Raw genomic sequence first — 107,952 nt, forward strand, 5'->3', positions numbered from 1 at the left:
TAGGAGTGTCAGGCCCAGCCCAGAGATGAGACAAACCTGTATTTGCTTATACCTGATACCGGTAGATAGAATCTTCCCAAACTAAAACTATAACTTTCTAAGCTACTAACTATATTCTAACGAATTCTAGGGTGTGGTTTCCTTGATTCTCTTCCCCCTCCCTCGCCCATCCAGCACGGGAATGTGCAGCCTCTTGATCCGGATCTCTTTTCTTCCGGTAAAGCTTTGAGTTGGCAAGTTCCCCGCCCTCTGCTGCTGCAGGTGCACATTCCATCACATTGTGGCGTTACAGAGGCATGTGGCATTAGCCTGGAAGTCACTGTTGGCTGCCTTGCCAATTTCAGTTTTTACAACATATTCATCTCTGATTTTAACTGCTTCTGCCAAAACTGGACATTTCTGTTTTCCCCCCTCTCTTTTCTTCTTCCTTCTCCTGGTTCTGAGGAGCCTGAAGGCAAGTTCCTCTTCATTTCCATTTCTTTGTCAGGTAGAGTTGGCAGGTTCTCCCCCTCTGCTCCACCGCAGGAAGGAGGATGGATTTCCATCACTTCTTGATCTGAAGTTTGCAAGATCTCTGAAGTTTCAGATTCCCTTATTTCTCCTTTTGACCCTGTAGAGAGAGGGAGATCTTTCCCTCTCTTCTACATCTTGCGCACCAACGTGCCTACCATCCCTGTCCTATTGTTTCTTTTAACTTTCTTATATGTATCCATGTATTCATAACTATGTTTTTACTGATGCCTATTATCTTGAAAGCAATTGACAAACCAAATAAATAAATAAATAAATAAAAGATGTTTCCCCATCACCAAATTCTCCTTCTTATTTATTTTTTATTTATTTGATTTGATTTGTCAATCACTTACAAGATAATAGGTATAAGTATAAACATGAGTAAGAATGCAGGAAATAGGTTCGAATAAATGGGGACAATAGGAAAGGGACGGGAGGCACGATGGTGCACTTATGTACGCCCCTTACAGACCTCCTAGGAATGGGGTGAGGTCAATAGTGGATAGCTTGAGGTTAAAGAAGTGAGGGTTAGAGGATGTAACAAGAGAGTCAGGTAGTGTGTTCCAAGCATTTGACCACTCTGTTGCTGAAGTCATACTTTCTGCAAAGTATGACTTCAGCAGTTTGGAGCGGTTTACATTGAGTTTGTATCTGTTGTGTGCTCTTGTATTGTTGCAGTTGAACATGAAGCAGTCATTGAAGCAGGGCATTGTAGCAGAAAATTTTGTGTACTACACTTAAGTCCAACCGTAGGCGGCATAGTTCAAGGTTGTCCAAGCCCAAAATTTTAAGCCTGGTGATATAGGGTATTCTGTTGTGAGCAGAGGAGTGTAGTACTCTTCTCGTGAAGTACTTCTGGACTCGCTCAATTGTATTAATGTCTGATATACAGTGCAGATTCCAGACAGGCACATCAATGTTACCTGCCACCTCCCAAGAAAATGCAATGTTCGGGCATCCCTTCCAATAAATAAATATTCCAGACTGTTCCCCGACCTAAGAGTCTAAATTATGTTTCAGCTTCTTCCTCATTCTTTCTAAGTGAGATGTGGGAGTGATGAGACTAGACGTGCTCAAAGACGACCATTTCAGGAGACAATTGTAGAAAATTAGATGTATTTGCAGTGTGGCTAGGAGCTGCAGATAAAAGGCAACAAGATGACCTGTGCAATTACAGGGAAGATCCAATAAACTTGATCTCCAGCTTCTGAGTTTTGTGAAGAGGATGATGTCTGCATTTGCTGAGACTGGATTCAATCAGTTTAAGGAAAGACTTCTGACCCACAGGGTTTCACAGGACAGGGCATATGTCAAAATTTTTTGGATATAAAATAGAGATTGGAGAAAGACTTGGTTTATGTGATTATGCTCAAACCTGCTTGATCTTGGTATTAGGAATGCAAGAGATAACAAATATGAGAAAAACTGTTTCTTTTAAGTGGGATTCCAGTGCTAAAAATCCTTCTCTAACAGGCATTTATTTCAGCTCCTCTTCTGTCATCTAGATCCTTTTGCCCCATTGCATACAGATTTTATCATGAGAGCTGTGGTTTTACAATCTACTCCACAGCTTGAGGGAAGCCTCCTCTCCAGCTCTTTACTTTTCATGGAGCTCCTTTCACTTGCAAGAAATTGTGATGTTTGTAGCAAAATGCTCTTGGCCATCAAGAAAGTATTTCAGGTTTAGTAGAAACTTATTAAACATGTAGAATGCCCCACAAAGATATGAATTGACCATAAGCATTTGGAATACTTACATATGCATCGCAAGGTCCATGGTTTAAATTAAATTTTAATTCCATCTGTCTTAGTTAATGGACACTTGGTGTTTCACTTTGTGACTTTGGGCGGCTCAGATGTTTCTGGAATGGTGCTCTCTAGGTAAATTTTAGAATGTCCTCCAGATATTATTGCCTATAATCCTTAGCTAAAGATAAAATTATAACAAATTTGGAACATATCATTCAGCTATACCATCCTTCATGTTATAAGTATATAGTTTCTGTAATTTATGTTCCATATTATATTTATGTCTTTATGCTATCAGGAAATTAATTGCACTCATTAGTAAAATGAATTTAGTAAAAATATTATCCAGTTGTTACTATGGCAAGCAATATTTAATATTGACTTAAAAGCAGAAGATATGAAAAAAAATTGTGCCATACTTAAGTCACATTGATAGGACCATTAAAATGTTCACTAGAAATACTATTTGGCTCCACACTGGGGCCATGCTGAAAAATTACACTCACCTATATTTAACCAAACAGTGGCTCACTCAATTAATCCAATTTTCAGCTTTATGTAACATACTAGACTCTAAATTATGGTTAAGTTAAACTGTGAATGTTTGGTTAATATTAGGCCCAGAAGTAGAATATGAACATTGGGCAAACTCTGCATTATGCTTTATCATCTACCTTCAACACCTGGCATTTTCAGGGCCATTTGCAGCCCTGGACAGCTTGTAATATGATCCCACAAGATGACAAACTTTTAATATTATTATGTGATTTTCATATAGATTAATTACATTATATATTTTATATGTGGCCCAAGACAATTCCTCTTCACTCAATGCAGTCCTGGCAGGCCAAAGGTTGCACACCCCGTTCTACATTAAAAAACAAAGTTGGAAGGGACCTTGGAGATCTTCTAGTCCAACCCCTGCTCAAGCAGGAAAAACTCTATACCACTTCAGACAAATGGTTGTCCAATCTCCTCCTAAAAATTTCCAGTGATGGAACCACCCACAACTTCTGGAGGCAAGTTTTACCACTGATTGTCTTCACTGTCAGGAAATTTCTCCTTGGTTCTTGGTTGGTTCTCTCCTTGATTAGTCCCCATCAATTGCTTCTTGTTCTGCCTTCAGGTACTTGGAGACTAAGTTGACTCCTACTTTGTGAAAGCCCCTTAGATATTGGAAGACTGCTATTATGTCACTCCTAATACCTCTTTTCATTAAACCAGGCTACCCAATTCCTTCAACCGTTCTTCATGTTTTAGCCACCAATCTTTGTTGCCCTTCTTTGCACTCTTTCTAGAGTCTCAATATCTTTTTTATATTTATTTTATATATTGTGACCAAAACTGGATGCAATTTTCCAAATGTGGTCTTACTAAGGCATTATAAAGTGGTACTAACATTTTATCTGATCTTGATCCATTCCTCTGTGAATGCAGCCTAGGACTGTATTGGAGCTTTTTGGGGCAGCTTTTGCTTTCTTAATCTGATACCGTCAAGATGTGTTGGGACCACAGGTGGAGCATAGATTAGGCAAGACGCTAATGCAGGGCTGTCAAACTCATGGGCTGGATGCGTCACGCGCTGGCCCCACCCACACGAAGGGGGGAAAAGTTGTGACACGTCACAGGATGCTGCTGTGACAACATGAGTTTGACACCCCTGCGCTAATGTGTTCTAATATTATAAGGAGAATCTGTTACAATTTTTTTCCCCTGGCCTACTATATTAACCTCATATGGTTAACCAAATTAACAAAACATTTCCAACCAAAAAGGAAGTTTATGAAGAATATTGTTACTACATTAATTTTTTAACACACCCATTCTAAGACATTGTTTTTACAGAAATATAAATGGTCACTGCTCTCCTATCTTCTGTATGTCTTAGTGACATCAAAAACTTTCCAGTTGAAAGTCTAATGAAAGGAACTGCTTTGATGAAATAAACAAAAATATTGCAAACAGTGTTTTAGATCCAATCCACAAATTGTTTCTTTCCAAAGCTTTCTCATCAAAATAAGTGATTGTACCTCCAAGAGTGTTATAGATCAAAGTGCCAGTTTTATAGGCTGTATTTTGAAGTGCCCTTTGTAATCAACTGAACTAAAGGAAATGTTGGCAAGATGCAAGGCATTTGTCTGAGTCTTTAAAAAAAAAAAGAGGTTGTCTTCCTAACAACTAATGTAACAAATGGCTATTGATGGAAGCGTACAGAACTGTGTCAAAAAGAGAAATTATCTTCTACAACTGTGTATTTCTCTAAAAAAAACCATATATTAATTTATAAAAATCCATATATGTAAGGCAAGGAGCCTCTTGGGGTCAAAGGGGATAAAAGAAGCTAAGCTAAAAAGAACAATTTCTATTCTATTTAGAACTTCCCCTTGCACTTATCTTTAATTGCTTTTCTTCAGCTCTATGACAGCAAGAACAAAGTCCAATTATGATAAGAAGCACAAACCTATCGAGTAAAGCTTATTAGAATTACTAGAGTCTGATCACTAGAAATAATTACTAAACAACAAATACCCTTGTGGAATCAATGTGAATGCAAGCTTGCTTCAAGAGGTACCTCAAGGAGCATATATGGCATTTAAATCCAAACATGCATACTTATTTAGTACAAATCACTACTTACTTCTTAGCTCTTAGGTTCTGTTATTCTGATACAGTAAGGATCTGCAAATGTTGCATAAAATTGCTGAATTAGTATTTTGTGTTAAAATTATGCTTTATAATAATTTACTCCAAAGCAAGATCAATAGGAGCAGTTCTGTCTTCAAAACTAAAACTAAAAGGTCCCTCTTCTACTTTCCTGAAGCTACTGTATATTTATATCTATATATCTGTATATATCTCTCCCCGTGTGTTTCACACAATACTTTGGAATTATGCTATACTGCAATCATTATGATGAATTTTAAACCATGGCTTATAACTGGCCTAGCAGGGTTCATAGTGTGCCCCAACCCAAATCATTACATTGAGAGAGGAATTGCTCAAAACCTTACTACAGTGCTTTAAAATGCATTTATTGATGCTTGGAATTGAAATTCAGAATAACCATTGTAAGCATCTCTTACTTTAATGCAACCTATTTGGATGGTATCACTTCTGAATATTTATAAAAATTGTTTTCAAAATGATTAAATAGTGAATATTCACAATTCAAAGTTTATGCAAAAGGAAAACAAGGTACAAGTCACAATCTCTTAGCATTTTACTTTCGGGGTGGGGTGGGGGGGTGGGGTGGGGGGTGGGAGTACTTCAGTGGCTTAAGGCTTAAGGCTTTTGCATCCTTTGGCAGCAAAAGAATAGTTTGCCGCCAAATTTTTGCCACATAGACCAAGTGATCTAAAGACAATATAGGTCATGGATTGTGATTTACCTGTTCAGGTGCAAAAGCTAACCAAACCCATATGACCAACCTTGTACATTATCCTTCCTGTTTGCTAGATTTTAGAGGTGTGTTTTTTATTACCGTTTTTATGATAGCTATGGCTTTCACTGCAGTACCAAAATCCAGATTGTTCATAGGATGTTTAGGTCTTGAGCAAGCCATTATTAAAACATTGAAAAAAAAATGTGGCAGATCAAGTAGATCACATAAAAGATCACAATTGTTATCTTTGGTGTTCCTAAAAGGGCATTGCTCTTTAATATTTGCTTCATCCCAGATTTGCAAGATTTGATTCTGTTCAAAGAGCAGGTGTGTGTGTGTGTGTGTGTGAGAGAGAGAGAGAGAGAGAGAGATGTAGGAAAAGATACACTGGAAGAAATGGACTAAAGGTTGAGGCATCAACATTTTGCTTGCCTTCAAGATACCATTGTGGATTTTACAAGTAAGCAATCATCGGAGAAGCTCAGAGTCCACCTCCGAGACTGCGCGGAGAGCAGAAATCAAGTTGGACCTAACAATTTCCTCAACCCGAAGCCGGATCAAACTGACAGGCCACGGTCGGAGAGAGCCCGGTGGGACCTCCCAGGTAAACCCCTGGTGCGTGAAAGACGGGGAGCCGAGAGAGGACGAGAACCGAAGGGCGACGCTAAGGAAAGTGAAGAGGGGGACGGGCGGGGGGGACGGGGGCGAGAAACGAGGAAGAGCCTCGGTGCGGCTACCGGGCCACGGGAGGGCCTAAGACGGCCGCTTAGTTTTGGGTCGCTGGCTTTTAGCTTTTGCTTCCTTCCCTTCCCCTCTCCTCCTCCTCCAGCCCAGCTTGGGGGCTGGAAGGAGGAAAAGAGCACGAGGCCCCTCCGAGGCTTTTTGCGCTGAGCTTGGAGGAGGCAGGCAGGCGGGCGGGCGGGCGACTCTGGCTTCTCCGAGGAGGAGATTTCTCCCCATAACAGGGCCGGAGGGGGAAAAAAGGGAAGCCCGGTTCGGGACTTGGCATCGGGAGGAAGAGGAGGAGGAGGAGGAAGCGGCGGGTGCTGCAACCTGGCGACCAAACCGGTCGCGTGCCCGTCGGGAGGCGCTGCTGCCCTGCGGCGCAGAGGCGCAACTGGGGCAGGAGCGCGGACGCCCCGGGCTGAGCCGAGCTCGAGAGCGCCAGGCAATTGGCTCTTGCCACCGCCGGCGCCGCAGCTTAGTCCCTCCCGCGCCGGATTGCCTTGGAGTCCGGCTCGGCTTTTGGAAGCTCGTCGCCTGCGGCAAAGCGAAGCCCGCTTTCTCGACCGCTGGAGGTGGGTGTGCGGGAGACTCCGGCTGCCAGAGGAGGAAGAGGAGGAGGAGGAGGCCTTTCTCCGAGCTGCCCACGGAGCCCGAGCCTGGCCTGCTGGGGAGCTGCGTGGTGAGGAGAGGAGGAGTGGGGGGGTTGGGGACACGGGTTGGCGCCAAGGAGAAGAAGGGAGGCTTATTGGTGAAGGTGGAGGTTGCATGGCGAAGGGGAGACAAGGCTTCAGCCTCGGCGGTGGTCGGAAGGGTTCTTGCCCCCTTGGCCAGCTCCAGCCCTGGCTTTCCCGAACAGGTGGAGGGGAGGTTGTTGTCTTTCATCCACAGCCTTCGCCGAACGATACAACACCCCCCCCCCCCCAAAAAAAAACCACCTTCACGCAACTCCCGACCAAATGGAAATGGGGAAGGGGCGACGGTCGAGGTCCTTCCCGTTCAGCACCTCAGGGTGTGTGGGGCTGGTCGTCCTATCCCTCGCCGCGCTTTTCAAAGTGGCCAGTTGAGGGGACGGCCACGGCCGGTTGGGTTGCCGCCGGAGGTGGACAAGTCCCCGGCTCGGGGAAGTTGTTGCGATGGGTGATTTTATACACAAACAAACAAACGTAAAAAAAAGTCGAAGAAATGTTCTGGAACAGCCATGGCCCGGCTTATACCAACGCCACGATTTGTATAACAACACCCCTCTTCCCTTCCCCCCTTGCTGTCCCCCCCCTCCAAAAAAAAGAAGAAGCAGCAGCTCAGGAAAAAAAGTACTCGGTGCAGATTCTGCAGGTGTCCTTAAACTGGAGAAGGACACGAGCTGGGTTGGCTTCCTGAAAGAACCCGAGCGTTTAATGTCCTTTCCCACAACCCCTTCCAGGTTTGCCTTCTGGTAATTGAGCATCCTGTTATGGAGAAGAGCAACAGTTAGACTTCTGTTTGAGGCTAGGCCGGTGCCTGCTATGCATGGTGTTGGTTCTTTCTGGTTTCATCAAGCTTGTAAGAAGGTCAGGAATCTTTTCTAAAACTTGTAAAGGGATTAATTAACTCCCTGTGTTTGTGCTTTGTTCCAGTAGTAGAATGTGCTAACTTGGAAATCCCATTGAGTTTTAAGGACAGGATCAAGATCAGGACTTGGCTGTGAAATTTTGTTGACTGCGGGGAGCAGGGAGCAACTGCTTATAATTGAAAGGGCACCAGAATCTAAAGGGCATAAATATATTTACAAAATAACCGCTAGTCTTTTTGCTGGAATTCATAAGATATAAAAGATAATTGACTGTTATCTGAAATGGATGATTGGGAGGAGAATTAGAAATTATTCTACTGTGTAAACGAATTTAGGATTGAAACATTCAGGTGATTTTTCTGGTCTAAAGGAGGGATATCAGTTTCACAAGGTTAGGTTTATAAATGCCCTGAACTGATGAAAAACTAATATAAACATACTTTGATATTATGCAAATATTCTGTTCTTAAAGGAAGCTTTTTGCTCGATATATAAAGATTGTATTGCATTATCACAAGATTGTTTACCTAAAATAGCATTGCTTCCTGGAACCAATAGCTAGTGCTGAATTCTACCTATTGCAGGTGACTTTTTATTTCACTATATGCAAACACACCTTTGTGTATTTGCTCTGCATACCTTTGAGTAATAACATTTCTCCATTAAGCAGAAACTTAGGTGAAAAAGTGGGAACAAAGATGGATGCTATTAATTCTCCTTCCACTGCTCCAACTTTTCTGGATGTTGGGTTAGATACCTGCATTAACTGCCTAGCTATTTCATATTAAAATATAAAACATTCAGAGATGAAAGATTTAATTATTTTATCAAAGGTATAATATTAAGCCACAGGTTAGCCCATACAAATGCATTTAACCTTCCCAGGAGTCCGACAATTCATAACTATTAGTAATTCAGAGGTTTTTACTTCTTAGGTTCACTATGTTTTGGTCTTGGTATTGTTTCATGCCTCAACCTAGCTAAAATGTATTAATGTTAATAATATTAGTGAAATAAACAATATGGTATACAAATACTAATAGATAACATGTTAAGATATCGTTCATCTTCTAGACATTAAGAAGATCCATCATTACACAAAACAATTCATCTAGACTTGAAGCAAGGACTGGGAATGTTTGAACCTAGGAAGGGGCTAGATCTGTGATGGCGAACCTATGGCACGTGTGCTGGAAGTAGTAGGCAGAGCCATTTCTGCCGGCATGCGAATCGTCATCCAAAACCAATCTACTGCGCATGCGTGTGTGCCTCCCGCCAGTCAGCTGATTGTCGGGTATCTGCCAGGCAGGCGTGAGGGGCGGGATGCGTGCGGAAGATGTGTGTGCATGCACAGGAGGCAGGGCACATGCGGGGGGGTTATGCATACATGTACAGGGGGCAGGAGGGTATTGTGCTCATATTGCATTATGGGTGCAAGCAGGCACGCATGCGTGCGCTCACTTTTGGCATGCGACGATGAAAAGGTTAGCCATCACTGGGCTAAACTCACTCTCATAATATAAAATGGTACCTTAAAGTTATAGTAATTACTTAATAGGTATACAACGAGTTTTCTCTAATTTCTATTCAGGTTTTTTAATTTGTGAAAAACAAAAATCAAATACCAAAACAAAAACAATCCTTATGTTGAAGAACTATGCTGGAGGAGAAATTCTCTAGATATTTAGGACTTCAGTTCTCACTGTCCTAATCAGTTGCACTAGGTAGTGAAAATCTACTAGACATTTGATTCTTATATTAATTTGCAGTAAGGATCTTAGTATTTCTTAATGCTTGCAAGACTCGTTTACTAAATTGGAATGTAAGTTTTCTGAATGCATCATAAGTCTGAATCCTTGCAATCTGGTCCCCCTCACCCCCCCACATTAATGCTCAGTAGTGAGGTTTGAGTGACTTCCCTCTCTTTGCATTGCATAATTGGAAGAACTATGCCTGGTTTTCTTGGGGTAGTGACTTAACAAAAATATTAAAGGTCAATGCAGCTATCTTTTAATCTTTTTACAAATCAAAATGATAAATAGCTGTAATAAATTATTTGTACCCTGACTTCTAAGATGTGGGCAAAAAATAGCTTTTCCAATGGATTTGCTTTCATTTTTTAATTTCACCAATACTTGAGAATGCACTTATTTCTTTACCATTAACAGTTCATCCATGGATTTAGAAATTACTTTCATGCATTCCAGTATAATCCTTTACACGTTTACCCAGGAATAAGTTCCTTTAAGCGTGCTTAGGATTAGAGCTGACAATTATTTTCCTACAATCACTGAAGATGTTATGAAAATACAAGCATTGCCAAAAACAATTGGTACATTTCTTCTATTATACTCATTTTGTATCTGCTAAAAATGATTTGCATTATTTATTGTGTGATGCTGCATATGAATCTTCTGGATGGAAAATACTTATTTCAGTCAATAGCTGTGCAAAACAATTTACATCTTATAAAACAAAGTAGGGAAAGTATGCAGAGCATGAATTCTGAAATTCTTTCCTAACTCGCTTCCAAAGACCATACGAGGCACTGTATTTTATTCTGCATAATGAATAATGTGTTCAATTTTTCTGTATTTTGTTTTTCCTTTATGTTACGTCTCTGTGTGTATAGGTAAGCATAGAGTAGATTACTATACTGTAGTACAGTAATCCATTCTGGGTCACATGACCAGTAACGAGTACTTAGAATGAAGGAGTCATCAATGTTCTGATATGCTTTCCATCTGCCTCCCCTGTAGGGATGCGCTGTAGGAATTTTTCAGGATTTTTTTTCTCCATAGATTCCACCAAGATTTTGTTTATTTTGAAACCTACATTTTCTTTTGACAGTATCTCCCTCTGTACTGTACTGTACTGTATTATGTACTTTGTCCTACTCTATTCAGTTATAACACTGATAGGCAGAAAATGGGTAGATAAAGTCTTCTTATCTAACTTTCCCGTTTTGTTAACAGATTTGACAGATTAACAGAGTTGAAAGGGACCTTGTAGGTCTTCTAGTCCAAATCCCCGCCCAAGCAGGAGACCCTATACCATTTCTGACAAATGACAATCTAATATCTTCTTGAAAGCTTCCAGTGATGAAGTTCCCACAACTTCTGAAGGCAAGCTGTTCCATTGGTTGATTGTTCTGTCAGAAAATTTCTCCTTATTTCTAGGTTGAATCTCTCCTTGATCAGTTTCCATCCATTATTCCTTGTCTGGCCTTCGGGTGCTTTGGAAAATAGCTTGACCCCTTCTGTCTGTGGCAACTCCTCAAATACTGGAACACTACTATCAAGTCTCCCCTGGTCCTTCTCTTCACTAGACTAGCCATGCTAATAGGTACTTGCAACCGTTCATTGTATGTTTTAGTCTCCGGTCCCCTAATCATTTTAGTTGCTCTTCTCTGCACTTTAGTTAGTTTGCAAGTTGCTGTGAAGATAGTCCTTGATTTATAACAGTTCATTTAGTGACTGTTCAAAGTTACAACAACACTGAAAAAAGTGACTTTTTCATACTTATGACCATTACAGCATCTCATGATCATGTGATAAAAATTCAGATGCTGGGAACTGACTCATGTTTATGACAGATGCAGTGATCACCTTTTGCAACCTTTTGATAAACAAAGTAAATGGGAAAGCCAGATTCACTTAACAACCATCTTACTAATTTAAGAAGTGCCCTGATTAACAACTGTGGCAAGAAAGGTTGTAAAATGGGACAAAACTTACTTAACAAATGTTTCACTTAACAATAAATTTTGGGCTGGATTACGGTCATACTTTGAGGATTACCTGTATATCCTGCAAGTTTTTTCATCAATGGAGTTTGTCAGTTAAACTTTCATGGTAGGGTATATCCATAAAAAACATCTTCGGAAACAAAGGGCACCTTTTGAAGGGCAGTGTATTACTACTGTACAGTAGTACTGCTGTTCTACTATCATGTTGCTTGTCATAAAATAAATCAAAAGATTAAACATTTCTTTTATTTTAAAACTCTGGAAAGTGTTCAGAATTTGTAACCAAAAATGTTTTTTTCAAAAAACCTGAAAATGTGATATTTTAGTAACCTTTATTTTTTCTATGTTCTGTGACTTTTCTCTTTTTCTTCCTGGTGTTTCTGCTGAATCTGTTTTCATGTGGCTACCAATTGTGGCACTAGATACGCAGCATAGCACACAAACATCAACTCAATGATTATCTAACTTTGATGATGGACACAAAATCTATTTTTGCTTTCATCTGTTAAATTGCATAATTTTTGCTAGATGTAACCTTACATTTTGTATATTTTTTTCAGTTTTCTTCAATTTATGCTTTTATATTGTCCTGGCTAATAGTCAGATTAATGAAATAATGCTATTGACATTTTATCATCATGATTCCAAATAGGTATTTCTAGAGATTTTAAAGAAAAATATACACTGTTAACATTTTGTTTTATTTGCAAGCTCATTTTCCAATGTTCTTAATAAAACAATAGCAATTAGCAAGCCTAATTAACTGGCATTTTCAATAGGATCAAATTTGATCCACTGATTATGTGCCATTCGAGCAGATGTTGACTCTTAGCATATAAAATTTCTCCATGGCAATCTTTGATTCCTAACCTGGTTTTACTAGTCATCCTCTCCTTTTGCCATTTTCCCCTGGATTAGAGTGTTCTGTACTGAGCTAGCATTTTCAGTAATGTGTCCCAAGCAGTGGATCAAAATTAGAAAATCTAAAAAAACCAAGGTAATACCAAATATACTTATTCAGTAACTCACTTTTCTGGGACTTTTCTGAGACAGCTGCAGATTGATTATTTATATGCTGTGTGCTTGAATGAGTCTTTTCCCATGTCTTGAGAAGTAATTTTGAGTGAACACGTCATTCCAGTTGCAATTGTATGTAATTTTGAGTGAATACATACATACATGTCATTCCAGTTGCAATTGTATGTGTGCTTATTTGAGGATCACTGTCTTTATTTACATATACATTAGAAAAAAAGTTTTTATTGTTGAAGGTTGCTGTTGTGGGACATTTATTATTGAAGGTTTTTTTTTCCCTGCAAAGTTGCGATGGAAACTATTTCAGTATTCATCATAGCTAGATGAAAAGTTTGGCTTTTATTTTTATTGGAAGTCAGTTCTTTTCAGTGAATTGCACCTGCATTTTTTTAAAATAATGAAAGAAAGGCAAAGGATACAGAACTTTGTAAAATATAAATATTTAATACTTTGAAATGGCCATGAAAACTTTGTTCCGGCCTAATTTTGTGTAGTTTCAAGCACTGCTCTGTCTCTTTAAAAGTTGCATGTCCAGTCTTACCTTCTGAACAATTATTCTGAGAATCACATATTTTATCAGTTGTATGTGACAGAGATAGAGACAGGATGGGTGTCAGAGTATGTAATCCTGTATAGCCATCAGCTCTGATTCCACCAATTGTAGATAGTCCTCGGGTTATGTCCATTACAGCAGCGAAGAGTTGTTATTCTTGGTCCTCAAAGTTAACGGCTGTTGCAGTACCGTTGTGGTCATGTGATCACAATTCAGTGCTTGGCAACCTCCTGCACTTAAAACTACAGAAGCACTTTAGCTTCCCTCCCCCCCACCTCGCCTTGCCTATCTGCCCCCATCTCTGCCCTTTGGACGGCTTTGCATTCAATTGGCCTTCCATCCCTGCCTACTTTGCCGCTCCCCAGATGACCTTTGAAAGGCTTCTGAAGCTTCCAGAAATCTCACGAGAGCAGCACCTGCAATTCAGACAAGGCCATCGCACAGCCCGAGGAAGAAAGCCTGACACAACCAGCAGCTGCCTCTTGATATCCAGGCAGGATAGGCTTTTTCAGCAGTTGCAGGAAGAAGATGGTGACAGTCAGCTGGAGGCAGCAAGGACTGGAGACGTGGTGAGGCTGGCAGGGGCAATAGGGTCAGTGAGCACAGAGTGGCAAAGCCAGCAAGGCAGGCAGGGGCTACAGGCCAGGATGAGTGGAGGGTAGGGTGACAAGGTCAGAAGTGCAAGCCGGCCAAAAGAGCACAGATGTGGGGGTGCAGGTGGGGTCAGTTGTAGACAAGATACTCCCTTACCTTACCAATGCTTTGGGATGGGAGGGACCGAGCCCAGAGTGGCTTGGATCAAGGCAGGTCCTTTGCTAACAATCAGTCGGATATGGTGAACAACGCCAAACAGGACTTGCCGTTGTTAAGTCATATGATGTCACACTTTATATCTGCATCACTTAATGACAGAAATTCCAGTCCCAATTGCCAATGTAACTCAACCTGTGTGGTTGATAGTTACTAATTGGTCATTCTTTTGCATAAAAGAGTCACACTTCACAGGAATGTTTTTTCTCTACCTCTGTTCTAAGCTTTGCTTAATTTTGCTTACACATATGATAACGTTGTTTGCCAAGGTGTGGAACAATGATCTCAACATTAAATTTTGGGCTGTAAGTTTTCCATTGTAGCATTTGCTCTAGGTATATCTGATCAGCTTGAGTTATTTTCGGTATAAGACTTATAGTTTTATTTTTTTCAAGAGTAAGATAAATTCAAGTAGAATGGAGAGAATGTTGTCTCCTTAAGTCAGGGCTTTCCAAACCTGGATAAATTACTCAAAAATGGGTAAAAGTGGTTTTTCTTTAGTTAATAATAGACAACATCATTACTCAATCATAATGAGAATATTTAAATTGACTTGAGGTGTTTTACCTAGATTGGGTAAGAAGGACTTTCAGATAAGTTATTTGATAAGGAAAAGGTTTGGGAAGCTCTGCCTTAAGTAATATAGAAGTCTAGTCAAACTTAGGATTCTAAATTAACCATAATTGTAGAAGTAAAAATTTAAGAAGAAATTGAAAATGGTAACTTTCTGGTTAACTCTAACTTAGTTACCATATGAGGTATTTTTCTTTAATATATAAAGGACATGTTATCTGGCCAGCCTCCAGAAATAGAATTATGTTTTTCAAAAGAAGAGAGGTAATAGTAAGCTTGTTAGTGAGAAAGATATGAAAGTATACATGAACTGACGAGTTTAAGGAAATGATGTCTAATTTTGGCTTTAAAACCAGGATGAGCAACCTCTAGTCATGGGCCCTGAGTACTTGCAGTACGTACCAGGAACATTTAGAGCAAAAATGATAGAGCATGATTTTTCTCAGTGCCTTTTAAAATAAGGGACAAACATGTGCAGCAAGATTGAACACACTTGTTTTTCTAATGACTCCACATTCTCCACTAACCCTCCCCTCTCCTAAATTTCAACTTGTCCATGCTGTAACCTCATTTTTTCATTAGCTACGAGCCTTGCTACTCTGTGAGGCAGAAATATTTAAAAATGAAAGCTAAAAACTGGAAGCGTTAAAGTCTCCTTCATAAAGCAAAAGACCTAACTTCAAGTCTGTGTTAAGTCTCGGTTGTGAAATATCTAGTATATAATTAGCAGAAATGGAGGATTATTGAAAGGGAAATGACAGCTTTGAAAAAATGATCGGTTTTGTTTGCCGCCTAATTGGTAACCAAGATATTGTAATGAAAAAAACAATCAGCAATATTTGCATATCGCTGATCCAGAAGTGGCAATTTGACTGTAGGTTATTATTGCTGTTTATTAATCGCATTTCATTAAAAAAAAAGCCATGACAAATGATGGTCATATTTTAAAAATCATGAGGAAAATCAATAAACATACAAAAATGTAAATAAATCATAAATATGTCAATAAGACCTAACTTCCCATATTGGCTCACTTCCCATTTTGTATTAAAATATGGTCCCACATTGTGGCTTGTTTTATTTTGGCACTTGTACTCCAAACTAATTACAGCACCATGTTCCAAGTCCTTATCTAAACTTTGTTAATAATACTCAGGGGTGAGATTCTACCAGTTCACACCTATTCACTAGAACCGGTTGTTAACATTCTAAGCAGTTCGGAGAACCGGTTGTTAGAAGAAATTACTGGCTTAATCCTGTAAGGAAGGCAGGAAGGAAACATTCTGGTGTTGCTTACAGAAACTGCCTCTCCGTTAACCCTTATTACATTCTTGGCAGGACTAGACTTCCTGTCTCAGGAATGTCTCTGGAGTTCTTTCCCCCTCCTTTGCTGCTACTTTGCTTGTGTGGAGTGACCATTCAAAGTTACAATGGCACTGAAAAAAGTGAGTTATGACCATTTTTCACACTTACGACTGTTGCAGCATCCCCACAGTCACGAGAGGCAGGAGAGGAGATGCATGCCTCGATGTGAGTGATGTTGAGTTGGCCACACCTAGCCAGTCACATGACCACCAAGCTACACCCACCACCTAAGCCATGCCCACAGAACCGGTTGTTAAAAATTTTGAATCCTACCCCTGATAATACTTTTTCAATCTTTTCTATAGAAAGAGTCTATATATATATATATATATATATATATAGATAGATATAGATATAGATATATATATATATATATATATAGATAGATATAGATATAGATATATATATATCTTTGCACCATATTTCTATTGATTAGTTGTAGCAGAAGTCCATTCCAGTAAGGCACTGCTACTAGTTCTTGACAACCATTTCTTAACAACCAATTTCTTAACAACCAATTTCTTAACAACCATTTGAAATTAGGAAAATAATTTTCATAAAAATTATTCTGAAAATGGGACTTGCAACTTGGAATTGAAATTCTGATGTTCATACACACACACATCGCAATCACACGTTTTGGGTGCTTGGTAACTATTCCCATTTATGTTGTTTCCAGTGTCTCTTGGTCATGTAACCATGATTTATATTTTTGCTGGTTAGCATTTTCTGGCAAAACCCACCCCATAGTGAACACTTAATGACCACTGTATTCACTTAATGACCATTGCAAAAAGGTTGTAAAATTAGGCATAGTCATATGGCAACCCACTTTACAACTACTAATTGTAAATTGGTGGCTCAAGGACTGTCATAAGTCAAAGACTACCTATAGGTTCTTATTCTTGATATTTATTATTCTACCTGGAGAAAGTGACTTATGATCATTTTTCACACTTGCGACCATTGCAGCCTCCCCATGGTCACATGATCAAAATTCAGATGCTTGGCAGCTGGCTCACATTTATGATGGTTGCAATGTCTTGGGGTCATGAGATCTCCTTTTGACAGGCAAAATCAATGGGGAAGCCAGATTCACTTAACAACTATGTTGCTAACTTAAGAAATGATTCACTTAACAGCTGTGGAAAGAAAAGTCATAAAATGGGGCAAACTCATTTAACAGATGTTTCACTTAGCCACATACATTTTGGTTTCAATTGCAGTCATAACTCGAGGACTACGTATTCATCAATGTTTGAGGAATCTCAAACATACTTGAATCTGTTTTTTTTTTCTTAAGTAGTTTCCTGAATAGGAGCTACTGGAAAGTTAATATCTCATTAGTGTTAGTTTTCTCTCAAGATTGTAAGGAATGTTGTCTCAAACTGTCTACCTGAAATGGGTGCAGTTTGTCATTGTAAATTATAAATTTTCATTCATATCAGCTTCAGGTAGGCCTCTATTGCTGGATATATGGATATATTTATTTTAAGATTTTGAACTGAACTTAATAAAAGTTGTATTTGCTTTGGTAGCCTGTTGGGATTTTTGTTAATGTTTTCCCTAATGGTAGAGCCTTGCTATTGTTATGGATACTTAAAAGCTCTAAATGGTTTAATCTGTGTAATTTGGATTCGTAAATTCCTGGTTATTACTTTATTTTCATTTAGCTTCTGGCTATGAAATAGACCTTAAATGGAAATTTAAAGAAAACCTTATGTAACAATGGATTTATTTCATAATTTTACAAGATGATTTCTAATGCTATATGTGATTTCCTATTTATGAGGCATATGGCATATGAGTACATGAAAAATTCAGGTTATTTCAAAATAAAATTTCAGATTTTTAAATTATGTGTGAGATGGATGCATGCGGCTGTCCCTAAGAATAGTACTTGCTGTGCATGGTATTAACTCTATGAAATTGTCTATATTTTTAAACAAGTTATACCGCTATCAGTATCAATTTGTGTAATACCACCTCTATACTAGTCCAATTTCTTAAGAGAAATAGAAATCTTCCACCATCGTGTTTAACAAGTTTGAACTGAGACCTTTTTAAATTACAGTTTCCTCAAACACTGAATATATGTGGGAATGGAACAGTGTGTGCTTTCTGTGTTACTATTTTATAATTTGTTTCTGGCAAAGCTGTAACAAGCATTACTAGATCCTGTTGCAGATACCAGCACAGTGAAAAATGTAAATTTATTTGTTTTGTGATTTTATGAGATGCAATTGCAGCTCATAAATATGTAGTAATTACTTTTATTTTCTTTTATCTGCAACAACAGTTGAACTGTATTAACAATTTAATAGTAACAGCATAGAATTAATATGGCTTTATATTATCTGAAATTACTATTATTTTCCTCCCCAACATTTGAACGCTCAGAGTTTTCAAATACACAGTAAAAAGAGCAAGTGTGGTTTTGAAGTAAAAAATTGGCAACAATTTGGTTCGTTGGTGAGCAGATTATTACTGATATTAGTACAATACAAATATAGCTGTTCATAATTATTCCAAAGAGGGTTAACAAAAGATGTATCAGTAAAATCTTAAACGTGGGTATCCAAAGCAAAATGTTAGTATTCCTACCTTTTCTTGCTATTGAATTAACAAAGCCTGGTATAGTTGTTTAACCTTTTCAGATCTTAGTTTTTGGGGAGGAAAATAAGGGGGTGGGATTCTGCCTCTGCCTACCAGTATCCATCGGTATTCGTCTGGCTAGAGTCTTGTCAGTATGTGAGAGAGTTGAGGGCTGTTTGGAAAGTGAAACAGTATTTGCTGTGTGAGCAAGAAGGAAACAGCAAGGAGCCTGGGCATGGCTTAGCTCAACTGTTCTGTACTAAAACTGCTTGGTGCTGTGAAAGTAAAACTGAAACTGAAACTGAAACTCCTCTGCTTGTGTTTTGCATTTGGAACATATTTATTTTCAGGTGGGGATGGGGAGTAGAATTCCTTAGCATCAGAGCGTGTTAATAATAATATAGGAAATACTCTGATGGTCATTTCAAACAATTCTTTCTTAGTGACCACCTAGAAGCCAAGAGGAACATACGTGCCAAATTTTAAGTTTGTAGGCTTTACGGTTCCAGAGATTTTGTGATGATGCATGAGTGGTATTTCGCTTTTGTATATCTAGATTTTAACCGTAGATGTACCAATTATCTGCACAAGGTATTTCTCTAAGCCTACAAAAATGTAACTTTTTTGCTTATGATTTAATCTCTTACATGATCATAATCAATGTTGCCTAATGCGAAATGCACAATGTGTAGCAGTAGAGTTTAGCCTATCAAGTAAGGTTTAAAGGTCTGAAACCCCTCTGTCTCAGAAAGTCCTCTGGGTCTACACACCTTAATTCTACCTCCTGCCTTAGTAATTCCTGGTGCTTACAGAAAGCCTCTCATCACAACCCTGGCATGTGAGAGAACTTTCACTGTGCTGTCCAAACAGTTTAGAGTTAATGGGATTTGGGATAGTTAATTAGGAATTGAGAACTGTCCCCTTAAGGGAATGCATTATGGTAAATGTAGCTAAGGTATCCTAGGAAATGTAGTACATGTCATGTGGCCACGTCTGTAACCCTGATTGGTCACTGAATTGACCCTTGGTGGGTTGGGGGAGGTTTCTTCATCCTTGCCTGCTGAACACAGCCTCCTGGTAGCAGCTCTACCCCCTGCCTCTTCGATATGGGATGAAAGAGATAACCACCTTTCTACACCACAATTCAGATATGCGAAGGATTGGACATTAAGAGGAACTTCGTCATAAATGTGAGTTGATAGGATGCCTGATGAACCAATAAAAAAGACTTTGTATGGATGCTTTGTGGAGTTACTCTGTCTGTTTTATGCCATCCAGACATTAATAAGCAGAACAGTCACAACCTGTGTTGTTCTTGCAAATTAAAAGGAAAAAATAACTAAATTCCATAGCATCATCTTCTAGCCTTGTTTTTTTTTGAAATGTGGGGTTAGGAGAATCAACTCATTTTTTTCTTCCTTCCTTCCTTTGGAAGAGAGGCCCAATTTGTGTGAGAGATAAAATCAAACAATTTTTATAAAAATAAAAATCTCAATTTTAGCTTTCACCAGTCACATATAAAACATTCACTAGCAAAGGATATAAAAATAGGGAATTGCAACTTTAATAAATTCCCAAGTGTTCCATAGAAAAAATTTATATAAAGAAAAGGAAAATGTACGTCTCTGAATAGACATCTCAATATATTTGTTTCCTACAGATGTAGGACATTGCTGTAAAACGATGGTCAGTTACGTAAAACTCAGATGTAGAGTTTATACAGTGAACATAAATACTAGAGACAATAAAGCTTAAGTAGCAGTTTAAACAAAAATGTAAAAGTTAATATTGGCTGGTATAATTTACCTATTGCTCGGAGCAAATGAATTCCTAAAACAGGTCTTCTGGCTTCTCTGGAATTTTCCAGAGTCTTCTGGAATAATAGCCTTTAATCCAGAATTTAGAACAATGTTACTTTTGTCCTCTACTTAACCTCAGTAAAGTACTAGGTACTTTACCTAATGTTCAGTGTCTCTTATTTGATTCCAAAAAGGCAACATTTTTAAGACGAACACTTGGGGAGATTTGCCATTTATGTATGTCAGTGACAGTGTTTTTCTTTGGGAATGTGATAAACAGATTCTGATTGGCTATCTTTGAATATGAGGTGGGAACTTTGCAGCCATCAATAGAGTTGACAAATGATAAAATAAAACTAAAGTGCATGAGAAAATAATATTAAGTATATTTAGTTTTTAACCTAATATAATTAAACACATTTAAATAACGTTTTCTCCTAGCACGTCACCCAAAGACCAGTTGTGCTCCTTGGCCTGAAAATGTTTGCACTCCGCTGACAACACAATGTATGATATAAGCTCAACACTACATTATTTAGTTCACTTCTTTTTATTGTTTAATCTGTTTTGTGAATTCTCAAATATTTGAAATTATGGCAAAAAGGTTAATCTTAGGCAAAATGTTATTTCTAGGAGTATTTCAAATAGTTATGAAAATGATTGTGTCAAAGTAAATCTTTTATGAGCTCTATACTTGTTTGCATATTCGTATCCTTATTGAAAAATGGAAAGGATTAATTTATAATGGCTTTGTTTCTTATCTGTAGTTAATTCAATATATAACCCAGCTGTAAAACAGTATATCTTCTATGAAACAAACTTGCATTTTCTTATTGTAGTTTCTCTTGCGTGCAAAGAGATCATAATTGGAACACCTACTTCCTCTTTTGTCTAACTGAATCTGTTTACCTGTTATGAGGCAGGTCCAGGATAAAAGTCCCACCTTTTATCAAAGAGAAACTATATTATCCCTTGTGCATTGCCAGTCTATTATAATTAGCAGAACTAAGAAGGGAATCTTTTGAAAAGGTTTATTTTTTCTTTACAAATAGCTCAAATGATTATCTTGTTACTTATGAAAAATTCTTTAAAATTATGTTATTTAAAATATGTTCCCTGGGAAGTGCAATAGCAACATAAACATAGGTAATATAATAAAATACTGTAATACAGTGCTGAAAAAATTTGAAAAAAAGGAAAGTTTATTAAGTTCTTTGCATGACAGCTACTTGCAATTTATATCATGTAGGAAAAATAGCATTGTAATTCAGTGCCTGAATTACAATCACGTGATTGTGGAGACATTGCAATGGGGCTGTTATAACTTCGAATGGTTGTTGAACCAGTGAGTGTTAAACAAGGTCTACCAATATAAGAGATACTGTAAGTTATCAGTCCCAACTAATTGGGCACCAGGGATTGGTTCTGTGGAGAAAGCTTTTTCTGCGGACCAGTGGGGGCGTGGTTTCATGTGCTGCCTGCATGCTGGAGTTGGCACTTCGCTTGTTCATGTGATCTGGGTTCTGGCATGCCACACACTGCTGCTGGCCAAAAGACTGGGGGTTGGGGAATTCCTGCTGTAAGTATTAGCTAATATTAAAATGGTTTCAGAGAGCATCTGATGGATAAACCCTTGTAATGTTTATATTGGACATATATAGCTTTGTGTTTCTCTCTGTCAAGGAACCTACATTACATTTTTTTAAAATATCAGCTTGTGCCCAGAACAGAATGAATTCCTTATTCATGGAGTTTAGTTATTCAGATGTTTTAATTGCATGATTCCTGTTAGTTGCCTTTTTTTCCTTTTGTTCAATCGTGTTCAACTCTTGGATACTACAGTTTTCTTAGCAAGATTTTTCAGAAATGATTAGCCATTGCATCCTTCCTAGGAGTGAAATAAAGCCCAAGGTCACCCATCTGGCTTTGTGCCTAAGGTTTGACTAGAACACACAGTCTCCGATTTTGTAGCCTGATTCTTTAGCTACTACACTGAGAGCCATTCAGTTATGTTGTCCTGCCCTGATCGTATTGCATACAAGTTCTATTAACACAGACTAATATTTTGCTCCTGAGCCTTAGATTTATATTAGATTTCTTTGAAGCATAGGATCTGCTGAGATTGAAAGCAATCTGAGCACTTTTGATGTCCATAGGCTCTTTTAATTCTTACGTCAGTTTCTCTATCATGATGAAAAAGTACTATCTACATGCCCTGCTCAAAAGTGTTGAAAATTCTTTGAAACATTTGAGAAATCTGTAAAATCTTTTTGGTTGTAACAATAACATTACTAAAGATGGATGGCACAAGAAATCACAACTAAATTGAATTACTCTGGGGGAGAGAAAAATGAATTCAGTCTCAGAAACTTTTTCTTCCAATGTGTCTCTGTTTTCCTCAAAGTTAATTCTAAAATTAGGTGTTGGGGGAAGGGTAGAATGTGTGGAGTTTGGTGTAGGCCAATTAAGTAGAAGTAAGTTCAGATCCAACCCATTCCATTATGTCATCAGGAGTGTTTCCAAATAACAAATAGTGACAGCCTATATTTTTCCATTTAATATTTTTTCTAAATTCAAAATCATCTTTAGGTAGGAATAAAATGTGTGGTATAAACATGCAATATTTCAGCTAGTATGGACAGAGAAATCTGAATTTCTGGCATAGAAGGAAATATTGTTCTAAGAAAAAGAGGTGTGTACAACTTAATGTGCTGCAAAGTTAGTTCCTTTTCATATCCTGAATTTACAAAGCGGAAGATACTTTATAGAACCCAGCAGCATTTCCTTCTGAATCAAAATACAAAAGATCTGGTGCCAATCTTAAAATTCCCCGGTAAATTATAGGACAGAATTTTAATGAATTATGCCTTTTGCCAAACAGATTGTGACATTGATAAGAAAAATGAGAGATTATGAAATTTATTAGGAAAAAAACAGTGTCACAAGTGCTGGATGAGGTTTGGGGAAAATTCCATTGACTGCTAGATCAAATTATATCTAAAAGGCTTTCCGAATGGAAGATAGTCAATGGAAATTCCATTTGCAAAATTACGGGTAATGTTTGGAAATGCTTACTAGCCTTCCATCTGGAAGAACCAGCTCTTAAAAGATGCATGCAGATACATTATCTATTCTACCTATTTGGACTGTATATTTTGCCCTAAAGGCCTAAAAGCAGGACCTGTTCTTAGTAAATAACAGTTTTAATTCAGTCTGTGTTTCCTTGTTTATTTAGATTTATGGAAAACATATGAGTCATTCCTTAGCTCATGACTGTACCATTGTATATTTTGCTTGTTGAATTTCATGGTGTATAAAATACATACAACGAGGAAAGGATACTATCTGTATTCAGTGTTTAATATGTCTCATAGTCTTGCACAGCTTTATTCATAAAGACAGATTCAGCTTATAATATCTTCCCTTCCCCACACACTATTTTTTGTAAATATACTGGGAAAGTCAGTGTTCTTCTCAAAAGCTTCTGCATATATATATCTGAGTAAAATATATAAGATATACATATATACATATATACGGTATTCAGCTTTGTTCGGGTATTTTCCCATGTCATTATAGTTGTGCTTTTAAAGTTGTAGCAACGTTTCGGCAGAATCTCATCTGCCATCATCAGGCTTCTGTATTGTGTTTGTCTGTGAGTCAGACTTCTACAGTTGTTTCAGTTTTAAATTTGGGGCTAGCCTACTGCTGTGCCAGAATGGTTTTTTCTTCATCCTGATTGGTTGGAAGTCTTGGTCTGTGTTTATTGGTCTTGGAATTGGTGTGTTCTGCTTGATTGGTGTTTCTAATATCTTCTGTCTGTTTTGTGGCTTTTTTTGTCTTGGTTGGCTGGCAACATTGTGTTCCTGTATTGGAGGCTTTTAGTGCAGCTTGGCTCCGAGTAAATGGACGGCTATCATTTGTTAGGAAGCTAGGTTTCATCTGGGTGCCTGGTTGGGGTGTGTTTGAGCTGGAGGTATCAGGGGGGATCTGTTTGTGCCCAGGTGTTTGCCTGGCTTGTGGTGTGGAGATTTTTTTGTTTGTGAGTGCAGGCTTCCAAATAATTGACAGTCTGGTGGAATCATCTCTTCTATTCATGCTTTCAGGTCTTTTTTCAATCTCTATGGCTTCTCTGATAATTCTGTGGCTGGGGTTTTCTATAGTGGCTAGGGTTTTGGTGCCATTGAAGTTGATGCTATGACCTGTGGCTTTCATGTGTTGGACTAGTGAGGAAGTGTGTTCCAGCTTTTTACTGCATTTTTGTGTTCATCCAGGTGGGTACTAATTCTTCTATTGGTCTGTCCAATGTATGTGGCCGGGCATGATGCACAGGGGACTTCGTATATGCCTTGGTTTTCCAGGTTAATTTTATCTTTGGGGTTTCTAAGGATGGCTGCAATTTTTCTGTCTGTTTTGAAGGCAGTCTTGATGTGATGCCTGTGTAGTATCTTACTGATTTTGTCTGTAGTACCTCTTATGTAGGGCAGGACAGCTGTTCCATAGGTCTGTTCATCTTCTGGGTCTCCATTATGTCTCAGTGTGTTTTTGTGGATCAAGCCGGTGATTTTGCTTTTGTGGAAGCCGTTGGCTGTCAGTACTTTAGTCAGGGTGCATAGTTCAGTCTTTATGTGTGTCTTGTCTGCCAGGCATTTGGTTCTGGCGATTAGTGTTTTGGCCACGGAGTTTATCTGTGCTGGGTGGTGGTGGGATTGGGTGTTGAGGTAGCGGTTGGTGTGTGTTTTCTTCTGGTATCTGGTGTGTCCTAGTGTGCCATCTGTTTTTTTGTAGATTAGTACATCTAGGAATGGTAGTTGTTTGTTTGTTTCCGTTTCCATGGTGAACTTGATTTTGGGGTGTGTGCTGTTTAGGTGTGTTAGGAAATTGTTTAGGTTTTCTTTTTCATGGGGCCAAATCACAAATGTGTCATCGATGTATTTTAACCATAGTTTGGGTTTGTGGGTGGCATTAGCCAGGGCTCTGGATTCGAATTCTTCCATGAACAGGTTTGCAATGACGGGTGACAGTGGTGATCCCATAGGGGCTCCTTCAATTTGCTTGTATCTTTGTCCTTTGTATATGAAATATGTGTTGGTTAAGCAGTGTTCTGCTAGTTCCATGAGGTGTTTAGCTGGTTGGTATTTATTTTTGATGATTTCAAGAGTTTCTTTTATCGGGACTTGAGTGAATAGTGAAACCACGTCGAAACTTACAAGCAGATCTTGTTCCACGTGTAGATCTTTGATCATTTCCAAGAAGTGATATGAGTTTTGTACATGTGAAGCTGCTGTTTCAGCATGGGGCTGTAGCTGTTTTGCTAAGTGTTTAGCTAGGTTTTGTAGTGGTGCTCCTCTGGAGCTGACTATGGGTCTGAGAGGTATGCCTTCTTTGTGTATTTTTTGGGAGGCCGTATAGTTTGGGGCATCTGGAAGATTTTTCTCTTGGGATGATCGTCTGTTGGATCTCTTTGCTCATGTGGCTGGTTATAATTTTCTTCTTGGTTATTTTTTCCAGATATGTGGTTGGGTCCGTGTTTATGGGTTTGTATGTGGAGTCTTGGAGTAGGTCTGTCAATTTTGTTTCATAGTCTTTTCTATCCATTACTACTGTGGCATTCCCTTTGTCTGCTGGAAGTATGATTATGCTGCTATCCTTTTTTAGGGCTTGCAGGGCTTTTAGTTCTTCTTTGTGCAAGTTGCTTTTGGGTGGTTTGCTTGTGCATAGGATGTTAGTAACATGGTGTCTTATTCTAGAATCCATCATATGTGCAGTAGAATCCAACCTAACTTAATTAAATGCAGATGAAGCTTATAGAATAAGACACCAAGTTACTAACATCCTATGCACAAGCAAACCAGATGAGTATAACTCATATATTTTACTCAGAGATAAAATAATTTCATTTAACCAATAGAAATTAAGAATTGTCTCTGGGGAAATTAATTCCTTATGAATGTTTTGTGAAATTGTCAGGCCTCTGTTCAACACGACAGGTAAATTTTGCTTTTCCGAATTAAGGCTTCAAGGTTGAAATGGCTTTAATTGGGCTTTCTTTGAGTTAAAGCTGCAAGGCTGAGAAGGTTTTAAATTGGTTTAAAGGAAAAGAGGCATATTTCAAGGACTGTGTGGATTTTCATAAACAATATTTTCATTACAAAAAGGGCTGGGAGTATGGGAGTCTCCTCCAGTTTCTCTGTGAGCACAGATTTTTTTCCGATATTCTATTAAGGAGAAAGCTGTGGCCTATCATATACTTCTGTTATTAAGCCATCTTGATATTGAGGGATATTTCAGGAGGTGCAATAACCATGAAGATCTCTGGAAGGACCAGAAGCTGCTGGTAGTGACTAGTTAAGCAGAGAATAAATGACACATGATGGAAGTGAGAGTAGAAGGGGTTTTGCAACACGTGGGAAGAAATCTACCTAGAAACTCAAAAGTAGAAAAAAAAAACAGTGACAAACCAGTTCTGTATTGTTGCCAAGCAAATTACATGGAGAGGGCTAAAACATTCAGACCAGCTTGAATGTCAGTTAATGAGACTGCCTAAATCAAAAAGCACTTTACTGGTTGCAGGGGAGGAAAATTGAACATTTATGAATAAACCAGGAGCCAGGCAAAACTACAAAAAAGTCTGATATCATAAGTGACAATGTAGAAAAATGAGTTCTTCATTTTACAAAGAGAAATGCAATTGGACCTTGGAATATAAAAAATATACACCAAAGAAAACTTTAAATTCTCCTAGCAGAAATGAAGTGCACTAAATTGGATGCTAGCGGGTGTAGACAAATTGGAGTAGGTTCACCTAAGTACATAATAATATTCAGGATAAGAGATGGTGGCATAGTATATACCCATAGTTGGTATTCATGGTATGAGATTGTGCAAAACAGTGGAATGGAAAGAATATTTACAGAGGACATTGCTGACTACATGGTCAGTTCCAACCTAGGAAGCAAGAGAATCATATATACAGTATTAGATTTAATCAGAGGTTCTGACCAGTTCTGGAGAGCTGGTAGCAGAAATTTTGAGTAGATCGGAGAACTGGCAAATATCACCTCTGACTGGAGATTTTACAGTATCCTTCCCCTACCACGCCCACCAAGCCATGCCCACAGGACTGGTAGTAAAAAAAAATTGAATCCCACCACTAAATATCGGGTAATGATAGTAATTGGTTCTCCTTTGAATAGGCCATTGTTATTTAATATTTTCTCTCTATACATGGAAACTAAAATATCACTTTAATCATGTACTGTAACATTCCATGCTTATGATCATCAGGCATTTTCTCAACTTTGGGGAAGGAGAATTTCCTTAGTGACAGAGCACCTGTTTTCTGAATTCAGATTCAGTTTGAGTGCTTGAATCATTGAAGAATCATTGCCTTTTGGAGTAAGTCATTTGGTTTGAACTAACAATAAAGTAGCTTTGAATATTCATGTATGTTCTAGATTGGGTGAAAGCCAGCTGAAGGAGGTGTTAAATTCCTATCTCAAATCACAGAGCGTGTTTTTGTGTTTAATCATATCCTATCTTGTATTACTTAGTTTCAATTGGTAATGCTGAAGTTGAAGTTATAGCTTTTTATTTTTTTATCATTGTTTGTTTCCCTGTAGTCTTGGAGAAACACACGGGGTCAGTATAATAATAATAATAATAATAATAATAATAATAATAATAATAATAATAATAATAATAATACTTTATTTGTGCTCACAGACCAAAACACAAGTACAACAAAAGGAGAACATGGGAAAATTAGTCATGAACAATTGGTCACCAAAAACTTGACTGAAGGGAATTACAGCGTTCTCCTCTGATGGTTACAGCTCTTTAAAAAAATTTGGAAACCTGAGAAGTGATGTATGAGGAGCCATCCCCTAGACCAGGGGTTCCCAACCTGGGGTGCTCGCACCCCCTGGGGGTGCGAGACGATATTCCAGGGGGTGCAAGAAAAGTCCAGGTAAATAATAGGATATTGGCTATATGTTGGCATTTTTATTTATTATGCAATGGATTAACTTTGTTTTCATTTTAGAGTTAAGTATCGTTATTTAGTGGCCGTCACATAGCTGAAAAGATTCAATCCTACCATATATTTAACGCGTTCAGTAGTTCCTAAAGTCTAAATTTCAGGGGGTGCGAGGTTCGAGTGAAATTTCTTTAGGGGTGCGGGGCGAAAAAAAAGGTTGGGAACCACTGCCCTAGACAATATAAGAACAAATTACTAATGTTGGGTCTAGAAGGGTCTGTTTCAAGGAGAGACAGTAACTTAGATCTGCCTGCGTTATACATAGGGCAATATAAAAGGACATGCCCCACAGTTTCAGCCTCAGCTCTGTCACAGGGGCATAGCTGCTCGTTAATCGGGAGCCTCTTAAATCGCCCATCCAGTAGTGCCGAGGGCAAAACATTAAAGTGAGCTAGGGAGAAAGCTCTTCTATTCTTGGGAATGGTTAGAGTGTAAAAATAGGAAGCCATCCTCAGTCCGTAATTATTAAATTGGCTTAAGATCAGAGGGAAGCAAGTTTTGTTAGCTCTGGCTCATAGATATTGCAAATCAATGTCCACAAGCCGTTGGACTACCCTAAATTGGGTGTCCTTCAGGCCATAATCTCCCAGGGCATCCCCTGTAAAACGTAGCAGGTGTAATTTCTTCATCAGCTCCCTCTCCCAACGAGAAATATGAGAGTCAGCAAACACCAGGGAGAGGTAGCTACCAGGAACTGCCAGAAAGAGCACCCGAAAACACCATTTAATCCACACCATACATTCAACTGATCGAGTGCCCAGTTCCAGGTACATCAGAGCAAAACCAACACGAGGAAGACCCAGAAGTTTTCTAAGAAAGACAGCCTGGGTTCTTTCAATACAATCCTTGAAGCCCCGTATCCATATGGGAATGACGTAAAGAGTTTGAGCCAAAGTTTTGGCTTTGTAAATACGCAGAGCAGAAGGAATAAACTGGACTCCTTGGGTATAAAAAAATCTTAAAATCTGCTGGTGACTACAGGAGGACGAATTCAGCATCTGGGTTCAATGTCTAGTCCAAGCACCACTGTTCTGAAATTGAATACCTAAATACTTAAAATGGAAAACCTGCTTAACAGCATTACCATTGATAGCCCAGTTATACAATTTCTGGGCTCTATAGAGAACACCAATACTTTGGATTTGTCATAATTAATGGACAAGTGGTTCTCAGCACAGTAAGAGCCAAATGCAGAAAGTAATCTTTTCAGACCTGGCCTTGACAATGAAAGGAGGGCCGCATTGTCAGCATAAAGGAGAAGCGGGATCTTCGTAGTTGACAGCTTTGGGACTCAATACGTCCAATGTGAAAGGCCAAGTCAGATAAGAATAAATTAAACAAAAGAGGAGCCAGAACACAACCCTGCCTTATTCCGTTCTTAATCGGGATAGAATTTGAAAGTTCTCCCTGCAAACCACACCTGACCTGACTAGAGGTCTGGTTGTACAAGGATCTAATTAGGAACAGAAGACATCTATCGATAGAACTTTTGAGCAGTTTTGACCACAAAAGTCCCCTAGGGACTGAGTCAAACGCTGACTTTAGGTCGATAAAAGCAGTAAAAAGTTTGCCACCTGGTATGGTAGTATATTTATCGACCAGGTGCGCTTAGACAAAGCAATGGTCCAGTGTGGCACAGCCTGCTTTAAACCCAATCTGTTCAGCACCAATAATATTGGACTCCTCAACCCAAGTGAGGAGTCTATGTTGCAGATATTTAGCATACAGTTTTCCAATGATGGAGAGCAGGCTTATGGGGAGATAGTCGGCTGGGTTGTTCCTATTTCCTCATTTAAAAACTGGAACAATAATTGCTAAGCTCCAGAAGGTAGGGATCCTGCCAGAGGGATTGATATGCGTAAAGAGTCTTGCTAAGAGAGGAATCCACCACTTGGGATTGGATTTAAGCAAATCAGGGAGTATAGCATCAGGGCCAGGGGCTTTGCCTGACTTGAGTTTGGAGATAAGCTCGGTAATCTCAGCCTGAGTCACAGGTTGCCAGTCAGGAACTGCAGGAGGCAGCTGTGGCCCAAGCACGGTCGAACTTATTGATGCCTGGAAAATTGCCAAGAAATGGTTTTCCCAATCTCTGTTGGAAATACAGCAGAGAGGAAGTTCTTGATGACCTGGCAAGGAGCTGGCAACAATTTGCCAAAATAATCGAGTGTTCTTCTGCTGAATGGAGAAGAGAATTCGATCCCACTTCTCTTTCTCTTTACCTTTCTTTTTCTTAGCAATTAGTCCTTTATACTCCTGCTTCAAGCGATAGTAGTCCTCTGGTGGGCATCCCCTCGATTACGATAGAGCAGGTAAACCCGATTAATCTGGTTCCTGAGCATCAGACACTCTTTGTCAAACCAAGAATTACTTCTTGGATGATATGGACCTCTTGGCCTATGGACGGCTCCTAACTCCCTTTGAACACTATTAATTAGTGATTCAAAGGCCGAGATTGTCCCTGGGCCACTACTTGTTAGGGCCTGATTGTATAGGCTGAGACACTCTGGAGATGATAAAAAGGAGTGGAACTTTCTTTCAGTATTAGAAGACCATTTGATCCTCCTTGTATATGAGGCCACATAGGGATCTAATATCTGGGGACCCCTAGGGAGATGTATATTTGAGGAAAGCCCAATGATTGTAACCAGGGGGTAGTGGTCACTCTCCGTAAGGCAGTCCACATAGAAAGCACGGACTGCCTTTCTAAGAAGCTGGGATACCAGCACAAAATCAATAACACTACTCCCACGTGAGGAACTAAAAGTAAACTCACCAGCTAGATCACCTAGGGTACTCCCATTAAGAATTATCTTATTGTGTTGGGCTGCTAAAAGGGCTAACTGAATGCTAGCAAAATTTGTTAATTCATCCTTAGAATGTCTGGCTGAAATCAGGTGTCCTATGGCCTGGAAGGTTTCTTGGGAGTAGAGTGCCTCAATCGATGGGGGAACTTGGACTCCCATCGGGCATTAAAATCGCCCTCTATAAGGATGCACAGTGCTGGGAATTTAGTTTCCATACAAGTAATGTAATTCTCCAGCATTGAGCCTTAGTATTAGCTTGCCTCATCATCAGGGGAAGATAAATGTTGAACACTAACAGTTTGCTGCGTCCTCTCTTAATTAGGAACGCCATAACTAAAGAGCCACAGGGGGGCAGCTCCGCTGTCTCCACTTCCAAAGAAGTAGAGACCAAGCAAGCTAGACCACCCTTAGGCCTTCCTGTTTTCGATTGTCTGGTGACGGCCAAGGAAATGACCGTAAACCCTGTAAGTGATATCATATTGCATGCCCAGGTCTCCTGAAGCAGGACCACATCAAATGAGTGAATATAGTTGGCAAATTCTGTGGTACCACACCTTCTCCTCCTGCTATGTTCCATGAAAGGCACTTAAGTCAGACATGATATTCTTCCGATTAAAATCGGAATTCTGATTTTTTTGGGAATCGCCCCCCCTTCCCCCCTTCTTCTCCTCCTTCCCCTCCCCTCGGAGGCCCCCTGAGTCAGGAGTTGCTACCGCCGGCGCGGCTCCGCGCGGCTCCAGTCCCACGTTGCCTCAGGAAGGGAAAGGCAAAAAGAAAGAGCCGTGGCAGTGCTTTGCAAGGAAAAGGGAGCTGGGCAGCCACAGACCAGCCGTCTCTCCGTCTGACGGCCTCGGCTGAATCTCTGCCTCCCAGCGCGCTTGGTCCTCCACCCGCAGGCTTCCCTGGCCCCTTGCTAAGCGGGTTTTCCGCCCCAGCCCGGCAGGGCCCTCGCTACCTTCCCCTCGCCTGGCCGGCCGGGCTCCTTGGGCAACCCGGCTGCCTCGTGCCGAGAAGCGCGCTGCCAGGCGGGGGCCACACGGCGCAGGGCAACACGCCACCGCCCGACCCTGGCAAGGGAAAGCAGCGGGCGCTCCCCGGGTGGCGGTCTCGGCCCCGCCACCAGGGAAGCAGCTGCCCAGCTCCGGAGCTGATCCACACCTGACCGGCTGGAAAGGAAGAGTGTGTAGCGTTGGTGTTGTGTGTGCGATTTCTTGGCGCGTGGCGCAGGGTCTCTTTTGGCCGGCCCCGATTTTTTTTTCAGAGGGGAATATCATGTCTGTTAAGTGTGCAGGTTTTTTTTTTTTTGCCAGATTTAATAGTCATTCTGTGTGATTAATTTTTCCCAGAGCACCCTTTGGATCCAAAAAGATACACCCATTGTTAAGTGGCAGGGTCATCCTCTTAGGAGGCAAAGGCAGGGAAGGAGGGAGGGGAGGCGAGCCTTGTTCATGGGGCTATAGGGCTCTAAGCGCACTCCAGTTAGTACTTGTGGCATTCATTGGTTGCTTAGCTGGCAAGTATTCAGCAGCATCAACAGACGGAGTTTGAAGTAGCCCTGGATCTTCAAATTTACGAATTAGACATTCTGGAGAGAGCGCCAAGGGAACTTCCGTTGGTAAATCGGTATAAACTTCCTGGAGTCCAAGGGAATCCTTACCAGGTAGTGAAAGACTCCAGAGCTTGGATTTGACTGCATCCAGACACTTTGTGATTTGGGCCCTTTCTGATTATGGAAGCGCACAAAAGGAGTCGAAGAGCTGTGTCTCCTCCTGGTTCCAGAAATTGTCTTGACATAAGTCAGTCTCATAAATAGATGGAATCCCAGAGGCACTGACCTGGGACTTATTTACTAAAGAACCTTGGGTGCCCTGGGCTGGTGTCGCTTCCTTTGGGGCCATTTCTTCCCAGCTGATCAAATCAAGGGAAGCTTCCTGGTAAGATGTTACTCGCTGCGGGGGGTTAATTTGACCGATTGTAGGAGGAACAGTCAGGCTACTATCTGAGAGGATGCCAGCTGGAGGTTTTGCGGGAATAGGTGTATAATTAGTACGTGATGTAGTATCCGAGATGGCATTCAAGGTTGGCACATTAATATGTGCTGCTGAGGATCTTTTGGGGGCAATAAATCTCCTGCCATTCACAAATTGTCGATTACTGAAGAGTGGCTTAATTGACATATCTTTGGAGACTCTTTCTGGCAGAATGCCGAAGGATCTTAACAGGGATCCTCTTCTGAAAAATAGTTTTGGGGTGTTGGAGTTGTCAAAACTGAATAGCATTCTAGTGCAGTATTCAGGAGAGGGTAAAAGTTCAACCTTCTTCAAATCATCAGCTTTTAGCCCCAATACTGTAATATATGGCCCCTCGCCAGCTGTGTTGAACCCCAGTGAGATAAGTTGCTATTAATGGGATTAATGATGAGGGCCACCTATTTTGACTGTAAGACCAGGTGACTGTTTGCGTCAAAAGATGTAAAGTTCAAACTATTGGTAGGATAGAGAACCCTGCCGCCGCATCAGGCTGCCGAGCGGTCAACCCAGGGCTCCCACTGGTAGTCCAGGAAACTAAGTAGTTTAAAGTAATTATTTTATCAAGCTGGAGCTGAATGCTCGCTGTAGTTTCTGCAACCAAAAAATATTGCTGAGCCAAAAGTTCTGTAAGGATGGGCTCATTTAAGGATTGGTTGGGGGCCGTAGTTTTAGATAAGCCTTTGTTCTCAACTCAGGGGGCGATGCCCTCAACAGTCGGAAGATCGTGACAACCGGCAGCAGCCAGACAAAAGGGAGCAGAAGCTTTCAAATCGAGAGGCCGAGCTAAAACAAAGTCCTCAATCTTGGATTGCTTCAGAGAAGGTTGAGGAGCCAAGTCAGTGAAAGATCTGCTCCTTTTCCTTGTTTCATTATATTAAGTAGCACAATAGTGGGGGAGCTGTGTAATATAGCATAGAGTCTAGTCATTGAAACAAGTCTTAAATCTAGAGGAAAAGGAATCGGGAGTCGAGAAGAAACGAGTCCTAATGCAAACAATGGCAGAGCTCCTCACAAGTATACCAAGGATCCTGCCCTCCTGACAGAGCAGGGAACATGAGTAAATAAAAATGATAAAATAATAAAAAGAGTGGATAAAAATAGAATCAATCAGATAAGAGAAATCACATCAAAGCTAGGCATTGCTAGACTTCCAGTTAGAGGAGTAAGATCTGTAGAACAACAACAACAAAGAAGCAGCAGCACGGCCCTCCTATAGCTGAGGCCCAGCTCGGGCTTTTTTAAAAATACAGCTAAACCATAGCTGAAATATAACTAAAAGTGAATTAGTGATCACACTGCAAAAATTTCAAAAATGTAAAGGGTTTAAAAATAAAAATTTGAAGACTAAGATATGATAGAAAAATAGCCTTAAAAGCAGATAATAATTAGAATAGGTTAATTTAATCTTAGTTAAGCAGAGAGCCTACTTGCCTGCTGCTCCCATCTCCTCTCCCCTCTTCTCCTTCATCACCCTTTTCCAGGATCAGTAAATAAAATATGAATATATTTTACTTTTTAAATACCTTCGTCGTAGCAATTACAATCAGTAGGTCACTTCCTGGCAAAAAGTATTATAGTGCTTTAGTGTTTTATGCTTTGGGCATGATTATGATTTATTTTTTATAATTATTTAAATTGTATTTTTATTCTGATATCCACTGCTATTAAATTAGCCACATAATATTAAGAAAGATGAGGTGAAATGCTGCTGTTGAAAAAGAAGCACGTCCTTATTTGAAAATCGTTTGCTTGCACATGAAATACCTTTTGCTGGCTGCACTCACCAATTATTCCTACTACAGTTAATTATATAAAGACTTCCTCTGGAAAAAAAAGTCTTGGTCATGAATAAATGAAGAAACTTTATTTCTATATTTAGGTGTCATTCCTTTCTGCTGAAACATGAGTTTGATTATTCATATGGATTCTTTAAATACAAAAGCTTTTAATGGTCTTAATAATTCCACATGTTTAACCAAGAATTATTTTATTCTGTTTGTTGGATGGCATTTAATAGGATTTCAGTTGGCATGTGACTAAATGGATATGTGTCTGAGCAATCTGGTTCATTCCTGCAACTTATAAAATCCAGAGGATTCATCCAGAACTTCAACAAAACAGTCTTTCTCTATAGTTCCTTGCTTTTTAGTAAATGCTTGTCTGAATAATGTCTCAAGTAGATCTTCATAAGTAGCTCGCCCTAATAGTCCTCTATGTCTTAATTCTTATTTATTTATTTATCAAATTTATATGACCATCATCTCATAGAAAATGATTCTGATTGGCATACATCAATCCAACAAAGTAGTAGAAATATAAAGCAGTCATTGTTTAAAACTGTTATGTAATCATTATTAAAAAGAATTAAAAATGATAAAAACAAAACTAAGAGTGGAAGAAACTAATAGGCAGAGGAATGTTAACAATAAGTGAATTATCCCACTATTTCAACCCTTCCCGGAGTCTTCAAGCCTGTTGGCATTGCCCCCATAATATATTTTTCTTGTTTATTTATTCTGAAGTTTATGAAAAAACTGGTTGGCATCATGCTGGGCAGCTCAAAAACTATGGCACTCCAGGAATGTCCTTTTGCTGTAATCAAAGAGCTTCTGCAAAGAAGTGACAAGAATTGGTGGACATGCATTCCAACAAAAAACTATTCTGCAGATGAAAAGGAAAATGACCCACTGTGCTGGAGGTGAAATTAAGGAATCAAATTGGACAAAATGTACACTTAACAAATACAGAATTCTTGTTGATTTGAGAACCAGGGCATTTAATTTGTCTTAAATGATAATAAAACTTTTAGGCTCATTTCCTTAGACGCACCCAGAAGTAAAATCTTTTTTTTTAAGTGGAGCTTGATCTTTGGTGATATCATGGACACAACCATGCTGTTTTCTTGGCAGTAGCATGAACATGTTTTGCTGTCTCCTCCTCCTAGTTCAGTGGTTCCCAACCTTTTTTTCGCCCCGCACCCCTAAAGAAATTTCACTCGAACCTCACACCCCCTGGAATAAAAATGCCAACATATAGCCAATATCCTATTATTTACCTGGACTTTTCTCGTACCCCCTGGAATATCGTCTCGCACCCCCAGGGGGGTGAGAGCACCCCAGGTTGGGAACCCCTGTTCTAGTTCCTAGTTTAGGCTGCACTCTGATGTTTCTCATTGCTTAGATTAAAGTTCTGATCAAGCCCAGTTCCACCTAGTTTTGAACTCAGGCAGGATTAGCCAAGGAGAATACTTAACAGAGGAAAATTCTTTTAACCTGTGACTCATCGGGTCATCATCCCATCTAAACAGAGAAATAGAATGACCATGGGCGGGCAAAATAGCAATGGAAATGGGAACAATTTCTGACTTTCTACTGACTTCCCCATTGATATTGCTTGTGAAAAGCTGGTAGGGAGTGCCAGAAATCACTCCTCTTTCTTAGCTGTCCTCCCTATTTTGCTGAGTGGAGGAACAAAGGGAGTCATGGACCGTAATAAAATTGCACCCCCATTCCCGATCCCAACATGTCCCTAAGGGTCCTCTCCCTCCAGGGAGAAAAAGGGCTTACCCATTGATTGTTGGTAATCTCAGCCAGCCCTACCTCAGAGGCAGGCATTCAAGTCGCTTCTTCCCTCCCCATCAATTGCTGTGTAATTTCATATTTTAGCCTCTGTTCCAAAGTAGTCCATTGTTGCTCTAAACCTTCCAGTTTTACCCAACTGAAGATTACAAACAAACACAAGAGGTTTTGGTATACAGATCTTATTTGGTTTGTGATTTTTCAGATAATAATGGGAAGGGCAAACAAGTATTACAAGTGTTAAATTAGGAGGCATTGTTTTTTATGGCAGACGGCAATGCATCATTTTTCTTTCAAACCCTAAGCTGTTTCTTTCACATATCTATACACACATACAGATGTGGACACACACATGTGATATTTTACCAAAAGTTGGAGACTCCAGATTTATTTAATTCAGTTTAATTTGCAAATGTAGTTCTGCTAAATAAATCATTGCCTTCTTTACCTTGGCAATATGAATTCCCACATTAAAAAAAAAAGAATTTTCTTCACATAATTTGGGAATAAGCAAGCCTTTGTTACATCCCAAATATTCTTCTTGGACAGAAAGTTCAAGGCTATATTGTACTTGGTTTGGTTTAGTTATTTCAGGATAGCATTGAATTAATTTTTCTGAAGACACTTCCTTTTAAGTTGGTATGCATAGAAATATGCTTTGACAGCCAAGGGGAAAAACTGCATATAAATCCACTTCCATCTAGGCAGAGTGCAAGGATAGATGAGAGAGTCTGCTTGTTGTGTAAACAGTATGATTCTTTGATGAGGATGTAAAGGCCCTTAAATGATCATAGTATGTAGAGTTTATTAAGATCCAGCATGGAAAAAAATATTTTACACTGGGTATTCCCTAAGTATTAGGAATTTACTAATATCTCCCATCATGGGATATTCTGTGGAAGAACATAAAAGTATAACATGTTAAAAACTGATATTTGGCACTGGAGGGAAAACTTTTTTTTTGTTGCTAAGATTTATTTAGTATCCAATGCAAATGATTATATAAAAGAATTTAAAACAATATTATATAATGCTTGGTCATAGCATACTATTTGCTAGCTTTGCATTTAAAAATAGCTTTATTTTCTTGGAATATAGTTTCGGTAGTTAATTAATTGCTCATTATATATTTCTAATCTATTACAGTGAAAAATAAATAGGATCTTATGCCACCATAAAGACTAAGTAGTATATAGTAATATATAAAAATTGTGTCTTAATTAGTTAAAGATACCACAAAGTTGTTTAATGTTGTATTATTTAAACTATCAGCATTGCATTCATTACATAAATGTTACCAAAATTGTCCAGGTACAATGTTATATGGTTATGTGGGATAACTTTTTAAAATGTCATTATATTAATACTTCTAGGAAAAAATATTGAAAAAAATATTTATTTTAAAGCAGCCCTGTAATTAAGCCCAGTTTTACAAAAGTTGCTTGTCACAAGGCTGAGATGCAGTTCTCAGTCATCAGATCTTTTAGTACTTTCATCTCTTTTTTGTGGAGGGGTGGGTATATTCAGAAACTAGAAACAGGTTACCATATGCACTGTTTTGTCGTTGAAGAGTAGTAAACTTGATTGCATGAACAGTAGTAAATTGCTTATTTTCCCAGTTACTAGAGAAGTGGATAGAAAATATAGAACCGTTTCCATTGTTTTTGCATGCAGTCCATTTTCCTATTGGAAGCAAGATCTTAGAAGCTTGATAAGTAAATCTAAGATTCGACAACTGATTATAACCCTATAAGTCCCCTTTCAAAACATATGTGGTTTTGCTGTTGTAATAATATTCTTTTTTTAATAAAAATTTTATTTGGTTTTCACAAAACATAATACAAGTAAAATTTCTTTTTTTGAGAATAGCATGGTCCCGAGTTATCACTTCTCCATACAGACACAATTTCAATTTCATATTCATCTTTGTGTTCTATTCCATATCTTATTACTATTTTAACATTTTCTCAATAATTTTTCCCTTCCCTTAGTTTTCTCAATCTTACTTTTAATTATCTCATTCCTTTCTAAATTCAGTTATATATATCTTTTTCTAAGTTTCAATATCTTTCTAATCATTATATTTATACTTTTGTCTGTCCTGTTTCAATTTCATATTTTCTTTTCTCATTAAACAAAATTTTCCCCTGTAGTTACTGATTGGAGTATGACACCTTTACATTTTTTAATTTTTATCTCTTCAACTCTTATTTAAACTTCAATTTATGCCTTTACAATTATAACCTTCAATATAACACATAACTTCCAGTCAAATTCTGCTTGGTACATTCTTAAAATACGTACTAAGTTCTTAAAGAAAATATATATATATATAACAATAATAAATAAAATACGTATTCTATTCCAATTCAGCTCTATCATTAATGTTAGTTATAATCTTTAACATCTTTAACATTTCTTTTCAATAGGGTATCATACTTCTAGGAACACTTATAATATTTCCATAATTTTTTCATATTTCTTTCATATTCCTCTTCACTTAAATTTTTATAACATATTAATGATAATTAAAATGTTCCCCTCCTTTCCTCATTCCATTCTCTCATTCTTTTTATTTCATTTATTTATTAAACATTTCATTCCATTACAATGAGTATTTTATCTATCATTTTAATCACACTTGTTTCATATTTTCAAAGTTCATTTCTATTTCTAATATAACAATACTATCTTATGTATCCTTACAGAATCCCCCATTCAATTAAATTTTTACCCATTATCTCTGTGTCTTCTAAATAGGCTTATACCCTTAATCTTTGTACGTTTTCCCTGTTTCTCTATGTCCTGTTTCTGTCCTTTATAATTTCTTTTCCTTTCCCTCTTCCCCCTCTTCTTCTCCCTTCCCTTTTTTGATCCCTTCTCTCTCTAATTCTGATTCTCTCTTCTGTAATCCTCTCTTCTGTTTCTTCCTAATATTGTAATTACTTTTCAAACTATTCTTTTTTGGGGTTGTTTTTTCAAATCTTAAATTTTTCACTCTCTTTCCCCCCTTTCCTTTCTTTTCCCCGCATAGAAATACTTGGTCATTGAAGATGGCTTCTTCTTTGTCCCGCCCTTCTTGTTCTACAGGCATTTCTTGTTGTTTCTCATAGTTCAGGATCTCCATTTCCAAAAATTGAAATATGAAGCCAAAAGAACCTCCTCCTTCTTGTGCATCTTTCTGTTTTTTAAGTTCCATTCTCAGTTCTTCCAATTTATTGTTGCTTTTTCAGTTTGACCCAGTCAACCATTTAAAAAACTTTTAAACAACCACCCGATTAATTTTAGTCCTTTAGATCCAATAGCCAAAAATCCAAAAATCACCAAGTAATCCAAATAATCCAAAGCTGTTTCTTCTTGCTTCTTTTTTCCACTTTCTTTTCCTAGGGTTCTATTATCTTGTTACAAAGTTTCAGTTAAAATGTATCTTTTAGGAATCTTGTTAAAGTTTCACTGTTAATTTCTTTCACTTCCAGGTGGTCTCCTCCATTTTTCCAGATCCCACCCTTTTATTTTTTTCCCTTCTTTTAAAAGTTTTTGAGAATCCAGAAATCTTTATTATCCCCTTGACATTTTATTTTCAGCTTAAATATCTGTTAATGTCAAAGTGGATTTTTGCCAATTTCTTGCTTAAATCTCTTAGTTGTCAATATAGGGAAGAAAAGAAAAAAACACCAAATCCTTTCCCTTCCCTCTCTTATTCGCCGCTTCAAAGTCTTCTTTGGGAGCAATGTTATCTCCTTCAATATATTTTAGTAATGTTCTGCAATGTAACATGCATCTATTGCTTTCCGTAAATGTGTAATGGGGGACTCCTTCACATACAACTGTAATAGAAACTGCCCATTATGATTGTATGTTGTGATGGTTATAAAACAGGTCGATCACGTGTTCGACACAACTTTATAACTTTTTTCACAGGGGTCATTAGTGCAGTCAGTCATAAGTGCGGACACTAACGTCGTTAAGGAAACGCCACAATCATAAATACGATTCCCTGCTGGTTTTCAACAAAACTCATAAAATGCGGTCATATGCCTGCAGGATGCTGCAAATGGCCATAAATGTGACCACATTGCCAAGCGCCTGAAGTGCGGTCATGTAACCATGGTGTGTGTGTGGGGGGGAACTGGCTATCAGAACTTCAGATCTGGATCGTAAGTCCCCTTTTTCGAGTAGGTTGTAAGTCAAGCACCACCTGTAATTAGAATGATCATAATTAATGTATGAATGTAATAACACATAAATGATTATATTTTATATATGTGTGTGTGTGTGTGTGTGTAGGGTCCTGCTTTTGTTTCATTGTTATTCTGAAAAAAAAATTTTTTTAAATAATTAACCCTGGTTAACAAAGTACTTTTTTTTAAACAGTGTCCTGGAAAAATCGACAGCATCAATGAAAGGGCTGATTCCCTCTCTCAACTGCAGGCTGTTTTTAACATAGCTAAGAAAGGTACTTCCATTCTAATATTAGTAATAACAGTATTGTTATATAACTTGTTGCTGTTATATAATTAAGCCTACTGTAAGTATGGAAAAATATATTTGTGATTACAGGTAGCCTTTGATTAAATATGGAACCAGAATTTCTGTTGCAATATAGTGTTGGGGGGGGGATGGGCGTAGACGGGAATGGCACTGTGGCAACATCTGACTGCAACTGGGCAGGCAGTTTCCTGCCTTGGACCACACTCGCCCTATCACTTAGGCTCTTGAGGGGAAAAAAGCAGCAAGAGTTTATGGGGGTGACTTGTGACTTTCCCTGATGGCTTTCCCATTGACTTTGCATGTGGGAAGTCGGTAGGGAAGGTCTCAAATGGCAGGTGTGGTCATGGGCTCTCCAACTGTTGTAAGTGCAAGTCAATTGCCAAGCGCCAAATTGTAGTCACATGACCATGGAGATACTGCAATGGCCACAACTTCAAGGACCTGTCATAAGTCTCTGGCATTCAGCTCTATTGTAATTTCGAAGAGTCATTAAACGAATGGTTGCTAAAGTATGCAAAGTCTGGGCAGTTTCTAAACGCCTTGTTTTATGTCCATAGAATTTAACATAGCTTTTTGGTTGACCAAACGATCAGCAACCTAAATAAGAAGGACATGCATTTTGACTATAACATGTTCAGTGTAGGCATCAGTCTGTTAACTAGCACATTTTAATTTCAAAGAAGAGTTTAGTAAAGTAGTTTAGTATTTATAGCATGAACTGTGAACCTCCATCTTCTAAATGTGGCTTTGCAATCAGCTTGTAAACCAGATCAGCTATTTAATGAACTTCCTTAAATTAATATGTTATCTATGAGAGGACATTATGCCCGTTATGTAGTAAGTATATCAGCTTGCAAACCCACTCCAACATTTTGGTAAATGCTTTTTTTTCCCTAAAAGAGATGGACATTTTGAGTCTAGGATAAAGGAAATGCAATCATATTCTCTATCCGTTTATATGTTCACCAAGATACCCAAGAAAGCTTTTCACTTTGTCAAATGATGATTGATATATGGTTGGTTGGGACACAGGAGATAGACTTTTCAGAAACCTATACTTACTCATATCTTTATGACTTCCGTGCTCTTTGCTTGCCACTGAATTTTTAAAAACTTTTTAATTGGAATTTATCTTGGTGGGTTTGCTAATATTTTTCTTTCCCTTTATTTGCTCTTTCATCTGTCTCTTTTCGCTGATATTTGTGCATGTTCTATGCATAAAGAAATAAGAATTATGTTAAATATCTATTGTTGGTTATACAGCACCCTTCCACAGCTACAGAATGGGAATGATCCAGAGATACTTTAAGGATCACTGGGAATGTTGCGTATAATTTATGTATAAAAATTCATCAGATGTACAGTAGAAGCTAGACACCCATCTGTCTGGGATATTTTAATTCCTGCACAAAGTTGAAGGAGCTGCTTTGCCTAAATAGGCGATGATTCTATAGTTGTCCTCCATGAAATAGAAACAGATAAATACACAAGGGTTTGTATACTTGTATAAACTCTGAAGCCAAACAGACCTGAACAAATCTCCAGTTATGCTAACCATATAGGTTAGGATTATAATTTATCCATGCAATCCAGGGGGCCATTAGGGTGAGTGTAGTGACTATAAAAAATGATGGCCTTCACTGATTATTAAGATAAGATAGAGCTATTAGTGAAAAATCTTTCAGTGCAAATTTTAGGTTTGTCTTGTGTAAGATTCCTATAAACATTTTTTCCTATAAAGGAGCTAAGGGTAGCTCTTTATTATATTCCATGTGGCTTTGGTTGCTGTGTTGTTGAATTCATTTGTTGGAGAGACATGGTTTGACTGATATTACTCATGCTTCAATAATGATCAGGTTAGGAATGCATTGCTTCCCTTGGCAAGTATTGGTTTGATTCACCATTAGAGGAACCACATTATTTACCAGCACTGGCTGTCCTGAGCATATTATCAACCTGGTATTCAGAGAAGTACATTGCTATTGATTTGTTCCCAGTCTCGTTGATTGATTTTAGTATTTAAAACCTTAAAAGGACTGGGACTAATACATTTGAAGGATTACCTTTTACAACATGAATCTCCCAGCAATTAAAGTCTTTATTGCAGCTCCCTTTCTTGTTCTCTCAGTTACTATTTTTCAGGCATCAGATGAAATCTTTCCAGGGTTGTTATTACTGCTGTGCCTTTTAATAGCATTTAGAATATTCTATAACGCTGTGATTATCCAGAGGTAAAATTTGGCTTAGAAATTAGGGCTCCCCAAATTATCCAGAGAATGGGGAAATAATAACGATGTCCATAGGTGTCAATTTATAATCTACTGTCTGCCTAGCTTAGCGGCCTACCACTGATTATTGATTTTAAACTAGTTGCTGTTTATACATTGATGTGTTATATTTTAGATTTAATTTAATCTGACTGCTACCTTTCTGGGAATGGTGAGTTAGGACACTATAACACACTACATTTGTGCTTTTAAATCTTTTCAGATGCAGACTATAGCTGAAAATGGAGACCCCCCTTCTGAAAAACAAAACGAGGAGAAAACGTATAAAAAGGTTTGTAAAGTTTCATATCCTTTTTGAATGATTCAAAATAATTTCATTTTTTTAACAGCTTGTGTAGAGTGCTAGAATGGACCCTCTTTTGTGCTTTATGGTTCTTTGAACACAGGAAAATATCTTTGGATACATAGAAGATTATTACTATCCAGGTATGGGCCAGCCAATCAGGCAGAACCTTCTGGAACATGAGCCTCAAACCAATGCCTTTCCTCTTGCTTTCTGAAGAAGAAAATTAATCACCACAAAATCACTTCTTAACTATTCCTATTTTAAAACATTAAGGGTACTGCCAAACTTATAGGCCCTAGCTGTTGGGGGTGGCTCTTTCTGATCCTCGGTGCAGTAAAAAAAAACAACAGTGCCAGACCTGCGAGAGGACAAAGGAAAAAAATCATCAAGGCAGAATTGTATTTATTTGTATAAATTGTATTTAATTAAAATATTGTTTGTTTCATATCTTACCTTTATTATTTTTATCAACAACTCAAGGCAGAAACACATCTAATACTCCTCCTTCCTCCTATTTCTTCATAACAATAACCCTCTGAGATGGGTTAGGCTGGGAGAGAGTAACTGGCCCAAGGTCACCGAGCTGACTTTCATGGCTAAGGCAGCACTAGTACTCATGGAATCCCCATGTCTCCAGCACGACGAATGGAGAATCCATAGCTGGGTTGACACATGCCATTCTGCCCATTTCTAGCCTGGTGCTTTAACCATTAGATCAAACTGATTCTTATTATTGATAATAATATTAATATTAAGGGCTACTTATCAAAGGAATGTCTTTAAGTTGAGGTTTAGATTGGATCTGTCACCTCAAAAGAACATTTTTATTTGGTTTCTGGTTTCCTATCAAATCCCCAAATTCATGTTGGTACATTGGACTCAAAATAAACCTTTAAATTACTACTGTAAATGTTTTGCTTAGAATGTCAGTGCTATTTATTTGAAGTATTTCAGCCTATAGTTATACTCTAAAAAGCAATATACAACCAAAAGCCAAAGTACTTCAAGGAGTTACATCATAACAGTAATTAAAGTTTTAGTTTAGAGCAGTGCTGAAGAAATACAATATAAAACACTGGACTACATTAAATAACAATAACAACATAATAATTTTAATTAGTAAACTCCATAGTTGAAATATATTATATCTATAAAGAGATGAATCAAAAACATCATTAGAAAAACATATGGCTCTTGGGCACCAAACAAAAACAATAGCCTTAAATGGTATAATCATGTCGTGTGATATAATTACATTTGTAAACTGGGTTTTATTATAAGAACAAAAAGGCAAATTAAGCATATAAATCAGTACATCAGGTTTAAATCTCAAAATAGTGATCCACAAAACTTGTAATGGTGAAGTACTTGTTCAATTATAGAGAGATTAACTTTCTATAATATGATAATAATTGATGAAGAATGAGTGTTCTTCAATTCTTATTATTTATTGATTGATCAAGCTTATATGGCTGTGCATCTTACCAAGGCAACTCTTGTTGGTGCATGGTAATAGATAAAAAATATAAAAACAGTGTATACAAATTTTAAAAACTCTGGTAAAAAATATACTAAAAAACTCAAAATACAATCAAAGCAGAGGGAAAATAAGAAATTCCCCCTCAACAATGGAGCTATCTTGCCAAGGGTCCAGTTCCTTAGGAGCCCCAGGCCTAGTCTCATAACCAGGTCTTGATGGCCTTTTGGAATGTCAGATGGGATGTGGCCGATCTAATTTCGGGGTAGGGGAGGAAGGTTCCACAAGAAGGCACATCTCCCTGGGATCCACCAAATGTAGATCCCTGGTTGATGGTATCCACCGCATGCCTTTTCTGCCAGATCTGATGGGGCAAGCTGATGGGGAAAGGTTCTTCAGACAGCCTGGTCCCACACCATGAAGAGTTTTAAAGGTTTAAACCAGCAATTTGAATAGGGCACAGAAGCAAATAGGCAAGCAGTGCAGATCTTGGATAGAAGTGTAACATGCACTATTCCAGGAGCGTGCATTACTGCCACGTCACCACATTCTGCACCAATTGAAGTTTCTGGATACTCTTCAAGGGCAGCCCCTTGTACAGTGCATTGCAGTAATCTAATCTGAAGATTATTATGGCATGAGTAACCTGTAAACAGGATCTGCTGATTCAAGAACAGGCGCACATGGCACACAAGATAAAACTGTACAAAGGCCCTCTTAGCCATGACTGCCATCTACTCACCAAGCAGCAGTTATGAATCTAGGAGAACCCCAAGATTGCATACTGAGACTGTCTGGGATAGTGCAGTCTCATCCAGCATCAAAGATGGCATAGTCCTGGAGCCAGAGGGGCCTGAAAAGCCACTTGGTCTTGTGAGGGTTCAGCTGAAGCCTGTTGTTCCCCATCCAGACCTTCGCAGCCTCCAGTCACCAGGATAAGATGGTCATGGCTTCATTTATTTGGCTAAAGATTGAAATGTAAAACTGAATATCATCAGCATATTGATGATACTTCACCCCATGGTGATGGATAAGCTCATCCAGAAGCCTCCTGTAGATGAAAGGAGAAAGCATCAAACCCTGTGGCACCTCACTTAGGCTAAGGGTAGGACTTCTCCTCCTCAGTCATGAGTGACTGAAATGGATTCTTTTTATATATATATATATATATATATAAAGTTTTATTTCAGTTTTCCACACTTTAAAAACATCTTTTTTTAGTGAGCAGCATAATTCCAGGTTTTCACATTTGCATACAAACATGACTTTAATTACATATTCATCTTTCATATTTAATTTCATATCTTACCATTACATATTTTCTATTATTTTTCTCAAATACTTTCCTCAAGCTTATTTTATAAATTTTCAATTCATTTCTTAACCTATTTCTTTTAACTTTAAATAATTCTCAGATCTTCATATTTGTTGTACTTTGTACTTTTATCTGTCAGGTTTCCAATTTCATCACAAATTCTTAATTCATCATTTTAAAAATTTCATCTCAATTCAAACATTTGAAAAAAGTTTCCCCCACAATTACCACTTAGAGTGTGCCACCCCTAATGTTATATATCATTTAATTAGTTCCCCTTTAAATCCCAGTAATCATTTAACTTTTTAATTATCACCTTAAAAATTACCTTCTAGCAACTACATAACATATATACCTTTTAAGTCAGATTCCGCGTGGTACTTTCCCCTTCAAATACATCAAAAACATTTATAATTTAAAAAAGAAAAAATAATCTATTCAATTCATCATCAAAACTGATATTAATCTCATTCCAACAATCCTCATAATTCATTTCAACTATATTCTATAAATTCATTGAACATAGTTAATAAACTTATAATTTCTCTTTTTTCACGTTTGTTCCATTTATCTCTGTATACAGTTTAACAAAAAACAAGTATTCAATAACAAAATAGTATCAATTCCAATCTTTCATTTTAATAATCTATATTTTCCTACTTTCTAAATAATTTTTTTACTTCTAATACATTTATACAACACCTCATCACCTTGCAGAATCCCCTTTCTTAACTCTTAATTAACCATTGTCTCTATGTCTTTTAAATTAACAATTTCTTTTCATTTTTATTCGATTTCCATATTTCTTTTATGTCCTGATTCTGTTTCTTATTACTTCTTTTTCCCTTCATTTTTTCTTCCTTTTCTTACTACAGTTTTTATACCCCTCCCTCTTTAAAGCTTCCTTCTGCAATTCCCCTTTCTCCTGTTTCCTTTTACTTTGTTTGGTTTTCAAAATATGGAATGGATTCTTAAGGGGAAGGAGGCAAACCAATACAACATTGGTCATGGTCAGTGGTATTAAAAGCTGCCAATAGGTCAAATACAGCAAGGATATAAACACTGCCCCTATATCTTGTCTCAGGCAATATTTATCTTCCCAAAATAGTTGAGATTAAACACTACAAAGGCTTCCATACAAAGTTTCTTTATTGTATTTTATCAGGCATCCTCAAGGTATAACTCACAGTTATGTTGAGATTCATCTAATGTCCAATCTTTGCATTGTTGTCTTGAATAGTGTGAAAAGATAGTTTCATCCCATAATGATACAGCAAGGGGAGACTCCAGCACAATGCTAGGTCCAGGCAAGAATGACTGAAACTCCCCCCCCCCCCCAACCCAACCAGAGGTCAGTTCAGTGACCAATTAGTATTACAGATGTGACCACATGGCATGAACTACATCTCCCATGAGGCATTCCCTTAAGGGGACAGATCCCATTCCCAACTAACTATATACTGTCTAACCAGCACACCCTATCTAGGTCATCTATAAGCATGACCAATGCTGTTTCTGCCCCGTATCTGGGTCTGAATCCCGACTGGAAAGGGTCTAGATAATACGCTTCCTCAAAGGCTTTGTAAAACGGCTATTTCACTATATGAAATAGTGGATAAAAAATTGTCCAGTATAGTGGGGTCCAGCACTGACTTTTGTAGCATCAAGCTTATTTTGCAACTATAAAAGGATGCAATCTTTTATTATCCTACTAGTTTTGTAGCCACGGGTATATAATTCAACAGCATTTGCAAGATTTACTGTATAATATAATATAAAATTACAATATTCCAAAACAAATTTAATATATGAAATTATTTAAATCCAAATGACAGCTGCCTTGATATATGACCACATGACTATTTAAACTGTTGGACATTTTTTTTATTAAACAATTTATCTTCACATGGAAACACAACACATAAGGGGCAACATTATGTTGCAACCCATATGGTGGAGTTCAATTTACCTTCTTTATAGCAAAGAATTTAAAATGACAGTAACCATAACCCAAAAACAAACTAATAAGTAGCTAACCGGTCATCAGTCATTCCCATTCATCTTATTATTTCTGTCCAGCCGACACCAGTGCGGTTGGAATCTGTTTCTCTAATTATATTAGCAAACATATTCTCTATATCATTGTGGTATATCATTGAAAATAAATCACAGTATACTGGAATATTTGAAACAACATGGGATAAATAATTATTTCATCCTACATTGTTTCAAGTATTTCAGTATTTGTTTTTAGTTTTCAATTGTTCAAGAATATTTTGCTATAAGCTCAGATAATTTATAACATTCTGTTCTCCAAATCTAAAATTGTGCTCACTTCCATTGATTTGTTCACATTTGTTCCCGACTAGTAACTATTTAAAGTTGGGTCTCCTAATTCTATCATAGTCTTGAGGCAGCAGCTCCTGTCTGGGGATGAATATTGTTGGCTTACTGTTAATTTAATGGCATGGCCTCAGCCATTTCTAGGATGAGAAAGGATGAAGTCTTTTCCTGAAGAGAGCTCCCTTTCATTACTGCTAATCCTGCCCTGTTGCAGCATATCCCACAGTTCAGCAAATATGATGCAGTTGCTCACTCTTGTATATAAGCTAATATTTGTTTAATGAAGTCTGTGTTTACTCTGTAGAGTTTAAGGTGGTTAGGAAGAGGTAATTACTTGGAAGTTCAAGTTCTGTAAACTAAAACTAATGTGCTGAAGCAGTTTGCAGGGAAAACCCCTTCGAATAATTAGGAAAGAAATTGATCTTAGCTCTTTTTCCCTCAGATTTTCTTTTCAATCTTCAAAAAAAAAAATTTGGCCTAATTTTTCTGGGCTTTTGTCCCCAGAGTCATATTAATGAATATGCAGGCTTCTGAACTTTGAAGTAAAATAAGCATCTGAATTTGCACCTTTAAAAACAGCTGAGTAATTTTAAAGTGAGTTGAAGAATATTCAGAATATCGGTATGCAAACCTAAGAAACAGAACAGTTTGGTTCACACAAAATTTTGAGCCCATATGTAAATCTGTTCCTTTTTATTTTCTGTGCTTTAAAGTTATTGTAATTGTTTTTTTTCTTTTTGCAATAAATTACTTGCTTACATCTTAAAAGACGATGCAGTAAAAGTGCTACTCTCAATTTGCCAGCAAATTTGGGAAACTCAACACTGGCCACAGAATTGGAAAAGGTCAGTTTACATTCCTATTCCAAAGAAAGACAATGCCAAAGAATGTTCAAACTATCACACCATGGCACTCATTTCACATGCTAAAAAGTTATGCTTAAAATCCTACAAGCTAGGCTCCAGCAGTATGTGCATCTACCAGAGGTACAGGCAGGATTTTTAAGAGACAGAGGAACTAGAGATCAAATTGCCAATATACGCTGGATGATGGAAAAAGCTAGGGAGTTCCAGAAAAACATCTACTTCTGCTTCATTGACTATGCTAAAGCCTTTGATTGTGTGGATCACAACAAAGTGGTGAGTTCTTAAAGAGATGGGAGTACCAGACCATCTTATTTGTCTCTTGAGAAATCTATATGCGGGTCAAGAAGCAACAGAACTAGACATGGAACCACTGATTGGTTCAAAATTGGGAAAGGAGTCCGGCAAGGTTGTATACTGTTGCCCTGCCTATTTAACTTATATGCAGAGCACATCATGAGAAAGGCAGGGCTAGATGAATCAAAAGTTTGAATTAAGATTGCCGGGAGAAATATTAACAACCTCAGATATGCAGATGATACCATTCTTAATGGCAGAAAGTGAAGAGGAACTAAAGAGCCTTTTGATGTGGGTGAAGAAGGAGAGTGCAAAAGTTGGCTTGAAACTCAACATTAAGAAAACTAAGATCATGGGATCAGGCCTTCTCAATTCTTGGCAAATAAATGTGGAAGAAATGGAGATAGTGACGGATTTTATTTTCCTGGACTCCAAGATCACTGAAGATGGGGACTGCATCCAAGAAATTAAAGACGCTTGCTCGTGGGGAGGAAACTATGGCAAATTTAGACAGCATACTAAAAAGCAGAGACACCACCAACAAAAGTGCACATAGTCAAGGCTATGGTTTTCCCAGTTGCAATGTATGGCTGTGAAAGTTGAACCATAAGAAAGGCTGAGCGCCTCTCTGGTGCTGGAGAAGACTCCTCTGAGTCCCTTGGACTGCAAGGTGATCAAACTGGTCAGTCCTAGAGGAGATCAACCCTGACTGTTCTTTAGAAGGCCAGATCCTTAAGATGAAACTAAAATTCTTTGGCCACCTAATGAGAAGGAAGGACTCACTGGAGAAGAGCCTAAGGCTGGGAAAGATTGAGGGCAATAGAAGAAGGGGACGGCAGAGAATGAGGTGGTTGGATGGAGTCACTGAAGCGGTAGGTATGAGCTTAAATGGACTCTAGAAGATGTTAGAGGACAGGAAGGCCGGGAGGAACTTCCATGGGGTCGCGATGGGTTGGACACGACTTCACAACGAACAACAACAACTTACTTATAATATACAAAATAAAGGGCATTAAAGAATTAGGATTCCTCAATTCTGCTTTATAAAAACTAATATGTTTACATCTAAAGATTATTCCTTTTTCTTAAATGATTCATTCTCAGCTGTAACACTTTCTAAGTGGTTGCTTATGCTTTAGCATTGTTCTTTTTTATATAAAATTTATTCATTTTGTAGTAATACAAGTAGTAACTGCATCATTTATCGAGGCTTTGTTCTATTTTGAGAACACTTGATCTATGAAAACAGGAAGGACTCATGGTACTTTTGATTTGACATTTCATCTATAAAATAAAACATAATTATACAAAAACACATGAGATCTTTTAGTATTTTCCATGCACTATCATTTAGGAATAATAACAGCCACTGCTCATTGTGTTAATGGATGCAGTTCATTGATTTGGGGAAATCTAAATCCATCAAATACAAGATGGTAGTTTTAAATTAAATATTTATTTATTTAAGACATTTGTATAGCTGCCTATCTCAAATCAAATTCTGGGTGGTTTACAATCCAGAAAAAAAGCTATATACAACAAAATCCAGAAACAATAAATAATTACTAAACCTTCCAATAAATTTAGAACAATAATTTAAGACATGATCCTTTGAAATAAGTTTGTCTAAAAATATACAGTACCCACTGCATGTTACTGAAGGTTTAAGGGAAGGATTTTTCTAAAATATGAACTTGGTATAGAAGAACCTGACTTGTCTTCTTGGATTTCTTTGTTACCTTATGAATAATGGAAGATGAAATGTCCACTAACATTTATGACTTCCTGTCATAAATAATGTTTACTATCCTTAATAATCACATTGTGAAGCTTGTTAGTTTAGCAATTTCATAATTGAGACACTATGTTCTGTAATTGCTGATGTATAAGCCCATCCACAGATAAGCCAACTCTAGAATTTTTAACCAAAGTACTATGGGGAAAAATGTACTACCTGCAGAGAAGCCGACCTGCATTTTTCATAATATTTTGGTTGAAATTTTAAGGATCTAGGAATGGGTTTACAATGCAAATATATATTGCAAATACAGGAACTTTTGAAAAGTATTACTGTATCAATATACATGTATTATATTAATAAATATAATAAAGTTACAGAGAAATCCATCCATGGATAAGTTGAACCTCTTTTTTGGGGGGGCGGGGGAGTGCATGTGTACCTAAAATTCTTAGCTTATCCATGATGGGACGAATTAACTTCCCTGGTCTATCATCCCAAATTATATAACTTTGGTTAAATTGTTTGCACAAAATTATTGTCTTCATGATGTTTAGTTTGCATGCATGTTCCATTGCAGGTGGATGAAATTGCAAAGATTACAAATCTTTAGAAAAGAATGATCTGCCTATCTATATAAAACAAATATTTCAAGGCAAATCCTCAACTACCCTATTCCTTCCACCACATATGATATCATATTATTGTGCAAATTAGAGATGTAGGAAATTTGTTTAAGTAGTTCAAGAGTTAATTTGTTTTGGCTGCTCTTATTTGACTCCTTGTTTTCTTTGTCTGGTAACTGGTTTCAGAGAAAGAAGCCTTAGGCTCCAAGCTGGTCTAGATTTTATGTGATGTCCAATTTCAGTACAAAAAAATGCTGACACATCTTGGACTAGAATTTCAAGAGTTGACACACATGTAGGAAGTCTTTAACTGATGTTGTTTCAAAGGTCACACAATGGTTACTTATATTTAGGATGATAAAGAAGCATACATTTGAGGATTTATTCCTTACTTTATTTCCAGTTTTTCTTCTTCTATATTTTTAGATAGAAATAGTTTGCAAGTTCAGATTCAGTAATCACTGAGTTCTATAATTAAAAGACAAATTACATAAAGGCTCCACTTAATATAACTGCTCTTTTGTTGCTTCATTAGATGAACAAAACTCTTATCCATTTTATGAAACCATCTATAATCCACTTAAGATGTCTTTGTAATTTATCATAAGAATGCAGAGATACCTGCTTATTTCATGAAGAGTGGATCCTTTTTTTCCACTTAAGATAACCATTGAATAAGAACATATTTGAGTTGATACTATGGTGGTTCTTACATAAACAGAGCAAAATATTGATTTGAACAAAATGGAAGGAGCGTAATGCAATAGAACGTAATATCTATTTCATATCATGCCATTCACAGGCTGAGATTGTGTGATTTATAAAATTAGACAGCACATTTTTTAAAAAATCTACCACTTGAAATACTGAATCTCACCAATTAAGTCTCTGCAACCAAGATGTAATAGAAGCCTTGAGCAGCAGTTGTTAGCTTAAAACTTCTGCCTTTTGTTTCTTATAAAAGTTCAATAAAATCAGACTAGTCTGAGAAAAAGACAGAAGGAAATGCCTAGTCCTTTCATTTGGGCTTCTGACTGTGTTTCTAGAGTTTATGACTCCGGGTTGCCAGAAGTCCTTTACAATCTAATTACGTGTACAAATTTAATTTTGTTGACTGTTCGTGGAGAAGACACTGCCAGATGCTTGCCATATTAGCTTCAAAAATTTATAATAAAACAGATTGATTCTGTATTAGTCTGAATAGTTAAGACTGCTGAAAAACATATGTATTCATCTAATAATTAACATATTTGTAAACTGTGTACCATTGAGAGTTTTCTACGGATATTTTTTTTCAGAAACCCCAAAGGTGCTTTTCAAAAGTTTAGTTGCCCCTTCAGAAGAATTCTCCCTTTCTGTCTCTTTTTCAAAAGCTGTCATCATCACATTCTTAATAGCATCCCATTTTGAAAATCAGACATGAAAAGTCACCTTTTAAAAACAAATTTTATATCATTGATTTTCCTATATATTGATTTTTTGACTCACAGAAACACAATGACTGTCTATTTTTCTTTTTCCCTGAGTATTTCCTTTCCTGACCCATTAACTACAATGTTCAATGGGACCCTCTGTTCAGTTTCACTGTAGCATTTTAGCCCAGGAAGTATTTACCTTTCTTACCAGTTATCCAGCAACTATAGTTGTGGTAATAATTGGCTTACACAGATGACAGTAATGCCGTCAGCTGATTCTTTCCATTAGAAACTTGAGTTCATTCTTCTGCCTTGCCTATTCCTCTGCAGCTGCATATCATCATGGCTCTGACCATCTTCCTAAACTACAGGCTCTGAGCTCCCCACAATTGGGCAAGAAAGGAGAGAAAGAGAACAAAAAGGAAAGCAGAGGAAGAAGTTAAGAGCATGTTAATTGGAAAAAATGAGGTTCTCCTTTTTTTGCTTTTTTTTCATCTGCTTAAATTATATCATGATTTATGGGAGCTGTTAGAATTCCAGAGCACTCGGAAGTTTTCTAGAATTCTTCCTTTCTGTTGTAGACTATCTGCTGTGAAAAGAGAGAATGCAGGCAGAGGAATACTCATTTTTCCCTCAGTACTAGGCAGTTTTTGAGGTATGAACTTTCTTTTCAATACAGTATGTGAGTTTCAAATAATACCTTTTTCATCTTTCTGGTAGACTTGTATGATGTACTGAGATCATTTGTCTCAAAGTCTGAGAAATTCTCTTGGAGGAATCAGCTTGTTTTTAGATAGGGGAAGCCAGGAATTTGAAATATTCTTAGAGATGTAGAAGGTTACAAAAAAACACTGCCTATGTGTTTCAAGATGACAATTTTAAACATAATATATATTTGTTTTTGCAGACTGCATCGTCAGCTATCAAAGGTGCCATACAACTGGGAATAGGATACACAGTGGGTAACCTTACATCTAAACCAGATAGAGATGTACTTATGCAAGATTTCTATGTAGTCGAAAGTGTATTTCTTCCCAGGTAAAGGATGAGTTAATTATTTTTTTATTTCCCTAATATTATTTACCAGATTTATTGATTAATTCTAGTGATAACCAGTCTTCCTTCCAAATTGCTAATACATGTTTCTTGTACTGTAAAAAACAATAAAAAGAAAATTTGTAAGATTTGGTTGAAATTCTCCTGGGCCTATATAGATCTTTGTATGGTCCGTTTGAACAATTTTGTATTATTTTGTTAGGTATTGCTCATGTCCAGAATAAATTGAAATTTATTCTTAAACTTTCGATTGTGTTATGCATTAATTCCAGAAAACACTGTTTTATGAGTATTTTATTTATAATAATAGATAAAAGAATTTTAAGTCATGGAGCAATAAAATATATTTTGAGTAATAACTTTTTTTTATTTGACAAGTTATCACACTGATATATGTATGATGTAGAGTTTCATCCTTGCTTTTCTAAATAGTCAGAATTTGAATAAGAAGAGTTATAGGGGATTAAAGGAGAGCAGAAAATCAACAGTTTCAATGTTGTCTTACTACATTTGAGGAAAATGATGGTGTTTTATGATGAGAAGTATCTACACGAAAAGATAACACAAAATTATATTTTTCTGAAGTATTTATACAAAACCAATTTTCTAGTCAGTTCTTCATGTATTTAAGAAAGCTCTATCTAGGTGCATGTTTCTGGAGAGTACGTTATAACACATTATTTAAATTTTTCACTTAATATGTTAATACTAAAAACTGTTGTTTAATTCCAAAGAAAATGTACTGAAGGTTTCAACTAAAGGGCATATAAAAGTATAGATATTTAGCACATCGACTGATAGTCATTATAACACAAGAGCATGGCTTAATACTTAATATGTTTTTAAGTGATTGATTTTCTTCATGGAGAAGTGCCGCAGATTAGAAATTGGTTTTATTTCCTGTTTGAAGAAAATAGGCAAAAATCTAGCAACAGAAGAAATAAAATCTTTGTAATGAAAAATGAAATTGCACTTTGGAGATTCAACAACTGTTCACATTCAGTGTTCTCCTCTTGAAAAGCCTTTTCCAAGCAGAGTTTGATAAATACTAATTTTTGAAAACCGTCACCTGCAGATATAAAAAAATTCAACACCTAAAATGACTTAAAATAATGATGGCCAGTGCAGACACATTTGGTTTTCCTGAGGAAAGTTATTATTACCTTTATTGTCAGAGTACAACATGTGTACAATGACATTGGCTGAGCCTCGTTAAATTACAAGAGTTAATCGTAAAAATACAATGTCTTTCAATTTTGTACCTTTGAGGCAATTTATAGATTTATAGAGTTTCTTCTTTATTTTGAAGTCAGTTTGTTTTAAAACTGAACCCAGCAAATAGCTAAAAATGCTTATTCTCCCAGTCTTTTGCTCAAAGACTGCAGCCTTCCCTTTAGAAATGTCTGTTGCTCGGCAAGACAATATAATCGCTGTTAGCATTTTGGGAAAGTAGTACAGTACAGTCTTGCAGATTTCTTGGTGTCAGAATCCAAATATAAGGTGATCTTGGGGACTGACACTTGGATTTGCTGAGTTTCTGGGTATAAGAGTTTATGATTCTAAATGCAACTTTTGGAACAAAAAGTAAGGTTTCAGAGCAGTTCAGAGAAGCAGTTAGATCTCATAAGACATCTTTTAATATGTTACATAACAAGCTAAACTAGAATGTGATTTGTTTGCTCTTGACTTTCTGGGATGTTTGAGTCCACTTGCTTAAAAAAATCATAACAAGTCACACATAACATAATGTAACATAGCACAGCACATAAATGAGGCTGCATTAATAGTGTAATGTATGATTTTATAGAGTTTTCCTACAACATTTGTATCATTATGCAGTTTAAATTTATGGTTTTTATTGCTAGGTTTTCCTGAGTTTTGAACCTTTAAACAAATTTGTATTGGCAATCCTTGTTCACTTAAATAGTTAATATTTTCTTCTGTAATGTCAGTAAAAACTAGAAATAGTAAATAGTTTTATCCAGAAAAAAAAAATGTCTTCAAACTAAATGAGGATCAGAACTTCACTTAGCTACATGAAGAAGAAGTTCAACTAGATTGCTTTGCTACCTACCTGCTCAGGAACAATGCATATGAAGTTTAAAAGTTGCCATTTTGAACAGTTAAATTATAACTACGTGGCAACTTTTGGGAAGGCTTTGGAAGCCACACTATTGGTCTTGAGAGGACATAGGCTGTTTTAGAAATTATAGGCTGTGAAATCTTATTATGTAGTTCAGTTCTTCTCAGGAAGAACAGAAAATACACTTTAAAATAGAAGAAAATAATCAATTGGTTAAAAACATTAAGCAATTAAAGAGTAAAAATCAGAAATGATGAAAGAACAGAATGAAAAATTCAATTTGATCTTTTCAAGACATTTTAATAGTATATTGATACGGTTGAAAAGGGACGTGGTGGCTCAGTGGCTAAGATGCTGAGATTTTTGATCAGAAAGTTCGGAAGTTCAAATCCCTAGCGCTGTGTAACGGAGTGAGCTCCCATTACTTCTCCCAGCTTCTGCCAACCTAGCAGTTCAAAAGCATCTAAAAATGCAAGTAGAAAAATAGGGACCACTTTGGTGGGAAGGTAACAGCTTTCTGTGCACCTTCGGTGTTTAGTCATGCTGGCCACATGACCACAAAGACTTGTTCAGACAGTGCTGGTTCTTTTGGCTTTGTAACGGAGATGAACACCACCCCCTAGAATCTGAAACAACTAGCGCGTATGTGTGAAGGGAACCTTTATATTTACCTTATGGTTGAAAAAATGCTGTTTCTCTTTTATGCTTCAAACTTTTGATCTGTATCAATTTTAATGAAGTACATAAAAGTATTTTACTGAGAAATGTTATTGGGATGCTGATGTTAATAATTAGCATTTGATGAAAATGTTAGTTGCCTAAAACAGTGGTCCCCAACCTTTTTTGTACCAGGGACCGGTTTCAAGCAGAAACATTTTTTCAAGGACCGGGGGGGGGGAGGAGAGAGAATCCGACTTTGGTAGTTTGCTTGCAGACGTTTCATTACCTGACTAGGTAACATCTGATGTTGTTACCTAGTCGGGTAATAAAACGTCTGCCAGCAAACCACCAAGTTCAGGGAGCGCCTCGGCCCTGCCTCCCTCAGCCCCATCCCTCAGGTGTCTCCCTCCCTCCCTCCCTCAGGTGTCTGCCTCGTTCCTCTCTCAGTCACTCTATCGCTCCTACAGCAGCCGAGGAAGAAACTGCTTCAAAGAAGCCGGGGTGGGGGGTGGGGTGGCTTTCCTGTCGCCACAGCTTCCCGGCGCCCGTTTCACCCCCACCCCGCCCGCCCGCCCGCTCGCGGTTCAATCCACAGTGCTCCGTTCTGCCTGCCTGCCTGCCTGCCTTCTTCGTTTCGGAGCAGCTTCGGCTGATAAAAAGAGGCGAATAGTTATTATTCTCAGCCGAAGCTTCTCCCAAACAACCAGACAGGCAGGCAGGCAGAACGGAGCACTGTGGATTGAACCGCGAGTGGGCGGGCGGGTGGGGTGGGGGTGAAACGGGCGCTTCGGGGAAGCTGCGGCGACAGGAAAAGCCACCCCCGGCTTCTTTGAAGCAGTTTCTTCCTGGGCTGGTGGAGGAGCGAGAAAGCGACTGAGAGAGCTGAGCCAGAGAGCAGGACAGGCTTCGGTTGCTTCCTCCCTCCCCTTCTCTCATTTGTGTCCTTGATCCCCGATCCCAGCAGCATTCACCGAAGGTGAAGAAAGCCGCCATTTTTTTTAATTTTTTTTTCTTTGCGGCCCGGTAAAGAGTGCTCCACGGCCCGGTACCGGTCCGCGGCCCGGTGGTTGGGGACCCCTGGCCTAAAACACAGTATAATCCTGTACATCTTTAAAGGCATGGGTTTTCTTCAAGAAGTATATTGGAAGAAAAGCAGCCAAAAACATTGATTGATTGATTGATTGATCTTCATATTCTGTTGCATTAGTTCAGTCTTCAGTCAACTCTTCAGAAGAGTCTGAAAAGGCTTCTATTTTTAGTAAAATTCAGGTTAAGATGTATATATTATAAATGCATATGTATAGACATAATATTTTAAATTTCTCTTTCAACTCAGTGAAGGAAGCAATCTGACACCGGCTCATCATTATCCAGACTTTAGATTTAAGACCTACGCACCTCTAGCTTTCCGTTACTTCAGAGAACTTTTTGGTATTAAGCCTGATGACTACTTGGTAAGACTTATTCCTACTTTTTCCCACAGAGTATATATAAGAAACCTAAAAGCTCTTTCTGCTTCAGAATCAGTAACCATCAGTTACTTTTATTTGTGATTGGATTGAGCAATGCACCTGACATAGTGAAGAAAATTGTTCAGTATTATTTGCTTTGATTCATATACCAAATTCCACTCACCTGTATCTATTTTTAATGGAGAAAGGGTAGCAGTAATTCTTTTAAATATAGTGTATAACAGATTGGGTCAGGGCAAAGATCCCTATATTATCAAGACATTCTGAAGTGCATAGAGTTGTTAGTTGACCATTTCCATTTTCAGCTTTTAATTGCTTGTCCTAAAATTTGATGTATTAATTGACAGTTCACCAACTGAAGTGTGGCTGCTACTCAAGTCATTATTTCTATTAGAAATACTATAATTGAATTTAAATACCCCTGTGGGTTTTGCTGATTGAATTTTAGTGAAGACATGTAATTCATTAATTTCCTTTTAATTGTCTAACAACATGTACGTTTCCTTAGGGAAACATAACCTTTATATAGAAAATTAAGAATAGTAATGGCTAACCTTTTGGGCATTGAGTGCCCAAAACATGCACGTATCCCCAAAATGCAATGCATGTGTATCCCCCGTGCATGCAGCCCATCACCTGCATGCACCCCGTTCGCGCTGCAGAGACCCAAAGACCAGCTGGCCAGTGGGAGGTGCACGTGCATGCGTGGTGGAGTTGAGCTGAGGTGATGGCTCGCATGCCCACAGAGAGGGCTCTGGGTGCCACCTGAGGCATGCGTGCCATAGGTTTGCCATCATGGCTATAGAATGCCCTTCCAAACATTCACAGAGCAAAATGTAACACTGAGTCAGTCATGGGAACTGCTGCCATAAGACCCCAATTGAATGCTTGTTCTGAATAGTTAGAGAGCTGTAGTATACAGTATTGCATTGTGTTTGCAGCACAGTGTAGCGTGCAACTTTTCTCTTTTGTACTTAATGTGCCACTTAATAAATAGTGTAGCATAACATTCAAAACCCATCAAAATGATTAAAAAGTTGTTCATTGCCATAAGTTACTGCTGGCAAAACTTCTGAATCTCATCTTTCCCAAGTCATTTCACATTTTTATATAGTTTTCAATAGAATAAAAATGTAATCCCTCATTAAGTAACGTAAATATACTTTGTTAAGTGCATTAACAGGTAAAACAAACACATCTATTTGCAGTGCTAAAACATAATTTAATAGGATGTGACAAGCAGGAAAGAAGCTTTAAAGTGCTGATTTTACATATTCCTCCGAGACAGGCATTTTGTCAAAGTTTCCTTTTATTAGAATAGTTATACTGGCACATCTGGGAAAACGCGAATCTGAAAGTTCCACGTTTTCCTCCAATAAGTAAAAAATTACAAATCCACCTCCTGCACCCATTGTTCCATCATATGCCCCACTCACCATTCATTCCACCTTGAGACTTCCCTTCAACCACTCCTCGACCAGGTGCAGGAATAACATGACCTTGACTTTAAAGAAGAATGCTATTATGTCGATTATACGTTCCATGAAACCTCCCCTCCCAACTTCCCAAGCTCAAGGATGTGGCAGCACGGAAGCTTCTGGTGCTAATATGGCCTCCAAAGCTGACAATAGGTGAACAACCCTGCAATGTCAATGTGTGCTCATTTTTGCTACAGCACAGTGCAAAAAAAAAAAAAAAAAGTAATATTTATTTAAAATGAAATAAAAATCAATGCTTAAGCAACATTGGCGACCATTATTAATGTAACTGAGTCTCAACAATTCTACTCTCAAGGAAATTTTCCCAAAACATAAATACATCAAGTGCACGCTTTATATAGTGATTGTAGAATTTAATTTTTGATGACATCTTTTGACTTTTCATTGTACTTTCTTTTTAATCTGCCCCTTAAATTCTCCTTTCATAAATTGTGTATACCTGGGAATATGCAGTTTATTAAGGAGACAGTATTTCATATAGAAACGTTATCTTGTGAGAAGGTGACTTCTTAACTTCAGGTTTATAAAGATAAAAGAGCTATAATGAAGTTTTCATATCTGAATATCTCAATGGCCATTCTGGCTGCTGAGAACATATTTAAAATATGTTAGGAAGTATTCATAATTAATTCATTCATTCTTTGTGATCACAAAGAATACAGGTTAATGTGAATGAATAAAAGAAAAAATAAATGGTATATCATTTCTAGAACACTATCTGAACTACCGATTTCCTTGGTTTTAGCTGCTTCATATTTTTGGAATATTAAACAGTATTCCTAATTATGAATACTTCCTAACATATTTTAAAATGTGTTCTCCCATGAGCTGTTCAGACCATCCAGTAATGGGAGGTGCTTCAGTCTCTGCATGTCTAGGCTGGGCTTAATTTGTGGAACTCTCCTCCTCCTCCACGGGACTCCTCCCCAGCGTTCCCCAGTTTTTGCTCAGCCTCGTTGTGGATAGGCAGTGCTTTTTGTTCTTCCTTGGCCGGAACAGGAGTATTACTCAGCAGGTTTGGATATAGTCCAGTTCGTTTTTTCAGGCTTTTAGCCTCCAAATCACTTTACGATCTCCCAATGTTAGCTCTCTCCATCTGGTCATTGGAGATCATTTGCATTTTCGGCCAGCACTGTTTCGCGCCTGAAGCGGCAGGCGGCTTTGGCATTGCTCCGAGCCCCACCCCATCTGCTTGTTCTACCCCCTGCCATTGTGATTCCGCATTGCCTTTCTCTATATCGGCAATAGCGGCGTGGGCGTTTTCGCTCTCATCCGAGTCATATCGTTTGATTTTTCCCCTCAGAACGCCGTCTTGGTGTGGAAAGTAGTAAGAATTCTTTCCACCCCTTTCCCCGCCGTTCCTTTTAGCCACAAGGAGAAGCCGTCAGAGGCATTTCCCCATGCGGCGGGAATTTGTTGCTGGGAAGTGCGCACGTGCCAAAAATAATGGCCATTGTTTTTGCCTTTATTTTTTAAAAACTGCGTGGCCGCGTTATTTGTAACTCGAGCTGTGTGAGGTAGTTTTCCTTCCCGATCAGAGGTTTTTCCTTCTGATAACCTAAGGAATTATTACACCTCGTTTTCCTATTAGATTTGAGGCCATCCGTGTATTATTGTTGGCTTAACCCTCACAGCCTTACCCAGCGGCACAACAGCGAGCACCCAGGCCCATGTCCGCCTGTGCAGGGAAGCTAATTTTCAACCAACCGGTAGTTGAGGCAGATGTGATTCCAGTTCCTCACATGTTTTCAGACCTGGTACAGAAACAGTGGGCGTCTGCAGCGGTGTACCCTGCCCCCATGGGATATGACAGGAAATATTTTAGTTTGGCCCCTGATTTCTCAAAATTGTTGAATACTCCCGAGGTAGACGAACCTATAGTGGGATTAGCGTCCTTGTCCTCCATTCCCAGTGAAGCGCTGGAGGCATTAAAGCTGGAGGAAAAACGGGCCGAGTTTGCTTCCTTCTTTACCCGTTCTTCTCTCAGGTGGCTCCGTCTCTTATGGGAGCATGTCCCTCATTCCAACATTAGAGCGCACCAAGATATTGCAAAACCTATAGCAGCCGCTGAATTCTCAGCTGACGCAACTTATCATGCGGTCAAGTTTTCAGCCAGGGCCATTACCTCACATGTCACAGCGCGACGCTTACTATGGTAAAACACTGGCAAGCGGACATTAAGCACAAATGCAAGCTGGCTTCATCTCCTATTGTGGGAGACAGATTCTTTGGCCCTGCCCTCGACCCGCTGCTAATCGAAACCCGAAACAAAAAGAAAATTCTACCTTCCCCTTTTTGGAAGTCAGATTCTAGAAACCCTCAGTCCTTTCAGAGGGGATCCTTTCAGCCCTTTTATCAGGGATTCTTCTCACCCAGATACCAGAGACCCCCATCATTCAGACCAGGGCAGCAGCTAGAGAGGTCCGACTTTGGGGATAGGAACAGAAGGGGTGGCCAATCCAAGAAATCCTTTTGAGGAGCAGGAAATAGGTCTTTCCGGCGTCCAAGATAGCTCCCCGGGCCCGGCTCCCATTGGTGGACGCCTTAAATTATTCATGGACCAATGGGACTCCTCAACGTCTGATTGGTCAGAGACACGATCAGATCTGGTCAGAGACACGATCAGATTTGGTCTTGCACTGGAGTTTCAATCCACTCCCTCAGACTTTTTCATGTCATGCCCTGTTTCCAGAGATCCGGTTAAACGTAATCTTATGGAAACAGCTATCCATCATCTACTGGACATACGAGCCATCCAACCAGTAGCTACCAATGAACGAGGGCGAGGCTTCTATTCACATATTTTTGTTGTTCCCAAAAGTTCGGGGGGGTGGAGAGCAATATTGGATCTGAAACGTCTCAACCGTTTCTTAGTATATCGCAAGTTTAAAATGCACACCCTGCAATCTATCTTACTTTGCTTCAGAAAGGGTGACGTCCTTACGTCCATAGATCGGTACAATATGTAGCGTACGTACATATTGCTATTCGGCCTCCCCACTATAAATTTCTGACATTCTGTTATGATAACCACCATTTCGAATAGTGGCCCTTCCTTTCGGACTAGCTTCTGCCCCCACGACCTTCACAAAGGTTCTCGCAGCGCTAGCTGCTCATCTCCATGATATCCCCGTACGACTCCAGTGTTACCTTGATGACATCTTGATTTTGTCATCTTCCGATCATCAAGCAGTCAGAGATACTCAGAACACATTACAATCCCTATAACAACATGGGTTCTCAATAAATTGGAAAAAGAGTCATTTAACACCATCGACTCGGTTAATTCATCTGGGGGCAGTCATAGATATGGTGGAAGGCAAAGTTTACCTGTCACCAGATAGACTAAATAGCATTCAGCAATTAGTTAAGGAGATCAGGGGTCTTAAGAGGGTGTCCCTAGCGGAACTAATTGTTAGGCAAGATGATCTCATGTATATCTATCATCCCTTGGGCCCAGCTCCACACTAGATCCCTCCACTGGTTCCTGCTCCCGTACCAGCACTCTGGCCGAAGCAACTCCAAATACAAGGTCAAGGTACCATCAAAGGTCCTCATATCTCTCCTCTGGTGGACCAGACCAGTCATCAACAGAGGCTGCCTCTTCAAAGAGCCACACAGACTTACCATCACCACTGATGCCAGCCTGTTTGGATGGGGAGCACACGTTCAATCGCTCACAACCCAAGGCCGCTGGTCCGCCATAGAACAGTCGTGCAGCATAAACTAGCTGGAGCTTCGAGCAGTACACCTGGCTCTTCACAGCTTCCTTCCACAGGTACGCAATCAGCACATACTAATATTGACCGACAACGTAACAGCCAAAGCTCACATAAACAAACAGGGGGGCACACAGTCGAAACATCTCAGGCGGGAAGCGGAGCGCTTGTGTCGTTGGGTGGAGAGCAACCTACTTTCCATAAGAGCAGAGCACATTTCGGGCCTGTCGAATACACAGTCAGTCTGGCTAAGCAGGGCTACGATCGATCAATCGGAGTGGCGCCTCCATCCAACCCTGTTTCAAGAGGCGGTCAGGACATTTGGACAGGCGATGGTGGACCTGTTTGCTTCCCCACTCAATGCTCAGCTCCCGAGATTTTTTTCCAAGTAACCCTAGCAAGGAGCGGAGAACTTCAATTCGCTCTGCTGTCGTTGGCCCCTGGGACTTCTGTATGCATTCCCGCCATTTCCACTGCTTCCCAAGGTCATCCAGAAACTGCTAGATGAGAGGACGGAGCTGCTTACTGGCCCAGACGGCCGTGGTTTGCAGACCTCCGCAGTCTATCCGTATCAACACCATGGAGAATTCCGCCAGACAGAGTCTTGCTAACCTAGGGACCCCTTCAACATCCGGACCCTCAATGGTTGCACCTGAATGTCTGGAGGTTGAGCAGAATCGTCTGAAGAGCGAAAAGTTTTCCAACAGTTATGGCCACCATCCAAGCCGCCAGATGCCCCTCAACAACTCGCATTTACACTGCCACATGGTCCAGTTTCTGCAAATGGTGTACCAAGTCTCGAATTGATCCCATCTCTTCATCTGTGGCTCAAATCCTAGAGTTCTTGCAAGAGGGACTTGACAAGGGATTATCACCTAATACGTTGAAAAGACAGGTGGCGGCCTTGGCGTCAGTTTTCACTTGTGAAGGTCTACTATCTCTTTCCCATCATCCACGCATACGGAGTTTCTTTCGAGGAGCCACAAATTTACGCCCTCCAGCGGTACACCGTTATCCCACCTGGGACCTTAACAAGGTGCTCGTCGCACTCACTAAGGGCCTTTTGAACCCTTGAAATCGTCAAGTCTCCAATTTCTGACGTATAAAGTAGTTTTCCTTGTAGCGATCACTTCTGCTCGTCGTATTTCGGAACTTGCAGCTTTGTTTATCAGACAAGATCTTTGTGTTTTCCATTCTGACCGGGTGGTCCTTCGTCCTGATCCTATGTTTATTCCCAAAATTAACTTGGTTTTTCATAGGGCACAAGAGCTGATACTTCCTAATTTTTGTCCCAGACCATCCCAAGGGTTGGAACTACAATGGCATAAGCTTGATGTGAGGCGAGCATTGTGAATATATATTAACTGCACAGCGACTTTCAGAAAAACGGAAGCCTTATTTGTGTTGTTTCAGCCCAACACTCAGGGATGCAAGGTCTCATCTTCTACAATAGGCCGTTGGCTACGGGCCACGATAGCAAAAATGTATCAGACTCAATCACTGCAGGTGCCCAGGGGCATATCAGCTCATTCAACAAGGAGCACCGCAACATCGACAGCGTGGGCCACAGAGGCACCAAAAACTGAAATTTGTTGAACCGCAACCTGGGCCTCTCCATCGCCATTCATTAGGCTTTATAAAATAGATGTGTTTGCATCCACTGAGGCCTCCTTTGGCAGAAGAGTTCTGCAACGAGTCCACAGGGACCAGGAGGGGTTTCCAGGCCAGACAGAGTCCCTCCCATAGGACAGACCAAGCTTTGGTATGTCCCACTACTGGATGCTCTGAACAGCTCATGGGAGAAAGGGCGTTGGTACTTACTTGACAAGCCCGTTCTCTTTGAGCTATGAAGAGCATCCAGCCCCACCCTTTTTCTGGTGGGGTCCTGTTTCGGCCAACAAATTGTTAGGGCATTGAGGACGAGGGGGTTTATTTCTCTCGTCTTCGCCAAAACTGGGCAACGCTGGGGAGGAGTCCTGTGGAGGAGGAGGAGCGTTCCACAAATTAAGCCCAGCCTAGACATGCAGAGACTGAAGCACCTCCCACTATTGGATGCTCTTCACAGCTCAAAGAGAACGGGCGTGTCAGGTAAGTACCAAAGCCATTTCTCAGCAGCCAGAATGGCCATTGAGATATTCAGATATGAAAACTTCATTATAGCTTTTATCTGAGGAACTGATAAACTGATTTATTCTTAAGTTATGCATCCCAATTATATTGTTTTAATCTCTGTTGAAGTATAATTTATCTTTGTCTTTTACAAAACTGCAAATAAGAAAAAATAGGACTAATCTGGGATCTGTTTTGATCTGAGTTTTTATAGCACCACACAGAGGATTAAATCTCTGTTTTTAACCACAAATAAACCTCAAAAACATGGACTTAAAACGTAACTAAAGATATTTGTCCCGGGGATATTAGTTAATTCCACTTTGTCATATTGTTAGATTACTCAGGGTAGAGTCTCTAGGTTTGACTAGGTTATTAACTAGGAGAGTTTTTAGTAGTTAGCATTGCATATGTTCTGTTGCAGACCAAAGGAATTGTGTAAGACATATATCCCCTTGCAAGTTTTATTTGTATATTTCATTAAATTACGCAAAAAATAAAAGCCTCCTAAGAAGCCTTTTCAGTCAGCACCAATAACAATGTTCTAAAAGTTATGTCAGAAGTAGCATACCATATTATGTAAAATAATTTATTGCTGTTTGTTTTCTTTTTTAAAAAAACAATTAGACCTGACACAGTTGAGTAGTCTGGATAGCTTCAAGGATCTTGGTACACAAAGGCCTTCTTGACTTCCTTTCATAAAATACCTAAAACATAATTTCTATACATCCATTTCACAGAATGGCATTAAATTTCTGTTTGTGTATTCAGTATTCAATTTGCAGTGAACCATTAATAGAATTATCGAATCCTGGTGCCAGTGGATCCTTGTTCTTTGTCACTAGTGATGATGAATTCATAATCAAAACAGTTCAACACAAAGAAGCAGAATTCCTTCAGAAACTGTTGCCTGGCTACTACATGGTAAAGTCCTTTTTTAATTTGGTTTCTGTGTTATATGTGTGTATGTTTAAGTTCCTTGTTCAACTCTTGAATGTTAAATATGCCTTTCTCTCTCTAAATTTGTAATCCTATTATATTGCATATAATAAATAGAAATTAAAAAAATAAGATTGAGGTTAATAGACAAACTTTCTTTAATAAGTGGAATAGTTAGAATAGAATAGAATTCTTTATTGGCCAAGTGTGGTTGGACACACAAGGAATTTGTCTTGGTGCAAATACTCTCAGTATAAAAGAAAAGATACATTAGTCAAGAATCATAAGGTACAACACTTAATGATAGTCATAGGATACAATAAGCAATCAAATCATACTAGGAAACAATAAATATAAATCGTAAGGATACAAGCGACAAAGTTACAGTCATACAGTCACAAGTGAGAGGGGATGGGTGATAAGGAGTGATGAGAAGATTAACAGTAATAGTAGTGCAGACTTTGTAATAGATGAACAGTGTTGAGGGAATTATTTGTTTAGCAGAGTGATTGCTTTCGAGGAAAAACTGTTCTTGTGTCTAGTTATTCTGGTGTCCAGTGCTCTATAGCAGGGATCCCCAACCTTTTCGACGCCGCGGCCCGGTTCCGGCGTCAGCTGGGCGCCGCGGCCCGGTTCCGGCGTCAGCTGGGCGCCGCCATCTTTTTTGACGAAAATCACTTCCGGTGATGTCACGGAAGTGATTTTTCGTCAAAAAATGGCGGCGCGCTTGGTGAGCTTTTCGGGTAGAAATGGCTTTCTACCCGGAAAAGCTCACCAGGCTGGCGCCGCCATCTTTTTGATGAAAAATTGCTTTTTTACCAAAAAGATGGCGGCGCCCAGCAACCAGCGGCCCGGTAAGGCTTTGTTCCATGCCCGGTACCGGTCCGCGGACCGGCGGTTGGGGACCCCTGCTCTATAGTGTTGTTTTGAGGGAAGGAGTTGAAACAGTTTATGTCCGGGATGTGAGGGGTCTGTAAATATTTTCACAGCTCTCTTTTTGACTCGTGCAGTATACAGGTCCTCAATTGAAGGCAGGTTGGTAGTAATTGTTTTTTCTGCAGTTGATCATGATACTGATAGATATCCCATTGTATCTGGTTTCATTGATAAATCATTTACCCCTAAAGGAGCAAATTGTTTTATTAGCAAATTGGCTTATTAGATATAACTTTTATTTTCTTTGTTTCAAAGCTTTCATTGGTTGTTCAATTTTTAGGTATGAAAAATCTTTTTACAGGCCAAAAATTGATGGCAGTGTTGTATTTACTGTAGATTTAAAGCTTAAAACTGGTCTATAGGAACCTATGCAAAATTTGCTTAATGGCTGTCTTAGATTTAGGTAAATATAACATGAAAGCTATACTTTCCATTCTTGTTAATTGAATTTGCCTTTGTATCAGGATTTGAAGTTAATAAGAAGGAAATATGGTTATTGTTCATTCTAATTAATAATCACTGTTCAAATAATATCTAGCCACAGTCCAATAGTCTTCACCAGGGCACATTCCAAGAAGGAGAAGGAAACACATATTGTTTACTCCAGATGTTAGCTTCTCAAGCTTGTTGTTCTCCTTGCAGCTCCTTTCCAGGCAGGTTTACCAATTTGATACAAAACTTTGAAGCCTTTTGTTTTTTTAATTCAAAGGTGGAGTAATGTACTTGAGGGCAGAAGACTCCCATGTAAACTCTTAATTTCTCTGCTTACTCTGTTGAGAAACCTAGATGGTAAAGGAAGGGAGGAGAGGTATAAGAAGAAAATCATGAGTGGAAAAAGGTTTTCTAGGAATAGACAGGAAGGGAAAAAGAAGATGAACTGGGATTATTATTTTAAGAGTGGTTGCCTGCAGAAAGAGGGCCAGAAGCAATTTACATCCAGTGTTTTGCAAGCTGTAGTATTTTAAAAAGCTGTTTAAAAGAAGTTAATTTAGGGCAAGGAGCTTCCTGGTTTTTTCCCCCCCCATTTCTTTGGTTGAGTGAGAGCCACTGTTTTCAGAATGAAACCTAGATTTTATGAGTTAATGGCAAATCGTACCACTAAAATGGTTTTAAACATTGAGGGAGATGTTTTGGCTTATTCCCAATGAAGTGGTTTCATCTTGTAAAGTTATAAGGATCTGTTATTGTTTGAATTGATATAAAGATTAGAATTAAATTATTAAAATGGTATCTTTATTTCTACTCCAACCCTTATACAAAATCAACCTTTATTTTATTTGAAGAAGATACATAAATTTAATTTATAATTTTTGTAGGCCTGGTATTGCAAAGTTTGAGAAATCTGCCTTAGTCCTAAAAGTTCAACCATCTGACTAAAGTTTAAAATGCTTGAATTAGCACATGGACACATTTTAGTGGTGGGTCCAAAAATGATTTGTTGAAATTGAAATGATTTTATATCTATGTTTACTTTTGTGTAGAACTCTAATCTGAGTTATACTTTACAGCAGGTGTGTCCAGCCTTGGTATCTTTAAGACCTGTGTGCTACAACTCCCATAATTGGCCGGCTGGGGAATTCTGGGAGTTGAAGTCCTCAAGTCTTAAAAGTTGCCAAGGATGGATGCTGATATGTTACGGTATTGCAAATGTTCATTGATATATTTTGTGTTTCTTTTAAGAATCTCAACCAGAACCCAAGGACGCTCTTACCCAAATTTTATGGCCTGTATTGTGTTCAGTCGGGGGGTATTAATATCAGGATAGTTGTGATGAACAATGTTCTGCCTCGAGCACTGAAAATGCATTACAACTACGACTTGAAAGGATCTACGTACAAAAGAAGAGCATCCCGAAAAGAACGGGAGAAGTCTAACCCCACATTTAAAGACTTGGATTTCTTACAAGAATTGCACGAAGGATTATATTTTGACTCGGAAACCTATAGCGCATTGATGAAAACACTACAAAGGGATTGCCGAGTAAGTGAAAAAGTTTGAGTTCGACCTCTATTATCAAGCCATAACTCTATTGTTAACAAGGCATTGTATAAACATTGTATGAAGATGGATTGCCCTATAGTTTATAAAACCTATGCCATTATTGAATAACGTTTTTGCTGAAAGTAGAATGCACCTAGATTGGCCTTCAAATTAAACTGCAATTTGATACTTTTATTTCATTTTCTTCCTATATTGATGCTTTTTATTATTCCCTAAGGTTGTACATTGTCTTGTGCTTCAGATTAGTTCACACCAAACCAAGAGTAAATCCCATTAAATTCAATTATATGTGTTTATGAGCAGACGTAGGTAAAATTGCACTTTTATTTAGGTTTTTTGATATGGATTAAGATGCATGTCCTCAAGGTCCATTGTCTTTTTTTACTCAGTTAATATTTTATTTTGTCATTTTTGCTATTTTTACTTAGCTGTTTGGTTACTATTTGACACCAAATACTTTTACAGATATTATTTGTTGAGTTCCAAGTTGTTATTGATCATAATACTGTTTCTCTGTCTTGTCAAGACATAAAAATGGTATGTCTTCATTTTTTTTGGTCTTCTTTTCTATCCCAGATTTTACAATAGGAATGTCCTGTTTCTTTCATCTATGTCTCTTTTTATTTAATCTTCTCATATCCTGCTACACAATTATTTGCCCCATGCATTTATTTCCATTTTGCTACATTCCTGTTTTTTTCATAAGCAAAATTATTTCATATAAAGATCTATGAACAAAAAAAAATTCTAAAGGCAATTATTTTGAACTATATTTTTCTGTTGAACATTTCACAGAAAATGGCAGTGGTTTTTTTATAAAAATCTAGATGCTTAAATACTCTCTTGCTTTTCCAAATTTAGATTAATCAATACATTAATGGGCATGAAATTTACACATACTTATACTTTTTTTTTTTCCTGTGGAGGAGACATAACCTTAAATGTCTGCAAAATACTTGAGTCTTGCTTTTCAAAGTATACCTCTGATTTGCCGAACAAAAAGCAAATTTAGCTTCATGTATTACATTCTTTACAAAGAAACACTTTCCTTGAAAGTAACATGAAGCCAATCACATTAATTGAGGTGTGTGTTTCCATTTGTCTGTGGTTATGTTGAATATAGAAACTTGCTTATGAACATCAGTACTTCAAAGAAATGTGGCTGTGTGTGTAGAAGGTATTAAGTTTTAGATACAATTAATGAATGCTTGCCTATGCCTACAAGTAATATTGAATAATGTGGAGTAATTTATGGAAGTGATGATGGTTCACAAAGACAATTGCACCCTTGAATGCCCATGATAAATTTTTTGCATTTGTGATAAAATAAAAAACAAAACATAAGGGCAGCTTCTTGGAACTGAAAAAATTTAATATGGCTCTATTGGCTAAAATGCTATGAGAAAATAATGTGGCTGAAATGGAGTTATAGAAGCAAAGAGGCACCACTTCTAGCAAGGTCCCATGCTTGTTAGCACACTGTCGTATTGTGTCAAGTCTTATTAGTGAGCATGAGGCCGCCTTTTGTTTGGAAATCAAGCGTGAAGTTGATGATCTAATAATCAGCTGCAAACTCATCAGATGTTCTTCCTAACAAAGGACATTGTCACTGTAGTTTCTGGAAGGGAATATTCCATGAACTCAGGCAATTAGTGATATGTGGAATGCATAGACATGTCTATTCTGGGAAGCCATATATCAATACTCTCTTATAAAGGTCAAAAGTTTAATTGCAATATAAAAATTATAAGAATGTTTTAAAAGTTCCTTACGCTGAAACCAAACTATTGTAAGTGATGTAAAATGTGGACTAAATGCCTAAAATATATTCACTTAAAATATTGCATATTGAAAAATATATATACTTTAAGAGAGCCACCCAGTGCCTGTTGAATTGGAGTAGGATATACATTATATATCTGCCACAGGGGATACCACAGCGAGGAAGGGGTCAAGCTATTTTCTAAAGCGCCTGTAGGCCAGACAAGGAATAATGGATGGAAACTGAACAAGGAGAGATTTAACCTGGAAATAAGGAGAAACTTTCTGACAGTCAGAACAATCAACCAATGGAACAGCTTGCCCTCGGAAGTTATGGGAGCGCCATCACTTGAGACTTTCAAGAAGAGATTGGACTGCCATTTGTCAGAAATGGTGTAGAGTTTCCCGCTTGGGCAGGGAGTTGGACTAGATGACCTATAAGGTCCCTTCCAACTCTGATTATCTGTTTGATCTGTCTGTTTGATCTGTTTGGTATGATGAACACTTACTCAAAATGTATTTTCTGTTTTCAGTATTTGGATATTTTTGAGTCATTCTTCTTTGAATTCCTAAAATGTTAGGAGGAAAAGCAAGTCTAGGAGTTGTGTTTTAGTATATAAGTGACCTTGAAGAATAATCTAGAAACTTCAGCTGCAGTGGTGAGCAAGATAGCTGTGTTTCTGGTAGAACACATATCACACCTCTGCTCCGTGAGCTACACTAGTTACCGGTTTGTTTCCTGATCCAATTCAAGGTGTTGGTGTTGACCTTTAAAGCCCTTCATGGCATGAAATCAGTTTTTTGAGGGACTGCCTTGTCTCAATTTTATTTTCTTGTCCTATCAGATCCAGCAAAGATCACATCAGATCCAGTATTACAGGTTCTGTCACCTAGGAAGCTACATTTAGTAGGCCTAGGTGGTGTGCCTTTTCTGCCGTGGTGTTCCCACTGTGCAATCTTCTTACCCCTCGGGCTAGGCTGGCCTAGTCATTGTTGAACTTCTAGAAGTCCTTCAAGACTTGGTAATGTCAGGAGGCCTAGGGACTCCAGAGAACAGTGAAACTAATGATCTGGCTCTGCTATTTTTAATATCCTTTTTTCTATTATTATTCATTTTAGCTTGGTTTTTATAGTTTTAATCTATTAACTGATTTTTAACTCTGTTGTACGCTGCCCAAAGTTGCTTGTTTGTGAGATGGGTCACTATATAAATTGGTTTAATAAATAATAATAAAATAAATGGATTTAAGTGCATTGAGTGAGTTTAGATGTCCATGCTATTTTACAGTGCCTGACAGCATTGTATCCTAAAATGTAGAGTGTAAATCGTTGTGGTACTAGTAATATATGAAGAAAATGTATTTTGTTTATTTACGTATTCATTATTTAGTGATTCTGTAGAGCTCTCGGGTTCCATGTTGGAATTTAAATAGCAATAGATGGGTTTCTGGAGATGCTGCCTTAATTTAGAGCAGGGATCCCCAACCCCTGTTCTGTGGACCAGCACCAGAACGTGGCATGCCAGGAACTGGGCCGTGAAAACAAGCAAAACCCCATCAATGGGATGAAGGTAGTGTGTGAAGCCATGTCCCTTCTGGGCCACAGAAAAACCTCTCTCCAAGAACCTGTCCCTGATACTCAAAAGGTTGGGGGCTGCTGATTTAGAGAAAGTATTGTCTTTTATTAACAAGGTAATATTTACAAACTGTAAGAATCTTGACAAAACTAGTTATCATCATTATCAATTCATGTTGTTCGGTGAAAGGTCTTTCTAATTTTGGATGACATCTCCTGTTGTTGGTATTTCCAATACTTTTTAAAGGATGACCATGGCCATATATCATTGTATATTTTCTCTTAATGATATTTTCCTATTTGTCTTTCTGCTTTGCCCCCATCATCCTCTTGAAAATTATTTCTGGACAGTTGGGAATCTTCCCAATCAGAATGGACCACATTATGACACTCAGAGGGCTGTGGAGAAGGCCTAAAGTAAGGTGTCATGTAGCACTGTGCAAAAACCGATTTACAGATTAGTCTATAAAATTACTGGCTTACAAACATTTTGTTTGCTCGTTTGCACAAATGTACATCGATGTGTCATTTTTTAAATAATTAGGATTGAAGTTGAAGACCACTTAGAAATGGCAATGGGCCTAGAACACAGCAGCCCACTGCTGAATTGGCTTTTGTTGCCACACTGATAACATATTACACTACTATTGTAAGCCCTGCGTTGGTAGCTTGATGCATTTCAAATTGCTAGCTTTAATTTACAGGCTTTTTAAAAGACTTGGCATCTAGTGCCTTTAGTCTTCTCCAACATACAGTTGACCCATCTATATAACATTCCTGAGAGTAGCTGCTGGTTGATGCCCATAGTTTCATAAGATTGCTTCCTAGTAAGATCAGTAGTGACCGTAACGACAATTCAAAATTATGGTGTTATACAATGACGGGATCTCCATAATTAGGACACTGTATTGCCCCCACAGTTATGTGATCAAAATTTGAGCCTTAGCAGTCTTAAGACGTAGCATGAGCCTCAGAGTGCATGGCGGCGAGGGTGACTAGGACTGTACTGGGTTGTTTGTGACTTCCTGAGACAGCAAGAAGCCCGTTCACACCACGCTGCTTGGGGCTGGGCTATGTGGTATGCTATGGCTCGGGACTCTTTACAGTCTCAGAGCTGCAACACTCCAATAAGCCCCTTTGTGCTATGGTGCTTGTCTGGGCTGGGACTAGATTTCACATTGCATTGTGATTCAGGGGCCTCTTGCAGCTTCAGAGCGAAAATATGCCGAAAAGCTCCCCAGTCACAATGTACTCTTTCCTTGTCCTCCCTGTGTTTGCATGCATGCACTATGCACATTTTTTTCCTTCATCTCCTTAGCTTATGGTGCACTGCACACACACACACACACAGCACCTTGTGTGTGGCCTGCACTGCACACAGAGCAACTTGTGTGTGGCCTGCACCGACCACCCAGGTGTTCCCGCACTCCCTTCCAACAACTCCAGCTCCTTACCTGGGACTCCCTTTGCTTCCTGCTTTAATGACCCATTCATTAAGTTACCACATCAACTGGGACTGTTGATTGCTAAGTGATGCGGACACATGATGTTGGGCTTTACCAACCACATTGCTTAGTGATGGAAATTCCCATCCCAATTGTGATTGTAAGTTGAGGACTACCTGTAGTGCTTCGGAATAGCCTCCTTTGGGGCTAGATTATGCTCCTCCGTTATAACTTTCTGGAAGCTAATTAACACTAAATCAATCTGATGGGTTTTAGGAAATTAATTGGGATGGGTTGCCTTTGTATGGGTGGCTTTACTTTTATTTTCTAATTTTGTATTGATTTACTGTGGATGTTTTAATTGTTATGTTATAGATCTTATTGTTCCACTAACCACTGACAGTTCTTGTGATACAAGTATATCAGTCTGATATATGAGTAATAAATAAGAGAACATATTACTTCCTCTCTGTTGCTGCTCACTATTCTGTGGTGTAATTGATAGAGATAATAAACCCTGAAGAACTATGAATGTGTGATCCAGATCTTACATTATCCCCACCCTCCTTCTTCCTACCAAGTTTCCAAATTTTTTCATCTGTCATTCAGAATTTTGGAATTTTATTTATCTCTTGTGCTTGAGATATGATATTATGCAGATTTTATCTGGAGTATTGATTTTCAAGTTGGGAAAAAACAGGCACAGACTAGGATAGACAGGAATGAAATTCCAGTGTTCAAATTCATTAGGAAAGAGCAATCAAGTAATTATTATATAAAGTATAGAGAAAAATGAAATCTTATAAGGTTTCTCTTCAGCCTACATTTTTCAAACCAGGATTTCCAATATTTGGTCATTTTCTCTTCAAAATGGATTATAATAATAGGAGATTACACCACCAGACTACTACATTTATTCTCATGTGCCTTTTTCTTCATTCCACTTATATATCATTTTTGATCCCACTCTATGGGAGAATGAGGTCAAATTCTCTTTTGATTAATATTCTAACTATTAAGAGGAAGACGAAAAGCAATTATGTGTCAAACCCTGAAGCAATTTTGTATCAGCGGGAAACTCAAGTTTATGCAGATTTTAGTTCCTTAGTAGATTTAATTGATTATACCAACCCCACCTCTTCAAAGATGTTGAAGAAGAAATAAGATAATGGTTCCTTTCCAAGAAAATCTAATTAATATCCAAGCCAAATATTAATCTATGTTATAAAACAAAGCTTTTTCAGACTTTTGAATTCTGCTTTTGAAATTTAGAGGTGATTGTTTTTTTAAAAAAAAAAGAGAACTCAAAAAATATTGCAAATAACTATCTGAAAAATATTCCATATAGTTGTCTCACTTTCATGACAGAAACATAAAATATCTGTAATCTCCTTAAAGTAAAATATATTTACAGCTGAGTTGTATTTATTACTGCATTGTATGCTTTATATTGAATTTATTTATTTTAAATGGTTATAAATTTCATCATTTTATGTTAAATAGCATACAGCTTAAAATGGAGCCCTCCTTACTAGTCACCTGCTTCACACAGAGCTAGTGATGTACATTTGTGAGTTTGTATGTTCAGTCAGCTGTGTATCTTTATAATTGTAGCACAGGGCATCCTGTATTTGCCACCTTTGCTCTTAGACTTTGTATGCTAAGGATATATGAAAACAAGAAAGCTGTAGTGTTTTTTTAGACATGAGAGAATCCTATTTATTCTGAGTCTGGCAAAAGAATTTTAAAAACTTAAATTTAGATGTGATCATTTTTATTGAATATCAAATTAAAGTAATTGTTTTTCTCTGTTCAATATTTATTTGTAATTTATCTTTCTTGTAAACTCTTCTGCCATTTGCAACATAACAGACTTCAGTCTAAAACATCTGATCCTAGGTGCTGGAAAGCTTTAAAATCATGGATTATAGTTTGTTGCTTGGCATCCACATCTTGGACAGTTCAGCAAAAGAGAGAGAAGGGGAATTTTTTCAAAACACCTCTGATTCTAAACGTCCAGGAGGACAAAGAGTTCTTTATTCAACTGCTATGGAGTCCATTCAAGGTCCAGGAAAATCAGGGGACTGTGTCATCACAGAAAATACCAATACGTAAGTCTCTGAAAACCAGCCCTTTGAAAACAAGAAGTTACTGGATTTTAAAATATTTTTCTTCTGTTCTCTGTACTACATTTAAAGTGGGTCAGACTATCCTTCAGGTGATAAACAAAGTTAAAGTCAAATGGACTTTTAAAAAAGCCAAACAAATGTTGCCTATGAAATGCTAAGAAGTATAATACAGAGCAGATCACTTTAGCCTCTGAAGTTGCCAGACCTAATTGCTGGCAAAGTGTCAGGATCCCAAATAATTTGACCATGGCCTGTGATGACCCGGGGCATGGCACAAAGGCAACACAGTCACATAAGAAAAGTCCCTTTAATACCTCCAACTTTGCCCCCAATGTCCAGTTACCTTCAGCTGGAGAAAAAACTCTCCCAAGAACAGTCTTTAAGTGGAAGAAATTCAGTTCAAAAACAAAGTACATATAAACTGTAAATAAAAATCCACACGAACCATGCTGCAGCAATTAACTGGACAGGGTAGGATAAATGAATTGCAGATTTGAAAGGCCAACAAAACACACACAGTTGGGAAGACGCCAGGAACCCAGATAAGCCTCGACAATAAAAGATAACTCACGATTTGCTTCCAACAAGTTGCTGTGCGCAAACTTCCTTTTTAAAAAACTATGTTCCCAGCTGCAGCTAATGAAGAGAATCAGGGCCCTTTCCTCCCTCATAAGCCACACAACTCATGTTGCTCCCTTCCCCGTTCCTTCCTGCGTGCCCTAGGATGAAGAGGGGGTGGGCCTGGATCTTCCTCTGAATTCCTTCTGCCTTGCTCTGCCTCTCCCCTGCTCTGCCCAGCTGGACTGTGCCCTTCCCCAGTTTCTTCCACAGCCAACGGAGCCACACTCCCACTCCCTGTCAGCTGCTCAGCCTCCCCCTTAGAATCAGATTCCGACAGGGGCATGACAATGGCCTCTTAGTTCATTGCCACTCCATTCCTGAAAATGTTGGCCCAAAATGTGATTGATTGATTTAAACACTTTAGGTATACAAAATCACAGAAATAATCCTTAAATGCCTAGTATTATTAGAACTGTGACATACCTGTTTGAAAAAGAATACACCAGAGGAATGCATAATCTTAATTTTCAGACATAGTCAAACTGAGGATGGAAAGAGACTTTTTTGAAAAATTTTGACAATTGTATAGCCTTTACCATATGGTGCAAACCTTTTCACTACATATACATATTTTAGGCCATTTTTAGCTGTTAATATATTTCTATGGTTACTTTAGAAAGTAGGCTTTACAATGACTTGCTATTATTTTGTTGTTTCTGTCAGAATGGGAGGCATTCCAGCTAAAAGCTACAGAGGAGAAAAACTGCTGCTATTTATGGGCATAATTGACATCTTGCAGTCTTACAGGTAAATTTCAAACACTATCCATTGTTTTCTGTGCCATTCAGTTAAAACAGTATTATTGCCAAAGGGGGGGATAATTGTTCATTAAACTCCTTTTTGTGGTATATCGTCATCAGGTTAATAAAGAAGTTGGAGCATTCTTGGAAAGCCCTTGTTTATGACGGAGTAAGTAATTTTAATGGTTTTTAGAATTATGTGGTTCATGTAAGGTAGAAAGCTGCTTTTTTGCCTTTATTCTGTTTAGCAATAAGAGCTGTATCTATTTTGTGCATAGAGCTTTGCCATCTCTTGAAACAACTATATATCTAGAATATCTTTTCATTTTGGGTGTGTCAGGAACTAACAGAACAACAGAGTTGGAAGGTACCTTAGAGGTCGTCTGCTTCAACTGCCTACTCAAGCAGGAAACATTACACCATTTTAGACAAATGTTGTCCAATCTCTTCTTAAAAACTTCCAGTTTTGGAGCACCCACAATTTCTAGAGGCAAATTTCTGGAAAAAAGCCACTTTAGTAACTTTCTAGGGATTGCTGAATGTTTGTTTGTGAGTTAAGAAAATATCCTTCAAATTGCTTTTATAATTTTTTTTTAAAAAATGGATGCAGTATTCTCTAATTATTATGCTATTTAATTAATGGTATGCTAAAAATTTGCCAGCGAGAAGAAAACACTGAATTTTAGTTTCATGTTCTGTTGTTTGATCTGTAGATTATACATCCTCTCCTCTTTTCTTACTGACAAAGCTGTTTTGTTTCTTTGTAGGATACGGTTTCAGTCCACCGACCAAGTTTTTATGCTGACAGGTTTTTAAAGTTTATGAGTACCAGAGTATTCAAAAAAAATCAGAGTAGGTACCACCATATTATGAACTAATTTAAGCCATTCTTAACATTATCTTTTTTTATAGAGGACCCCCGCTTGTGTGATTACTTATTCTCTGAAATTGGGCTGATAGAACAGAATACAATATAAATACTACAGGCCGATATTGTAAACTGCTGCCATGGCAGTTGGCAAAAAGCCTTTGATGTTGGCTTCTTGGAAACTCCTGTTTGCTTGTTGCAAGACAAAATGGATCCTGGATTAGATGGAGCTTTGTTTTGATTAACAGGGGTTCCCAAAGTATATACTTAAGTTCCAGGTGATGATGCTTTCTGTTGCTCAAGTTTATAATTTCAAATTTGCAGTTGAGTAAGCCTTGAGAGCGCAGTTCTAGATTATTAAAATATTCAGGACCACTGAAAATTCTTCCATGAATTTTCAAGACTTGGAGAAAACCAGTAGCTAATTAGAGTTGGTCTTCTGGTCAATAGGTAAACAGAGATGCCCAGCTATTGAACAATAAGACAGATCAAAACAAAACATAGCCACTTCAGCAAGAGTGACTTGGTTGCAAACGGAATTTCCTTTTTAAAAGACATGTAACTGAAACAAAAGGAAGCTGAACCGTGGCTTGATTACATGCACCCAAGCTGATGCCATTGACTTAATGATATGTATATATGTTTCAGGGAAGTCAGTTCACCCATGGAACACATTGGAACTGAAATTCCTCTAAGTCACTGCAGATATATAATTTTAAGTAGTTGGATTACACACAGCTCTTGTATCTTGATTCTAGTACTTTGTGGCTGTGTTTTCTTTAGTATTCTGATTATACCATTTTGAAAGTTTATGGTAGAGCAATTAATAGTGTATGAATTTATTTACAAATCTTGTAAGTACATCTAGATATATATGCTTATAATATTCAATGTAAAGGATATTATAAAATATGGAAAACATTCTGCATACAAGACGCTATAAGAATTATCTTTAAATTCTAATGGATCCCTGTGTTACTCCACGATTATGTGATGATGATATGGGCAGATATTATTCAGTCAGACTGGTACAGAAAATAATCTTGCTCATGCCATATCTCTGTCCAGTTCCTTTAATGGAGGAACATGTATTTGAACTTAGCATTTCTTCACGATACAAGAGATGAAGCCTGAGCTCAATGTCTTGTCAATATCACTTAATATTTATTGGACTGGTCTATCCAGAGAAGCACCACCTTGTCAACCAATACTGATCTTTAGATGCAGATAACATTTCCTATTTACATAGGAACAGATGAATCTTTAAATCTTATTATAAAAATGAATATTATAGCTCATCACATTAAATTACACACTGAAGTTCTTAAATCATTTTGGATATCCAGAAAAATGAACTGATTGAATTTTACTTTGAATTATACTTTGAATCCATGTTTTTTCCTTACAACGTTATATGCAAGAAAATTTCTGTCTGTACTGCCATAAAATTGTTTCTCTTGTCCAAGATAAAAATATTGAACAAATGATATTCATTGTTATAACCTATACTTAGCCTCTTAGTAACTCCTTGCCATATATAGTTGAGTTCAAGTTTTATTAACTTTTAACTAAAATCTGTTATTTCTCACATTTATACTGGCACATACTATGGATTTTTCAGACGACAAATGATTGTGTCATATTTATGATAACAGTTATTTGAGTAATCTGTTCAAGTTTCTTTTGAAACATCCAATGAAAGGAAGTGTTTGCATAATAATGGAAAGTTGGCTATAAAAATAATCTATATTTACATTACTTTCATTATCTCCCTTTTAAAACCCCAGTTTTGAAGTCATCTCCTTCCAAGAAGCGATGCAATTCTATTGCTGCTCTAAAAGCTACATCACAAGAATATGTGTCAGTAGTTAGCCAAGACTGGAAAGATGAAAAGCATGATTTACTCACAGAAGGACAAAGTTACTGTAGCCTTGATGAAGAAGGTAATTTTCAGTAGAATAAGATGCTCTAGATACCAAAGCTAGCATTCTTTGCCAAAAGGAAAAAGTGATAGTTTTAAAACAGAGGTGCACATTCTGGTATTCCAGAATAGTAAATAACAGTAAATAGTAAATCTCCCTAATTCCCTACCTATGGCTCTCCAGACTTTTCAGAAGCTGTCAAATCGATTTTAAGTCTTCTGAAAAATAATATTGATTGTAATTAATTATATTTGCATTTAATCAAATTACATTAAATTCAGCTTTTATGCCAGACTTACCTACTTCTCTGAAATGAGCCCCCTGCTATATCAATCAAACTCAAATTCAATCCTTGACTTGAAATAATTGTACACCTTTTATTTAAACAAATGGGGAAAATGTTTTAAGCTTTTCTGAAGATAATAGATAATAATAGCAGATTACCTAAAACAAACCCCAACTTAAAATGCATTAAGATTGAGCGTTATCTTAACACACTGTAAATCAAGATCTTTGGTTCAAAAGCAGAATGCAGTAAGGGATTTAAAATTAGGAAGGCACACCCAGCCATAATATTCATCTGTAACTTTATAAAACCCCTATTTAATGAAGCTGTGGATGATCACACAAACACAGTGTTTTTATATCTTGTTTGTGTGTTTTCACGGCAAGTGAGCCCTTGATTTTTACATAGACTAATTTCTCTGCAGGAGTGACTTTTTTCCCCTTTTTTCCTATACAGTATTAGCCTCCCGACATCATCCAGATTTAGTGCCAAGCACAGCATCTCTGTTTGAAGCCGCTTCTTTAGCAACCACAATTTCTTCCTCTTCTCTCTACGTAGATGACCCTTATCAACATGATGGAATGAGGTTTTATTCAAACAGGTAATCTGAATATTCAGTTTTTACTACACTACAGAAGGATGGATTCGTTTCTCCTCATCTTGTCAGGATCCCAATCAAATTACAGGTAGTCCTCGACTTACAACCATTTGTTTAGTGAAGTTACAAACAGCACTGAAAAAAGTGACTTATGACTGTTTTTCACATTTATGACCATTGCAGCATTATCATGATCTGCTTGGCAACTGGCATATATTTATGATGTCGGCAGTGTCCCAGAGTCATGTGATAGCAATAGCACTTAAGACTTATATACCGCTTCACAGTGCTTTAGAGCCATCTCTGTATTCAACTCTGATCACCTTTTGCGACTTTGTCAACAGCAAAGTCAAAATGGAGGCCAGATTCACAACCATGTTAGTGCCATAACAACTGCAGTGATTCACTTAACAACTATGGCAAGAAGGTTGTGAAATGGAGCAAAACTCACTTAGCAATTGTCTAGCCTAGCAACAGAAATTTTGTGTTCAGTTGCGTTCGTAAGTCAAGGACTACCTCTAACTGTCATACTTTTCTCCTAGCAATCTAGACTGGAAACAGTTAATCCAAAGTCTCTCAGAATCTGATTAATAGTGTTTATTAAAGGTCTAAGGCTACAACTCAAAAGTTCCAGTGAACACTACTCTTTCAGATGCAATCTTGCTGCAAAACTGATTTGGTCTTTTTGTGCATTCTAGGTGCAAATTGAGATGAGGCATGTCTCTTTTGGGAAGGTGGTAGAATATCTGCTGATAGCTTTGGTAATAGCTGCTAGATTTCTTATTCTCACACCAGCTTTTTAAACTATAGCACCTCAATCAGTGCAAATGTTGGTCATCTCTGGGCCTTTTGGAATTTTATTTAAACTAAGCCCCACTAAGTTCAAGATATTTTTCCCCAAATAAGTGTGCATAACATTACAGGATATGTTTTATTTTGCCTGTATTGGTTAGTATCAAGTTCCCATTTTTTTTTCTCCCCATCCAGTATTGTGCAAATTGCTTCAGAAATCTCCTAAACCAGGGGTCCCCAACCACCGGGCCGCGGACCGGTACCGGGCCGTGGAGCACTCTTTACCGGGCCGCAAAGAAAAAAAAATTAAAAAAAATGGCGGCTTTCTTCGCCTTCGGTGAATGCTGCTGGGATCGGGGATCAAGGACACAAATGAAAGAAGGGGAGGGAGGAAGCAACCGAAGCCTGTCCTGCTCTCTGGCTCAGCTCTCTCAGTCGCTTTCTCGCTCCTCCACCAGCCCAGGAAGAAACTGCTTCAAAGAAGCCGGGGGGGGCTTTTCCTGTCGCCGCAGCTTCCCCGAAGCGCCCGTTTCACCCCCACCCCACCCGCCCGCCCGCTCGCGGTTCAATCCACAGTGCTCCGTTCTGCCTGCCTGCCTGTCTGGTTGTTTGGGAGCAGCTTCGGCTGAGAATAATAACTATTCGCCTCTTTTTATCAGCCGAAGCTGCTCCGAAACGAAGAAGGCAGGCAGGCAGGCAGGCAGGTAGAACGGAGCACTGTGGATTGAACCGCGAGCGGGCGGGCGGGCGGGGTGGGGGTGAAACGGGTGCTTCGGGGAAGCTGTGGCGACAGGAAAAGCCACCCCACCCCCCACTCCCGGCTTCTTTGAAGCAGTTTCTTCCTGGGCTGCTGTAGGAGCGATAGAGTGACTGAGAGAGGAACGAGGCAGACACCTGAGGGAGGGAGGGAGGGAGACACCTGAGGGATGGGGCTGAGGGAGGCAGGACCAAGGCGCTCCCTGAACTTGGTGGTTTGCTGGCAGACGTTTTATTACCCGACTAGGTAACAACATCAGATGTTACCTAGTCAGGTAATGAAACGTCTGCAAGCAAACTACCAAAGTCGGATTCTCTCTCCTCCCCCCCCCCCCCCCCCCCCCCGGTCCTTGAAAAAATGTTTCTGCTTGAAACCGGTCCCTGGTACAAAAAAGGTTGGGGACCACTGTCCTAAACTACAATTTAAATTTAGCTGTTATTTTCAGAATATAAAATAAATTTAAAAAGAAAAAAGAAATGGTTGTTTATGTAAATTCTGTTTGGGAATTAAGAATTAAAATATAATTAAAATATATACTTCATACTTCAGTGACTGGAAACCTTTTAAGATGCTGTATACTCCTGTTGAGAGATGAGGTAACTTCAGTGACAACTTTAGCTGTTCACATTTGTCCTTCTAAATGCTGCAAGAATTTCTGGAAAGCTGCCTTTGAAAAGAAACAGCGGTGTTAGTTTTGGATAAGGAAAAATGGTCCAAATAAATGTTATATATTAAACTATATTGTTGACTTTAAAGTGAAACTCTCTTCTACTGCATAATATATTACCACAATAAAATAAACTATATATATATATAACTAAACCCTTCCAAAGAGCCTTGGTAGGGAATAAAAACTATTTAGTCTTCATAACTGGAGCTTGCTTCTTTTATACCATGTTTTTTTTCTAAAAAAAGAGGTCAACTCAAGGCACAAACATCATACATCAAACTGTTTCCTTTCTCAAAGTGGACAACTTAGTTGGTTGTTTCCACAATCAGAATTACTTTTCTTTTGTATGATGGTAGTGGTGGTGATGATGATGGCGACATTCTGTCATCTAAGCAGAAATGTGGAATAATCATAATAATTTTCATCTATTGTCTCTGTTAGTTAAAACTGGCATTTTTTAAATTAAATAAATGTAGAAATTAGAAGTGGCATATAAAGAGCAATGGCTCAGTGGCCCATTTTTCCCCAGCTCCACACAACCTATAGTTCAAAAGCATGCAAAAGTGACTAGATAAATAGGTACCATTTTGGTTGGAAGGTAACAGTGCTCCATGTTCCGCTGCATGCTCTGCGCTGTGGCATGATGTCAAGTTAGCCAGATGACCACAAAAACTTCTTTGGACAAGCTCAATGGCCTAGAAACAGAGATGAGAATCGCCCCCTGAAATTAGCTAAGACTAATGTTCTTTTAATGGAGACAATCAACAATGCGTTACCTTTTACTTATATAAAGAGAGAAGCCTTTGTTTTGTATCTCCATGGCTATTCTGACTATGAAAACTAGAAAGTAAATTCATTAGTAGAAGGCAGGAGATGACAGCCAAGCAAGGTCTCCAGAAAAGATATTCACACTTTTGGGAGGAGGGGCTAGACGCAACATTTCACCTTTAAGTGGGGCCTTGCTTCAATATCACAGTAGGTGACAAAACCAAGGAAACTTATTTAATCAGGAACAAATTAAATAATTGGCCTTGTTTATAATTGGAATAGGAAGCCCTTAGGCTACTCCCAATCTGCAGAATATACTGGGGAATAAAGACAGTATTTCCATATTATTGCCAAGGTAACTTTTATACATTCGTGTAATCACAAGGATAATTATTTTGCATTGCAGAAAGTAAAAAGTTCTAACCAAATACCAGTCAAGCTTATCTCTAAGCTTGTTGCATTGGAATCTTGCTATTTTGTCAGTTCTTACAGAAATGCCTGCATAGAGAAGGAATACATCCATGAATAAGTCACAATGCACTCTATTGCCAAGCTTAAAGATTTGTAAAATATTTTTTTATTACGAAAGAACAAAAGTTGATGTTGGATTTTAATTACCTTCTGTAGGAATTATGTAAGATTTTTATATTAGTTTAGTTCTGTAATACACTTGGTATAAAATCCTGCGTATTTATTTTCAGTGGAATTACTGAAGCAAATCTTCTTAACATTTCTCCCTGATACTCTTTTTTAACCCTGTGTATTGCATTAGGAATTCTTTAATACAATTCTAACTTTCCAAGTACAAAAATACCTTTTAATATGCAAAACCTGCATGGTTATGTATATGCATCCGATTTGAACAAAATCCAAATATAAAACCACAAAGCCTCAGACATAATTGGATTTGAAAAAGCAAAGCAAAAGAGCAGTTTTGAAAATTTCAGTCCATATCAATGGTTGCTACCCTCTGGAGAGAGGGTAGAAAGAAGCTACATCTTGAAAATTCAGGATTTGCTTGTGTCCCTCAAGGGCAACTTTGGTGATATTTGTTTGGGAAAGAACTGTCCTACACCCTACATTTGTAGCGGCTCAAGTTTTATTTTCCAGCTTTTATGGCTAACTTGAATAGTCCTGTGCATACTACCATCAGTTGTCACATAGACATCCATGAAGATTCAGAAAGTAGAAAAACCAAAGCTGTGTCTTGGATCCGAAATCAAACAAGCTCAAACTTGTACAGTTCTACTCAAAGTGTGCCAAAATGGAGGTGCAAAAATATTTTCCTCCCCCCATTCACTCCTAAGGGGATTATAAAGTAAAATAACTTGATCAGTATTTTATCTACGGAAATATTTCATAACGACTGGGGTTTCTTTCACTAAAGAAATTAATTAAATTGAGATAAATGCTGGTGCATTTATTTTTCTCTGGCTTCACATTACTTTCACAGTGTGGGGGGATTCTGCAATATACTTAGCGCTTAAAAAGGTTTGATACCACTATTAACTGATAAATAATAGGAATTCTTGCAGCTAAATAAATGTTTTATCATTTTCAATTAAAACCATAATTTTAAAATAGAAAATTTTAGAAATATTAAAAATACAATTATTAAATATTTTAAAATGTATAATGATCAGATACTTGAATAAAAGAATAATTACTGCAATCAGTTGCTGATTCTAGATAGTTTAAATTCTCAAAGTTGTCAAGAGGGCATCAAGAGAGTGCTTATGCTAACATTTCTGGAAGAAGAATGCCAAAATAACAATGTAGAATATGGTTCAAAGTATTATGAGCAATATAGATAATATTCCATCTCTGGAATTCCTGTGCACTAATTTACTGAACCATTGTAATTATATATATTCACTTATCAAAGAAAAGTTCAGTGACTTGTCTGAACCACAGAATACAAAACATACATAAATTATTAAACAAGCTAGAGTTTTTAAGTGAGTTTAGTTATGACACAGATCAAATAACTTGAAATTACTCCAATTGCACAAATCCTGTGGACTGGAAAGCAACCCTTTGGACACATTCTGTCAGGATTATTTAACACATTTCTGTCCCATTGCAACCAAACTGATTCTTGGTGATTTCTATGGAATGTAAATAGAAAAATAAAAATAAAATGTTCATGGTTACACTTAAAACCTATGGAATGTAACTAACGACATCAGCAACGTCACAGTCAAAAAGAACAAAAATAAAAGTGAAGGATGACATACATAAGGTCAGGAGAAAGTTCTCTAAAACAATTCTGTTTTCAACCATTTTTGAAAATCAGGATACAGCTTGATATCCACTGGGAAGCTGATCGCAGTGTTTACACTGCCACAAAAAAGCATTACTTCCTCAGGTCAGCATGCCCCCTATGCCTCCCTTCTTGAAAATGCAGGATGCAGTCGCACCTTTGTAGCTCAGACTAGTATTGCTTGGAGTAGGCAGTATCCACTGTCCCCAATAAATATCAGTAATGCAGACATGCTTCTGCTCTAACCTAGATTTGGTAATGCAAAAGAACGTCTGATTGCAATCCAATTTGTTCCAATGAAGAGAAAAATATATTGAAGTATCAATTCCATATATTGCTTCTGGTAAAAACTGTAGTGTTCTGCAGAAGAATAATTGGAACATAAATGTAGATTCATAGCCATAGGCTGTTCCAATGACATAAGTAACCTTGTTATGGTATGTTTGTATTTAGAACTTCCCATATGATTTTATAATGCAGAATTCTGGTTCACATTGAAACATTTGCTTCTATGTAAAAATTCCTTCTGTAGACAGTATTTGTATGAGTAGCACACCTTTATATTGATGTTACAGTGCTTTTTTACTTAGGACAGCAACTTCTCAATATTCCTTGCATGCTGAAAATATCTATCTATCTATCTATCTATCTATCTATCTATCTATCTATCTATCTATCTATCTATCTATCATCTATCTATATAAAAAACTTACTAGGACTTTTGTGTGGCTTTTTTGTAGTTGTCAATATATCATGCTAACATAGGGAGGGTTTTATTCAGTAAAGATTCAATATTCTTGTGTTAGGACAAAAAATTGTTACCGGTTGGGTATTAAAGATTCAGTGTTAGCAACGGTTAATTTTCCACTAAGTTATTTAGACTAAAACCACTGAAGGATTGATAGTGTTTTTTGCTTTTATCTTTATTAGGTATCAATTTAAGGGAAAAAAAATAATATGTTGTATTTTCTATGTGCAATATGCAACTGTGTGTTTGAGATGCTTCTAAAAATCCATATTAGCAACATTTTTTTCATGATTTCTAAATATGATTGTGGCTATAGATTGTACCTGAATTTAGGTAACTTTTGCAGAAGAGTCATGTTACTCTAATGCAGAGGTGTCAAACTTGATTTCATTGAGGGCTGCATCAGGATTGTCTTTGACTCGGGGTGTGTGTGTGTGACTGGGGTGTGTGTGGCAAGATCAATGTCACTCATGTCGGTGGGGCCACCTATGATGGCTCGAGTGCTCTGCCAATGAAAACAGAGCTCGGGAGGGCCATGTGCGTTCCATTTTTGCTGGCAGAGGATTGCAGGAAGCTGTTGCAGCCAAAAGCGGAGTTTGTGAGGGCCATGTGCTTCATTGTTTCCCAGGCAGCCCTGTAGGCCAGATCCAAGACCCTGTGGGCCAGATCTGGCCCGCTGGCCTTAAGTTTGACACCCCTGCTCTAAGGACAATAGGTAGATTTTACCAACTATACAACCTAAAATGGCTTTGCCTGAAGAGCGCCATCTATGCCACAAAACTGTGTTAAGTTTATTGGAAAACAAGTAATTATTTTCTGCAAGGAAACATAAAGTTATTTTCAGGGCAGTGTTTTTCATCCATGTTTCTACTCTTTTATGGTTTATTCTTCTTTGCCCCTTCACCGTTATAGTGTCTGGTTTCTTTGTGGAGTACACATGGGGATGATCAAAGCCACGTAAGGCAAGAACACTCATTTGAAGCTAGGTGCCAGTATGGTGGTGCCCTTGAGAGCAAGTAAGATCAAGATAGATGGATGGTTTTAAAAGGAGTGCCAAAATGTCATTTGAAAAGTGAGGTATTTTCAGCATTGTGAAAAATATTTCCCCAAACCCTCTGAGTTTATCTTCCTTCATTTCAGTAGAACATCAATTTTAAAAGTTTTCTGGGAAAAGCAATTGTTAACAAGCTGTTGCTAGGAAGAAGAGTTAATATTTCTCTGAAATAAAAATAATAATCTTGGAAGAGTCAGTTGACATTAGTGTAGAGTTAGTACAAAGGGTGGGATTCAAATTTTTTAACAACAGGTTCTGTGGGCTAGGTGGGTGTGGCCATGTGACTGGGTGGGTGTGGCTTCTGGTTTTTGTTTTTTTTGCCCCCCCCCCCTCCCCCAATTTGTTTGTTTTTTTGCCTCCTGGGCCTCAGGCTAGCCTCCTGGGAGGTACATTTTTGCTCCCAGAAAGCTTCCCTGGGGCCCAGGAAGGCAAAAAAAGGAGCATGGGGGGCGCAGTACCGTCCTACATTCCATTTTGGGGACTCCTGGGCCTCAGGCAAGCCTCTGGGGGGGGGGGCGTTTTTGCTCCCAGGAAGCTTCCCTGGGGCCCAGGAAGGCAAAAAACGTACCGGGGGGAACAGGACACAGCACCCACCCCTCATCCCCTGCATGCCCCTTTTTGCCTCCTGGGCCTCAGGAAAGCTCCTGGGTGAAGCAGTAAGACAGCGAGGGGGATCCCGGCACAGCTGATCATTGGAACAGCTGATCATCAGGAGGGGGGGGAAAGAAATACTTTAAGGAGTGACTGGGCGGGGAGAACACATTCAGCGATGTCGGGCATGTGCCGGTAAGGTCTGATTGGGCAGGGAGGGGAGGCACGGGCAGAGAGAGGTGGGACCAGCCAGGAGCACGATTTGCCGGTTCTCCGAACTGCGCAGAATCATTCTATAGAACCGGTCCAAACCAGTAGAATCCCACCCCTGGTTAGTACCTTGTCTCAGCAATGTCCTGGAAGTATAAATGGGTATTTTGTTAGTTAAACTGAACTGAATTGGATGGATTTGATAGTATTAAATGCTGTAAGAAATACTAGTAATTTATGTCTTGCCATGATGTGCAATGGAATATATATTTGCACGATGTAGTGGAATTCACACCAATTTACCATGCAAATTTAAATTCTGAACTTGAGCTCTGTGAACATGTCTTCCATAGGTAAATAATGAAGCCTAGATATTACCCATTGTTTTTTTATCTAATTAGGCACTCTTTATAAAACCATTCATCCATTTTGATCTCACTTGTTCTCAAAAGAAACATCATACTGGCTCCTAAGTTCAAACTAGTGTTACTTTCTCGCCTCACATGGTTTTCATCATGATCTTATCTAATCCTCCTACAAAGATTTTAAAAAAGGTAAAGGGGTCCCTGCAGATTTTACTCTGCTAATAGTTGCCCCCCAACTATAGGGGGCAGTGCTCATCTCCATTTCAAGACCATTGAGCCAGCGCTGGCCAAAGACATTTCCGTGGTGATGTGGCCAGCATGACCTCACAGAACGCTATTACCTTCCTGCCAAAGTGGTACCTACCGGTATTTATCTACTCATATTTGAATGCTTTTGAACCTCTAGGTTGGCAAAGATTGGGGCAAGTAATGCGAGCTCACCCCATTATGTGGTGCTCAGGTTTCAAGTCTGGGGTGCTGGCTTTCCAGCCAACAAGCTCAGTGTTTTAACTGCTGAACTACTGTGCTTCCCTCCTCCTACGAAGGAGTATAACTAATTTCTCTTGGAGATATATTTCCAGACTTACTAAGCATACTGTTTAAGATCAGGATCCAATAATAATTGCAATTCAAATTAAGAATATCTGTCATTTACATCTTTGACTATGTGTATGTGATGAACTTGACTGTAAGAATTAATTTTGATCAATCTATGCTTGGAATAGACAGAAGATCATGGAGAATAGCAGTGCTAAGATCCTATGAGTCTTCCAAATCCAGATGGACAGGCAGGTACTGGCAACACAAGCAGACACTGTGTTACTAGACAAGGACTAAAAGACAGTGATGGTGATAGATGTATCTGTGCCGAATGACAGCAATATCAGAAAGAACCAGTATGAGAAATTGGACAAATACCAGGATCTGAAGGACAAAGTAGAGGAGATGTGGGAAGTAAAGGCCAAAGTATTCCCAGTAGTTGTAGGAACACTCAGGGCTGTGGCTCCTAAGCTGGGAGAATGGCTTCAACAGATCCCAAGGAGAACATCAGAGCTCTTTGCCCAGAAGAGGGAAGTGCTAGGAAAAGCTAAGATGTTGAACCCTCAAACTCCCAAGCCTATGGTAGAGCACCCGAAATTGAGAAAGATACATACAACCCGTAGGGCCATTTTAAAAATAGCTTCATATCTCCCTTAACTGTGAGATGGCTATTTAATTTATTCATAACATATCGAGCTTCTTAATGGAGCTTTTTAAGAGGAAATTTACAAATGACTTTAGGATTCTTGAAATAGAAATTCCTATTTAGATTGATCATCAAATCTGCCCATCCAGTTTAATTATCTTGAGCAAGGGTGTCAAACTGACGTGGTCATGGCGTCGTCATGTGATGTATTGGGACTTTTCCCCCTTTTGCTAAACCAGGTGTGGACGTGGCTAGTGCGTGCCAATAGGGTTTTTTTTTTCTTTTTTGCTTGTTTTAGTATTCATTCATAGCCTTTGGGGATTGAGGCAGATTATAATAATTGTTAGATAAAATATTAAAACAAAGGTCCAGCACCATGTAGTTTTAAAGAATGAATTAGAACTGTGAACGCCCAGGTTGAGGTTTTTATTGAGTGATCCTAAGTAACTTTGGATGAGTCTCTAGCTCTTAGGCCAGTGGTGGCAAACCTTTTTCAGCTCCTGTGCCAATAATTGCGCGCATGCTTGTGCGCTCGCACTTGCGTGCCAACACCCAGAAGGCAATGCATGCTGGGCCCCCCCCCACACCCCTGCGCATGCGCACATGATCCCCCGCAGCGCGCTGCACATATGCGTGCGATCCCCCTACTGCACACCTGCGCATGCAATCTCTCTGCCTTGTGTCATACATCTGCGCACCGGGCATCTCTGCACATGCAATTCCCCCCACTGTGCATCGCACATCTGCGCATACATGCGTGACTGTGTGCCATGCAGCTGCGCATGCACGCACAATCACCCCCATGTGCCATCTGTATGTGCATGTGATCCCTCCATGTGTCTCCCACGCACCCCTGCCACCACCCCCTGCGAATGCGCACCAGATATGCAACAATCAGCTGTCAGGCAGCGGCGGCGGCGTGCATGCATGCCCAGTGGGGCTCTTCCAGGCGAGCTCTCGCATGCTGGCAGAAGTGGCTCGGCATATCACTTCCGGCATGCGTGACATAGGTTTGCCAACACGGTTTTAGGCTAACTTATCTCAAATAATTGTTGTATGGGAACAATGTGGAGAAAAGAAAGCTGTGGCTTCTTTTGGGAAAAAGTGGAATAAAAAGAAATGAATATAACTGCTTACAGTGTTGCCATAATTAAGGTGGGACTGATTACATTCTCCCAACCCTTTTTAAGACATGACTATGGTATTAGGAAGCTAATGAATAAATAATCTGAAATATCTAAAACCAATAATTCACAATAAACTTAAAAGTCAGGCCAACATTTATAGACCAGATGCTTCAACAAATAAGGGCAAATCAGAAACAGGTGGAAGAAGGCAAGCAATATTTCTAGCAAAGGGGAAATGATGGTTTCTAAAGCCCACTTGTGCCACAGTTGTTTGCTTTTAGACCTGGAAAAAACTTTAGGCATCCCCTGGATCATTGGACTTGAGTCTTAACTTTCTTAAGGCATGATGAGGCTTTGGCCTGCTCTAGTGATGTGTACATGAATAAGAATGTTGCTCAAGCCACAATGATTTATCTGTGAAGCCAAACTAATCTTGTGGATATAGAACTGCCTGAAGTGCCTTCATGCTCATTCATAAATATGTATATATTGGGTTATGGGAGTGCTTCCCTTCCTATTTTGATAGAAGGGTAACTACTATACAAGTTTTTATGGAAATGTTACTGTTTATTTTTCTTTCTTTGAATTATGAATCATTCTATAATCTGTACAAAAACACATGAATAAATCCTTTAATGTTACAGATTATTCAGTCACAGCTGTAATAATATATTTATAGCATGAGATGAATAAAACAGGAAAAGCCACAACATATCACTCACTCTGGAGCCTTGCTCATTCTATGGGTGTATCAGGTTTTGCTTTTCCTGTTTCTAAATAACCATAATAAATTAACAGCTCTTAGGTTGTGTGTGGATGTTGTGTGTATAAACAGACAAAGAATGCAGAAATGCCTTTAGGCTGCTGACTTCTGGAAATCATAGTGTATAAATACATTAAGTTTATTTATGACACTGCCAACAACAATTTATACATGACTGGTTTTTTCCCTAATATAATGTTGGGAAGTTGTTTTTATAGCATTGGAATATAATGAGGATATATAATTACGTGGAGATTTTTTTATTATCGAAAGGAACATTTCTATTGTTCCTGTTCAATATTTTAATATAATGCATGCTAGGAATATATTAGTCAAGTCACAATTCAGGAGAATGTGTTTCTAGAGAAAATGCTTGAGGAACAGTATTGTAGCATTGAGGCCTGGCAACTTCCTGGATGCCAAAGGGCTTGGTCTTTGATTAAGTAATGTTTTGGTAGAGTTACATGGCAACCCAGCATTAACCAGACCTTGACAAATGTGAGGAAAGCTCTTTAATAGGCCAGGAATGGCCAAAACGTTTCTTCATTTTATGAGTGCTTACTGTATATTCTTTTTCCATCCAGTAAAGGGTTGCCTTCAAGTTCAACATTCACTTTAGAAGACAGTGCCATCTGCTTGACTTCAGAACAGAGCACGGTAGAAACTGAGGCTGATAATGCTTCTGTCCTGGATGTATATTTGGTAAGTGGTCCAATCCTGTTTCTAATGTTTTAATTACGTTTTAAAGCATTTATCCTTCAACTTGACTTTGAATCTGTGTGTTGTAATCTGTTCATAGTATAGTGTAACTATTTCATTCCTGAATATGCCTTTCAATAAACTATAAAATGTAAAGTATTTGCCAAGCTATCTCTTTGTATTTTTCCCCAACATTGATAATGCAGCATGCACAAATTTTGAGGACCTCCATACATGATGATTACACCTTTGTTTGGTAATAGATTTATTTTTAGTTCAGAAATGGTTTTCAAAGTAAAGCATTGGAGTTTTTCAGACCCACCATCCAGTTCTTGTCTCCTAAGCACTTCCGATTCCCTATCCAGAAGGCACAATCTTTGTGTTACAAGGATCTCAGTAATGAAAGTGACCGTGGGCCACCTGCGAAGCGTCTCTGACGTTTTCTCTTCATCTCTTTTGTGGATGTGATGACGAGCAGATTGGTTATTATTACGGATTATTCTGTTAATTTCCCAGAGTGTTTCATTTCCATTTGCATATTCATTAAAATAGATCATGTTTGGGAATACTACTATAAATACAGACTATGTATCTGAATGGTCTAACATATGGCAACTCCAAATCTCAACAAATAAATGCTCTGTCTTACATATTGGTAAAAAAAATCAGAAAATAAAATACAAGCTGAATAGTCAAGATCTTGTTGATGACCCAAGCTCTGTAAAGGACCTGGGAATACTCACCTCTAATGATCTAAGTGCTAGAGCTCACTGCAACTACATAGCCAAAAAGGCATTAAGAGTTGTTAACCTAATCCTACGTTGCTTTTTCTCTGGTAATATCTCACTACTAACCAGAGCATACAAAACATTTGCTAGACCAATACTCGAATACAGTTCATCAGTCTGGAATCCTTATCACGTATGTGATATTAACACAATTGAGAAAGTCCAGAAGTATTTCACAAGAAGAGTTCTCCACTCTTCTACCCGTTATAGAATACCTTACGCCACCAGACTCGAAATTCTAAAACTAGAAAACCTCGAATTACGCCGTCTTCGGTCCGACTTAAGCATGGTATATAAAATCATACATTGCAATGTCCTACCTGTCAATGAATACTTCAGCTTTAACCATAACAACACAAGAGCACACAACAGATACAAACTCAAAGTAAACCGCACCAAACTTGATTGCAGGAAATACGACTTCAGCAATAGAGTGGTCAATGTCTGGAATACTCTACCCGACTCTGTAGTCTCTTCCCCAAACCCCAAAAACTTTAACCTTAGACTGTCTACTATTGACCTCACCCCTTTCCTAAGAGGTCTGTAGGGGGCGTGCATAAGCGCACCAACGTGCCTACCGTCCCTGTCCTATTGTTTCTCTTATTCTTTTATTTTTCTTATATGTACCCATTTCATATATTCACAACTATGTATACACTTGTACTTATTATCTTGTAAACAATTGACAAATCAAATAAATAAATAAATAAATAAATAAATAAATAAATAAATAAATAAATAAATAAATAAAAAATAAATATAAATAACTGTTTTAGGATTGTATTCAAGAGTAAGCGTTTCTTGCCCCTAATGATTATATTTTAAGAAATAAAATATACCTTTTTGAAAAAAACAATACAGATTCTAGGGGAAAGGAAACTGTTAGGGATACTGTAATGTCAGAGTACCTTTTGGCAATTGCCTGTGTCTGCGGCGCCTCTGTATTCAACATGGCAGATGTCAGGACATTTGAATCCATTTTTAATTTTTATTAACCATAACAGCTTCCTGCAGGGGAACTGTAAAAAGATAGCATAATGCAGCCCTCTGCTCAGAAAGTTTTCTAATGTTCTAGTTTTGGCTGATTGTAACTACCATACTTCGAATAAATAGTGTGTTACTTAGCTGCAAATATATTCTATCAGCTGCTGAAATTCTAGGCCTCTTGTGTGTGTGTGGTGTGTGTGTGTGTGTGTGTGTGTGTGTGTGTGAATAAATATATTTCTTGTATGTAGAGAGAGAGAATATGAGAGAGAGAATATTTTATATCTATATGCACTGAAAGACTTATATTAAAACTTCATTATTTCATCTTGAGAAGCAAACTCTGTGTGAGTCTCTTACTTTTATAGACTAAACACAGCAGTCTCTTCTTGAGTCAAAGTTTGTCTGTAGCAAAGCAACAAAAAGTGGAAATCACCAATAAGCAGTCTTTGTTTTTGCTCTTTTGTCCAAGTGTTAGCATTCATATACACAGCCACCCTAGTTACTCTGAGTGAAAAGCTTGATCCGAGCAGCCAAGATTCTGTTAAAAATCCCTTCTTTCATTTTAAAGAAAAACATTACCCAAAGATGATTTAGTATCTTTTTATTTTGACTATCTTTGTGCTTGAATACAAAATAACTTACAATAAATTCAAGGCATACAGGAGGGAAGAAAGAATGTGAAATAAAAAAGCTGAACAAAACAAGTCAAAGATTCAATGCCATTAGATATGTATGGCCAAACATAGAATGTCAGGGCCTTTTTATCAAGTTCTGTCGTCATCAGATGTGATATGCGTCACTGCTAGTGGTATTGATAAACTAACTAAGAATGAGCAGCTTTTGAATAGAGCTTATACCTAGCAATTATTGGCTCTGAACAGTTTTTTCAAGCTTGTTCTTTGTGGGATAAGGTCAAATCATGCATGCGTTTAATAATTTCATGCATAGAATAATTCAGTTATAATGTTACCAACAATCTCTTTATCACTTATTTTGCAAGATTAAAATCAGCATTTCAACTATTTTGTTAAGTGAATTAATTCTATTGCCAAAACTAGAACCTTCTAATCTTAAGTCTTCAAAGAAACAGTAAACAAGTTTCAGTGTTGTCTTTTAAAACACAATGCTGCCACCTATTGCTGATAAAATAGCACAGGCATCTTTTATTTACCTTGACATGCCATTTGTTATGTATAAAATTTCTAGCTTACTATTTGCCAGGGAAGCTCAGAACAAAGCAATAATGTACTGCTACTTATCCCAATTATCAGTTTCATAACTTCAGTTTTTTAAAAAATATTTTTAGATTATAAATGTAACTGCACTACAGTATTTAACTGCAAGCTTTTTAAACTTTTTAAACATAAAACAGTTGCCTGTTTTATATTTAAATGGGAAAAATATGGCTGATAAATATAACTACCAGTATTAATTGCCAAGTATTAATTACCAACATGATCTACTAATTTATAACCTATTAGTACAATTCCAGCTATCATAGCCTTCATATAATTAATAGGTGATACAAAAATAAGCACTCCAACCCGAAACAACATCAAACAGCATAATACATTAATCTGTTAAATCTGTATGCCCCTTAATAAAGCCCCTAAAAGGTAGAATTCTGTTAAAGTTAATTATGTAGCCATCAGCAGTATAAGTAGACTAGCGAAGCTATCAGTACTTTTAAGTAATGCCCAATGCGCATCCAAGTAATAAGGCCTTAGATTTGAACAGTAAAAAGCTTCATTTTCTTTTGTAAATAACAAAATTCATTCTTTCTCTAATTCCTTACCTTGCTCAAAAATATATACATTCTCACTCAGGGATTTCCAGATTTCATTCCTTTTTCCTTTACTTTAGCATCACAATCTCCAGAAGATGCTGAGATAAAAATCTAGATTGACATATGTTTTCTGGTACGTATATCAGCAGCCTCTCTAAGATGGAAAGGCTCTTTAGATCTGTCTCTGATACTGCACTGGTTGAAAGATGTTTAAAATATTGATATCCCACCTGACTTTGGATACCCGACTTTACAATAGAGTGTATTGTGCATTATTTGAAGGATATTCCTCCAATTTATTCAGTACTTCCATTGCTAACTATATAATTAGCTTAAGCACAATTCTATATTTTTAGAGACTTTATGAAGTGGCTTTCAAAGATTTATGTATTGTGCTGTTTTTTAGAGGTTTGTTCAGATAATTGTTGATTGGGAGCCACCCAGAGTTCAGCATAAAAGGGGCATATAAATGCTTTAAATAATAAAATATATTTAACCTCCACATGTGTTAGGAATGCATTTTCTATGAATTATAGTACCATCATATCTGAAAGGTGCCAGGCTGGGAAGGGTTGTTCTAGTGTATTGAGTATCACAATACTGCTATTCATGTGTAGTTAGTAAATAATGTATTATGCAGTATCATCAGTATCTAATTATGTTGCACATTATGTACTATGTGACTCATTCCATAAAACATGTACGGTTACCAACATTTTCAGTATAATTGAGTATGATTTATAGTTGTTGGGTACATTTTTTTTGAGCAGCATTAGATTTCCAACATGCTTCCCAACATTTATTTTTCTGTTAATCTGGTTGGATTGATTCTACCACAAATACTAAGTTCATGTAAGGCTATAAAAATAACTTTGGGGGTGTGTGTTGGTGAGTTTTGTTTGGTTTGTTTTAGTTTGTAAGGTTTCTTTTTTAGATAAATGGTTTTAAATAGCATCACAATTTTATTTTAACAAATACTAAACGCTTGTGCAAAATTTAATTTAAAACTGAATATGATAATATAGTTCATACCAATGTGACAAAATTAATGTGAAGTCGTGTAGTTAAATGTTTGGACCTCACAGAGTTTAAGTTTTTAAGCTTTGTCTAAGCAGAAAAGAAGCATTAATGTTGTTAAAAATAGATGCAGAAGAACCATCTTTGAAGCCAGACTTTCTAGCAGTTTTAATTCTGACTGTACAGGTGATATTATATTGTGGTCTCACAATCAGTCCTACCATGAAATTCCCAGGAGTAGAGCAGTACTGTCCTTCAGCTCAAAGATACTACCTTCCTGAAATACACAAACATGTTTTTCTAATAAAGTATATCACATGAAGAAAGAGTTATGTTATCAGTTTGATATCGATTGACTTTTGTTTTCTACCAAAATATTTAGCAGGCATATCGGCAGCATGTTGTATTTTATTATTTTAGAAACATTTTTGTTTCTAAAAACAAAACTCAATAACCTGAAATTGCTGCAGATTTCATCACATGTAATAGAATTGGAACACCCACTGAAAAAGAGTGAGTGATAAGGAGAGAAAAGGAAAACAAATATATGTATAATTGAGAGCAGATCATAAAAATGTCAGAAGTATTATTATTGTGCCACTGGAGATTCAGTTTTAACTGCCAAAGTATTACTCAAAAAATAGTTTCTAATATGTAACATTTTGTGTTTTTAGAAGAAAAATAGATCATTGCAGCAGCTAGCTGTTATTATTGTATAATAAACATGCAGTATTAAAACATGGTGTGATTACTATAGAAAAGCTGATCTATATCTTAGGACAAAAAGCAGGACACAAAGGCAGCAAAACATGTTTCAGCTTTACATGTGTAAGAAAATAAGACTCTTGAATTTTGTTCTTTTGTAAAATGTTTTTTTTCTCTTTTTATAGTAACAGAAGATGAAAGAAAATGAACATATTTTAACAAATGCACTTTCTGCACTCCAGATTTATGAGGAAAATTTTTGTTAAGCCTGGTAAACAAAGTCTTAATCATCAGAGCTCTACAGAAATCATCCAACAGTTCTTGAACTATAGACATCCCACCCTAGACATGGCAGATGAGATTGGAAACATTCCACAATTAATCATGGCCTGCTGTTGCCTGCTCAACTGTGAAGCCTTGCCTCTTCCATCCTTCCATCCTACTTCTACTTTCCTATTATCTTTTCAGGACTTGAAGGTGGTATTTTCATTTGCATGTATTCCATGATCATGGACAAAAATATCTAATCCGCCTTTCCTATTTAAAGAGCCATCTTCACAGTGGTGACTACTTTATCAATCAATTCTGCTTTTCTCCCTTTCCCCCAGAATTATGATTGCTCATCTGTTAATTTCATACAAGAGGTAGTATGTCTGCACATAACTTTATGGAAACTATCTTCTATAAAGAAATGTTCACTATTTATTAGTGAAATACAGAAGCTATTTATAACAAAGCCTTATGTTGTGTACATATATTGTCTTTGAAATATTTGTGATTAGATATATTGCTTGTAAAGGATAAATTACATAATTTATTTAGTATATTCTACTGTAAACTATAGTTTTATTGACAAATAAAGTATTTTGTTCTCAAAATAAATATTGCTGAGAGTCTTTAAACTTAATGGATGCCTTATTTGTATCAAATTCCATTTTTAGACTGCTATGGTACATTAGAGACAGGGTGAGAAAGGGGAGGTTCTATAAACTGCTTTTTACACACAACATGGTTGCAAAGCAAAATGCTAAATCAAAATAAATAAGATTTCATGTTTTATTTTTCATGGAGAAGAAGTGTGTAATTTACATTCCATCTGAGGAAATAATAGGACTTTTGATTAATCTTAAATAATACAAGCTTCAGATATCTGAAAATACTTAAGAATCTGGATGGTAAAATATAGCATTTTAAGAAATATAAAAATATCCATTTTAAAATGTATGTAGAAACATAGGATTGAGGTGTTTACAATGTGTGTTCCAGAAATAGAAAGAGATTATATAGCACGCAAACATGGCCTAGACAGGTTTTTCCTCCTAGCTACAATACCTCAAAAACAACATTTATGGAAGACCACTGGGAAATATAAAACATGAATCAGTAGAACAGATTGTGTGTAACCTTTTCTCCATGGCACTTTGATCTATAGTTTTATGGCTTAGAAAATATTCTTTCATGTAAGTGGAAGGATTTCTGTTTTTGCTAACTGAAATCTTGTCTTGCAAGTGAATGTTATGTTTGCTTATTTCTTTCAATCTGTATTTATGCATGAATAAAGTGGCCATAATACATTATTTAAAAGTTTACATTAAGTATGTAAAGGCTCAGGTTTGCCTCCTGGTCCATGGAATTTAAGTTTGTGCATGTTCGTGCACATATGTATATAAAAAATGTCAGCATAACCATACTGATTATCTAAGATTATTCTAGAAATCCTAAAAAAATATGATAACGCACCAACTTATCATGCTTGTCTTACTCTGCTCACTGCCAGAAGTTCGATCCTGATAGCCTTAAGGTTGACTCAGCCTTCCATGCTTCTGAGGTGGGTAAAATGAGGACCCAGATTGCTGGGGGCAAAAGGATGACTTTGCAAACTGCTTAGAGAGGGATGTAAAGCACTGTGAAGCAGTATGTAAGTCTCAGTGCTTATTGCTATTACCATCTTGGATTCATTCTGTCTGTCCCTAGAAATATTCCCAGTCCAAGACTTAAAAAGTGGCTTACTGGTTTCATCAGCTGATGCATCTAACTTTCAGAATGAGCAGCTGGGCTTCAGAATCTCCTTTATGGAAAAAAAAAGTAGTTTTTGCACTGAAGAACTGATTAAAACATGCCTGGCTGGTTTATAGGTCAGTGCTTTGTATGAACTCAAGGACAGCAGTTTATTTGATTTAAAGCATCTGGGCTATTTCAGTCAACCACAATTCAGCTTGCTATGGCTTTTGTATGTTTCGTGAGCATGGCCACACAGATGGCTGTTGTAAAAAATTAAGGATTGCTTTCATAGTTGAGCTGCGTGCATTTAAGCCAAAAGCTTGTGCTACGGTTGTTACAGTTGGAGAAAGGAGCTCCAGGGCATGTTGCACAAGGAGCACTTGCCCGCATCTCTGTAGATCAGATACCTCTCTCCCCACGATTGCACTGCAGCTGCAAGTCTGTACAATGCAGGGAGAAAAAATGCAGCTGCTTGAAAAAGTCGCAGACAAGCGGTGTGGTAACAGCCCACAAGCTCCAATACTTTTTCCCCCTACCGATTTGAAGTGCTGCATTGCCCTGCTTTGCTATTGTAGGCCCCAAACACTGTCTTAAGTGTTTCCTGTTTTTAATGCAGGCCAATCTCAATTAGAAGTAAAAAAGGAGAAACTGGGTGTCTTCTGTTTGTTTTTTTTCACTCAGTGACTGCCCTCTTCCCCTCACCATGCCCTCTGGTCTTCTTACCTGCTTCCCTCAAGGCATTGCCAGAACTCAACATTAAAAAAAACACCACACATTCGGCCATCTGCTGAGTCATTTGTGCTCATGTTTTAATTGAGAAGAGGAGAATATGAAGGATGCCCCTGCTAAGAATAAATTGGATGGCTGGATCTCAGAGCACAGCCCAGTGGGATTTAGAGAGGACCATACTGTGTTGTGACTCCAGGATTTGAATCTGTTCCATTGGCAGATGTGAGCTCGAGTGAAGAGGATCTGGCAGTGAAATTTGAGCCTGCATTGCTGAGTGATTTTGAGGATAGCCAGGATGAGGAAGTGGACTTGGCTATGAGAGACAAACCTAATTTATTAGAGCTGTCAGAGTCTTCTACCTCCCCCAGGTCGCCCTCTCTGATTATGCAGCAGCCGGTGGTAGATGATCAGGAAAATGGGCGAGAGGTTTCAGGAGAGGAGGAGGGATTTGAGGGATCCTGGCTTGATGTGAGAAATAGACGGAGATTGAGACGTCAATCTCAATTGGGAAGGAGGCGTCGAGCCGATGATTAATTGATGAGACTAACACGCCCCCTTAGGGGATAAAAGGAAACGGATTGGCTTGAGAAATTTGCCAGAAGCAAAGTGTCTTGTTAGAGCGAAAGTACTGTGAAGATTATCTGAGGCATTGTGATTTATAGGCACTTCGGGATTGCCAAACAGATTTCAGAACTACTGCTGAGGACTGGAGAAACCGCAGCTGTTATCTTTGTTGGGGTTTGTTTTTGATTGCTCACCTGTGGATAAGGGTGAGACATAACAATACTGTATGTCTGAAACATTTTAGGACAGAGGATGGATGGTGGTGCTGTCTCACTGTAAATACTAGTAAATCCCAATCAAAGCTGGAAATGCTTTTTGCAGATGTACTGGTGACCTACATAATATGGTCAGTTAACCCGGGGTGGGCAACTATGGCAGGTTTATGACCTATAGCCTTCTCTGCTGTTGCTCCTGCCCTCTAGAATATCTTGGCCCACCCCGATGTAAGGTTGGCCCCAACCCTCCTATCTTTCATAAAGGCCTAAAGACATGGTTTTGCCAGTGGGCTTGGGGCCTCGGGAGGAACAGCGCAATGGAGGTGGTTGATTGAGTAATAATAGATCCCACCTCTCCACCTGTGTGTCTTTGGTTTTAATGTTTGATTTTAACTTTTACATTTTAACTTATATGTAACTGTAAGTCATTCAGATTTACCCAGAATAAGATGGACAGCCAATAAATTTTATAAACAAATAAACAGTATGACTGGCTCAGGAATTCTGGGAATTGAAGTCTTCAGGTCATAAAGTTGCCATAGATGTCCACCCTTGAATTAAATCACAGAAATAGTTTGATATGAACAGTCTTTCTATGTTTCTGGACTGTTAGAATCATCAACAAACCAACATGTTAATATTTTTTTTTTTTTTTTTTTAAAACAAGTTTTATTAAAAGTTTCAACAACAAACAAATCATTACATATTGAATCTTTCCCTGTCTTTCTACAATAATTTCCCCAATATTCTCATAAAACACAAACAAACACAAACAAACATAAAAAAATCTTTTAGTAAAGTACCTTGGCCCCAGTTACCTCTCTTTGCATGGGCTAAAATAATAGCACATATCACTCTTCACATTTCTATCTTATTTAATCCATCTTAATTAAATCATTAAATTTGTATCTTTTGCCCATTCAATTATCCCTCTATCTCTTCTTATAATAAAAAAAAAATTTCTCCTGAAATCACTGATCAGAGTATGATGCCTTTCTATCCTCCCCCTAAGTTAGTAAAATTAACATTCAGCATAACAAATACCCAATTTGGTTCTGCTTGGTACATTCTATCCACCAAAAATGTTTAAATACATTGTATCCTCCTTTCCTTCGATATTTTATTACATTTTAAAAATCAATCATTATTAAAAACTTCAACATTTTAGTTTCTTATTAAATCTTAAACCATTCTAATTTACTATTTCAAATATAAATGTTACAATACCATCTTCTGTACCTTAGCAGAATCTTTCTTACAGAAAATTATATTTCATCCTTTGTCTCTAAAAAAAATCCCTCTTCTCCCATCCAATTTTAAAGCTTTGAGGCTTTTCTCCGCCTTTCCCCTTTCTTTCTTCCCCCACCAAATCTTCCCCCCCCTTCTTCTTCTAACCTCTACCTTGCTGGGATCCCTTCTCTGTTGTGTTCCCTTTTTCTCTTGTTTGTTATCATTATATTTACTTTGCATCATATTTTTCTTTTTCTCAAATGTTTTTTTAGATCTTAAGTCCTTCATTTTCCTTGCTCTCTTCCTTCCTTCTTCCTTAGATAAGTTTTGGGATTCAATGAAGATGGCGTCTTCGTCTCTTCCTTGTTGTTCTTCTTCCGTTTCCATCTGTTCCATTGTCTGTTGGTAATTGACCAGCGCCATTTCTAGAAATAGAAAAGCTTTTTCCATGCCATCTTTGCAGGCTGCTTTTGTTTGCTCATATTCATCCCTCAGGTCTTCAAAAAGGAAAGCCATTATAAATAATTCTTTTCTTTTCTTTATTCCTCTTTCTTCTTACACCAACCAAATATTCGAGAGAAAGGCAAAACAATCCCAAAATCCACAATCCTCAATAAATCCAAGCAAGCCAAAATTCCCCCTTCCTCTTCCAGGGGTGGTATCAAACAAATAAAAAAAAGAATCCAAGTCTATATTTTAAAGCCTTATTAAGATTGTATTTCTGTCCTCAAGTCTTCAAGGCATCTCCTCCAACAAGATCCAAATTAATATATTTTCTTTATCCTCTCCCTTCCGGCTTAATTCCGTCGGGAGGGAGAGTAAACTTTCCCTTCAGCACCTCAAAATAGCCGCTTTTTTTCCTCTTATGGAAGAAATCATCAGAAAACCATCTTTTCCAGGAATTAAATTAGATAAATCTCAAAGCCCTGGGTCGACCAAGAAGAACTTTTACTTTCAATAACTTTCTCTTCTTCCTCCTGCGCATACTTGCCCGGCTGTCAACTTCTTTGTGGCGGCCATTACGGACCGCCGCTGCACCGTCCTGGTAACAGGGGGTTCTGCCGGCCAGGAGGGGTCTGCAACACCCCAAACCCTTCCTCCGGATCCCCTTACCTTCAGCTACCCCTGCAGGGCAGCCTTGCTCCGCACCCGTCCGGGTCGGAGCCCCAAAACGGCTAGCGCGGCAGGGATCGCGCAGCTTCGCGAATCCCTACCGCTCGCGAAGCCGACAAACCGGAAACTCCCAACATGTTAATATTTTTAAAGGAAAGGCAGTCGTGTCTGTCAGCTATACAGGATTGGCAGGGACTGTCATGATTTTGAGGCCCTCCGTGGTAGTCCAAACAAGAAGCACAACCAGGATAGCAACTCTAGCTTTCTTGTAAGGGTGTATTAACACAATCTTGCATGTCTGAAAGTATTTTTGTCCTTTTATCTCCAGGAAACTAGGGAAGGTCCCTTCCAAAATGCTTCCCACAATTCCTCTCCTTCTTTTATATGCCAATTGTCCAGCATTTGACTTCTGTCTCCCAAGATCATTCCCACGTGGTGGTGGAGGCATCCTGGAGGAAACTGCTTCAGTGGAAAATGCAGATTCCTGCCCATGCACAAAGTCTGCCTGTCAAAGAGAGCACATGTGAAGGAAAAAACATGCAAGAGAAAAGACTTTGCTACTAGCTGAAGTCTTAGGCTCTACTATAAATGTATCGTTGTGACACATAAATACAGATGAACTCAGGTGAGAACTAGACCAGGTGTTCTCCACTCACTGTTTGGGAAAGGATCCTGGGGGAGGGGGGAGGGGTAGAAATGGCCGGCAGGAGGATATATTCAATTTTTGGCCTGGTGCTTGATTCTTTAGGAAACTCTGACAAGGTACTTAAGCCAGTCAGTCTATTTACATTATGCCTCTCCAAAAAAAAATAAGCAGTACTCAGCATTTAAACAATTGGTTTCCCTGTACAATAAGCATTTTATTTTATTTTTAAAAAAAGCTGATTAAAGGAGGGAAGAATTCCACTTATCCTGTTTTATTTTTAAGAACTATTTAAGTGCTGAATTGAAACTATTCCTGTCCAATCCTACATTTTAAGCTGTGTAATTGGTTTTGGCACCAGCTGGATAAATTTGTTTGGGTGTAAAAGCGAACCAGTTTCAGGACTGTCACTGATCAGTTTGTGACTGGGAGACTACTGAGAGGCCCTAGAACCACAGGCGTAGGCTCAATAGGTTACAGAAAACTATTCTGGAAGGAGGGCAAACCACTTCTATCCTACTGATTGACTGTGTAGTTATCAGGAGCTGAGATTAAACAGAGTCTTTAGCTTGCATTTGTATGATTCTCAGAACTTGTTCGACTTGATTTTCCAAAGCCACAGCACATTGTTTCTTCCAAAACAATCTTTAAAGGAATACTAGATGACCCATGACCTGTTTCCTTACCTAAAAAGAGAAACAAGAATGGCCACTAACAGCTAACAATCAGCTGTGGAATGAAACAACTGCAGAGTTTTGGGTCTCCAACAAGGTAAATCACGTTGTATGTGCAGTGTTCAATGCCTCACAAAACTGCCTTGCAGAGACCTAGTTTACTTTTCCAGGCCCTATAATCTGAGAGCAAAATCAATATGCTGTAGAATGTTTTCCAATGCATGTAATTATTCTAGTCTGGCTACTTAGCATAAGGAAGGCAAACAACAACCAAGCAGAGCACAAAGAGAAAACAGCAGCAGTTTTCAGACCTAATTTGAACAGGATTTTTTAGCTCTGGGTAAGGCTATATGTTTAGCCACAGAACATGTAATTAAAATGGTGGTTTTCTTTTTGCACACAATACACAGAATGACAAACAAGCCAACCACATTTTATCCTAGCACATTGAAAGAAGACATGTTTACTTTATGTTTCAGTGTTTGGTGTGAACCCAGGCAACTGGGATGAATATTGAATAAACCATCCGCACCATAACTGATGGCTCTTAGCATGTTTTGTAAACCCTATAAAATATTCAAAATATATAAGACGGTTAGACTATGATTGCAACAAGTAACCCAGTGACAAAAATTGTAACTTTCTCTGTATTATGCAAAAGTTCTATTTCATGTATGTTACTATGTAGCAGTAAGTCACAGAACCCAAGTGAATGTGGCAGGAAGGCCCTACAACAGGAGTGTCAAACTCGCAGTGTCATGTCACGTGATGTATCGTGACTTTTTCCCTCTTCACTAAAATGGGGGTGGGCATGGCCAGTACATGATGCATCCGGCCAGCGGGCCACAAGTTTGACACCGCTGCCCTACAAGATGCTAAAGAAACGAAAGTTTGCAGCTGTGTTGTTTTATATTTTATTGCACTGAAAAAGTCAAAAGTCACCACTTTTTTCTTTCTCTTTATACTTTTTTTTCTTTCTCAACTTTTTTCTGTATTTTTATTTTGTAATTAAATTTAATTAAAATATTTCTAACATATGCTAAAGAAAAAGGTTTGGGTTTATTTGATTTGAAATTATAGTTTGTAGCTTGTTATTTAGTTT

The 107,952-nt window shown here is 38.2% G+C and overlaps 1 protein-coding gene across 7 annotated transcripts; it reads left to right on the plus strand.

The window, feature by feature from the left end:
* Positions 1–6,096: 6,096 nt before the first annotated feature.
* PIP5K1B (phosphatidylinositol-4-phosphate 5-kinase type 1 beta) lies at positions 6,097–100,563 on the plus strand. Of its 7 annotated transcripts, none has more exons than XM_087957789.1 (16): positions 6,097–6,248; positions 41,222–41,303; positions 43,829–43,897; positions 54,894–55,024; positions 59,122–59,239; positions 67,356–67,508; positions 70,140–70,439; positions 77,141–77,352; positions 78,655–78,738; positions 78,852–78,900; positions 79,499–79,583; positions 81,387–81,542; positions 82,264–82,408; positions 94,284–94,401; positions 98,037–98,092; positions 99,867–100,563. In XM_087957789.1, the coding sequence occupies exons 3-15, from the start codon at positions 43,829–43,831 to the stop codon at positions 98,064–98,066; spliced, it is 1,650 nt and encodes a 549-aa protein (XP_087813915.1). In that variant the 5' UTR covers positions 6,097–6,248; positions 41,222–41,303; the 3' UTR covers positions 98,067–98,092; positions 99,867–100,563. The 7 variants fall into 7 exon arrangements, with proteins under 7 accessions (XP_087813915.1, XP_026531275.1, XP_087813916.1 ...); XM_087957787.1 differs by lacking the exon at positions 6,097–6,248 and adding an exon at positions 6,738–7,049; XM_087957788.1 differs by lacking the exon at positions 6,097–6,248 and adding an exon at positions 6,738–6,942.
* The last annotated feature ends 7,389 nt before the right edge of the window (positions 100,564–107,952 follow it).

Source organism: Notechis scutatus, chromosome 2 (genome assembly GCF_049901735.1).
Source record: "Notechis scutatus isolate UNSWTSFEM ecotype Mainland chromosome 2, rNotScu1.2, whole genome shotgun sequence".
NCBI lineage: Eukaryota > Metazoa > Chordata > Lepidosauria > Squamata > Elapidae > Notechis > Notechis scutatus.

Coding starts and splice junctions, on each gene's coding strand:
- PIP5K1B (XM_087957789.1), top strand. CDS start 43,829: ATGCAGACTATAGCTGAAAATGGAGACCCCCCTTCTGAAAAACAAAAC. Junction 77,353..78,654: donor ATCACAGAAAATACCAATAC/GTAAGTCTCTGA, acceptor TGTTTCTGTCAG/AATGGGAGGCATTCCAGCTA. Junction 94,402..98,036: donor CTGTCCTGGATGTATATTTG/GTAAGTGGTCCA, acceptor CCTTTACTTTAG/CATCACAATCTCCAGAAGAT.